Source organism: Lagopus leucura, unplaced genomic scaffold (assembly GCF_019238085.1).
Source record: "Lagopus leucura isolate 7727_CA_CO unplaced genomic scaffold, USGS_WTPT01 Super-Scaffold_100028, whole genome shotgun sequence".
Lineage (NCBI taxonomy): Eukaryota > Metazoa > Chordata > Aves > Galliformes > Phasianidae > Lagopus > Lagopus leucura.
This window is the reverse complement of record NW_024962279.1, coordinates 183,384-327,562: the sequence shown is the minus strand read 5'-3', so window position 1 is coordinate 327,562 and position 144,179 is coordinate 183,384. Positions and strand designations below refer to the sequence as shown.

The following is a 144,179-nucleotide window of genomic DNA, read 5'->3' as shown; positions in this document are numbered from 1 at the left end:
TCCATGCTAAGGGAGCACAAGCTAAGGTGAGGCCTCTGAGCCCTATTCGCACGCAACGAGTCGAAACAAAATGAAGAGGAACAATGGCTATTTCTAGCAGAATTTTGGAATTTTCTCTACACTGCAGTGATAGTCATTTTCCATTTATTTTCTTGGCTATTCCTTATATTAATTGTATGAGAAGTATCAAACATCAAAAAGTTCATCTTTTCTTCCAAGAAATCATTTCAAAGAAAACTGATGGATTTGCCATCAGTCTTTGCCATTATAAACTTCATTTTCACCAAGGATATCTAACGAGAGCTTAAAGTTTTTTTGCCAATTCCAAACATGATACCAGCTTCACCATAAAGCAAGGAAGGTCAAGCCAGAGTCAAATAGCTCTGCATATGGTGAGGGCTAAAGAACACTCCAAGCCTCACAATACCACCACAGCATCTTGCTTCCTCGGCACATCACCCCACTCTGCTCAGTACCCGCATTAAGTGAAGGTACAGAACTGGCATTGCCTACATCCTGCTCACTGCTATTTTTAACACTTCAAATCTTTCTCAAGTCTCTCCCTCACCCTTTCTAAAGTGAATCTATCAAAAAACTAATAAAAAGTCCCTCTCTCTGTAGAACATGGAACTTTTCCCCTCAGGAAGCCAAGGAGATTTAAAACCCAACACCTAATGATTTAGTGGAAACAGAAATAGGAGCTGCTTGCTATGAGAAATGGAAGAATTTCAACTTTTAATTCTGAGAAGCACAGCATTTCCTCTTCCACAAATGTTCCTAAGAAAAGTGCTCCTAGAAAAGAAAGATTTCAAAGTCACTTTTTACAGGGCTTCACACTCCCACCAAGCCCCACACCCTTGGGCTCCCACCAGCCCAACTGAGGAACTCCACTGGAATCCCCTCGTTCATTCTTTATTACATACATTTCAAATCCATCAGACAGGAGTGGTTTGTTCTTCTGGCTTCTGATGGAGATGACCAAGCAGCAGCAATGCATGAAGCATTCTTCCTTATAGAATGAGGCCAGAATTCATCACTGTAAGCAGTTTCTTTAGCTCTCCTGACTTCTCAATGCACAGAAGTGCCCACCCTTCCTCACAGTGTGGTTTTATTGGTTTCTCAGAAATAAGAGCACCTGGATATCAGGTTTCTGTTAGTTGTTCCCCACAATACACTCCAGATCTTCTCAGCATTCATTTCTCCTGCCAAGCAAACTGCCCTTTCCCTTTGTTATACTCAGAACACAAGCTGCCAAGAGTTAACAGCAGGCTGCCAGTTCTCTCCTGTTCTGGGAATCTCCTTAATAGCAAGACTTAGACGAAGTTGATCTCCCCTTCTACTTTGTCCAAGCTGTGGCATCCTCATAGTCTCCACATTCCAAACAGGATCAGAGCCCTTCCTTCTCACAAAACACCCTGGCCTATACTGCTGCCAAGGACACAGGCAAGCAAGAAACCAAACAGGTGTCACACAGCCACACAATGCTACACAAACACATCAGCACATCCTTCAATAATTTGTCTCCTTACAATTATATCTAAAGCATCCTACGCTGATTTACTGCACGAGCCTATTCTCCAATTCCCACTTAGGTTATTTTGTAATTTAAAAAACAAAAAAAAAGGACTCATTTAGGTTGGAAAGCCCATTACAATCATCCAGACTGATCATCAACCCCTCCCCACAATGCCTGTCAGTGCCATGTCCCCCCCTTTCCTTGAACACCTCCATGGACAGTGACTCCACCACCTCCCAGGCCAGCCTATGCCAGTGCCTCACCACTCTTTCTGAGAAGGATTTTTCCTAATACCCCACTTGAATGATATAGAAGCTGCATTGACCCATTCTTTAGCTAAGCAGTGATCCTTGTATTACTGTCAGCAGTTTGATTAACACTGTTACTGTTCAGTATGGACTCCAGAGCTCTTTTTGAAAGATGCATAGGTGTAAGGCTTGCCTGAAAACCCACTGAAATCAGTCTGAATAGAAAAATCATTTCAGCATGCTAACATGACTGTTAAATGTACAGAAGCTTACGGCTTCATAGCATCTCTGGATTCGCTACTGCTATGAACCATCTTTTTTATAATAAGGGTAGAAAATCCTTTGTGTTCATCTCGGATTTTGAGCTGAGTCCAAGCTGAAGCCAACAGTATCTTTCTCATGGTACAGAGTTCTTAAGATGCCTCTGAAGCTTTTATCAGATATTTCAGCACACACTTATTGAGTGCAGGTGCCAAAATACAAGAGTGTTTCCATCCCTGTCTGCACTCCTCAATGGAAGAAAACAGGTTCCCAGTTCTGTGCCACTGCTGCCATCCAGAGCCAGTACACGAATGGCTGTTGTTTTTCTTGGAAGCCTGATTCCAGCAACAGGATATCTGCTACAATTTCATGCTGCAGCACTGCTAGATTTTATTTGCTGCAATTGCAATGCCATCCTTTTTCCCCTTCAAACAAATTGACCATTAGAGAACATCCTCTGTGAAAACAGCTCAGAGAATGCTGGCGCTTTGAATGTTATGCTGGAGGATGGGAAATTTGTATCTTTTGATGGAACAAAGTCACTGGTTTTACTTTGCTGTCGCTTTTTGTTAAGCATGTGTCCAGCTTCATTTACATGCCTGTCAACATCCCTTTTCCCTTGCTTAGAAACACTAAGGCCAATATCACAGAGCTTGCATTGGAATGGGAACAAGAATGCATCTCTGTATACTTGCACACTCATAGCCCTAATGTCAGTGCCGGGGGCAGTCAGAAGAAAAATACACACAAGCTTCAGCTATGATAGACACTTAAGACCAGCTTTTCTGAATGTGGTGCCAGAATATGCAGATTTAGGTTACTAAATAACCCAAGCAATCTTCACCACACACTGAGAGCTTCTTTTCGTTGTTTTTGGGGTTTTTTTGTTTGTCTTTTAAAAGGTTAACAAGAGGAAAAGAAGCATGAATCCTGCATTTTACTGCTCATCTTTTACACAAGTCCTACCCACTTCATTTTGTTCTATTTCCTCCAATAAAGGCAGCTTCACAGCAAGCCCCCTTCCATGTAAAGTTTCTTGCCAACTCATTCTAGAATGGCCAAACATTACAGTTTGGATTTATTCCCCAAAGTCAAAGCTGTGCTTGTGACCAGAGCACAACTGTTCTGGACTGTGAGCATTTGCAAAAGGGCATCAGTACGAGACAGTGGTCATCTGTCTCATAGAAACCAGAGGCAGAAACCAGCCCTTGGAGCAAACACTGAAACAGGTGGAAAATGTGTTGGGCAAGTGCATGTTGGAACAGGTTGTTCAGGGAGCTGTGGGTGCCCCATCACTGGAGGTCGAGGCCAGGTTGGATGGAGCTCTGGACAGCCCACATCACAGATTAAAACTGGGTAGTCTTTAAGGTCCCTTCCAACTTATGCCATTCTATGATTCTACGTGTATGGTTTAAACACAGTCTTTTTGCACATGATGTAATGCAGAAAAAACTTTTCTAACATGCAAGCGATGCAGGCCTGCCATAAGCCAGTTTCATCCACGTGGCATTACTGAGGTTACTCAAATACAGCTGCTGGCTCCCCAGTATCTGCCTTTACATAGGAGAGTCCTTCGGAGCTACATTCCATAGCACCATCCTGCACCAGTATCCCATTGAAATGAACAGGACCATTTAAAGCTAGAAACAAATACAAATAAGACTGGCAGAATTCAGCTCATAATAGTTTAAAAAAGAAAAAAAGTATTTTTAGGCAGCACATGGGCTGCAGCAAAGGCATTCATTCACTTCTACAGAGTGCCTGCCTCATGACAGCCCATCTCACTCACTTTACACTTATTTAACAGTGTTTCTGATCTTACCAAATTTTTCTTAATTCAGAAATTCAGTCAGAAATCTCACTTTGTTTGCAACTTTAGAATATCACCTTATCTAGACAAGTTATTTACTACTAAAAGCACAATTCCAGTTTATTTTTGTACACCTCAGTGATAAGAACACTAGAAAATGCATCAAGCTTATTTAAGAGCAGACAAAAAAACTTCTGGTCTGATTTCTAAGGGTGGTATTTTGCATATGAGTAATGATAAACTTAATCAAATCAATCTTGCACACTGAAGAGGAGTGTTTATTTTAGCATTTTAAACCATGTTGTAGCCTATATTCTACATGAGAAGTAGCCAGGGCATCACTCTGCACCTTAACGAAGACCAAGTGTTTCATTAAAATGCACGTTACCTTTGAGAAGAAAGGTGTTGGATGGGATTCAGCAGGTGGCACTGTTACACATAACTTAACAATTTTTTATAGGATAGGTGTGCTTTCTGATTTGTATAAGTTACACATTTGTCAGTTTTTCCAGCCAAGTCTCCTTCTGGAGGATAGGGACAGTACTTCCAAACCATAGGAGGTTCTCTCTCTCTCTGCTTTGATCTCTCTTTTACAGGAGCCAGCAGGTAAAACAAAGGCAGAGGTTTACACTGTGAGATGCGATACATCTAACTTTAAGACCATTTCTGCTTCAGGAGCAAGGTGTATGCTTAAACAAGTCTCACTCCACTTTAAATACAGCCAGTATCTGTATTACCCAGCTCTGCTTCCAGCAGAGTCAACTCACAAAATATCCTGAGAGGCAAAGCCTCTCCATGAACAATGTTCACAATATTCAGTAGCAGTTAACAAAATACAGTGCTGAGGACCTAATCTGTTTCTGTTACTGATGTTATTGTACTGAAATTAGCATGCTTCTCTATGCAAGCACCAGCAAGTCCATTGGGGTTAACAGTGCAAGAAATATGTGACTACTACTTGAATTCTACCCTTTTCTCCTAACTTTTTTTTTTTCCTTAAGTCAGCTGCAGATCATTTCCAATCAATGTGGGAAAGGGTTTCCTTTCAGTATTGATGCTGCTTAGTGCCCTCTATTACCACCACTCCCCAGAAGCACTGATCAGCAGTTCCTCACCACTGAGGAAACTGGCACAAGAACCTTCTAACCACAAGAAAAATGAAGCATCTGCTGTTAAGGCATATCCATCACTCTGTAGTCTACTCTTTAGTATCTCCAAGTACCTCTCAGCAAGCAGCACTGAAATAGTCTCACAAGGTGGAAAGCTGGTTCCAGCCTTCCCTACTTTTCCCTAGGTTTTTCCCACTGATCTTCCGCTATCAGTCATGACAGTTACTTGCCTGCTTCACTTTCCGCTTATGCTCTGTTCCCAGCATATCTGAACCCATTACTGACTTCTCATCACATCTTCCCAAACATTTTAAAATCATCTCAGTTTTAAAGAACCAATTCCTTACCACTTTAGCACACTGCCAGGAAGATGATCACAAATTCATGCACAACAAATGATGGCAGCCAATGCTTTTGAGTTAGACCCAGGATTCTTTTCTTAACCTACTTGTACAGAATCCACCAAGCGTAAAACAAACTAGCTTCCCTTCCCTAACTCCACCACAGTAGGTGTTCAAATTGAATTAATTCCAGCATCACAAGCTTCAAGCAGCTATTCAGGAATTTGAGCTGAGCAAGTAACAACAGGTGTTACTGCCCAAATTTTTGAGTAGTAAATGCAAGGACATGGAAGCATCAGGAAAGATTTATGAGAGAAAACAGTTGGTCTATATTGAGACAAACCTATACTGAGATTAAAATGGCTTTTAAAACAGATGTTTGAATCAGAAATCCACAGACGAGAAGACTCATATGACATCCTTCTGTGAAGGCTAAGGAAAATCAGAAGGTACAGAAGGCAGACTCCTAACTGTTGCAAATAATGAAGTGAGGGAAGCAGGTAGCATAGGGAAAGAATTTGGGAAAATAAAGGACTCAGATCCACTTTATTTAGAGATTCTTATTAACTCAAGAAGAAATAGAACCAAAAACTGCTCAGGCATCTGCATACGAGTTTCAGAGACAGATTTTCAACCTATAGTGGGAACAATTTAGATTTAATTTGTTCCTGGACACCAGGCAAAGAAACTGTACTTGCAAGATCTGCCTATTGCTGTGAGTTAGCACATGCCTTTTGAGCAAGTGAAGCCTTTGCCACTAAGACTAGCAATATTACATGTAAGCTACCAGTTTGGGAATGCATTGTCCACCCCCAGGATCCCAGTGACCTTCTCAGGACGTGGCTGATTTCCATGCCTGCAAGTTACTCCAATAGGGAACTAATATATGCAATTTCAAGGCAGTACGTAAGCAAAGGATGCCAGCAGAGACAACTCAGAGATCAGTATCAGATGGGCTCAAAGAGACTTTTAGTACTGCAGGACGTGCTGGGCTATTCTCTCTGTAAAACAATACCATCTGCCTTCCCCCTTTAAAAATTAAAATCTAAATGAAAGCATAATTCTGACTGCTTCAGCTCTTATCAAACTCAACTGTTCAGCACAGCATTAAATAGTATGAAATAAGGACTCTTGGAGGACTGTGCATACTGCATGAAAGCATTCATTAAAGTCTAAGTTACAGTTACTTGTGCTGTCAAGTCAACAATGCACAATCAGTGGCAGCTAAGATTTTAGCCTGGTGTATTAGACTAACAAATGGCTTTTGAGTGTACACAAGTTCTGTTTCCTCATAATGAGGACAAATTATATGTCACCCTAGGATTATTTTTTTCTTTCCACTAAACAAAAAAGAACAGGAAGAAACTTCTTGTGGATACAACTTCGTAAAGAACTTATTATGATTTTTGCTAGGAACAGCACTTCTGTTTACAGCTCAGTGCTCTGGTTCAGAACAACATCATACAGATATGGGAAAAGAGGGAATGACTAGGAGATTCAGATACAAACACATCCAGATTTTAAAGGGAATAAATAAAAGAAGTTAGTATTTATGCTTACACATGATTATGCACGTGCTCTGTATTGTCACAAATATACAGACTCTCATGAAAATGAAGCATCTCTGAAGTTCAGGGTGCACTGAATCCAGACACAAATCTAATGATTAGTATCATCACTAGCTAGGACAGTCATCTTGCAGTATTGCAGACCATTGGCTTAACCTATTACATTTTATTGAATACTCTTCCTAAAGTTCATAGGCTGCTCTTTTCTTGCTTGACAAATGTCAACTCAGTCATTCAAATCAGCACTGCTGAACAACATCCCCATCATCTCCTACAATCTGCGTTATCTCAGATGCATAAGCTTGTCTCTCCCATTGGGCTCCAATGGCTCCTCCAATAATAGTACCAGTAGCTACCCAGCCAACACTACTTCTATCACCTCAGAATACACATTTTGTTTCCTTCTTTACAGTACCATGCAGCTCAGAAACCCCTAAAGATGAGCTCATGTTCCCTTTGCTGAGATGTATACAAAGCATTCAACAGCAGGCAGCACAGGCAGCTGCCTCTCCCACTAACGAGAACATTAATCTCAGGTGTTCCCAACAGCCTGAACACAGCTGTTACCTCCCCACTTGCATTCCCACTACCTTTCACAATATTTCCTTTGCATTTCAATTCCTATTATAGCAAGACTCTAGCCCAGTATGGAGACACTTAGGTTAACACTCGGTGTAACACCGTATTGTTACGTACAGTATTTTCTAAGCTTGTCAGCCAGTCAACCTCACCAGCTTGCTGAAATTAACACTAGTTGCAAGCAATGAAGTTTTTCTATGCTTCAGGGAAAGAGTGGAGCACAGAACTAGCCACAGATCTAAAGAAGAATCAACTAAAGTAAAAACACATAGCAAAGCAGTACTAACAGTTAATAGCATCATATTTAAAAAAATCCCACAACAGCATCAATACACTTTTGATTTTTCTAATAGTGGAAGTTCAAACAATCACTTAAATATCACGTTCTTAGTGTATCATGTTTATGTGGCACTCTGTGCCTTGCAAAATTGCTAGCACTAAGAGCTGGATTTTCCCAGACTTCAGGAGTTTATCTAGCATAAGGATAGGTGGCAGCAGATAGAGTTGCTTTAAAACCAAGAAAGGCAGCAGTCACAATCCAGTAATAAAGAAGGAATCACTTACTTCTTTCTGAGGATCAGGGCTCACAGAACAATCCAAAGGAGACAATCTTCAAGCACACATACTCCCCTTGCAGCTTCCAGCCCTTAAATGAGATTAGGCAGGGGTGAACCCAGGGTCACACACATGAAAATTGCTTCCACCTGTGCTCCCAGGACTGGCTACACCCCCCTCACCAGGTGCTCAATCACTGGTTCAGGTCATGATCTAGCAGTTTCCACACATCTAGTAAATAGGAATATGGTATTTAGAGTAGGAATCGGCCATAACACCATCGGTCACATCACCACTGATTACACAAACAGCATGTAACTCTCACAGAGGAAGAAGCTCACGTATCAGGAACAAAACAAGAATCACACAAGCGTTCTGCAATAATTACACTTCTTTGGGATAAATAAAATAAGTATGTTTTGTAGTCCAGACTATGCAGTTTGATCAAGACAAAATGGCCTGTGCCTCTGCAAAGCTGTACTCTTCAGGTGGGTTGAGAACTCCAGAGCACAGACTCTACTTTGCACATGGGTTACAAGGTGCACACACCAACTTGCGTAGAAAAGAAAGGTTACTCTCCTGTGTGAAAGATAATGTAGCTTGATGTAAGCTATTAGGGAGAAAATGCAAATAAAAAGGTAGTCCTACCTTAACCTTACACTGCACCAGAATCAAGGCAAAAATTTGCATGAAGCAGTGCAACAACAGCTTCAAACCTCACTTCCTGACACACATACCCCGTTCTTCTCTCCAAGTTGATAAATTAAGTTCAACCTCTGATCTTAAGCCCACACGTTCCCAAGAAGTGTCCTTGGTGGTAGTTAAGTGGAAAAGCCCATCAATCAGAGGGAATTACAGAATCTGATAGCAAATAATTGTAATTTTTGTGCAAGACAAGTCATTAAATACTTGATGGCTTGTGTTATAGATGATTAAATTAAGCATTTTCAGGTGAAAATAATTAAATCTTTGGGTTGCTGCAAGGGGTTACATTTATCATACAAAGTGGAATTAACCAGTTTTGAGTCAGCTCAAGGGAGGGAGTTGATATGAAGTTATCTAGCAAAGAGCTCTATAAACTTTGACATGCTTACTGGTATATTTGATGGTATGTTCTAGTGACTAAGCTGTGCCAGCTTAAATATTTTACACTGAGTCTTCTAATATTTTTAACTAAAACATACATTTTTACTTGTCTTTCTTATGTTTCTATAAGAGAGCCTGGCAGTCACAATTGATTCCTGATTTCCCAGTTTCACAAGGATGTCATACCTACCCTTCATTCCAAGCCAAATCCCTTTGTAGCATTTCAGAAGACAGAAATAAAATCACTGCTTCACAATTTTAGCTATAAAAGTTCTGAATAATTTATAGGTAGGAAGAGATGGAGAAGATGTACGACATATGAGTGATCATATTAGCATAGGATAGACTGATGAAATGGTTTCCAGAAGAAAGACGGTTTAGCTGCACCTTTGTAGATTATACTTGGAAAACTGTGCAAGCAATCACTTTCAAAATGTAAATATTTCTAATGAAAGCATTGTGCGTCAGAGTAGTGATGCCAGTCAAGACAGCTGCCCTGTTAAAATGTTACAGTCCTCACATACTGCAACTTCTGTCCCTTTGAAATCTACAAACATAAGTGAGATCACAAAATAAAAGAAACCTAGTGTTTAGTATTAAAAATGCAAAATTGCCCAGATAATTACATTTAATTACCCACTCTAGTTAAAAAAAAATTAAAGTACAACTCTCACTGCAGAAGCATCCATCCTCTGCATGTCTCTGTAGGCTGACATTCCCACTAGTAACAGAAACATCCCAAGATACACCTATCATAGTTCTTACTAAGGTGAGCAGGTAACTGAGAACAGAAATAATTCTTTGCTCTTGTGCAGCCATACAGATTTTATGAAAATGGGGCACTTAAAGTTTAACAGGCTCAGCAGATAGGGCAAATTGCATCCTTTGTCTCTACAATATTCCCTGATTCTATCATTAGCGAAACATCTCCCACTATGGCAAAAGGAAAACTGGTATGAGTGTGAGAAAGTCTGCACTACTATACATACACAGTGAACCTGAAGAAAAGAAGATTACGTGGAAAAAAAAATGAATGAAATGCTTGAAACAAGACAAGGAGTGCACAGTCATTCATACGCTCCTGTGTGCTCCCTTGCTCCTCTACTCCCTAATAGCATCAATCACGATGGTCACTGGAGTGTACACATTGGAACAATAACTTTAGATATTAAGAAAACCCTTTCTACCATTGGGTCAAAGACCTGAGAGAGAAAACAGCATTAAGAGCCACTTGACCGATTCCCTAGGAATGGTTAAACCACTGCCTTTAAAATTTAGTCCAAAGTGACTGCTCTTCCTTTTCTGACTTTCTCTTCTAAAGTTGCTTGCAGAGCACTGACAGATTCCCCATGCTGAGCCCCAGTTGCAAAGTGGATTCAGGCAGGAAATAAAGGTGTTCAGTTCCTATTTGGACAAGGCTGCTATAGATTAGTCACTCTGTAGAGCAGCCAGGTAGGCTGTATCAAAGCATCTCTACTCAGCACACTGCCTCAATGGGAAACAGTAAGTGAAACACTCACTTTCTCCTAAGTCTCTGTAATGGCAAAAAAAAAAAAAAAACAAACCCAAAAAGTCATCAGAAAGAAGTGAATCAAAGCTGATATACAACTTTTCTGAAACTTTTTGCATCCAAAGAGGTCTCTCCTAATCACCTCTGATACTTCTTATTTTCCAGCCATCCTAGACACTGCCATGAGGAAGTGGGTGATTGATTGGGGCTTCAAGATTTAATGTATTCACTGAACCTTGGTCTACTAGTAGCTCATATTCATCTCAATAAGAACTGAATCAGCAGGTCACACCATGCCACCAGAATAATTACAGACAGAATGTATGAGATTTTTAAAATCCACTATTTTCTGTGCAGTTTTAGTTTATATCAAGCGTGAATGACAAGGAAGGTGCAAAAAGGTTATAGCAAATGTGTAGCACAATAAATAGGCAGCAAAATAATATGATAATCAGGCTCAGCCCTGCTATCTTTAGAGAGTCAAAACACAAGTATTTTCAGTTGGAAGATTGATTTTTTCAGGGTTTTTTGTTCACCCAAACAACAACTCCAAGATTTGGCCCTATTCACACCTGAACTTAGATGTACTTCGTTACAATTTATAGTGAAACTGAGAGAGCAAATACATGTGTAAAACTATTTATAAAAGTAGTCACTTCTACAGTCCACAATTTCCACACTTCAATTTTGATCTTATTTCTTCATATTTTGTTACTGACTCTGTAATTTCTGTTTATCCAAGAGTGCACTGTTCAGATGTAGTATTTTGCATTCAGCAAGGCCTGCTTCTTACCCAATTTTTCACTGGAATAGAAGGTTAGAAAGTTACTCTCTCAGCAGTATTAATATATAATTCAATTATTCTATACATCATTTTACTTGAGAATATGAAGGGGTGATAATACCAGAGACACAGAGCCATACTGGAAACAGACATTGGAGGCAAATACTTCTGGATCCCAGGTCACTGGGCCACTTGACCATTGGCCAAATTACAGGAATTTTGCTCTTCCACATGAAAAACAGTTCCTTTAGAAATCATGCATTGAGCTGTATCTCTAACCTAACGACTATAAAAGTTCTTGTGTCAGAACTAGGTACCTACATGACTGCTGAATCAGGACCAGGAACAATTCTGCAAGAGCTCTTGTTGAGCTGCTGCTAAGTGCTGACATTTCAATTGGGCTTCTTGCTAGCATACCTGCAATTGAGACGATGCTCTCAGAGCATTAGGGGACAGGGAAAGGTTCCAATATTGACAGGTACTCTCAACTATCAAGTTTTCTTTCATGAAAAAAATACAACAAATTTAATGTGGAATTGAATGTAGACAGGCAAAATTGCATTCATAATGGGCCAGCTGATGACAAATAAATCCTACAAGGATTACCAACAAACTTAATTCACCAAAGGCTCATCCTATGAAGCCACTTTCATTAAATTTAACTATTCCTCACAGCAGTATTACAATCTGGTCTAGTTTTTCACAGAAGATTAGAACGGATGGAATTATGCAGGTAAAAGTAACAAAGTAGGAGAACAGTAACAGTACATCAGGAGAAAAGGAAAATTGCTTCTCAGCTGGTCAAGAGTAACTTGTGTCCACTGTTACCAAGCAAAATCAAACTGGCAAACATTGGCAATACTAGAGAGGTACCATGGGCAGACTTGTGTTTGGGGAGGTGACATCCCACTGGTACACACATGGACAAGGTCTGTGCTCCTTCAGAAATACAATATCCTAACCACTGCAATGGAGCATCCTAAAAGTCACAGCCACCACACAAGCATGCTACCTCTTAGGAAGGTTAGGAGATATTTAATGATGTAGCAATCTGGGAAAGCATATGGAGTTTGACAAACTCAAGAATAGAAGAACCAGGATGTGCAGGGATAGGATATTTGGCCTTTTAAAGTAATAGTGTGACTTTCTCATGACCTTCTCTGCCATTTTGCTATTGCCTCAGAATACAGACTCTGTAACTAGATGACATCTATAGTGATAAAAAACAGAAAAACAGAGCAGTTCATAACAGGGCAACCTAAAATCTCAAGTGACTGAAAAAAATGAAAGACGCCTGCAGTAATACAAACACCTACCTAACTTGATTGCATCATAGGAACCAAAAGGAATTGCTAATGCATGCAGGCCAGGCTGGCCAGCTTTCCTCCTAACTAGTGCAACTGCATTAGTGCAGTCTGTCATTCATTCTCAGTTCATAGAATCATAGAATGGTTTGGGTTGGAAGGGATCTCAAGGATCATCAAGTTCCAGCCCCCTTCCCACAGGCAGGGTTGCCAGCCACTAGATCAAGTACTACATCAGATTACCCAGGGCCCCACCCAACCTGGCCTTGAAAACCTTCAGGGACAGGGTATCCACAAGCTCTCTGGGCAGCCTGTTCCAGCACCGTACGACTCCCTCAGTAAAAAAACAGTGAAGCCAGAATAGCTGAATTTCCTTTGAATATTCCTTACGGCAAAACAAACCAAAATGCTACCAATGTAATTTCACTGTCTTAGTTAGGGCCAAAAGCCCTGCTTACTCTCCACATATGTGCAGAGGTGATGAGGATTCAGTGTCATTTCATACCTCCCCTTGACTGTTTATCCTTTACTTGTCCTAAAATACCACCTCTGTGCTGTAACTGTGTGTGCAGTATTACCACAGCTGACAGGAATCAGTACTCCACTACTTTACCTGTTCTTCTTCATCTTGTTGCTCTGAATGGAGTGATAGCAGTATAAGCCTCTTGCTATGCCTGGAAAAAAAAAAAAAAAAAAAAAAAATCAATTATATTGTACTTTTACTACAAGTTAATGTATAATCCAAACATAAAGGTCTCTAGAGACAAAAAACAAACACACTGTGCACTACAGCTGTGTTGGATGCTTCATTCAAGTGTATCCTGAAGCCATTAAGTTGTTGACAATCTCTGTTAAAAATACAATGTAAAAGGAACTTCACCTTGTATGGATATTTGGTAACTGTGCAACCCTCACTAATCATACTCCTTGGAAGTTCACAGGCTAAGAAGTCCTCCAGAAAAGCCTACAGGAAAGCAAAAATGAGGTTAAGAAATAATTTCTCTAAAACTCTTCTGGTTGTCATATAATAGCTGAAAAGGAACTTTCTGACTTGCCCCAGTATCATAAAAGATTCCAGTAAGAGACAATTAACCAGATTCTCTCCTGGCATGGCAATCCAAACAAGAAGTTTGCTGTTCACATTTAATTAAACAATACATTAAATGCTGAGAAACGATTTTCAGATGGGGAAAATTCAGATCATTAAGTTGCAGCTTGCTGTTTGAAAGACTCAGGATGCAACTGTGTTTAAGTTAGCATCAACCACCAATAACTTAGCACAGTTAATCATTGTCAAAGTAATTGAAATATTATTAAAATTATTATTATAACACTTAGAAACCACCATAACACATTAGTTGTCCCTGATATTAGATGCTGTAGAGAGAACAGAAAGATAGTATCTATTGTGAAAAGCTCATAGCCTACTTTATTATATGAGACAACTGAAGAATGGATACAAATAAGCAGGAAAAAGCACACTGAAAACTTATAGCAGAATGCTCTGCCAAGATCCCCAGGCTTCTCAGTAATTTCACTATAAAAATGAATCCACATCCTTGTCTGGGAGGAGGGCTATGATCCTTCCAGCTGAGTATTGCCATAAATGTCCATAGTACGTGTGCACCGAGCAGCATTTAGCAGCAAGGTAGCAAGACAGCAATGCTTGCAAATCACATGCATTCACTGTACATTCATTAGGTTTTCATAGTGCACATAAGCAGCAGATCCTGTGATCTCACTAGGAAAGTGTTTCAACATGCCCAAAAATGTCAGATAAATATTGCACTTCCAAAAAGTGCATTCAAGATTGTGGCGGTGAAAGGAAATGAAATATTTAAAGTAAGCAATATCCTTCTGTTCACATACCAATGACCTTCACTAAATTAGCCCTAATCCTTAAGCATATGGACAAAGATGCAGCAAAATGTTATTGAGCACCTGTATAAGTCTGCACTCATTGCTCAGTTAGAAGCCCAAGATTCCAGCTGAGGCTGCAAGTTCCCATACCTATAGGAGCCACACTTACATGTTGTAACTCAGCTGCACTGTTGCCAGCTGCTCAAAATCAGACCACCTTCCTTTGGTGTATATGCCACCACCAGCATGCACCCTTGGCTGCTACTGATAAGCAAGTTAACTCACTATTATTTGTTGCTACGATTTCTCTTTCTCAGATTTTCTAAACAGTTTGTAATCCTAAAACTTATCCATTCCCTACTCATATTGCATTTTGGGGGTGCCTACTCTGTAAAACTGCCGTGTAGTTGAAAACTACTGTATATATTGGTGATTAAACAAACTCCACACGTGGTTCAAAAGTTCAGCTACAATTTCAATGCTTTGGAGTAGAAAACGATAAAAAAGCAGAGGTTAAAAAAAAAAAAGTTGAAAAATATAGGATGAAAAATGCAGCTGAGAGAGGGAAAGAGAAACTTGTAAATGAGCACAGAAGCAATTTGATTACCATATACAGTACTCTTGTCAAATGCTACACTTCCCTGCTTTGATGTCTGATCCACAAGGGAAGGTTGTTTGCTGCTCCTTCAGAGGCAGTTGGTTTTGGTTTAGTGATTCAGCAGTTACTATTGGATCCTCTGCTCTGGACTTCTGCCAAACGTAGCCCAGAGAATTTCACCAGTGGATTCCTGCACTAAGCTCAGTACCTTCTTGTTGAACTGAGGCATGTCTTTTAGGAAGACAGCTGTTCTTCACTGGATCCATAGGTGAGTTGTTTCAATTACTAATTTCCCTTGCTGTCAAAAAATTTGCACTTTATTTCCCATTTGAATTTGCCAACCTTTGTGCTAACAGTCACAGGTTTGTACCCTGATGACAGCTCATCTATCAGTTCAGCATCAGATAATTCATATGTGTCAACACAGTTACCGGGAAGGAAACAATTCTGTCTTTGGAAAGACTTTCCTTTAGATGGGGCAAGAAAAAACAACCTTTAATAAAAAGTACTTGGCAAGAAAAAAAGCCTTTAATAAAATATCCTTCTTAACTAAAGAGGGAGAAATGATACATGAAGAAATGTTACAGGGAGCAATCAGTAATAGCACTAGCTAGAGTGACAAGCTTGAATGTGTGCAGCCTGAAAGGCAGCTGCTGATGCAAAAGTAGAAAGACCTTTCAATGATTTCTGAGTGACTCAGCAGTCCCATGATGCATTGTGCAAATAACCCCTAAAATATAAGGGATGAGATATCAAGAAATTGTCTTTATTACTCAAACTAAATTACTGTAGCAAAAAGTTACTGTCATTACCCTTTAATAACAGCCAAATCAAGATTTTAGAGATGAACGGTGTTGCTACATTTAACTCTTCTCCAATGTTTGCTGCTACTTGGCAATATGCAACCATCACTAATCACCAAAGACAATCATCTAGAGCAAAGAATGGAGCTAGAGGAACAGGGAAGAGACGTATGGACTTCAGCACAGCACTAGTGAGGGCAACTCAGCTGGCTGAGAGTTCTCTTACACATATTCCAATGCTAAGTAGCATTTCTCTCCAGTCAAGTTAAATTTCAAGTCCATCTTCTTTCCCAGTTACCAAAAACGTTTAATGATAGAAATGTCTGAAGCAAACAGAAGGGCTAATTTTTTGTTAGAACTGTGAAGCACAGTGACCCAATGTTAACCAACACTCCCTAGATAATCCCCAACTTTGATATTCTTTGTCTGATTGATGTAAATACACACATTGCATGGAACAACACTTTTTGGCCTCACGTGGAAAGCAGACACAGAAGTTATTCTCAGCCAAAACAATTTGCTTTTCAGTCTGTGTCAAGCATGAAACTAAAAAACACCAAGAACTAAAATCAAGTTCTCTTGCACAGTCTCGTCTATGAAAGACTGACATGTACATTATTTAATACTCAGAGGTCTTGAATCAATATATATTTCTGACTCGTAGATGGCCAACCACATATTTTGTTCAAAGCTATGCCACAAAGAGTCTATGTGCTGTATCAGAGCAGCCAGGCAGTGGATAATGTAGAAGAACAAAATGGAAAGGCCAAATGAGAAAAACTGTATATGAGCTGACTGCTGCTCTCTCTGCTGCTGAAACTCTTCACAGAAGGGATGGCAGACCATATATGACATGAGGGATTGCAAACAAACTGTTGACTTTCTTTGTAGGGAGTACCAAAACAGGATGAATGTCTATCATACAGCAATTCAGCTTCTGCTAAGACAGAAATAGAGAGCTTGTCAGATTGTTCTGGCTTGCACAGTTTCAATCATGGACAAGTTGGCTTCCAGGAAGATTCACCATGAAGACCATATCCATTATGTCACACAAAGAGTCAATGGTGGAAAGCTACAGCTGATGGATGACAGGAGAATACCTACAAACACCATATGTGACTGTTCTATGAGGGACTCAAGGGGATTTATGGACCAAGACAAAACATGACAATGCTGACCATCACAAGGGAAAAAATGCACCCATCACAGGTTGCCAAGGCATAGGGAAGCGCTGGGCCCATATCTTTCAGTTTTGTTTCAGCAACAGCACAACCACCAGCAGAAATGTGTTGGACTCACTTCTGGGGACGTTTGGTTAAGCTACTAGTCACAGCAAGGATGTGTCACTTAGGCACTATTTATCTGCACTATGAATATCAGGATTTGCTTTAGAACTGCCCTAAGTTTGTCTAACCTATCTGGTTAACACAGTGCTCAACTGATGAAGAACTGATGTCCAGCACTTAGCACATACCAGTCTTTTTTTCTGCCATTTCCATATGCAGGTCTGAACTGCATATATGCTCACTTTTCCTGAGCGCATTTTGAACAACCATGTCAATTTTGGAAGTCTATTCCATCCAGATCAAGTTTTCTATTAGAATGAAGGTTTCAAAATTGTTCTGCCTACCAGATGTTCTCTCCCCATGCAGCATGTCCATACTGGAGAAGTTCCCATCAGCATTCTGCAGTGCATTCTTATCAGCAAGCTTTTATTCTCCCCAGGTACACACTGACATGACATCCCAGACCACAGAAGAAAATTCTCAGATACACTATGTACTGCTCTATACCTACATTTTATTTTATGAACTGTAAATGTAAACTTGATTCAGAGAAGAAAAACAGTGTTTGTAAAACCTGTAATTTAGCTATCACACAGCAAAACCAAGATAAAGAAATCAATGGAGGCATGCATTCTCAGCTGAGGAATCAGCTGTCAGTTCTTTAAAGCAACAGAAGTTGGGAACATGCGTTTTATTTTTCATTCCTACACAAAAAATCATATTGCGCTGCAGATTCAGTTACTGTTCTTCCACTATTTTGAAAATATTAATAAAAATTTATATGTTAAGCAGCATTATCTCTCTTAGAATCTAGTCTTTGTGTGACTGCACTTTGAGTGATTTTTGCACATTTCAGTTTTAGATAAAAGCAGTTTAACAAATTAAATCAAGAGACACCGCTGGGATAAGGAAGTCATAATATAATGATATTTTAGACTAAATATTCTGCCTACAGCAGGTCTGGAATATGAATCCTCACAAACACTTCTGAATTTTGTGAGAAAAGGAATTTCATTAAAACCAATTGTCTTTATCCATAGACACTTTTCAGAGCAATGCTGATGACTTTGTCAAGGCCCCCAGTTCTCAATTGCTGACCTGTTCATCTGTCCAACAACTGCACTCCAGCAACACAGACTGCATTTATTGGACCACTGAATCAAACAGAAAACCATCTGTTAATTTAGAAATCACTTACCCTAATCAGAGTCACAGTTCTAATACGACTGTGTGCACCAGCAGAAAGAGATTCAATGATACTGAAAGAGAACAACGACAATACTATATGAGAACCAGGTAACAGAAGAGAGACTCAACAAGAAATCAGACCTTAAGGTAAGAACCTAATATGAAATTCAAACTGCACCTCTTACTGGGAAATCTGGAATTGATACCCTTCCTCAAATGCAAAAAAAAAAAAGATTTTTGTTTTTATCTTTGCCAATACTTTAGCTATTCGCACTGTGGCTATCGCGCTACCAAAGAGCCATTTACTCCAGAGAAGTCCAAAAAGTTAAGTCTTGTGGAAAATCCTAAGTTAACAGCATCCCTACAAAATAATTTCAGGCTCATAAGCACCTGGTGACTCGGACACAAACATGCACAATCACAGACTCTAGCAAGCTTTATAAGACAATTCATCAGATGCAAGGCAACAGACAGTGAAGCATGGCAAGTTATGTAGCTTAGTGTATTTTTACTTAAGCTTCTTATTATTATTATTACTGCCCATCACAATTAAATTCTGATGCCACGACAGTATTTACAGGCTACATTCAAATTGAGCTGTCCTGTGCCAGCCAGTATGCAACACCTGTAAGTAGTTCACCCTATCCCAAAAGACATCAAATCTGAACTCTGGATCTTTCAAGGTTTGTCCTTCTCCTTGAAACCTTGGTTTCACATTTCACTTTGCATTGGCTATTCCATCATTTTTCAAACCTTTCTGGTTATTCTACCTGTCAAGGAAATGTGCATTAGCCTCCAACAGGAAAAGGCCGTGTACCTGTAAGTGAAAAGCAATTAAGTTAATAATGAAAACAGTCAAGGTTTGTGTAGCTCTGTCAGAAAAATCAGAGATTTATTAATGGTACATTGGTTAGGGAAGAGAAATGTTAACTCCTGTTCAGTTAACTTGTATATGCTTTGTACACATTTTGCTTTTGTAAGAACTGGGGAGTTAAACTATATTAATAGAGGCCTATTAAGGGGGCAAGTTTTTGTTCACAAAACCTTCTGACCTACCAATCAGTATTCACTAGTTTCAACCACACATTGATATAAATGAACTGCAAGCTTTTCCTTTTGCAGTGAGAGAGCACTTACACTTATATGCTATGAAGGTTTAAATGAGTTTATGGGGGATAGAGAGAGAATCTGAACAATTTCATCTACAAGCAGCAGAAATACGCCTGAATTTCGTGGATTTGCATCAAGCAGGTCACAAAATATTTCAGCTGAGGATAAACTGAGCACCTCCTGAAGATTCTGAAAATTTGCACCCTGTGACTAACCTCTTAGGAACTGGCTTGCCATTGCCATTACCATCCTTCATCCATCACAACTTTACAACACATTCTCACTCCTGTTGGCCCAGGTATAGCTCTGTGCTAACATTTATATATGGAAATTACAGGAATCCTGAATGCAAGCCTGAGGAATCTTGAAATCTGACTCACTGCAAGTCTCATGGGGAACCGCTTTGCAGATATGGGCAAGAGCTACCCCTCCCTTTCTACACTTTATTTCCTTTCCAACTTCATTCTTGCACTGGAATAAAGAAAAGGAGACATGTTGCTGAAGTATTTATTTCAGTTCATGACCACTTGAAATTAGAACTGACTCATAAATAAAGCAGCACTGGCAGATTTGGGGTAAGAATATCTGATTTACAGACAGCAACATTTTGTGCAGAAATAGCCTTGATTAGTAGCCATCTTCATTTAGTAGCTGCCTACTTACAACACAGTTTGTAATAGACACTGCCTTCATTCATTAGCTGTTCTTGTTTAGTACAATATTTGCTCCTTTATCACATGCACCTTTAAGCAAAGCTGCAGGGGAAGCAATTAAATGCAATCGAAGCAGTGCCGTCTAAACAAAGATATACAGGGTGCTGTTAACATTGCTGAAGGCCATGATTGTAATTTATAACTAAACAAATGCCCATATGTATGACATTACAAGCTCTGAACCATGATATGCAGGTAATGAAACTGTACAATCCTTATTTACGCTATGAAACAAGCTGTTACTTTTACTGCAGCTAGAGAGGCGCTTATTCTCACACTGCACGCAGGTGCAGCTCTCAGAGAGTCCATGAGGATTTGCAAGTGCACTGCTGGGGCAGGTAAGGACTGCTCAGTTAACTGTGCACTTGGTTTTTAAGACCCCATACACCCAAGAGATAGGAGATTGTCCTGAATGCATATAACCACATCAGGTAAACTGGCTTGAAAACATTCTATAACCAAATTAGCTTTACAACCTAAGGGTTCCTTTTAACCTTTGTTTGCCCAGTTGGCCCACTAGTAAAATGTGACAGGAAATGTTCAGTTCCCTCTATAAAGCAATTTGAATTCAAGGGACACCAGTCGTTAAGCACTGCAGCATTAACAAGCTGCAGTACTATAAATTCATTGTAATTAATAACCAATAAAATTATTATTATTAAAAAATTGGCAGTAGGACCTTTGAGTTGGGAGCAGCACATCCTTGCTGCATTATCTCCTATTGATGGCCACCAAAAGCAAGACAGTTCCCTGCAAGGCTACCCCAGTTACTGAAGTAGAGAAAAAGCACAACTTCTTCTCCATATTGTAACCATAAAACATGTGACTAGAGGAAAAGAGGAAATCTGTGTGTGTGGTTGGGTTTTCTTACACACTGGGGAGTGCTGGCAGCTGTATGATAGAGCAGCCCCAAAGTTCCCACACTGGCTTGAACTTTGCAAGGAATAACTCCGCGCTCTTTCTGCAATCCAGGTCAAACCATCTGCTTCAACACAGCAGCTAGGAATGTCATCTCGTGTCACTGTCCTTTCGTTTCAGCTCTACAAACTCCTATCATACATCCTTCCATCTCTAAAAAGAATGAAACCCACCAACACTTCTCTGTTGTTAACTTTAATTTCAGCAGAACGGCTGTCATGAGGAATTAATACTATTGCATTTAGAAATTTAATTAATAAAAGAATATTAGAATTACAGTAGTAATGAGTAAAAACTATTCACAGCCATAGCAGTGCCAGAACACTTGAAATTCAGCATAAACAAATATGGAAGACTAATGAATTAACATAAACTCTAGGGTTTGAGAGCAACATTTGAATTCTTTTCCATCCAATCACGTTTCTGCTCTCAGCCCAAACTAATTATTAATAATTTCTCTGCTGGTGATGGGGGCTATTTTGTAATTTTATTTCATCAATTTCTATTAGAGCAAAGAGGACAGGCAGTTTGGTTCTATTTTGCAACTCTAAAGACGGGGGAAAAATATATGTGGATGCAGAATTTCAGCTTATGGCATCTAAATAAATCATCTTCCCCCACAGAAGCAAAAGGAAAACAAATATCAAACTCTCATTGATCTTCACCTCCTACTCACCACACTGGATCTCACAACAAGCATGCAAAGTCTGAATGCAAAATACATAGTTTGTTATCATTATGATTACAGAGCTCAGCCTGAATTTAGATAGCAACAAAGCATATGTCTCAGTTACCAGTCAGCACATGTGGACAGCCTTGCCCTAGAGGTGTGAGCTGCTCTACTCATGTCCATGAACTGCAGGCAGATCCCCCAGTTCTGCAACAGCACCATTTTGCAATGACCCTACCAGGTAATGTTTTGCCATGAGAACAGCCGTGCTCCTGGCATGAAGTGGTGTGACCTGCTAAGCCTGCTCATACCTGCTCAGCTTTTTATCTTTCATGGACAAGGGTCTGAATCAACTTGAGGATTAACTGGGAGACAAAGGAGCAGCCATTGCAAATACACAGAGTAAAAATGACAAAATGTAACCCATCGCAAAGCTCTAGTAGTGGTAAATACAAGTGGTGGAAATTGTTTTGGAAGATGTCACACACGCTCATATAAGAGTAGCAAAAACATATATTTGGCACAAGACCAAATTAATAGACAACAAATCAGGGCTTCCAAAAATACTTCCCATTAAAGCCCAGAGACGTTCCATATACAATCACCTAGATTCCTTTCAATAGCAAACTTCCCACTGACAGACCGAATCCTGAGTAATGCAGAACATCTGCATTCTTCACTTCAGCAACTGCGCAAAATTGGTTGGTTTGGCCAAGTGCCAGCAAACAAACAGCCACGTGAATGCAGCGACCAAGAACCGGTGCACGGGGAACAGGCACAGCCATTCCAGATCAACATTACTGTAATACCCAACCAGCAAAACTGCCAGTTATTTCAGATTCCGTCCCACTGCCCCCAAAAGGAAAAAATCTTGGCTGATAAGCTTGAATAAAAGATGTCCGGAACCAGACTTTTAGCTACATAAAGTAGCTGTCATGCATCAAAATGAAGATATATTGAGGGAAGTGGCAGCATTCCAAGTGCTTGGGAACGTCCACAGACAACTGCATGTGCCCTGTATATAACAGCATCTCTGAGCTGGGGGAACTGGCTTCAAGGACATGTAATTAATCAACCCAAAACGTAAGCAATACTTTGGCTGCCATCACACATATCTGCTTTGATCTTCTGTAAACACCCTGGGCCTTCAGTCAGGTTTCCAGGATTCTATCTTCCTCAAAACCACTCAGGACTTTACCTCTACATCACCCAGCAATTAGTTTTCTTAAGCAGATTAATGATGATTGGTGCCATGACCTGGCCCCAGTGAAATTAATTCTATAGCTCTTTTTAACTTAATTCAACAAAAAACCACTCATCCCAGTGGACACGCCAATGATTTTAATATATACATTTAGACTAGCATAATAAGTTATTAATATAAATTAAATAAGAGAGAACCCTACCATTTATTTTATACAGAACAGTGATAGAGTAATTAAAGCCAGTGAGCATTGGAATCATACAAAAAGCCTTTGAATATTAAAGCTGATATAAGTCAGAGTTGTTTAAAAAGTATGTGATCAGAGAGACTGTCAGAAAAAAGTTTTTTTTCATTCAACATAACTAATTTTTTATTAGCACATATGTATATATATATATAACTTTTTCAAGTTATAAATCATCCCATTTTTAAATTCCCCCAAATGTCTAATATGTGCTATAAAGCACACATGATAAGAAGCAGGATTTCCCTGTCAAATGCTGTCCAAAATATTAGCTGCGTTTGTATGAGGGACGAATACCTCTCAGCAAAAGAGAGAACATTTGATTAAGTTTAGAAAGCATTCATCTGACAGATTAATTATCCCGAAGCAACAGCAGCAATGAACTGATTAAAACATAAAGCTTTCTATCTCTATGCTTCTATAATGGTCACATTTGAGTAAATTCCATTTCCCTGAATAGATTCAGACTTACTGAAAGGTAGTTATATACTTAGAAAAGTGTCAACAAGAGACAAGAAGGCAACAGCTTCTAAGAGGTATTACTGCAATGTATAATTGATAATGAAATTTGTTGGTTAAATTAGCCAGAGAAAAAGTATGAAGGTCTAATAGGCTTAGTCTGCCGTTCAAAAGAGCAAAGATATGATGGATGCTTTCTACCAAAGAACAGCACACCTAGCAAGGGCAGAGATGGATTTACCTGCTTGCAAGTAAGGTTGTTACAAATAATTTTTGCCTCAAGCATGAATTTTTCTTTATGAAAACCAGGCCTAATTAACAATATCATACTCTCTAACTGAAACAAACAAACCAACCCCTTTCATCTTCTATCTGGATCAACCTGTCCAATTCAGGAATTCTGTACTGAATTCTCACAGTGGGCTGGATCACTTAAATGACAAGGCATTGCTATTATTCTTGAATTACCGATAACAAACGTCATTCTGAACACTGGGGTACTCCCAGTTTGTACTGGCAATAATTATGTTTTAGATCTGCAATTAGTATGGCCATTCACAGATTTTTTTTAAGCTGTTCAGAACGCACCCACTGGGAATTATGTACCAAATGCAAAACAAATCAAACTCAAGACTTACCGCAATAATTCCAAATCAATCTTGTTAATATTTGATTAGCCATACTAGCTAGTTGCAACTCCGTGCTACTTACTATGCTGGAGAGTTGCCTCAGGGACATTCAGAACCTCTGGGATTTAAAGCACTGGGGAAGTCATTCGACCAGCACTCATTTCTACACTCAGATTAAATGAATGGTAGCTTATGAGGAATAATGCAAGTATCAGAAACGTGTCATATGCTATCACTCTATGTTATTTAATATGTTTATCACTTTGCTGCCTCACAGCTCATTGTTTCAGAAAAAGAAAAAAACAGAGGGCTGTAGTCAAGCCGTAGTGGTATACTGATGTAAATGCATCCTTCTCACCAAACTTCAGGATGAGTAACAGTTCATCTTCAACATGAGACAGATGATAAAGTAACAGAATGCTTAATATTTAATGCAACTTTTGTCATTTGGAAGAACCCATTTCTAAAGGGACAGTATGAAGCAGTGGAGGGCTCATGGATGGAGTTTCTTTAAGTAAACAGACCCCATATTTCTGTAGAGAATTACTTCATGTTTCGGAGTTCTGTATTAAGATAAAATCATGAAAAAAACCTGTAAAACTTCATTAGCATATTAATGGACTTCATCTTCCAAATAGGCACTAGATTTATATTTCTTTCTATGAAATGCAACAAGCCCTTCCAGATTCCTTCTGAAATTCCTTTTAATTCTGAAAAGAGTTAAAGTACATTTCTGAAAGTATGAAGAATTATGCTTAATCTGTAAATATAGTATCTTTACAGAGTCTGGTGTGAAATTAATACATCACCACTACATAAAATGCATAATTCATGAAGTGATACCAGTCAGACGTAGCAGCCACGACAACTGAGGCATCTGCAAATCATCAGCATACATCTGGAAAACTAGCGATGGCAACAATGCCATAGAAGTTGAATATGGATTTTAAAAAAGTAAAATATTTTCACTGCATCCACCCACTACTTTTGCAATGTAAGTTTTAAAATTTGAGACAATACTTAGAAAATAAGCTGTAATTTTATTTTTGGGGAAAACAAAATTGTTTTCCTGTACAAGTAGGAAGCAGGTGAATTCTTACAATCTCTAGAAAACAGTTACAAATCATTAACAGAATTATGATATCATCTCTTGGATAAATGTTGAGGCTCTCACTGAAGCAGGGGTGTGACTTATAAGCATTGCTGAGAGCAGAATTTGGGAAATCGACACTGAGCAAATTAGGAGTTACTGAACCACAATATGGGCAGAACCCCCCAAATCCATATTTAATTGGAGTCCTCCTTCTGCTATAGTGCAGAGGGGAAAGGACCCTCTCACTGCGCACTGGGGAGGTGACTGATGACAGACTGGGTCAGCTAGGGCAGACCACAGAGGTAGCATAGGAGTGATCAGATGGGCAGCTCCTGAGGTACACTGGAGCACTGATATCAGCATTATGCTCTTTTGTTACCGAGTTTTCTAGAATTCACCTACACCAACACTTTCAAGGGCAAGGGGTGGGCAGTGCTTTACTTCTGCTGCCAGTTTAGATCCTCAGCTTCTTTCTGAAACTGCTGAAGCCTGTTTCCTTAGTGTCATATAGGATGAGAATTGTTGTGCTGTGGTCACCTGCCAGACAGAAACTAGGGAACAACTGCTACTGCACTCCAAGCATTTCTATGTGAATCAGCCTCATGATTTTACCACGTCATTGTAAGAACAACAGAATTTTCATCCAATTACCCGTTATTCTAATTATTGTTCTGTACCAAAAACACTTAATTAAGTGTTAAGATTTTAAGTTTAAAAAAAAATCTTGATTACACATCCTGGTATCTGATGGTTCTAAGTTGTGCTACTGTTTAGGACGGTGTCAAAATAAGGTCCTTAGCACATTCCTCTTGCTGAATAAGATTACTCGGTGATCTGGGCAGATGCACAATCTTGTTATGAGGGTGGCTGAACCCATGGAACATTCGATATTCACCAGAAAAGCAAAGCAATGCATGAACTTGTGGAAAAGCTTAATTACCAGTGACTTAAACAATGCAAAGGTAGATATCCAGAACGTAATTTTCTGAACAAAAATAAAGAAATGAAGAAAAACAAAACATGCCAGATATTTATCTGGAGGATGAACTGAGTGGATCAGGAGGAGTGTGTAACAGATGTGATGCAGTGGATATCGCAGCTATGGGCTGAAAATGATGGAACAAAAATGCCTTGTGTGTCAGTCCTGGTTGGAGTGCCAGTGTACAGAGATCAGAGCAGGAAGGGCAGGACATCCAATGCAAAATTCCTCTTGTTTTTTTTATCTTTCTTGATTCAGCTCAGTGCCAATGGCCCTGCATAACCATTCAAAATATAGCCTGAAAAGCAATTGACTTTGTTGACTGATCCTCAGACTGTTTCCCCAGAATGGTCCTCAGAGAATGCTGACACGATCTGCAGCATCTCAGACCAAAGCTACAGAAGACAGAAAGGCCTCGTTCTCCTCTCAGTCACTCAATGCGACATCCAGAAAACCCATTCTCATGGCCTTTGAGCCTGAGCCTGATCCTGCTTTGTATGCCAGATGCTATCCACTACTGTAATGGCTCAAGCAGCCCCAAAGCCTGTTAATCAGGCACTGGCAAGCAGCCTTCCTCACTGATTTTACATTATCCCAGGAAACGGGACGTTTCCAGCACACTCTGAATGCACTGCAGTCCTGAGCTGTCAGAACAGCCTCTGCGGGCACAAATCAGAAGGGGGGAGCTTTCTGAGGGAATTGCAGCCAAAACTGAACAGCTTCAGGGCACTTGGCGTAAAAAACAGCCTTTATGCCACCTTCATGCACAGCCACAAATGAGGATCTAGCTCTTTGCATGGAAATGAAGCATAGAAAGAATGTTTTAAAGGATACAAGAGCAAAGAAGCATTTTGTACTGGTTAGTTCTTTTCTCCCCACTGTGATCTCTGCTCACTGGCATCCTGGTGTCAACAGATGCAAAGCATTTCCAGTCTCTGCAGTGATGGCACACACTACAAAAAACCCTGTGAATGCATTAACCAGTTACTCCCAAATATCCCAACTCCTCCTGAGAGCAAACAGATACAAACCATCACTACATGTAGCGGGATGTCTTTGTAAAGGAAGTCGTTAAGCTAATGTCAGTTATATAAAGAATTAGCAGTAGAAGATAATGTAAGGTTTCAGGGATAAGCATAGCTCAGCATCTTTAGATAAAATATTGTCAGGCATCTTTAATATCTTTAATAAAGAGATTTATATAGGGTTTAATAATTTTTTTTGTAGTTATAAAAGATCAAGTATTAGCATATTACCTCTGAGAAAGGAAGAGAGACAATCTGCAAGACACTGAATTGTTTTAAGACTTTTACTCCTAAGAAAAAAGGAGAGCATCTCCTGGAGACAACTGCTGCTCATTCAAGCCACCACTTCTTAATAATCCTTTTACTTATCTTCATCTTAAAAATAATTATGATTATTTTTGCCACCACATCTCTTACTGGAAAGCTGTTTCAGAATTTCATTCATGACTAGAAATGTTCTAGTTTCCAAATTTGAAGTGTATTCATGATTGGTTTAGACTCATTTGTCCTTTTGACAACATTGCTCTTTAGCTTTGCGCTTCTTTTTCCTCCTCAGTCATTTCCAATACACGAGCTTGGAACTTACCAGTTTCCAAGTGTGTAACCTTGCACAGAGTAACAGTGAATTTCATCTGATTTGGACTACTCCAAGCCTCAATATACTTCTTTATACAAGCTTTATATACTTCTGCCTAACCGAACAGGCTGCTCACATTCAGAGTTCCAACATCTGCATATTTTATGAATGTACATCTTTTCAAGACTTAAAAAATACTGAACAAGATTAGTTACAAGCCTAGCTCTTAAATTTGTAATGTAGACTTTCTAGCATTTCCTGCAGTTCTAAGATATTTACATCCTTCTTTACTCACTCCACAACTTCTTTCTGATGAGCATTATCTCTAATTTCCCTAATTCATGCCAAATCACACACATTACTACAGTCCAACTAGAGGAGTTCAATTGCATTTTGTTATATAGAAAATGAGTTATCTTATAAAAAATATCCCTGTGGATTTTTCCTAAATGTATTCTATTAGATCAGCACAGAGCAGTGGCCAAAAAGACAAGTTGCTGAAAGCAAAAATGCCAGGTGCCATATTTTTTATCCAGCGAAGTTCACCTTCATGGCTGCCAACCCAAATTCCTATTAGTAGCAAATCTGACATCAGTTCCAATGTTTGCCACTGCTGAGCTAAACCAAATTCCATCATCACTTGGACCCGAGTAACCCTATTTATCACAGCAACCACCCAGGGGCAGAGAATCTCCCATCTTTAAATTCAAGGTGCAGTATATTCTGTCTTTGTCAGAAAATGAGATATTTAGCAGTAAGATCCAAGAACAAAAAGTTCAGTCAGGGGAAGGACGTGCTAAAGTGAGATCTATTCCCAAGCTGATGATATTCATGAAGAATCGAGCCCATGAACACAGTCTCAGACACCGTGGTGCCCCTGGTGTACAGGCCTACTGTGGGCCCTGTTACCTCCTGGCTGTCCACCCAGCACATCTGCACTGGGCAAACCACAGCACGTCCTTCCCTGACCGGCTGCTGAGTGAGACTTTAGGACATCTGGGAGCTCCGCAGTGAGTGGAGTTTTCAGAAAGCAAAAAGAATGGCTGAGATGTGGGATAAGAGACAGGAGATGTGGGAATATGAAAATATAGGAAAAAAAGAAAAGCGGGGTGGTTGTTTTAAGGGAGTCACAAAGAGACAGAAGAAACTGACTAGAGGAACCAAGGGCAGAAAACCTCCAGGAAACCTGAGGTTTTGATGCTGTTCTGTTCACAGAACAATTCCACAAAGGCAAAACAGAGAATGCTGTATGGCAGCCAGTGCTTCAACCCCAAGGAAGTCAGTGAAAATTGCAATACCTTCAGTTCTCAAAATCTGTATTAGAGTTTTTATGTTTATCTGAATTGCAATCATACAGAGAGTTTCATTTAAAAGTACTTGCATTGCTTCAAAACCCTACACTAATTCAAAAAGATTAATTTAAGAGATACCACAGCAGAGACATTTATACGTGGTGCATACTGTGAAAAACCCTATACCCTGACAATGTGAACAAGAAATATGTGAAACCACACTATCAAAACACTAAACAAAAATCTGACAAGTTGGATGAGCAATGTCAAACTACATATTGACTTCTTTTTCTATCTTGCCAGTAAAAATAAAAATGGAAAGAAGACCAAAAAAAGAAAAAAAAGAAGAAAAAAAAAAACACAAAACAAGTAATCGGGACAAATAAAGGCACTGAAAAAGAATACTGGAAATGTCAGAACAGAATAGATCATTTTGACCCATCACAACCAGCATCTTCCCCTCTAATGCATCGTGCTACTCCAGCATACATACTCTATGGCATCCTCCTTCGTTGTAAAATCCGTGTGATGAAGAGATGAAGAAATTCCTCTGAGCTCAGATAGCTGTCTATTTTGACCCTGAATCATGAAGCTTTTTGTGAAATTGCAGTTTTTATTCTTGTCTGTGTAAGTCACTAAAACTAAGGCAAGATAAACTATATGTCTTAAGAATGTCCCAATAGCAGCAAATTACAGCGCTTCAAAATTTTATTGTATATACCCATCATGATCAAACAGACAAAGGTCATTTGTTCATTTCAGAGGTGAAATTCTCTGCAGTGCTAAGACTGGCGAGGAGATGGTTTCATTCTGAGAACAGCAAGAAGACTGCTCCATTCCAAACTGAGAACACTACAGTCTGACAGACAACGTGCTGAGTGCATAACACAGAAAACGTAAAATGATTTCTTAAGAAATCACTGACAACTTAATTGTATTATAAAAATCAATAGTTTCTAATGTAATGGCTTTACTGGACAAAGAAAAGTGGCTATTTGAAGTTTCTACTGGTCATCCAGAGGCTGTTTGAAGAACTCTCCGAATCAAAGAAGCGTGAACAAAATATAGAAGATATTAGACAAAGTCTCCTTCTACACTGTAAAGTTGAAACAAATAGCCATTACCAGCACAATTTGGGGTGTTTAAAGACTGTAACTGTTGTAAAGCACCTCAGCAAGTGAAAAGAGAACTTCTTTCACTGTAATATAACTGCCGAACAAACACAAATTGCTTCAATATTACAGCAAGACACGGCACGTTGTCAGTTTTCCCATACGCCTTCACTGCTGCTGTGTAACTAATGAACTGCTCTGAAGGAATGGAGGTCATTAGCACACACACTGCACAAAGCTGATGGTTCTTTGAGTTTAAAGAAATGTACTGCTTTTTTTCAGATGTAATCTTTTTTTTTTTTTCTTTTTCATCTGTAAACAGATTCCAGTTGCCCCCATACAAAACCCCAAAAAAAGCAAAAAAAGAGGAACAAATCAACTCTTTCAAGCCCTATGCTAACCGCCTCCATGCATCCAAGAGCCCTGGCTAACTAGGTTGGTAATCTTATTAAATACACCTTCATGATTTTCATGCTTTAAAAGCCTGCTCTGAAGTGAAATTTGGCCAACTGATCGCATGGGGTGGATTCTTATAAAGCCTGGCACAACATCAGTAGTCTATTTTCCAATTTCAGGTATTAGTTCCTGAGTACTCAATGCTTTCTGGAGTGGTGCAGCACATTTATTTCACAGAACAAATGCAACTTTTTGTATTCTTCATGAACAGGATTAGTCTGGTGAAAGTGGGATACCAAAGCCTTTGATGTCACCTCAGCACCATCCATTGTGCTGTAAAGAAAAGAGGCACGCAGGACGAACAGCTCCACAGCTTTCCCACCTCCATGCAGCTGCATCTCAAGTTTCTGAACCTGAACATCAAGGCTGTAGAGAGGGGAGCAAAAACTGGTGAAAGTTTGATCTTATGAGTCTCAACAGAAAGTAATCCAGCTTGCTTTTCATAACTTTTCCCAGACCTCGAATACGGATTTCTGTTGATGAAGTATTTGTGGGACTTAGGAAAATAGGTTGTGAACTGGTTCTCACTTGGAGCGTAACCAAAAACTGGCTTCCCCAAATTGTTGTTTTCTGAACTGAAGGCATTACTCCACATTTCTAAAAGCCACAGGCCAATGGAGAGATCACATATATTTCTCTCTCTCAAATTACATTGTTCTGTACTGGAAATTCAGAGAAAGCCAGAATAGTTAATCAGTGAATTCCACTTTTTAACAGTAATTGTACCAGAAGACAAACGTACAAACAAAAAGTAGATAAAATGAAAAGTACAAGTACACTCTGCTTGAAGAATCCCTGAATATTTTCAGAGATTCGCAGCGTGGATACAATGGCAACTACACAGGTAAATAACCCTGCATGACATAATCTTGGCAAACACGCATAAGGAAGGTTACTGGCTAGAGAGGAATGCTCAAGGGAAATGAAGATAGGGCTGGCATTGGGGCAAACATGCCTCAGCTCCATGGCAGCTGTTACCAAGTGAAGGCTAAGCAGGCCACAGGGCACACAGTGTGACCCTTCTCTGTAAGTCAAGAATGGCAAGAAGGATTTACAGAAAATTTCATAGAAAGCCACGGTGTCTTCTTTCTCACCTTAACTAGTATACAGCTCCCAAAATGCGACATGGACTACAGAATGAACTAGAAAGACAAGGGACTGCCCTACAACGTGAACTTTCTGTCTAAAAAGGCATGTAATAGAACAACAGAATACAGATCAGGCCGGCAAATGGTCATTAGAGGTGAAAGGAAGCTTTGCACAGGAGGGAGGCCACCTGGCATACATCAGCTGGCAGGCTGCTCCGAGTGTGAGCAACAGTATGCAATAAGGAAAAGTCACGAATGGATGAAGGAAATTACAGTATTATTCCTGTTGATACAAAGCCAAGTTATGCCAGTGGGGGTCCTTTAAAAATGGCTGGGTTTAATATCACACATCAAAACCTAGTGCATGTTGAACACTGTCCAAAATTAAATCAATTCAGTTCCCAGCATGACACTACTGACATCTTAGTATTTTAATTTAGGACTGAAGATCTAACCACACCTTGAGTTTAGAGCATTTACAGTAAGAATTGTCTGTATGTTCCAATTCACTGCTCTAAGACACAGTAAAAATCTATCCGCTGGAATACATTGTAATGTGTACAGGTTTCAGCTCAGAAAATTGAAGGGTAGCATTTGAAGGTAAACACATCTGAGCTCTCACAGTTCTCTCCACATTATTAGTCAACCACGTGCTGAACAATCACCATGCCTTTTCAGGGCTTCAGTAGGTACACTCTGCACAAAGGCCTAAAACACGTAGTCAAAGAGAAATACATAACCCAGAAGCTCAAACAACAACAGAAGATGATCTAAAGATTTGACTCTAAAGAAGTCAATATAACAAAGATCCTGATTTTCTAACCGTTAGTTTCACAGTATTCCCACATTAACATACTTTCAAATTAAACCCTGGAATACACAAGGACTGGGTCATAGAAGGGCTAAGTTTAATGACAAGGTTCCTTGCTGAGTTTACACTACCTGCAGTTTTTGATGATAGGGTGTACCAAATATATATTAATACATATATATGCAAATATACATCTATTTACACACACACACTTTTTTTTTTTTTTTTTTTTTTTCCAGTTGAACTGAAATAAGCAGGAATTTCTTCTTTCCCTCATAATACCTCTGCAATGTTTTCTCCAGCAGCTGGCAAAGGGAATTTTGGACTTGCACAGCCCAGCACTGCCCAGAGCTGGCAGGAAGCTGCTCCCACAGCTTTCATTCACAGCTGGCTGCCCCATATATCTTTACAACCTCTGTCTCTCCAGCCTGAACCCTGTTTTATAACTCAAATTTCTCAGCTCCTCCAGCTATATGCCTGTCACAAAGGTTTCAGGCTTTTTAGATATAGAGTTATGTGTAAAAAATTTCAGGACAATTTCTAGTTAAACCACATAAAACGAACATAGACTCTGTTGTCTACAGAACTTCTCAAGGTTTTAACCTTTCTTTTGCTATCGTATTTCTTTTGTCCTTGTTCTATTAGCTGCTTTTATTTAATAACTGGTAGCTCAGTTTTTAGCATTACTGTTTTCCTTATCTCCAATACCCAAGAACTTTAAGCAGTCTAATCCAGCATATGATAAACTACACTGGATGTGTTTACTTTGAAAATCCCAAGGTAAATTGAGAAAGTTTACAAGAAAAAAAAAAAAAAAAAAACCAAAACCCAACTTATAATTGATTTAACTCATTCCCTTCCTTGACAAAGCCAGGAGAGTACCTCTCAGGAGCAACGAAAAGACAGTGACAGGACAAGGGGGGTGGGAATGGCTTTAAACTAAAAGGGGATATTTAGATTACGTTAGAAAGAAATTCTGTACTCAGAAGGCAGTGAGGCAGTGGCACTGCTGCCCAGAGCTGTGGGTGCCCATCCCTGGAGGTGCTCAAGGCCATGCATGGGGTCCCGGGCAGCCTGAGCTGGTGGGGCAGCCAGCCCACAGCACGGGGTGGGAGCTCTGTGGTCTTTAAGGTCCCCTCCAACCTGAGCCATTCCGTGATTCTGTGAACAGGGTGAAGGTGGGCTGAAACACTGCCCAACAATCTGGTGGCTCGGCACCTTAATTCCATGTGTGACCTTCATCCCACCGTGACAGGTTACAGTTCTCAACAATCGTTCCTTATAGAAACTTGAAGACACACTTTAAGAAAAAGGCATTCTGTTATTTTTTGTGAAAAGGCTGCAAAGTTCCACAAGGAAACACTGTAATCAAAAGAGCAGTCATTCCAGGGAGCACTGTTCTTTAACAAATATCTCGTTCTGCAATCCTAAATCAAATTGGTCTCCTGACACCTTCTTCCTACAGGTCTTTGAAGCCATCAAGAAATCTTATTTTTGACAAAAGCTTAAAACTAACGGGGCTGTCCTTACCTCCTTTTAAACTGAAGAAACAGAAGTTAATTAATTTCTTAAAAAACAGGGGCAGGGATGTGGCTTCCCACATTCTTCTCAAAAAAAAAAAAAAAAAAAAAAAAAAAAAACCCACGAGTTAGTCTTTTAGATTAAGTGGCCAAAGAGCTTTGCCAGGAGATTTCTTGGTCACATTTGTGCTTCACCGCTTCACGTGGCCGCCACGCACCGCGCGCACCCTGAGGGACACAAACGTCACCCCGCCAGTGCCCGTCCCAGCCCTCAGTCTGCATGATTACCCAGTTCTTAACTCGCTCTGTGGGAAAAAGCCTTGCGGGCGGCCCGCAACGAACAAGAACGTTCGGCTCCGCACAGCTAACGGCCGCCAGCCGCGGCCCAGTCAGCGAGAACGCCGCATCCCGCCCGCCGCCATTTTAAACGCGCCCATCCCCGCCCAGCCGCCCGCCTCCCCCGTAGGAGCGGCCTACCCTCCCAAGCCGCCCTCGCCCAGGTGAGACCCGGCCGGAGCTGAGCTCCGCGAGCCGAGCGACCCCGGCCCCGGCGGCGGGGGTGTGGCGGAGTGGGAGGGCCGAGACGGCGGAGGGGCGGGGGAGCGGCACGGCGTCAGCGCTGTTGTGGCACCAGGGGCTGTGCGGGCTTGGTGCGTTAAAGCTTTGCTGCTGGCATAGGGACGCTGGTAGTCTTGCTGTAGTTTATTAATGGTCTTTCTCCCCGTTTATTACGTTAACTTGTGTGTTGAGAAAATGTATTGCCGTGTTGCAAACCCAGCTTTAAATATTCAATATGTGAAATTCATTTGTCTAGAAGATGGTAAAACCCTTCAGCAGTGATGAACTGCTCTCCCTGGTGTGTCCCAGCCTGCCATAAATCAGCGCTGGCTTTGGGCCCATGATGGTGAGCTGTGTGGATCAGCAGGGCTGGCTCTCAGCACTGTTCCCTGCCAAAAGCAGTGGGCTTTGGGCATTTTTCAGTGCAGATTAGTGGTAGGTGTGCCCTAACTTTGCCTTACACTTTTGTCTTTGGAATAGAAAAATAAACAAACACAGATTTTTCAATTCTGGGACACTGATCAGAAAAAAATAGTCATATGTTTGTGCATGTGGTCCCTTTGAAGTCAAGGGACTGGCTGTGACTAGGAAGGTTTTTCTGTTGTCTCACTGTCTGCCTTGGGGTTACAGCAGTACTCAGCAATCAGTAATATAAAGAAACCCAGAGGTCTGCTTACTGTTTGTTTAAAGTGTTGGAAGAAGGAAAAAAAAATATATATAAGGACTCCCTAGAACTTTTGCCAGATCCTGAGTGGTTCATAAGAAAAAAAGGATTTGGGGCCATTTGGACTGCTGCTGCTTCATTTTTGGTTTGGGAAACATTGTGAAACTATCAAAGTCAGTGTACAGATCAAGACCTCATGACATAAATCCTGATAGGAATCTGTTCTTCCAAAGATAAATATATTTCATTGTTACATAACTTTATAAACTACATTTCTGATCGTTTGTTGACTGATATTTAAAGCCCCTATTTCCAATTGAACAAACATACATGGTTCAGGGTAATAGAAAGTAATCATGATCGGTGAAAGAAATATATGGAGCTGCTGAACCACAGCATTCTACAGAGATGTCATTAAGAGCCTATTTATTTGAAAAATACACAAAAAGTAGAGGACTAATATTAAGATGCCATATAGTCCCTCTTTTTTCAAAAATAATCCCTCTGGATTTCAAGTAAGCCCTCTTTACACGTTTAGGCTTTATAAAGAGTAGGAGAAGGAACAATGAAAAAAAGGAAACTACTGCAACTATCAGTTTTCCAACCTATTCTAAAGCATAGTTTTCTTTAACTAAAAGACAACATATTTAAGGCATCATCAAAGCGCCTCTTTAATATTATCACTGTAATTAATTACACTGTAAATAAGTAATTCACTTAGTATTTTTAGTAGCTATCAATCTTAATAGCAAAGGTATTCTCTAGTCTTCTTTTGCAGTAACTTCATGGAAACTGGGAACTAACAAGTAATATGTGATCAAAAATATCTCTCTTGCAGTCTTCTGTGTCTGTATGAAAAGCAAGCTGACGTTTCCCTGATGCATTCGCAGTAATCAGCTTTGTACTGTAAATAAGTTGTCCCAACACAACTATTTACCAACTTTGGATCTAATTCACCTTCAGCTGAAGTTACAAAGAGCCATGTCATTTTGAATTTGAGTTAGGAGGCTTTTCTAAATCTGTTCAAAATATATTCTGCAAATTAATAATTAACTAGCATATACGTGTGTCCGTTCAAAAAACAACTGCTTTGGTGAAAAATGTTAAGCCATATTTTAAGCAATATGCTTTATTTGATGACTCGAATATTAAAGATTTCTAGTTGTGAGATTTGTAGTCCCACAGTAAGTGCTCTTTGCCTCACAGATTTTTTGCATTTTTATTACCACTGCACTTTGCACTTACTGTTATCTCTTTGTATATATTTCTGTGCTTTCTGTGATCCATTGAAAGTCTTTATCTGATCATGTTCTCTACCTTTTCTTAAGCACATCATCTCAACTTTTCTGTTCAGGCACGTTTTCTCCACTTAAACTTAAAAATGATCAGCATAAGGGTCTTACTGTGATATTTGCATGTCTCCATTGTGTTTTACCAGTGCACGCACACTCTTTTGTGCTCAGAGCCAACCAAGAACTATTTCCATTCAATACACCGTGGAGATGAATTGGCACGATGTCAAGCCAAAGCTAATAAGCACTGCTGAGAGACAAAGTGTATTAGTACAGCATTGAACCCAATATATCAACATGGCTTCCACCTACCTTGCACTTCACACAAAGCACTTTGCACCTATTTTCACAACTGCAGGCTGTGCTGTTGGTGGATTGGGTTCTGTGAAAAACACATTATGAGAAAACAGTGAAGAAAATAAAGAATTACTTTCCATATCTTCTGTGTAATTCTAAATACAGCAGTACGTGCGTATGCTGCAGCTTCCTGCCCTGCCTTCCCTCCTGAAAGGTGCTGTGCTAAGGAGGATGGAACTCGGCCCCTTCATAATGCATGCTAATATTTCTTCCAAAATATACAGTATGACTACAGTCAGCAGATTTCTGACCACAATAACATTGGTAGTAATCTCTCAGAGACAAGCTGTTCTGTTCAGTCCTAGGACTTCATACGTTACATACAGTGACTCAGACCTAAATAAATGTGAGGAATCCTGGTATATTGTTTTTCCCTGAGGTATAATAAGGCATGGCAGAGCCACAGAATACATAAGCGTTATGTTAAATGCATGATGCCTGGCCAAACTGGAACTGAGTTTTAAAGCAACAGTCAAAGTAAAGGATTTGCTCCAAGGAAAAATAGTGTCTTCCTTTGTACCTCCTTCGCTCAATAATATCTATACCCTAGGAGGCCAAGACTTCCCGCTTTCCCTTCACCAGCAGTCCTTCACATTTAGCTCTGGCAAAGCGAATCGAAATGGTAGGTCCCTAAGATTAGTTCCTCAGTTCCCACTAAAACATGAATAATGGAATTTTGAGTAGTTTGGCCTTGCCCAAGGCTTGTAGGTTACTGCAAAGATAAGACTGCCAAAAAAAAAAAAAGTAAATAGTGATTTCCCAAACAATATGTATGCAAAATGAGCACATACAGAAGGAATAATACTTGTTCTAGAAATGCTTTCACATTTCTGAGCTATTAGTTTAATGTAGTCACTGTTAAAGGGAAAAAAATAGATTTTATCTGGAAATTTTAGATAAAAATTATGTAAAAAAGCAGAATAATGCAACTTGTTTGTTGGATGTGGGGTGACAGTATTAAAGTAACACAGTCAGAATACTTACTGGTTTTTGATAGGCTCATCACAACTTCTGTGTTTTCTAAATTTCATTTTATTCCTAATCAAAAGGTTGAAAATGAACTGATGTTTCTGGCAGCAGCATGAAATAAGTTTCTAATTTCTGATTTTTCTTTCCATTTTTATTTCATTTAGCATTAAGACTTACAATAATTGCCCCTGGTTAAAATAGAATGCTGTTTAATATTAACAGATTTCATCATATTTCCTAAGCGAACGGTGATATACTTTCTGAAATAGAATGCTGTTCCAATTCCTCAACTGTTTGAATTGTTTATGAAGTCGCTGAATTCCTAATCTATTTGCAGTTATCTGACATTTTATAATATTGTAAACATTTTGTCACTTTCTGGTTGTGAGAGCTCAGCATTGTAACTAAAGTGTTCTTGAGAAGTGATTCTTATATTCTCTTGGTCAGCATACCATTGTTTTGATCTTTAAAAAAGAATTTCAGGCTCTGAAGAACTCCAGAAAGTGAAACTAATTCTGTAAGTACTCTGTGCTGCAGTGAGGTACATAACCAAGTTACATCAAATGAGCTAGAGGCACCGTCCTGTGAAATGCTGCTTTCTGTGTGTTGATGAGCATTCTGTTTCCACAGGAAAAGCGCCTGTTACCTCTTGTGAGTGGTTCTACCTGTTCTTAAGACAGACTTTTACGTTCAGGGTCTCTTCGCTTTCTGCTGACTTCAGGTGAAATTGCAGATACTCAGCATGATCAAATAGAGAAGTGGGAGGCTTCCCTACTAATCCCTTCACTTTCTACTCCTCTGATTCTCCAACTGCTGGCATCCCTTAACTCTGTTGACATTAGCAGCTCTCAGAATAGCCAACAAGTGCTCAGTTTGAGCCGTAGACTAATCATCCTCAAAGGAGACTGCTGAGTTTGGAAGAAAGATAATTTTGCCTAAGAAGTCCCTGCCAAAGATCTCTAGATGGAGTGGTTTCTATTGCAGCTGTTCTGTATGACTCTGTTTTCCTGTATTAAATGTTGAGCCCCTCTTAATGGAGTTCTGATGTTTTCCAGTGAGCACTTGATAACAAGGAATAGTTTTTAAAACTGTGTATGAGAGGTTATTTTCACACATTTTTAAAGCATGAAGCTTCATTGTTAAAAATAACAGCTAATGATAAAATTAGTGTTTTAACTTGGAATGTAAGGAAAGGCAGCATTAAGCAGCCAATGTATAAAAAAGTATTATCTCTGGTAGCCCCGTAGCCCTCCTATGTGGTTGATTTTCTTCTCTTGGAAAATATTCAAGAGCAGTATTCATATCTTCTACAGTAATTGTGGTTTTTTGCGTTTGGATTTTTTTCATGTCAAATCCTGTACAAAGTTTTTATTTTTTTATTTGCAGGGTAATGCGTGTCTTTACTGATAGAAAACCTGAAGTTGTTTTTTTTTTGCTGTGAAAGCTGGAAAACTGGAAAATGTTCAAAAATCAGTATCAGGTAAAACAGAAATAGTTTTATTTTGTACCCTCATTCATTTCATCTTTGAGAGAACTCAATTAAAATGGCTTATTTGCAAGGAGTGGAAAAGTCCAGATACAGAAATGTTTTCTCTGGTTTAACTGTTCAGTATTTTTACAGAAATGTTATGAAATAGTGGGTGCCTGCTGGTGCTATCAGGTCTGAAATAGATACCAATGGAGATAGCAGCAGTTTCTTATCTGCTTCTTTCCATATGGGCCAGAGAGGGTCCATCTCCTCCCACCCAGTCCATACCCCAAACTAGCATTTCTGAATCAGTCATGCAGTCTGTCTCAGCTTTATTTGGTATTCCTGCCCTGCAGGACTGTACTCCCCCAAAGATGCCTCCTACTGCCCCATCAGTTTCTTGCATAACTCTCCCAACCACCCATGAGATCCAGCCATCCATCACAGCACTGTCAGTAACTTCTGTCAGCTCCTCACATCAGTGCTTGTTATGTTCAGCATTCTCTCACGTCATGTCTGATAGTTTTCTGTGTCCTTTTCAGTCAGTTTAACTGAAGCAGGGTCTGCAAGGGCTGCAACATTACCAAGATGTGTATGTTTACATTTTGGACAAAACTCCACTTGTTTATAAAGATTTGCTACAAACATACACTAGTTGGCAGATAACTGTTTTTTCTAACTTTCTGACAGCTTGAGCTGATAGTCCTTAAATATGCCTGATAACATTCACATCAATAATTCATCATATATTTTAATTTTTTTTCATCCATTATGAATATAAAATATGTATATTAAAGATGCTGTTTTTGGAATGCCTTTTTAAATCTCCTTAGAACTTAGTTTAGTCACTGGGGTTTAGCTGCCACTTGGGGGAGGGGGGGAAACAGGATGGAAATCTATAGACAGTGCAGAGTTTATGTTCCCTGAAAGCATAATTTGAGCATTTATTTTGTTGGCAAGACTGCTCACCTCTCTTGCTCATACTGACTTCTGTACGATTGTTTGGGCAGCTGAGCATAAGGAGCATTGGGAAGTACTTGCAGCTAAGAATTAGAAGGGAGAGATGACAGCTGTAGAGATTGATTGTGTCAAAGGCACTGCTGAAAAAAACGTTGATCAAATGCTGATCGTAGTCTGAGTCCATCAGAAAATATTTTCTATGACTCGTAACATGAAAAAAAGCAGATAATTCCCTAAGAGCTGCTATAGCCTGTTTCCCTAAATGTGCATGGTTAGAATGTTTGCTGTCTAATAGGGCATGTGCTCAAGGTAAGAAGTTTTTATCTGGCAGAGGTAACCATAATCTCTTTCCCATATTATTTCTCTAGTTCCAAATAAAGGCTGCAGCAAAGTGCTGCTCTTATCTGTATGCAGTGATCCTATTAGCATCTGTCTCCTATCAGGTCACTTAATTCAGCCCAGAAATTTTTTATGCATTTTATGAACTGCTCTATCAAATCAAGCTGGAATTTAGTATCTACTAGTAATGTTACAGGGAGATGTTTTTGACATACTTACGTGTGTAGACAGAACCAGCATGACTAAATTAGTTTTCTTAGGAAATTGGACAAAACATGAAATATACAACGGATTTTTTAACATTTAGAAGTATGTTTTAAATCTCTATTTGGAGAGTTGTAGAAATAGAGCATCTAAGTATAAGCGGCCAATCTCCAGCATCCTCTCAGAATTTCTACAATAGATTTGCTTTTTAGATCCTCTAGTAAATACATGTATTGTTATTAATGCACTTGTCTGACCAGTAATACTGAGCATAGTAACAGACCGTTGTGGGGCAGGATTGGTCCTTATATTCTTGATCAGTGATGATGCTCTGCTGAATATTTGATTAAATTACGCATCCTTAAACCATTTTATCATAGGGTGGCCCATCTGTTGAAATATTCAGTGCTCAAGGCAAAAACCCAGGAGCAAAATGGAGGATTTTTGGTAATCCATCAGCTATTCGGAAAGTAAGTTTTTAATGAAATTTATAAATGTTACAGTATGGAATTTAGGAAAAAGCAGTGAGAGTTTTAAACTGACTGTGGAGTTGCCACAATTCTGTCATATAAGCAGTCATAATTAGTCATAACTAGTACTTTATTCCTGTGTGCAGACTGTGTTTGTTGCAGTGTAATCTTACAGTTCAAATATTTAAAAAGGACTGATTTTAAAAGTAATTTTACTATTCTATATCTAATGGATTGAGTCAGTCCTACTAGATTGTAGATTGTGTTAGTCAGCACTGTTTGTTCATAATATGAGCAAGGAAATGACAGATTTTGACGTATTGCATTACAGCCATCATCTCTGAACTATCATACTTGCTGTGCTATGTCTTCCACTGAATTCTGCTGCTGTATTTAACTAAAACTGCTTGTTGGCGATATGGTTGATTGTAAGGTGAGGAATTATATTATAATGCTGATAATTATTTATTGTTCTTTTTTGTAGGAATACGATAAAGAAACAAAGGGCTTTGTTTTTGTACTTGAAGGAAGCAGTCAATTAAACAGAATGCAGCTACCAAAGGAAACCAGACAAACTCGTAAGTATCAGAGAATGAAATATCTGTGGTGCTGCTCTGATTATCAAAGCGGTTATCTTGAAATGTAAAACTTTATTCTCCCTTCATTTGGGCTTAATTCAGTATTAACAAAGTGGTTTTTCATCAACTTCCTAGGAGATCAGCTACAATTAAGTAGAGGGCAGAGAAAATGCCCTATAAGTTCTTTATGGAAGGTGCTTGGTCCCATTCGCATTGTCCTTGTTCACCTGCATTTGTTTCTGTATCTGATCCTGCTACACACTGATGCCCAGCAAACTAGTTGTGATGCAGTTGGAAAAGGTAGATAAGCTTTAGGAGTATGGAGGACTGTGTTGAAACACTTTTTCCACTTCAATTTGACTAATAAAAGATGTCATCACAATGTATAAATTATCTATTAAGTCACCTTGTTGTGACTTTTCACTCAAAAAGGAATCCCAAAAAGCAGCATGAATAATGCTGTATTTTTATACGTTCTATATTCCTTATTCAAGTATGTCTTTGTTATCGAGTCAAAGTTCTTAGCACACCAAATTATAGTCAAGTATGTTGCATTTCAAGAGGTAGATCTGCTTGTTAAAATCAAAATCATTATATTCAGTGGACAAAAAGCAATCATCTTAACTCATGCCTTAAATTCCACTGCAAAGCGTTGTACCTTATAAGGCTTATAGCAGTGTTCTATGCTGGTTTAGATTTAACCACTTGATTTTGAAGAAAAATTGAGATGGTGATTTTACTTGAGTGAAACAGGAATCTTCTAATACACTTCTCATGCACACTATGCAATTACCAATTAATACTATTTATCTCAAACTTACATAAAAATAATGAGAAATTGTTTAGTTCGGTCATGCATTAAAGCTTTGAAAAGTAATCTGATTTTCATGGAAGAACTTTAGTATTACTTTCAGTATCATAGATATTAGACTAATGTATCCTTCTGGGAAATCCAACTTTAATTTGTCTATTGTCAATATTAAAATAAACTATTACTGTCTAAAATGAGGATTGAGAATTACTGTTGTGGATGATCACAGCTAATAGTTTGGTTTTAAATTAACTTCAGCTAGCACTGTGGTACCATAGTCAAATTCCCATCGTGTGCCTGTTTTGTCTCTTTCTCTCTTCAGGTATGTGCCTGAAGTATTTCATTTTTATCAAATACATGGTCTCCAAGTTGTAGTGCCATCTAGCAATACTCTAAAATAAAATACATTAAGTATATAAATACAATTTGAAATCTTAAGCTGTCACTTCAGCATTCTTTAGAAGAAAAAACATTGCTGTTGAATATTCCAAGGCAATGAACACCAGTATTTACCCTCACTGATGAAGTAGTTAATAAAAAAAAATGCAACATTCAATTCACACAACTTTATACTTTGTTTTCCTTTAAATTCTAAGGTTCACAGAAACCTGAGGGTTTTCTTGCATTGCCACAGTTAAGCCTCCATTGAATGTTGCTGTAATAAACTGGATTTGTAGTCAAGGTTGGGGTTGTTTTTTTTTTTTTTTTTTTTTTTTTTTAAGAGTCATTTAAGAAAGATTTTAGAAAGTGTGAATTGTCAAAAATGTAAAAGGGAACTTCACATGACTTTAAGATAATCTTAATATGAATGTATTACTTTATTTTGCGATTAATACAGGGTTTTTGACGTCCACATGCTCTTGGAATGCAATGTAGAATTGTCATTAGCAAATAAGTTCCTTGTATTTCATGAGAATTCCTGTGAAACTACAGATGAGACCTTTAAAACAACACTTTCACTGCAATTTTAATTGGCTTTTTTTTTTAATGTTCATGCATTTCATTAACCTAGAAAAATGGATCTTGCAGAAGCATCACTACAGAACAGCACTGCAGTTCTTGATGGTGAAATATGATGCATGCACAGAGGACATTTTTGATTATTTTTTTCCCCCCTGTTTCTAGTGGGACTGATTCAACCATTCCTGACACTTCAGATTTTGGTGCCGTTGGGACAAGATTTCTCCACTGAGTTACTGTAAGATGCATAATATTTCCTTGAACATTTAATGTAAAGTGGATGCCTGATTGCAGCCGTTAATTGTAATGGCAGATTTTCCATTAAAGCACAGTGACTTATCAAGTCAATAAGAAGTAATTAAGCTAATGAGATCATTATTTCTTGGATATTTGAACTGCTGACATTCCTATGAAGATGGAAAAAAAAAAAACTTGAAATTAAGAACAAAGATGGTAAAATTCTGAAGAAATGGGACGTGAATTTATTGAACAAAATACTGGCTCACATAGATCTCCTGAAAATTCATCTAAAAAAATTATAATACCTATTCCCAGGGTCCTTTGCTTCATGGCAAAATATACGTATATTCTGATAATTGGATCAACAAAAGAAATATTATGCCATTAGAAGCCCTGCTAGTATAGACAGGTTAAATGATACATAATTAAGCTGAGTAAACTCAATGGTGGATTTTATTTTTGTTTGTCTTTCTGTACTTTTTCTGTTCTTTGATGAATTTCCTGTTTGTAGTTCTAGTTACACTTCCTGCTCCTCTGGTTTTAATTGCTGTATCACTTTGAAAAGTGAGTAGCAAAAAGGATTAAATAAACAAGATATGTCATGCAGAAAACAGGAACCAAGTACACAGATTTGCTTCTCACAGGCTTTCTACAGACAGATGGTAGAGGCTTAGTGCCAGGTTTGTGAACATTTCTTTAGATTGCTTGTGGTTTTGTACTGGGTTTGGTTCTGCTAAGGTTCTGCTGCTCACCTACACCTCTTACCAAGAACTTCACTTCTCTTCCACTTCTTTTCCCCATCACTTGCTTTTATTTTTAAATAACTGTGAGAATTCCAATTTTCTACCACTCATTCCATCTTTGTCTGCCCTTTCTCTTTTGAGCTCATATCTTAGTTCTCTCCTCTTATGTGCATTGCATTTACCATCTATACTGCTGAAATAATCCCTTTTAATATATCTTCATAGTTGTTGGGGTTTTTTTCCTACAAAAGAATAAATACTAATTTAGTGCTGCTTCACTACTTAATTATGTTATGATAAAATTGTGCTTGTTCTGATAATTACTTAAGTACACCAATGCATTTAAAGTAAATGAAGCTTCCTAAAGGTGTATACACAGAAGATAAAAATTTATTTGAAAAAATTAATGTGTTGCATTGGAAATCAGCTGTAATTTATTGATGTGCCAATAAACTATGCAAAGTCTTGCAAAATAGACACTGCATTTCATGCTGACAGACTCCTGGTAGTCCTACCACTAATAATAGATGACTACCATTCACTTTTTTTTTTTCTAATATTTTGAAATAAATCTCTGGCTCATTTGTGGAATAACACTTTTGCTTCTTTGAGTTTCATGGTTCAAGGTGGATTCTTACATATTCCAACTATTTACTACTGAATCTTTGAACAGCTCCACATGAAAATTTGTAGATGCTGCTTGCTATATTACATCTACTCTAAGTAGAGAAAACAAAAACCACACTTTGCCAGGTTTTAAGAATCGTACATGCAATGCTCCATGCAACATTTCTTCACCTCCCATTCTGCATAGATAGGAATAGCTATGAATTTAGTTTGAGCATCATCCTCTTCTGGATTTTATTTAGTGATTCATCAGCAAACAATTTCTGCAAGGCCATTTATCTCTGCTGGCATCAGTGGAGCTCATCCTTCCAACTTGCTCCTATGAACTGGTCATGTGAGATTCCTGTCATAAATACTAAACGTACAAACAACTGTTTCAGTTATGTCTTGCTTGTTGTTTGGAAAAAAAAATAAGCAGAAATGTAGATATGTTGTTATGGGGCATTAATAGATGAATAATACACATTGAACACATGAACAATCTATGTATCAATCTGCTTAACAGATATGTAAAATAAATTGTGAATTGAAAATCTGGTGAAGCACAATAAAAACCAAACCATGGTGATGAGCATTTTATGCATGCAGCCTTTTTGAAGCAAATAATGCAGAGCTATTAGTAATTCTGGGTATAGCCATCTGCTGTAAATACAGTAGCTGGTTGTTAAACCCTCAGCATTACAGATTTTGCTACCTTTCTGAAATGCAGAAGTAACTCAGTGTTTGGAAAATATTTGTGCATAAAAGAAAACAGCATCTGGTTGAGTTAGTATTCTTGGTTTAGTTCCCAATATATGGACATGTGCAGGTGCCAGCACTTCTGCTTGGCATCTCTTCAAGCACAAATACATTCATTCTTCTTAAAGTACTCTAATGCCAGTCATTTGTTATACTTCATTTTTTACAGGTTCGTTTTATATGTTCTATGTCATACGAAATTAGTAAGTTACATAGTAAGTTTCATAGCAAAGGAGTAGAGCTTCTAATGTGAGAAAATAGACTTCTACATTGTCCCATTGCTACCCCAACAAAAGAAAATACAGAGAAAAGTGGAGTTGTCTGAAGCACGAACAAGAATATGAGCTCAATTTCTGGTTACATACTGAAGTGCTACATAGGCTTGTATGCATCCTTGTAATTCTCCCTACCTTTTCTCTTCCCCAGGTTCTTTATTATAGAGTGTGTGGGAATAACATTTACTAATTTATTTTGAAAGTAGATTATTAAAAGTCAACATTGATAATGTTACTTTTAAACACACAAAGATTTACAGTAGGAGTGAACTTCAAAATATATTGACTTATCAGGCTAGTTTGTGCTGACAGGACAAATTTAGTGTTTGTTGAGTTATCCTGATGCTGCATAGAGGTCAGTTTAAGAGAGAGAATGTGTTTGACAAAAAAAGAGAAGTTTCTCAATTCTGCATTTGGGCATCCAGTCAGGATAGAAGTATGCAATAATAAATTGTGTTTCAGCTTGTGTGTTCAGCTCTGTTTTTAATACATATTTCTAACTCATTCCTGTCAAAATACTCTGCAGAGAAAGCCAATATCATAATCTGTTATGGAGAGGATTCTTTGTGAATAACAGTTTGGATACAGAACTGTGTTGTGATGGAAGGAAAGTATTCTTGTCTAGATGCTAATAAATATTTACTGAGTAGAGGTCAGTCCCCATTACAGCACCGCCTCATTTTGGGTAGCAACTTGGAAGAAGGTAGGAATGAAATTTGCCAGGGGTACCAAAAGCTAACAACTATCCAGCTGTTATATAGATACACGTCTTTTCCCACATTGGCAAGAAAAGTAAACTCAACTGAAGGCTTATCAATACCACTTCAGATCTTTCAGATTACATGGCAAGTTTTGTTTTGTTAAAATCATAACAATTGTTTTCCTTCATCTGATGTCATTAATGGAATTACTCCCACAACTGGTTCCTCCCTGATTCTTGTCAGCTTTCTTCTCAATTCGCTGTAGTTACATAGAGATACTACGGTTTGTTTCCCTTATTTTCTCCTCACAACCATGAGTCATTAGGAAAAATATAAGAAAATGCTGCAGCCATTCACAGAATCAGATAGTGGTTGAATGTGGAAGAAGCCTCCAGAGACTGTCTAGACCAGGTTAGAAGTCTCAGCAAGGATGAGGAGTCCACAGAGAATCTGAGCAACCTGTTCTAGTGCTCAGTCACTCTTACAGTACTTTTTATTTCTTTTTATATAAACCTTCCATACTGATGGGATTATTTCACCCCGTATGCAGGACTTACATTCTGCAATTTAAAGTTGAGAATCTGTATTTTAAATTTGATCCCTCTTTTTCTTAAAAAAGCTTCTGCATGCATCAAATTTAAGGCTGGTACTTATTCCTTGTTCACATGTTTGGGGGTTTATAATACAAAGAGATACTCTTGATTTACCAAATAAGTGAGAACTCAGTTTTAAATTCCAGAACATTCATATTAAGTTTTAAGAAGTTTTCTGTCAAAGTTCAGCTAATTACGTATAGAGGATCCTGCAGATGAAAAGGGCATGAAATGCCTGCACGACTCAGGCATTTGCACCTGCTCACAGTAAGTTTTATTGCAGGGCTTGTGAACAGTTCAGTAGAATATAGATTGTTACACCTTATTTCCATTTTTCAAACTGTTGTTTTTGAAAATACAGGTTTATTACTTTCAAATCTTCAGTAAGCAGAACTCACTACATTTATATTGCTAATTTATTCACAGACACCATAATAGCTTGAATTGCGAGTTACATGCCATAATAATTAGTCATCCTCTTAGCTTTAGCAAGAAATGTGATAAATTATTCATCTTAGTCTAAGGACCCAGCATGTTTTTAGGTACAGAACAATTAGAAAAATGAATCTTTGTCTTGCAAAGGTTAGACCAGCCTTTCCAAATTAGAAGCAGAACACACGCTAGTTCTACCACATTCTTCTAACTGTATTGAAGTTAATGGAAAAGACTGAAGGTAAACTTCATATAACAAATTCATCTGGTGAGATTATTTGAAATTCTGATGCTTAGCAAGAATGAGGTTTGCTCCTTGAATTTTTTGAGTCAAGCATGAAATACGAAAACACAAACATTCTTAGAATATGTTAAATTCTTTAGCTTACTGCAGAGATTAACTCATATACTTGTAAGTAAACAACTTATTTTTTAATCATTCTTCCAGTCATCACTTTCACTAATGCAACAGCACAGCATGGATGGTATTTTAGGAAATACATTCCAAATGAGCAGTGTTCTACTTGTCAGATTTGAAAGGATTTGTGCAATTATCATAGAACTGAAAACAAAATGCACAGTCCTAGTTTAAAAATCTGTCACTAGTTAACCAACATTTGTTCTGAAAGAGGGTAGTTGTTTTTCTACTGCCTAATCAGGATAAAGGCTTTTTCTATTGTTTGAGCTTTTTCTTAAAGCTTGCAAGCATCCAGATTTACTTCCTGCCTGTTGGAAGTATCTGTTTTCCTTGGCTCCCTGAATTTTTTCAGTAGCACATAGTTCCCATTCTTTTTTCTCTCCACAATTCTCAATTCCCTGTTACCTAAAGATTTTTGTTCTTGCTGTGCCTCTTAAAAGCTCTTCAGTTCTTAGTTCATCTTTCCCCAGTACCTCTTGAGACCATCTGGATCTTCGTTAACACCCTTCTCTTCTGTGCCCTTCTTGAATCCATATCTGAGCACCTTTTGGGGGGGTAATGCTGGATCTTTCTTTTTCAGCAGCCTGTCTTTCAGTATTTGAACGCATACCCCCTCTGTGCAGCATGAATCACTTGTTTCTCTGAAAGTCACTGAAAGGGGAATTTGTGATATTTGCATGGCTGAGCACATAAAGATGTGCACAAAATTGTTTTCTTGGAGAAACTGGTACCGCTTCAGCCAGGGCTCTCTCAGACATTGGAACTGTTTCCCTTCAACAGCTATAGACTGTTTTTAACATAGTTATGCAGAAGGTTCTTCCATTGAACCCCTCTCCCTAGTCTTCTGCAACCATAGAACAAGAATATTCTCTTAAGCGGTAATTTCTTGTTTCTCCAGTTATTAAAAGGGAGAATTGAAAATGTTTCTTATTTTTTAAGATAAAGAAGATTTAGTTAAAAACCATAGGTTCTAGGTTTGTTTCTAAATGGATACATTTACCACTGCTGGAAAGAAAGAAGTGAAGTTAGTGGGGCAGAATACACATCCTGAAACACCAAGGAAATCACTCACACCTGGAGATCCAGGTGGCTAAAGAAGTTGAGCATTGTCAATTTCCAGTTATTTTCATAACAGTCTCTTCTATAATAATTTATAAGGAAGTGTATGTTAAAAAACTATCATATCCTGATGTAATTAAATCAGAGAAGACATATTTCTGAACAATACATGAACTTTCAGGTTCTGAATAGTTTACAAAGATGGTAAACTGCTGAGAGCAAGAGCAGCTTTTATTTATCCACAATACAGGTAGAAGAAATAGCACTCAAATAAGTGTAATTACAAAGGATTGTGAGGTGCATCTTTTCAAATGGCAGCAGCAAAGAAAAACTATGAGCATTCTGACAAGTTAATAGTTCAGGAAGACAGGAAGAAAAAAAGTGATAAAGGTCAGTTAGAATGTCCTCTTTGGAGGTTTAAAGAACTACTTGAGTCAATCCCTCAAACTGCCCACCCTTTTTTCTTTTGCAGTTCAAAGAAATGAAGGAGTAATGATTGTTTTCCTAAAAAGAAAATTGCTGGCAAAGTTGTGATCTGACATACAGCAGTAGTGATCATAAGTAAGAGCAGAGTGAGGTGCACAGTGATTCAAGGGCTTGCAACCTTACAGAGTGGTTGTCTCTATGTAGGTCTCACTGTCCCAGTTAATGCTTTAAAGTAATATTTTCCAAGTCATAGGAGGACTCAGTGTGGGAATGAAGAACTGAAGCAGGGAAGTAGGTGACTGCTGAACAGGTGTTATTAAGAGCAGTAAGGAAAGTGGAAACGTCTGTTGTGAGGTGTTTCTAACACTCAAGACCACAGACATTAAGTTTTTGTATGGCAGTATTCCTTCACAAAAAACACCCTGAAGGTAATTATTTTGACCTGTACCACAGAGTCTTTGCTTAATTATGTCTTGATCTGTTGGAACTAATGGGAGAGATGCTCTCTTTCGTTAACTTCCAACTTGCTAGGGAGCAAGTCCTTTTCAACTTATCACATAGGTACGTGATTTAATGAATAGAGTATATCTTAACATGGTGGTAGATTGTGTCCTGTAATGTTACAGAAATATTAGCTTTCTTTTTTTTAAGACTTAATGTTAATTATGTGTATTTTGACTACTAGATCAATTTAAGTAACTTCAAGTAAACTAAATCCTGTGTACGTTTGTGTAAGGACAGGCAGCAGCAGATATTTGCTTTAGACCCAAGAACAACAGCAGTTACAATCCAGAAATAAAGAAGGAATCACTTACCTCTTTCCAGGGATCAGGACTCCCTGAACACTCCAAAGCAGACAGTCTCCAATAGACATACCTCTCCTGCAGCTGCTGGGCCTTAAATGCGGTTAGGGAGGGGGTGGACCCAGGGTCACACACATGAATTGCTTCCACCTGTGCTCCTAGGGCTGGCTGCACCCCTTTGCCAGGTGCTCAATCACTGGTTCAGGTCATGACCTAACAGTTGCCATCCAGTTAGTTGGTAGAGTTTGTTGTTCAAAACGTTCAAGTAAAGTAAATAACATGATCTGGTGTGAGGAAGAAAATGTAGTTCTTTTTAAAGGGCAGACTTTTTAGCAGTTCATATAACTCTGTAATTAGAATAAATGGATTAAATGTGATACATTTGTTTATAATTAAGGCATTTATTACATACATATAGCAGGTGCGAATATAACCTTTTCTTTGTAAATATGAAAGGACTGATTGTCTTTCTGAAATAGATAAATTTATGGAATGAAAAAGAAAGTGCAGAGAATAACAGTCAATAAACTGAATAACAGAGACAACAGAATTAGCTACAGGCATAAATAAGTGCATGGTAAGGGTAATTTGTTTTGATTCTGGAAAAGATATTTGCACTGAACTTTCCACTTATTAATACTCATTAGAATATATACATGTATACTTCATCCATGCTGAGGAAATCAAAAACTATTTTCTAGAGTTACAGTTTTCTAAATGAATTGATAGAGTTGGCTGTGTTTCAGAAGAAAAGCAATCAGATTTCCTCATTCTCTTTTAATGAACCTGACACCGATCGTACTGCCATTCTATGGATGCTGTTTAAGAAGAGTTTAGTGGGTGGTTTTTTGTTTCCTTATTTGTTTCCAGAAAATGATTACCAACATTGAAAATTTCAGTATATAAAATGAAAGGTGGTTCTTCATAACTTACTCTCTAGGCCCAGGTAGCATGTGACTCTCTTTCATCTCTTGTTCTGTAGATATTTGATTGATTATCAATGTAACTGTTTCAATGACGGCAAAACTCAGTGCTCTGGATTTCACATGATCAGGCCACCAGTTCAGTAGCTCCAATTTACAAGTATTATGTAAAATAAAACATGAATGAAATAGAAACTGTCTCTGAAAAAGCAAATTTGAGAATTTGTGACCGTGGCAAATCGCAAAACCATTGATATTCCTTTGCTCTTTCTGTCTCTAAAATGGGATGTTGGTACTACCCAGCATTTATGAAGAACATCACTTTTATAGACAAGAAGGCTCGAAGATGACTAACATCAAATATGCCAACATATTAATAGTTAAAATGTACCTGTTTGTTTCCTGCCTGGATTTTGACCAGGATCTGTGGAAATTTCTGTGAATAATGAATTGTATGGCAATTGTATGCTTCTTGCATAGCAACATTAATAAAATACCCACTTTCCTGTTTGGTAAACTTTCAGGTTAAGTCATTTATAAGGAGAAAAACACTTTCATTTTAAGAACAAGTGAGCCTGATAAATGAAGCATTTCTTCAACAGTCCAATGTCATTTTTTCTAAGTTCATTTTAAGCCTTGAATTGAACATTAACAAATGGTTATAAATGATTATACATACAACAAAGTGAATAGGTAATCTGAGAAGATGAGTTTATCTATACTCTTGGGTAGCTGTTACTATTTACTTGCAATCTGGCTACAGTTACCATTGTGAGGAGAATAGTCAATCAAAGTAGAATATATAAAATAAAATTGAAAATTGAATTGGAAGGTAATTTTACTTTCAAATGATTTGCAAATGTAGATGTTAAGTGTGAAATGAATGCAGTTAATGGCCGTAGCTGGGAGAGTTATGCACCTGCTGATCACAGGAATATTATTATAAATGAGGTTGATTTTCCTGTTGACTACCTCATTTTTCTCAACATGGTCTCATTACTTTTCTATCACATCTGACCCTTAGATATAAATACTCAAACACAGATGTTGTAAAAATATATTAACTCCTATATGGATTTTTTTTAATATGTCTTTGAAAATCAGGAAGCAATGTAACTGAAGAGTCTGGGAGTTTTACCCCTTCCTGAATAATTTTCTTTACTGTCCCAGCAAATATTTTATAGAATTTTAAGACCCTCTTCTTTCTTCAATTTTGCCCCTTCTCCAAAAGTTTCACCAGATTTCTACTGTAAAATATAAATATTTTTATTGTTTTAAATTTATTTACTGAAATAAGTTTTAAACTTCTTTAGGTGTGCTTATAACTATATATCTGGGGTTTGCCTCTTCTTTATGGCATTCATGCAATCACAAAAAGCATCTTATTTTAGATTGATGTTTCAGAGCGTGATATAAACATGCATAGTTTTATCTAATCATGTTTTTATTGCACTTTGGAATGTAGCTAAGCTGTACATTTACTAATAGCCTTTTTACTTCAAAGGTACCTAATATGTTTCAGGAGGGAGAAAGATAAAAATTTAAAGATATAAAAATAAACTATGACATTTCAACATATTTCTTGAGCTAATATTATGAAGTGAAAAATGTTTCTCTTGCCAGTTATTCAGAGATGTGCATAGTCTAAGTTCGGGTTGGTACTGTTTTGTCACGACATCTTTTATATCAGCATTTTGCACTGCAAATAACTGCATGTTTCAGCAAGAACACTGTTTTTGTTTGGCACTCCTACAACTGCCTGATTCAACCTAGTTGCTCAGCTAACTGCATAACCAAGACATTAGAGGTGTTTCAAACAACCACTACTGCCATTCTTTGGCACCTCAATTGCACAGCACTTCTGAGCAGCAAGATTGAGAACAGAGTGGAGAGTTTCTGAAAAATGCAGTCCTACGCTTTCACCGAAGTGTATAAAAGAAGCAGAGTGATGGATGGAGCTGGGCCTGGATCTGGGGCGCAAGTTTAGCTGTATGGCCAACTTGATGATCTTACGGGAATTATTTTGCCCCAATTTCATCAAAAGTAAAATCAAGCCCAGAATGCTACCATTGTAAGACACTTTCAGATCTTGTGATGAAAGCACTTTTCAAGAGCTTGATGGTATCATTCATCCATTCATAAATATACATGCAGCTGATACTGAAATCTCCTGTTGATGGCAGTGCTGAGGACGTAATGCTGTACTCTGGCACAGAAATGATATTTCTTTCTTCAAGATGCATTCAGTTTATTTGTGGAACTACTGATCTCTCAAAAGAAACTGCTAGTAGACTCTTCAGTTCTGTTTTGATTCACCAACCAGTCTTATGAGGATGAATAAATCAGAATGGGAGAGCAAAGATCCAGCAAGTTCTGGAAGGCCTCTGGACCTCTTTTACTTTGTGTGATGTTCACAACATTAGTGGGAAAATAGAAGGAACTTCTATGTTTTTATCTAGTTGAACCCTTTGGTACTCACTTAATTGCAATTGTCTTGTACTGAATGATCTCCTTGTTGAAGTCTTGAATTGCCAAAAATAGATGTAAAATGTAACGCAGCAGAGTGGATGCCTTTCTCATTTGACCCCAGGAATCCTGAGAACATATCAGAATGTTTATCAGGAAATTTTGGGTGACAGCATTTCATTAGTTCAGCAGCAGGTAGTCCTTACTAATTAAAAATATTTTTGTTTAAAAAAGAAAAAAGAAGTAATCTACAGGGTACTCTCACAATTTCAATTTAAAGTCTCACAAGCCCAGAATTTAAATCATAATTATTTATGAGTAATTACTTTTTAAAAAAATAATAGTGACAGAAAGTTGTTTACAGTAATTATTTGTCACCTTCTCAGAGGGGCTGCTAATTATAGAGAAATACCCATCTGTTAGAAATGGGGTTGTTCAGAAATACAAGAAAATTTATCGTGATTTCCCCACAGAGACTGCAGCCTTTAAGGTCTGTTATTCAGTATCATAGAGTGGTGTTGTGGGCCATATCAACGTTCTGCTGCTCTCAGGACTTGAATAAAGCAGAACGTAAGCAGTCTCTTTATCAGTTGAATGCAAACCTAGTGTTTGTGATCATGGCTGTGGTCTAAATCTATTACAGGTGTTCAATTCAGTGTCCTTAGTGTCATTGTGAGACGACCTGAATAGTGAACAATGCACTTCTGTATTATGTTGTACACGAAGGTGTGTGTCAGAAAGTGAAATGAGCAGACGGTCTTATGTTTAAGAATGACAGGGGCTCTTTTCAGGAAAGGAAAGCAAATAATGTTTTTCTAGTTAGAAGGTGACAGTGTATCCCAAGATAACACAAGCTTAAGGGGAAGAAACAAGTGTGATTATTAAAGGCTGCTGGGTTCTCACTTCAAACAAATTGAATTCTTTCATAGTCTAAAGAGCTATGGAAATCTAGGAAAGAGTGTAGACTGTTGAAATAAAATTAGCATGTAAAGTGATTTTATATGTGCAGGAATATCACCACCAAGGTTGAATTTGAGAAAGAAATCTCATTACTCATCTTGTAGAAAGGAATTCTTAAATTCTCTATTTGCTATCACTGACACAAAGGTTCTGCATAAGAATAGGGTTTTTTTTGTGATTGCTAAAGATACTGCGTTATTGAATTGACAAAGATCCATCCTGTTCTCTCCTGCTTTTATTTTGCAGGATAACTGATTTAGGAAATATTAAAAGAAGATTATATTTATCAACAGTCCACAAGGAGTTGTCTGTAACCCCTCTGCATGCAAAAATTCCTCTGTTTATGATCAGGCGCAAAATAGTAGGTATTTGGGGAGTGTTCCTTTAACTGTGGTTGAGCAGAACTTTTTTATCAGAAGGATTTTATATAAGTCTACAGACCTGTTGAAATTACTGTTTGCGTCAGAGCGCAATTGATGCACAATATGTGTGTGTCCCACCTACTGGATGGTATGAGAGCCACTTAATACTGTTCTCCAAGATTGATACTGTTTGTGTTGTGTTTATCTGTCACTTTTACTGTCTGTTCTGCCTGTGGCCATGTCTCATTCTTCTTTATAGTGCTCCTGTTCACACGTACCTTTTCCTGTAGTGACCTTTTATAACATATGCTGGAGCTGCAGCTGTCAATTATAGTTGATGACTACTTTCATGTGCTCCAGGTTTCTCCAGTTTCTAGAATATATAAAACACTATATATCAGCCTGTTGAAAATAAAACAGTAGCTGTCACATTCTCCCTATTGTTTTCTCCCATACCCAGCCAGGGCACATGATAATGCCTGTCAGGATAGAAAACCTGGGAGGTTACCATATAACCTTGTAAGAACTTGAGTCTTGAATACCTCTTTAGAAGAGCTGTTAGAAACACAGGTGAGCATAGCTCTTCTTAAACATCTCAGGCTCTATCTGGAAGACACAAAGCCACAAGAAGACATATTTTGTTAGTTCTCTTTTTAGTATTATTTGCTTTATGCAAAACCTTTTTCCTAGGAATATACTGAATTTTATTGTGGTCCATATCCAGATAGATACTGTAGCTACTCATTTCTGTATTATAAAAACCAACAATATGCAAGTGGAAAATGGTCATTAAACATTTTCCTCACCAGTTGCTTATTTTGAAATATCTGCAAAATGTGTTGTGGGTGTGGTAGGGAACTGAGCTCACTTTAACTGGCAGTCCTTAGGTCGTATGTAGTGAATTACTTACATCAATAGTTGTTGCAAGCACAGAAACATCTTTTTAAATATCAAAATGTTATGCACTGTGGGTCACAGCCTGCAAGGATCTAATACTCCACAAAGGCTTCATTTACTGAGATCTGTACACTGATACACTTCTGCAGTGATAAGTGTTCGGGTTTTATTCAATAATTTTGCTGCTTCTTTCTAGTGGTGCAACTTGTGTATTGACCTGGTAGCATTCACCAGTGAAATATTCAGAGGAGCCATCTTCCAGTCCTTGGATGGAATTATTATTTCAGCTAACTGTAAGCTGAGGAAGATCTTCACGTTAAAATCCAAGCCTCAAGATACAGCTGAAGAAAATGGTGTGTTATAATTGCTTTCTAGTCTTAATCATAACTGTTTATATTATAAAATCAAAAGCTTCCTGGTCTTCAGATTTACAGTTTGAAAAATTATCTGACTACCTGAAAATTAAAGGGACGGGGCAGTGTATTCAATCTGTTCATGTTGGACTTCAGGTGACAAATATATGAATGTTCCTCTGCTTAAGCATCAACTTCATTAAAAGCATCTTATTGAAGGAATTCTGACAAGATTTATGAAGTAGAGAGCATTTTTTTCCAACAGTGTCTTACTCTGATAGAAGGCAAAGTTTGGGCCAAGAAGAGGGTGTCTGAAAAGAGCATTTGGCTACTGCTGGTTTTCTTTGTTGCACAGTTTCACTGCTGCTGAAGGATTTCTTTTTAAATAATCCAAGACAAAACTTGAACAAAACAGCATCGTGTCAAACTATCGTGAATACCTGTCTGTGATCCTTAGTTCTTTTATCCTGAAGTATCCTTGTTCATTGGGAAAATAATAGTGGTGGTGGACTGAAAAATTAAAGATTGTATTTGTAATGGAGCAAGACAGTGCTCAGAGGATACTGGTCTCCAAAGTAGGTTAGTGGGATCATAATGCTGTATCTTTTTTTTTTTCCAAGGAAGAGAACTTCATTCATCACTGGAATTTGCAGTAATAGATGAGAAACTGAAAAAGCACAACTGACATTATTTATTTTAGAAGAAAATAGGTCTAGTTCAGCATTCAGAAATGCAGTTTCACATATTTTGTATATTTCAAAGGAAACTCCAGAAGCAAAGGGCTCTGGTTTCTGAAGGAGAGATGTTTAGCAGGACTGTCAGTGTAACAAAATGTGTCTTGCATTTGGAAGACCTAAACCAGGAAGGGAGAGTAGGTAATCATTGTGATTGCTCCCATTTTTTTGTTTGTTTGTGAGCTTGGAAAAAATATTAATTCACTAAATGACTACAGAGAAAACTCACTAAATTCTCAGCAGAAGCTGCACTGAGAGGCAGCGCTGGCTTTAATTTAATTTAACTCCATCAGCACATTTTTTTTCTCTTGTCCATTCTAAACAGATTTTGAAGTGAACATAAACGGTCTAAATGAGTTCCAGAATTCCAAAACATAGTTAACATAATGAGTAGACAGCTTTAATGAACTGTATGCATGGTAAAATATTGCACTTTTAATTACTGGATTATCATTTCTATGATTATTACACAGCTGGTGGGCATTAGTATTTTCTGTGTGCTTATGAATTTCCTTCTGTAGGCAAGGCTTCAAATCAGGTTTCAGCTCAAGGTTTGGCTGCATAAAAATAGCACGATTCTTCATACTCAATTACAGAAAAACAATAAAAGTGTTTTTTTTGTTATTAATTACTTTTCAGTTAATGAATTGACAAAGCTTTTTTTTCCTATCAGATGGCTGGGACAGTTCAGCTCTGAGTGCAGTGATGGTGTAACTTGTGGTGAGGGTTGAGCTCTTTGCTTTGACCTCCTCAGTGGTGGGAGTAGTGTTCTCAAGGTTAACGTGTTGCTCTTCTGCAGTACTGGTATATGCTGCGTACTGTATTCTTACAATGATAGCAAGTAGAAAGGAGAAACCACATATACTAAGAAAGTATTTTTGAATGAGATCATTGAAATGGAGAGGGAAGAAGAATTAATCTCCTTTGCCCTGTGGTATTGAGGTATATAAGCTTGATATACACCTCATTTCCGACTTCCATGTAATTCGAAGGTTACACGTGTTTTTTTATTACTATGTATTGTCTCACTGTAGTAAATAATATATGGGCTTGGTGAAAAAATAGCAGTTAATACTCATCTTGGCTACATAAGTATGACCACTACTGTAATGTGACACGAGACAGCTGATTTTTTTCTATCAGATACTCAATTCTTGACCCATTATTTGTGTTTAGTTTTGGAGTTGTACTTTCCTCCTATTCCAGGAAAACTGGCTAACATTCTTTAGCTTATTACAGTCTCGTCTCACAGGAACTTGTAAGAATTTGCATCAGTACTTCAGGAAGGGTTCTGACTCTGAAAATGTTATTTTGTACAGAACAACTTTCATAAACTCAGTTTATATTGGTTATCAAAGGGAAAGCAGTAAGATCACGTTCTACCAGTACCTGCTGTCACAAGAAGAAATAGGTTGGCAGCTTTTTGGTTTAGTGTAGAATTGTGTATACAAAGTTTGGAATTAAGTCTTGTCCAATTTTTCATTTGCATGTGCAGGACTTTGCTATTTGCTACTCCAGTACCACTGATCTCTGGAGGTGCCTTCCAACCCCTATGATTCTGTGATTCTGTGATACCACTGCCATTTTCAGAAGTTCAGTTTGTCTAAAAATCAGCATATCACAATTAGAATGAAAACTATAATTGTAATAAAATGTTAACAAAATGTATTTTGTGTCTCTGTTTTACTTGTTCATTGACAAATCAAAAAAATTGTTTCACTTGGCTATTCTAGCCATTGGTGGTATTCTTTGGCTAAAATCATAAACAATACCATCTTAAAAATTAAGATGTTAATTCTCTTCAAAATTAAGAATTGTAGCAAATGCTACAAATGATGGTAATCTACAATATATGTTATCTAATTACCTAGACATGTAAAGCCAATTTTATGCCAGTGTCACCTGAGAGTGAAGACAATTTTTTTTATTCTAGATACGTGCCTTGTGCCATTTACACCAGGTGAGCCCACAGGTGTTATGCCTCGATCCTGCCAGCTAAATACAGACGTGCCACAAGTTACACAACTGCTGAACTTGGCTAAAATTCACAAGCCAGAAATAAAATGCAGGAGTTCTCCAGTAACAATGCAAGAAACAGGTATTCTGTTGTTTTAAAATACTGTGAATGGGGTCCACACAGCATGCATACAGATAACAGATGTTTGCTGAAAAAGCACGTTATATTTTTTTATTGTCTTCAAATAAAATGTAACGACTCTTAAATTCAACTTATTAAGTACAATAGTGTGAGTGATGTATCCAAACCACTAGCAGCAAAAAGTTTGTTTGAAGCTAGAAACCTCAACATCTCTGGCCTATGTGAAAATGAAACAAATGAAATGGCTTTAGCTTAAAGATTAACGTTTATTTCTAACCTCATCTTACAAACATGACATGTACTTCCAGATGTGCATTTCAAAGTTCACACACCAAGCTTGCTTGAAAATGGAAGCTTTGGTATGTTTAAGGAAATTTCAGTTGGAGGATGGGTTTTTTAGCCACTAAACATTTTGTTTATTTGATATTCAAAAGACCAAATTATTTTTAGTCTCATCCACTTTTAATTACACATATTATTTCATTATGCCATCAACACACTGTTATGTGTTGATGTAGGTAATTAATTGCAGTCAATTAATGTGTTCATAAACAGAAATTTTCATGCAAATCAGATTTTATAATTGGAGCTAACAACATCCCAAGGTAGTCAGCAAATTAAAGAAATTGATGTTGGGTCATCTAATCTTGTGAGATGGCAGCTGTTAGCAGGAACCAAATGTCACATCACAAACAAAGGAAAAAGCTAATGGCAGAAAGTGGCTTCTTTTGTGCTTATTAGCACAGTAATCTACAATATTTGGTGATTAATGCGTGATCTTTTTTTCATTTCTGTGTTGGCAATGGAAGTAGAACTTATCTAGAATGAATATTAATCAATTCTATAAAAAGGCTTCAGAAAATCTACAAAATGTGTTTCTACTTGATTTCTCTTTGCTTCTTGAAGATGTCTCATCTCAAAAGGAAGGTAGTAATTTAACACTTAAAGTTGTAGCAAGAAAAAAGCCTTCACACATTGCAAGTTTTAATTCTAAATTAATGTGAGGTTACACTAATTTATTTAGCAGCTCTGGGAAGAAGAATCCACTGACAATCATTTTTTATTTTGCAGAGCAGTTGGCATTTTCTTTCCTTGAAAAAATTATAGCAGAAATCTTTTAAATAGTAAAAAATATCAATAAGGACTATTATTTATTTATTAGAGCTGTTTTTTCTTACTGCTACAGGTTAGATTTCCATTCAATTTCTACAGAAATCATTTAAGTTTTCTTGTGTGTTTCAATGTAGCCTCTTTTTAAACAGAACTTTAAAGCAAGGAGATTAGAAATATGTCTGTATAATGGACCAAAACTTTCTTGCTTGTATGTTGACACTCTTCCATAAAATGCTTATTTGCTTAAAGTAAAAAGATAGTGAACTTTGAGTACACTATCTTACTTATACTAAGGAATACTAATTCCTGGGGATTGTGCTGTAAAGAACATAATTTTTGTGTATGTCTAGGACTGATAACTCTTTCATTTCTGTTGATTTTAAAGTTATTAATATTTATCCTAAGTACTGTAATATATTTTTAAAACTGATTGTTCTTTACTTAGCTCGTTTGGTTAATAGAAGACAAGGCAATAGGAACAGCAGTAAAACTCAGGATGTGTCACATATTGCATTTGGATCAAAGATCCTTGGACCACCTCCATCTTCAAACAGAAGAGTCTGCACAAGGGTATCTGCAGAGGTAAGAAGGCTTACATTGCAACTTTTCCTCTTCTACCAAAGAAGAGATTGACCAGTAAGAAGGAGGAGACTTACACCCAAAACATATTTCAGAATTGATGTGAGGCTACATCATATGTATGCATGTGTGTCAATAATTTTTTCTGATGATGGTGTCTTTCAAGGTAACGAAGACTGTGGGTAGCAAAAGTAATAGGTCACACCAACTTCAAAGTTCAGGAAAAAGAAGTGAATCCCTACAAAACACTGAGAGACCGGAGGTGTCGTTCTCACCATGCACTGATTCTTTAGGTCAAGGAGATAAAAGAAATACTCACCAAGCAGCTAAAGATGTTCATCAAAATGGTAAGAGTCTAAAGGGAACAATCTGTAATGAACTCACAAATGGCCAAATTTTTTTCAGGATTCCGACTTCAGAGTGTAAGACTTAATTCTCATTTACTAATCCTTTACTACCCAGTTAATTACTGAATACATTTATGAGAAATACGGCTTATTCTCCTATATGATCTTGAAAAAATGCTCGTTCTCTGACGGTTTTGTAAGCATTTTGAACCAAGGACCACCACCTGCTGACAATAGCTGCAGGGTAAACATATTCCTGTCTACCTCATGCTGTGCATGTAAGGGGCTAGTGCAGTGATTCTTGATAACTTTGCAGGTTTTGCAAGACTGTTTTGTGTACTTCTGTATTTTGCCCTTCTGTACACAGTGCTAAATTTTGACTTTGTCTGTCATATTCCTGCTGCCCCACAAATTCCCGTGCTGTTCAGAACATATTTGTATCCCAGAGCAATGCCCTGTATGCTGTTCTTCCATACCTCAAGTAGGAAAAGCATACGTGTTCACAGGTATTTGATACATCTGGCTTGTATTTCAGATTCTGCAATTCAGACTCAGAATACCTCTGAGAATGGAAGAACAGATTTTCAGCTACCCTCACTTCAAGATCCATCAACAGACAAGAACAGTCATAGAAGATTATGTCTAAAAAATGCAGACAAAAACACATGGGAGATAACCACTGGTATGTTGCTAATTTTATGTTATTTTACATCTCAGTTCTGTGTGGGTCAGAGGACTATTTGTTGTAAATTTCAAAGGCCTCAGAAGCAGTTCACATAAAATAAAAATGTATGTGCTGTAGGGATTATGGAAATCAAATACCCTGCAACAAAAGTGCTTCTGAGCACTGATAAAGATTTGTAGGATTAAGCAGAGTACCAGTGCATGAATGGATGAAAAATTCCATGCTTTCTTTATTAAAGGGAAAGAACTAAAAATATTTTTTTTCTTTAAATCTCTATTAAATTTAACACTAAAGACCCCAAACATTGAATGTTTACTTTTTTCTTATTATTTCTGGATGAATGTGTTCTGATGAACTTCCCATAGGCAAATCATTCATTAAAAAAAATCTGCTATCCCCTGTTCTGAACTTCTCAAGAGATGACAGTGGAAAAATGGTAGGCATTCTTTGAGGAAAAGTTCACAGAGAAAGGGGAAAAAAGCATGACACAAAATATGAGGGCCCTACTAATGTTAAATAAAATTACACCATACAACATTTGCATAAAATACTGTACAAATCCTTTACAAAAGAAAGTAAAACATATGCTGACATTATCAGATGAGAAAAAAGAAAAAAAACCACTCCTAACTCATCCTTACCAACCATTTATCGTTTGCATTCACATTGAATTCCTAATACTAATAAAAGCAAAGAAACAACGGTTACTGCGATAACTTGTATTGCAGTTGTTCCTGCACACTGTCAGGATTGTAATCCCATAAACCTCATGTTTGTATCCCAGAGCAATGCCCTGTATGCTGTTCTTCCATACCTCAAGTAGGAAAAGCATACATGTTCACAGGTATTTGATACATCTGGCTTGTATTTCAGACTCTGCAATTCAGACTCAGAAAACCTCTGAGAATGGAAGAACAGATTTTCATGTTCAAGTTCATGTTCAAGTCAAGAAACTCCCGGCAACTGATCTTGCCCAATAGCAAACATCCACAGGCTTGGTTCAAGAGCACTGACTCAGCCAAAAGCAGAGTGCTCACACTTCTGATGTGTGCATACGTACTTACATCATGGCAATTCATTGGCACAAAGCCTCATTCCCTAAACAGGAGCAAAGCATGTATGATTTTTGATTCTCCTTTTATACAAAACAAATTGTAGCAACAAGAATCTGTCATATACAACTCTTTTCTTATAACCAGACGCTTAGTGTTCTTAAACCCTGTGCAGCCGTCAGCTTTGGTCACCCTGGGACAGCACTACACTTGTGCCACTGGCTTGACTAAATATTACCTTAAGTTTCATGAGTGGAGAACCTTCATAGGTAGTTATTGTTATTTCTTTAGAGATTGGTCACTATTATTTACTGTATCTTCTAGATTTATCACAGAGCTCAAATCAACAAACGTTCCATTAGCAGGTACACAGTACCTTTATAAAGGTAAATTATATTTTAGCAAGAAAAAAAGAAGAGTAAGTATTGTTTATAGTTTGTCAATCTTAAATATGCAATGTTGAAACCTTCATTAAAATGTTAGGCTGCAATTAGAAGCTTTACCATAAGTCTGACTGTGTGGAAGAACTAATTAGATGTTTAGGTGATCATTCTTGCATTTATCGTGTTTGCTGCAGTGTTGTGATTACATAGCAATTTACATATTTTGCTAAGAAGATGCTCCAAATTGTTCATCACAATTGACATGTAAATGCTGAGTATAAAAGAAATTGCAGTATAGTTTGTGGTTGAGAGATAATAGGATTTGGTTTGGTCGAAAACTCTCCATATCTTTCTCTTGTAGACCATTAACAAAATGGCACAGTGATTACAGGTTACTGAAGTTGCTGAACTCAATACCTCGTGTAAAATGTCATTTGAAAACCTTCCAGACTTAAAGTTTTCTCTTGCGGTTTCAGTTGTATCTGCATGCAGCTTTTTACATGTAAATCCAATTACCTGGCTAATTAAGATATGTTTTCAGGTGAGTGTGACACAATATTAAGTGATCAAAGAGAGAACCCTGCTCTCCTATCCTTTGGCAAACCTGTAGTTATTGATCAAAACAAAAGGCCATTGGATTTACACAAAAAAGGTACTTCTTAAGAGCTATGAATAGCATCACTCATTTCTTGAGACTTAAAACAAATGGCATTATTTACACGTTCAGCTTGCAACTCTTAGAGTCCCCTACAGTTTAAAAGTGATGTCTGTATATTTACAAAATGCAGTTGGTATTGTACAGTATGAGGCATGAAAAGCCTTGAGGCTTCTGACAACAGGGGCTCTTCATTTAGAGACTGAGAAATGTTCTCCCCTGGCACAAGGTGCCAGCCATGAATACACAAGATGTGTTACGTCCCTGCTTTTCACCTGGTACAAACTGCTGTGTAGGATGCTAAGCGCAGTTCAATAGCTTCACTGGCTGTGTTCAGTAAACTGGAAGAATCAGAGCAGCATAGTAAGAAGGCAGGCATTCCTGCCAGCATTCTCATTTTTCTCTTTCTTCTGCTTTCATTTAGTTCAATTTTTTTTTTCCCAAAGCTGAATCTGCCTAGAGTAATAACTATTTCTAACAAAACTGAGAATCAAATTCCATAGTAAATTTACTCTGCTCTGTGACAGCAGGCATTTTATTATTGCAGTGCTACTTTATTATTAGGTTTTTAGTATTTTTTATTGAGGGCTTTTTTTTTTAATATGGTTGGTAACTTTGTTTTATGGAGCCAGAAAGTTTCCAAATCTAGTGAATAATCCACACCACGCTACCTTTAATGAAGATAAGGGAGTATTGCATACTTGAGCAGTTCTCCTTTTCTCAGATGCTATTTGAGATTGGTTTTAATCAATCAAATTGACATTTTTTTTCGATGTCATCATTCCAAACAGTAAAATATAACTTAACAATGAGAATGTAAAAATGGTCTTTTCGTGTTTGTCTGGTGCACTCAATCTTTAAATCCATTTCTGTAGTTTATTGTTTGTTTCAAAATTGGCAGATTAGTACAGTCAGTGTTCAGGGAAACTTGGTGAAACAGATATCTTCATACATTTTTCATGTCATGCTGTTTTTCCAATAGAGCTATAGTTTGAAATTGAGATTTAAACCATAGGTTCTAGACATAAAAGAAAGTGTAGAAATTCAATAATAAAGAAGCAGCAGATTGCAATATGATGAACTTTCCACCAAGTATGTGTGGTTTTTGAAAGGAAAACGTCAGCCACAAAAATAAGCCTATAGAAAAAGATCAATTGCCAATTTTAATAATTAACAGCTAAATAGTTTCAGCTCTGAAAATTACAAGTTTGCATGTCATGTGTTGTGTCCTGTGCATTTTTTGAGCTTTGATCAGGAAATGTTTTGGTTGAGCTCGCCTCCCTAGAAAACAGCCTGATCTCTGTCAGTGCACCTTCATCACTCTTCCAAATGTATACATCAGAACATCTGCATTAAAAAAAAACCTTATTTTTCCCGATGAGAAAAGAGAGTGATCAGTATAAAGTGTAGTTTATATGTTTTACATTGCAGTAAATATTTTGCATTTCAGACGAATGGGTGTTTCCAGAAAGTTTCACTGAGAACATGCAGTTGGATGGGAGCAAGCAGCACGCAGCCACTCAAGATTCAGCTTGCTGTGATGTAACCTCACCGGAGATCACCTCTACTGAACATCAGGACAATGAAATGGGTGATCACAACATGAATCATAAAGAGATTTTCACATTTTCATCAAGACCTCGATCAGCTCCTCATGGGAAATCCCCAAATATATCACCAGAACACTGTATTTTCCCTCTGGATTTGAAGCAAGACAGTAACCACATCCAGGGGGAAACCCAAACTGAAGATAACTTTCAAGGAACTGACAGTAGTGAAGAGGTAGGCCACTTTGTAGGTGCAATTCGTGATAAAATAGCCTTTGTCCTAAAACTCCTAAGTTGAGATTCTGTCTGCCAGGTAGACAGGGAAGATAAATCATCTTTTCCCCATGTACCTTTAAGTAGATTTGTCTCTGTCGGGTTGCTGTATTTAACTGAATACAGGGGTGAAAATGAAGGAATTCCTTCTGTAACAAGAGGACAAAAGAAACTTAAGTCTCTGTCAACCCTTATGCCAGTACAGAGATGTGAGCATTCTTTGAGCATCCTTATAACAGAATTTAAGGAAGCCTGCATCACAGATTTTGGCAAGACATGTTTGTTATGCTTGAATGAGTAAATAAGGCTTCATTGTGCCTTTTGGAACTGTAAGCAGAGACTGTTGTGCTCACCAGCTTTGTCACACATTCTGGTGCATTTCATTTTTAATTACAAAATCTTTTTCCCAGCATTCCAATCTCTTCCTTATAGCTAAGGAGTAAAATACAACCAAGATGCCTAATGCTAGGACACACAAAACAGAAATACTCTTCGGTTCTGGGAATCTAGCTTCCTGATGCTAATTACAACAGATAACATTTTTATCAAGTTTTTTTCCTATGATTTTGTGGGTTTCCCCACTATCTGCAGCACTTAAGCCTGTGAGGCTTTGTTATTTCAACAAGGTTTCACAATTTCAGAGTTAGATCAGTTTTAGGCAGGCTAGTAATTCACAAACAGTATTGTGTATGTGATAACATACCGAAAATACAGAACTGTTACTGTTTGGATTTCAGATAATTTCTTTGTCAGTTATCCTCATGTAAACAATCAGTGGCTTATTTTTGTGACGTGCCTCACTAAAAGCTCTAGGCCTCAGTTCATCTGGCAGTCTGTTAATGCTTCAGCAGACCAGACTGAGGCTGTCACCAGGTGGCTGGCACATTGTTGGGTTGCTTCTATTGCTAGTGGATTCATTTGCTGGAAAACAAACAGAGTTGCAACAGAGCTATGTCCTTGATGAGCTTCTCTCCCATTTAAAAATCCTAAACATTCAAAGCACTCATTGCTTTTCTGTTCTGATATTAACAGATGCCATCATCCATCACAGGAAGCTTTCTGTCCTGGGATATGAAAAAGCCCACACGCTGTATAACATCAGCAGTAATGCAGGAAAGCATGAGGTCCTTGATGGATAGACAAGGCCCAGTGACAAATGTGAAGCAGTGTGTGGTGTTCTTGGGTCTTTACCTTACCCAGCACTGCGAAAGATCTATTGTTCCTCACAAGAAGCTATAAATCTCACATCATTGCATGTTATCTGTAATGTCCTGCCATACTGTCATCCTGCCCCAGAGATTCAGTGCCAAGTGCAGAAAGATAAAGGCAGTGACCAAACACTCCTGCCTTGACAGCACAGGAAGAACACTGTGGCACAACATTAATGATCATTTATAAGGCTGATGCAAGAGAGACTGAAAGAGTATTCCTATCTTGCCTACAAAGATTTACACTGCTATACTAACTTAAAACTTTCTTGGACCATGTGCCAGAGGTAGAATAGAGCATAGACTGTTCCATTCACAGTCTTGGGATGCAAACTGCATTAATAGAGTCAATATTGCATCCGGAGATACATTACATTAAAAAAAAAGCATCAGAATTGTGGCAAACAGACCTACAGCATGCTGATTATCTAACTACTACGTTAATAATTGATAGTTAGGCCATTCTACCATCCTAAAGAAGTCACTGAACCAACAAATTACTTAGCTGACTTGTTTTGTCCATGTTCATCCTCTTCCCTGTACAGATGTGTTCTTTGTTGCTTTTTGCTATAAAGCTGACTAGCATTACACTGATATTCTGAATACTTATTTAATATTCAAATTGCTGAAGACACTTTTATTTCAGGCACTGAAAATACAGGAAATGGGAGCCTGGAAAAGCCATGATAGTTAAACATAAGATCATTGATTTAATAGTAGCTGCTTTTAACACAATTTAAGATATGTATGCAAAATTACCCAAATTCTTTAGCAAAATCATAAGTATTTCCAAATCTTGCTTACAGGACAAAGCATTTACTTACCTAAGTTAGAGTGAATCTTGCAATGATTTTTTTAACAATGCATGTTAATCTAACATGTTGAAGTAAGCTACATTGTGACTGGTTCTTGATACTACAATTGTCTTTCGTTATCTTTAAGTATACTGGAGCTTTCTTTGACATTCAGACGTGTTGTGTTTCTGTATAACATACATGGGTACGTACTCTTGAACGAAACAAGACAAGACAGATATCTCCAGTTACAATGAAACAATTGCATACGGGCATGAATTTTGTTACTCCTGAAAAACAAGTGAAACTTATTTCCTGATGAAAATAATTTTCAAAATAGGATGCCTTTGTAGTTTAAGCATCTCCTATTGCAGAGAAGTACAAAAGTTCCAAAAGTTCTTCTTGTGTTTTGCATCACTCTATCATCAGTTCTAAAATTACATTTAAAGAGAGCAAATCTCAGTTTCATCACAGTGTACATTTGAAGTTAGTGGAGCTGCAAAGGAGAATTATGTACTTTTTGATTAAATCTGTGGAAAAGCAATATAATCCATGAAAAAGTAAAACCGTTGTAAAATACAAGAGACGGGCCATTGGTTTTGCACCAGGATAAATTTCAAATAAGTGCATATTGACTCTATGCTGCATGCACTGGAAGCTGTAGGATATGCATAACAACTGTGCTAGAATTGTACTTCTCATGTAACTTTTGGGAAGGAGATGTTTCAGCAAGGAAGCTGAAAACAGCAAGTATTCATAAATTCCCTTAATCATTTATCAGTGAGGCACTGAAATAGTTAAATGCTGTTATTCAGTTATGAGTCAATCAGTAAAGGATAAAATCTCTTCCTGGTGACTGTGGCTGGTGTTCCCACAAGGCCCACTGCTGCCAAACTCCCTTTTGGCTGTGAAGCCTTCAGCAAAGAAACTTTCCATCCTTATGCAATTAAAAGAGTAATATACTGAGATAATACACTCTTACCAAAGCCGATGGGCAATTTCAGTCTGATACCTCAGTGTTAAAGCTCAGCATACAAAGGGACCATATCCCATCTGCTCCTCCTAGGTGGCCCTCAAGAGTGATTAGAATGATCTTCTTAAAATTACACCTCAGCAAGAGCAATCAGCTTTATGTATCTAGCAATTGCCCAACTGCCCATCTGCATGTTTTTTCCTAGGAATACAGTGCATCAGTGCAAGTGCTGGTTCCTCGGGGAAATCATTCTCATCTTCACTATACATACATGCATATGCTGTGCTGTAGATAACATAGCAAACTTTATTTATGTTTCTGGCACAACATCATGATTTAATATGTATTCAGGTTTTAGAATGATCTGTTAAATATGGCTGAAAGAGACATGGAAAGATGGGAGAGGTTTAGATTTCAGATAAATCAAAGTTAACAATTTATCTCTAGCGTGAAAAAATGCAGTGCTTTCTTTAGTAGTCTTCCACCTCAAATTAACCTAACTTAATAAGGGTTTCCAGCACAGATTTGGTGATAACATATGATAAGTAGAGAAGGGAAATAGAGTTGTGTGTTTCAAGGAAAGGAGGGGAACAGACCTGTTGTTACAAACATCTGAAGTGGGTATCATTTCAGATCCAACAAAAATTCAAAGAACAAAAGCAACACAAAATGTCTGTAAATTTGCTGACATTTCACCTATCTGTACATTTCATACCGTGCCTAAAAAATGTGCAACAATTTAGATAGTGTAGAAATAGTTACATTAGTATACCTTCAGAGAAAACGTGCTGTACACTCACTGTTCCTTTGTTTTTTGCAAACCACAGACAGTGATACTCCAAGGAATCCACCATGCTTACTCACCCCATGTGTATTTTCTTACTCAATGTGTTATAAAATGCATTGCATTGGAGGTTCATATTACATCTGCAAACCATTCTCTGTTGCAATATTTCATAAATAAAAAAAGAGATTCTTTTTCCAATAATTTTTGAATGTACATTTTGTGGAATCCAACCCTGGACACATAGCAGTCAGTAGCAAATTTGGACCACGCAGTAGGACTGGACCTTAGCAGTGAAAGGTGTATTAAAGATACTTTGGCGTCTTACTGAATCTTGCAGTATCTTACATCTGGGCTGGTAGCATCTGATACAGAAGCAGCAGATGAAGGCAAGGCCTCTCTCATCCATTCTTCCATGAGAATAAGCGAGAATAAGAACACTGAGGCAACAACAAAGCAAGTCTAGTGTTTATTTCCCATATGCCTGGATTTGCTGTTAATTGTTGAGATGTAGCATGAGAGAACATCACACACAATTAATGGGAGGTTTTGCAGAGACACTGGTGAGTGTGAATGTAAGGATAATAAACTAACCACCAGAATTCTTCAGTGATACTCAGCTATCATCCAGAGATGAGTAAAGTGATCTCAGCCAGAATTAATCCTTGTATTTTTAAGTTGTGGGTGCAATGTGAAAATACAGAATACTAATAATTCAATGGAAAGTTATTGTTATCATGGACTTCTTGCTTGGTTTCTGTTTTACATCCGTTATAAATGTTCTTGAAATTGATTATTCTATAACATGTAGGTTTAAGAGGTTACCAGAATGCTAAACCTGGGCTAATGTTTTGAGAAGCATAATCCTGTCTCCCTCTCTCTCCTGTGGTTCTCTTAAGATGTAGAAGTGCTTGTGGGTACTCAGGGTTGTTGCCAGGAGAGCAGATGGTTCTCAGAATCTTTTTCAATTTGAAATTAAGCACTAGAAATTGAAGAGCCATTTTATAATCTTAAGGTCAAATATTTTGTGCAAAACAGCACTGTGTGACAGCGAGGGGGAAATCACTCACTTTGTTCCCTGAATTTAGGACAACAACAGCGACTTCATCCAGAGTACTGAGAACCTTGAGATCAGCTGCAGCAGCCAAGGAACGCCTGATTCAGTAGTTTTTAAAGACAACACATTAAAGAGGATATCACAGAGAAATGAAAACTGGAAGAACATGGGATGCAGCAAACAAAACCTCGAGGAAAGCATGGTGTCAAAACCACAGAGTTCTGCTGGGCGAAAGACAGAACCAGTCAGCAATCAGAGAACCTTAAAGCCTACTTTTTCTCTTTCTCCAACTGGAAGTAAAACCGAATTCTTTAAAGTCATTCCAGATGTGTCTGAAAAAATTGAAAAATCTGAGGGACTTTCTGGTCAAATAAAGTCATCAGTCAGCAAAAACTCCCTCAAGAAAGTCTCAAGAGAAAATTTGTGTGTGACAACACAGACTTGCGTAAGTGGTTTTTACTTTGAAATTAAATTTGATTGTTTAGACAAGCTGTATTAGATACAACCAACTGCCTGACATGAGAAACAGTACATCTTCCATCCAGATACATTCTGGCTTCATCATAACAGTCTTTACCAAGCTCAGTCTGTTGAAGGTTGGTTTTCTACGTTTTGTTGCGTATAAATCAATACTATCAGAAATCACAGAGGTTCGTAGATACCAATAGATGTAATTCAGCAACTTGCATTTTGGAAATTATGTGTTAGAAAGAAAAAAGTCATTTTGAGTACCACCTTATTCTGCTCACTTAGTGATGTTCTTTGGTGGAACATCTACACATTTCCTGAAAAGCTCCAGGGAAGGACTGGAGCTGACTCCACAACTCCCTGGGCAGCCTGTTCCAACAAGAGCAATTCAAACTGGGCAACACATTGAAGATGAGCATCTAGATAAGCATATGTACAAGTTTTCAGTCTACCATTGGTATTAACATGCAGATATTGCCATGCCACTGATACTTCAGTGTTTTGGTTTTTTTTTTTTTGGTTTTGTTTTTTTAAATGAATTTAGTCTCTCCAGTACTGGTGTAAGGGTTGTGCTTTATGTATCATCATCCTCTGAGTCTCCAAGGGTTCTAAGAACCTCCTCCTATACTGTGCAAGTTGCTTAGCAGATTTTGTAAGAACAGAACATGTTTTCCTGTGAAGAGTCTTGAGACAGGATTCCTTTGTGAAGGAAACAAAAGTGGGAATTAAATACTATAATGTAGGTGAAAGTATTATTGAGACCTTAAGACTTTTGGATACGAGCAGCCATCCAAGCACAAGGTACTCTTTGTCCTACAGGACATAGTTCCTGGGTTAGTATTTTTCATCAGTTAGGAAGTTAACAAAATTAGTGACAGAAGCCAAAGACATCAATGAAAAATATTGCCAACTGCATGAAGTAGCACTGGAGAATTTCATTGGCTGTGGGCATGAAATTATTTGTTTCCATTTTAGAACACTGTTCTTTGTTTTAGGAATTAAATACAAGACAATAGTTTTTGCAAATGGGTATTGGAGTGAGTGTTCACAGTAGTCTCTTCTAATCTGTTCAAGCAGAGGACTGGTAAAGTAACAAATGTTTAACCAACTCTTAGTGCAATCAATTTGCTAACTGCTTAATACATTTTAAGGATCTAGTTGCTTGCAATGTTTTATTCATGTTTTAATAGAGTTCTCAATTATTAAGCTCAAATATTTTTAATTAAGAAAGAAGTGCAGCCCTCTGGGTAATATTGCAACCACGTAGAGAGCTGGTAATTAAACTTTCTGCACGTGTAACTACATTAAACAATCCTGAATAAAGCATTCAAGTCCATAAGAATGCAAATGTCATATATGAAAAATAGATATAAATTTAAACAAGTTTTGTCAATCTAGCAAAGGATTTCAGAGTTTAATAAAAATGTCCTTTTATCACAAGGGGAAGATAAGCAAAAAGACAAGATAAGCTTTTAATTACTAAATGAAATATTCATTTTAGACAAATTTACAAGTATCGCAAAAAATTACTTTTTACATCAGAAGTTTCTTCTACATTTCAAAGTAAACTTCTCAAATTCAATTTTCAAATTCCCTCTTTGAAAATCATCCAAGATCAGGAAAAATGTGTGAAGAGGCTTTGCTGTAGTGGTCAGTGGCTGCAGAACACGCAGTCCCAGCTATTCTTTTGTAATACAAGGAGTTTGTTGTAGAGAATATTATAGATTGAAAGCTTTGCTGATAGTTCTTATTTCTGAGTACGGTACTTCAAGAGTGAGACCATTGCAAGAAACGTGAACAGACTGCTTGAGCGAGGCCAACAAGTCAGTCAAGTGTCAGGAATTCTTTTGTGAAAAACAAAATCTAAAGATCTGTGCATCTTTTTATTGGCATAAGAGACAAGATCAGAGTCAGGGAACGTTTTGTCTTTATTAGGGAGAGGATGAGCAAAATGTCCTTTCAGTTCCTAGTGCATTTATTGTGCATGGTGCCAGTTCATTCCTTTGTTTTAAGGACTGCATGCCAACAGATCCATATGAGGTAAGAAAAATAAGGAAAAGCCTCTCTTATTGTAATTAAATAAATGAATTACAGAAGGTTTCTGCGTGGGAAAATTAACAGAAAGTCAACATCTTCAGTAAGATCAATGACAATTTTAGCAGCTGTAGATCTAGCAGAATACTGATGTGCCAAAGCGAGGCAGGCTTTCCACACAGAAAATAGCAAGCTCAGTGCATAGTAAGCAAGGGAGTAATAGTAGCTGAACTATTAACTTGCGTGTAGAAAGGTCTAGAAAAAAAATGTCAGGTATTATTTTGGAATTAAAAGTAGTAATAATAATCACAGGACTCAGGAATAAAGCGTGGAGCTCAAAAACCAGAGGTAAAAAAAGGGTAACAGCTGAGCTAATCGTGGAGCTCATGCACTGAGCCATTCAACCACTGAGCCTAAAATAAATGCTACTATTGTCATTACTTTTTAATATGTATACACTAGCAAATTACTACAGTAGTCTTTAAAATTTAGTGCTGATGTGTAGCTTTCCAGATAAATTCTATGCTGTGTTTCACAAATAACTAACTGTTATGTTGATGGTGTTTATGATACTACGATAACTGTATGATTAAGTTTATTTCAAGACCTGTATCAAATGTTTAAGCAATTTTAGCTGCGGGATTTTCAAACTTTTAGAATAATAACAATAATAATCATATTTTTATTACACTGGAACAGCAACTTCACCAAATATGCTGAACCCAACCCGGGGTCACTAACAGTGCTGTGCTCTCCTTCCTGTAACAACGCATGCCTGGCCTCCATAGCTGAGCAGAAATGTGTTAACTAATCTATTCTACTAAACATTTTGATTCCCTTCTAGCATTGCAGCTTCTTTAAGCTTCCCCAGAGGCATTCGTTTCATTCATGTGTTCTGTTCCATGATCCTGTCCATATTGTTGGCTTCTCTATTTTGTTTCACAGGAGTATGACTGGAAGAACTACCAGTCAAGCAGACTGAGTGCATCCGAACTGCAGATGCTGGCTAGCATGAAGAGGCAACAGAGTGAAGAATTGAAGGATACAGGAACCTCACATGGGTTGAGTGCATCACAGATAGACAACTGTAACGTTAACATGAGTACAAGCAGTGATGATACAACAACCTGGAATTCTTGTTTCCCACCAGTAAGTCTCAATCTACAATATTTTCCCTGAAGTTCTAATTTTTTTTTTTAATTATTATTATTTCAGTGGTTTTGAATATTAACATTTCTTTAAGTAGTTTCAAAAACTAAGGTATCTTTACCAGATGTTTCTTAGAACTCATTAAGTAAAATACACAACCAGAACATACTTGCAGCAGCTTCTATATTACCACTATGGAAAGAAATACCTCCTACTTATTTCCATGGAAGCTACAACAGATACCAAGGGCACAACACTATTTGTTAAATCAAAACCCATGCACCAGTGGAAGGTGTGATAGTGCCTTCTTCCAGGACAGGAGCCTAATTATAAAGTTATTAATCATGATTTAGTTTAGAAAGCAATACAGGAGAAAGCAGCTTACCCTTTCCAAAGACTGGTGGAGACTCAAGCAGGGTACCATCCCAAAAAGAAAAAAAGAAATATTGTCCCCTTTGCTGCTAACCCTTAAATGAGGGTGGACTCTGGGTCCACCCCTTCTGGTCACTGAGGGGGCATTGCTTGCACCTGTGCTCCCTGGATTAGCCATGCCTTCTCACCTGGTGTTTTATAGCTGCTATGATGACATTGTTGCTAGGAAAAATACTGCCAACACAGTGCAACTTTCACTGTGCTCACACCTATCGTTTGGTCTCCATAAACAATTGCAAGCATTGAACAATAGCAGTGGGTGCCATTTTTTCCAGATGGAGGAATTCACTGACATACTTTTGCTTCATATGTGCTTCCATGTCAGATGCTATTCTGTCAGACTGCCCTTCTGCTGCCATCTGTCACAGCAACAAAATGCAAGAGAATATTGGTGGGAAGGCCCAGCCTCTGCTGCTGCATTACCAACATCCACCTCTGACTTTGCAGGCCAACATAATAAAATAGAAGGCATTACTTTCAGAGCAGCCCTGGCATATATTCTTTCTTAGAATCCTGAATAATCATGTAGGTTGCACAGCTTGTCAGTAGCAGCTGACAGCCTGCAGATGTGTGATATAGCACTTGGAAATATCTTCAGAATGAATGAAACCCATAGATACCAGCCAGCAATTGCTTTCCAGTGTGAGTAATGGAGAACAATTGCTTTTTACAATGATAAAGTCTCATTACTGAACAGCTAACTGTTTAAAGGACTGAAGCAGGAGAGCAGTGTCAAAGAGCTGCAGTAGCTCTGAGCACTTAGTGTGTGATCCTTCTGTATTTTACACCTTGTATCATTACTTGTCCTGGCCCAAAGTGCTACCAAATCTCACAGCTGCACTATGTGACAGAGTGCTGTTATAAGGAGAGTATTTGTTACAGTCCACCGAAGAGCATCGAGTGTATGAAATCAGGGCAGAGCATTCCAGCAACTATAGCAAGGTATTTGCAGGAGCTGCTGCAAAACTAGATAACCTCACACCCCATTTATATCGCAGCAAAATAGCTCTTACTTTATTACAGGTGAAACAATAATAAATAATGAATGTGTCTTAAGTAAAGCCCACAGCTCTCAGAGGCAGCTCCAGTGTTAGGAGAGTAAGCACTGCTGTGTGCCCCAGTATAAATTCTTGTAGGGCAAATGCTCTGAAATGTTAGCTGCAAATTATCTCCAGGAACCTACAGGGCCCAGATGGAGTCCTGTAGTCTGGACAACACTCTCAGTCATATGGTCTGATTTGGGGCTGGTCCTGCATGGAGCAATTGATGATCCTTGTGGGTCTCTTCCAGCCTGGGATATTCGATGATTCTAAAGGATTTTGTAAAACGAAAGGTACTGCTCCAGTACTTAGTGAACCACAGGCTGATTGCCAAGAGAGCTCTTTCATCTCACTGCCTTCATAGTTTCTGGATGCTTTCAGACAAATAACATCAGTTTTAAAAAGTGTTTAGATAAAATAGGTTAGTCATTTCAGTTGTAATTTAGCATAGCTGTAGCGTTCTGTTGGCTTGGAAATCTAGAAATGTCTGCTCATTTCATATAGCTGTTTTAGTGAATCCCCACACTAAGCATTCACATGTGCAGTAAATGTATTATTCTGTGCAGAGATAGACTAAATAACTGAGAGATCGAAATACAGCCTATCCAGAGCAATTAGAGCATGTTTGAATGTTGTTCCTGCTGGATTTCAGTCTTTGTTTTTATGTCCCCTCATCTTTACTACTGCAATCATTCAAGCTGAGTCGAGAAAATTTGCAGATGATCAATCCCTCCAAAATCCAACATACAAACTGTAGCAAAGTTTGTATCTGCAGCCATCTACCGTTGCTTTGTCAAATGATTTTAGCCGTACAGGAAAGAAAGAGAGGAATCCTCATATCATAGCTTGAGAAATTAGGGACAGTTTGCACTTCTTGTAACGGTTAGCCTTTCATGCTTCCATGTGTTTCCAGGTAGCATCTGATTATTTAAATCGGTATTATTTACTTTGTGGTCTTCCAAGATAATAACAAAAGTACTTTTTGTTGTAAATTTTCGTTCATCTTATAGAACCTTTTTGTACCTTGTTTGAATCTGTGGCAACAGCACCACCAGAAGGCAGATTTTTGTGTCTCTTTCATTCTGAAATACATACAGTGTTCTGTGAGGCAGTGCAGTGTATAATCATGTTAAGCAGTGAACATACATATCAGAGTAATATTTTCTCAATCAAACACATTTTTAGTTAGCTTGTTTTTTCCATCACTTGCCTCTATCAGTGTGATTTCCAGATTCATCGAAAATTTTCATGTATTACTGACTAATGAATTTCAGCAGGCTTCTGAAGTGAAGGCACAAAGATCCATCATATTGCTAAGCTGCAGTTAGAACAGATGTCCTTAAAAAACTATAAAACTGATATACTAAAACTGTATTTTACAACCTATGATGGCTTAGCAAGAACTGAGTAGATGCTGTCAGGAGAAGTTGTTGAAATGCAAGTTGTTTAGCAGCTGCTGTAAACCATGACAGCCAAAAAGAAATAAAATAGCTTTGAATATTACACATTACCCTGCGTAGCTATCAGCTATAAATATAAACTGCTTCTTTTTTTTGAAATGAATTTTACTTCAAAGGAGAACTGCGAATCTGTGCAAAAAGTGAGTGGGGCACAGGGCAGAGCTCCAAATTAACGACAAATATATGTAGAACTAAATATTTTAAGAAGATGGTATTTGACTGAATGCTTTCTGAAATTTCAAGTATATGAAGCTCAGTGTTAGCTTTGCAACAACATGCAAGACAGCTCTATGTACTGCAGAGTATAATGTGAAGTTTATATTATGAATTATCCAAGAATTGTCGGAAAGCTCAGGAAATAACTCTGCTTTAATGCCTTGCTCTGTGTTGGAGATCCAGTCAGATCTTCCTGCCCTGTCAGGGAAATTCAGCTTCTTGGGTTGCTGTTTCCATACAACATCAGACATCACTTTAGATGCAACACAGGAATTTTGGAGCAAGATCACGTAGAAGAGAGTTCAGAATATCTTCCTGTGCTCCCTTATTCTCAGTCAGAAATGCAAAGGAGAATGAATTGTAGAATCATAGCATTGTTGAGGTTGGAAAAGACCACAAAGACCATCAAGTCCACCATCAAACCACCCCCACCACAGCACAGCCCACATCCCTCAGTGCCACATCTCCACGGTCCTTGAACAGGGATGGTGACTCCTCCACTCCCTGGGCAGCCCGCTCCAGCCTATGAAGGTTCCCTCAGATTGCTAATTGATGAACCCTAAAAGCTAACAGTGGTGTAATGCTCTGTCATTAGACTCCAGGGTATGCTCACTACTCAGACGTGTCTTTCAAGCACAGAGTACACACAGAACACTAAAATTACTTGTTTCTCAAGCAACTGCCTAAATGTAAATTCAATCAAATAGATTTTGAATGAGAAACCATTTGAAATTTCAAGGTTCTCACTTAGTTTTTGGAAGGTCTCCTGCCCTCCATTGTGATGATTCAGAAAAGGAAACACTTTACACAGAAATGGTCTGACAGAACTGAAGTCTGACAGACAGGAGTAGTGATATTTAAACCCAGAATTATTCCAGCTGAGAGCTCAGTTTGACAGCCCCTGGAGGGATCTATTCACATCAAGTCAAATTGCAGAACTGAGGCAGACTATTCTTTACTATGAAATGAGACTAAAAATTATTTAGACAGATATTTTGGTTCATAGACTGACTGATTTACCTTCTGTCTCATCCACAGTCTTCCACTAGCCATCACTTGGGAATTGCACCATCCATGACCAGGCAGTGACTTATATTTGGCAGTAATTAGAATGTCATTCATCCCAAGCATACCATCTCTCCCCACTTCTTCAAACGATGAGAACATTCTCTTTTTAATTAATTTTGATAAAGATGCAGTTCTTTTCATAATACTTGGTATTTAACATCACACTAACTAATTTGTACAAGTATTTTTAATGCATGCTCATATTCTCACTTGTTTCTGCTTTTGCTTCAGTGGTTTGTTTACAGCTGTCCTGACGCACTGCGTGATGTGTTGGGGTCTTACCTGCAAACATTACCTATATTTTGAGACAAGGTGTATTTTTATATTAGTTTATGAAAATCAGTGTTTCTGGCAAATAGCTGTTTTAGAGCCATAAGCACCCAATAATTTAATATAAAGCTTTGGGGGCACATTATTACTATTGTTTGTAAGATTTGGACATTTTTTAATCAGAAATTATCATCACACTTCCCTCTCTGTGCCCTGGCCCTGTCCCCACACTCAGACAGCAGAGAAATGACTGCGTGGTCGACTCCTTCATTCATATGTATTTCCACCCAGATAAGAATCATCTGTTAAGTTATACCCTTGCACAGTTAGGATCTGAATATCCCTTTTAGATTTCACAGATAAGACGAAAGACCATAAAATTCCAATATCAGAAGCTGCAAATGCGTATCCTTATAAAGGATCTCTTTCATACTTTTGAACGTTCTGAAGGAATATTTGCAAAGTTATTTTCTCACTGTTATTTTATGTTTTCCATAGCCCGTCAGTCAGGAGCATCACTATCAGAAAGAAATGAGCCCACTTTCACATTCCAACCCACGGTAAGATTCCATTTATAGCCCAGGCAGTAAGAATTCAGTCGGAGTGTTCTGAATACTAAATGTGACGTTCTTTGATTTAATCTTAAATCTCCTTTTGGTTGCAGCCTCCTCTCAAAGAGCTTTACTATTGCTCTTTTTAGTCATTGTCTACAGGCTGCAGTAAGTCTGCATTGTCCCAGAATACAGGGCTGGATTCAGCATGGTTGAGATGTACCCTGTGTATTTAAAGGAACCAGCACAGCCCTTGCTCCTCCACGTGCTTTGACGCGTGATTCAGCAACTCTTCTTCATCTGACATCTATACACTCTGACCTGTTTCTTTCTCTGTCTCTGCTTTGTAGACTCAGAAGTAGAATTGCACCTGTGACTCCAGGTGTCAGGGAATCCATTTGTTAGAAAAGGTTTTAATGTTACTTACTTGGAAAGGAGTTTCCAATAGATAACCCAGCCTGGACAAGGTGCTAGGTAATAACACTGTGGGATGGTTCAAACCAATCCTGTCTACAATGTATTTTGGATGTCACGTTTTTAGTCTTATCTGTTCTGTTTGGAGTCAGCACCAAAAGCCCAGTGACTTTAATGTAAGATAAGATGGGGATGTCAAGACAAGGGGAGATGGTGGCTGAAGAGAAGCAGTGAACATTCAGACAACCAGATTGAACTGTCCTGTTTCAGAATTGCCTTGCACCTGTGAAAGCCCAGCATCATTTTGCCAGTTCTTGAACAGCCTGAACAGGAGGCAAACTTAAATTTTAAAGCAGTCCTACTTCCCTTTCTGTTGGTGTGATTAACACAGATTTTGCATGTCTGAGTTCTAGCTGGACAATGCATGCAGTGCTGGGAGGGATATGCAGAGAGGGTATTTTGGGTATGACTGCAAGAAAGCTTGCTTGATTTCTTTTCAGGATACCAACAGTGTGAAATTTTATGACGGTGCACCACCAGCCAATTGTGCACCATAATATTCATTTCTCCTCACACAGATGTTTTCAGTCACTTGTTTTACTTGCCATCCATGTTTTTATTATCTTCTTGTTAGATTTTATGGAGTGAACACAATGAAACTTGCTGTGCAGGTTCACCCAGATGCATCACTCATTGCAACATACAGCCATATGTTTCTTAGCACACACAGCATATTACTGGAGTTAAAATACAAGCCTGGATTCCTGTCCCATTTCATAACTAAACCTAAGTGCCAACACTGTTCTAGAAAACCTCTCCACCTTCCATGCTACTTGCCCAAGGAGCTATCTCTACCCTTTCTAATTGTTACAGTGGACAGAGTGGATGGAGAGACTTGACTATAGTCCAGGTTAAGTTATCCAGTGCCTTGCAACTGACCAGGACTCCTATTCCAGAATTGATTTCCTAATTCTGATGGCGTAAGAATAGCCTACATTTTAGCACAGGCTGCACTGCTTTTCTACTTCCAGCCAATAGGTTGAGTCAGGTTTTGTTATTCGTATTCATGTGATAAAGCAATTTGGTACTCAGTATGTTTTATACACTGAAAAAGAGAAGAAGCACCAGTATCTGTAAAAATAAAGCATTTCAGCGTATTGAGTTTAGATGATCACCAATGAAAACTTATATTTCCATATAATAAAATCTAAAACAAAATGGTATAAACTACAACTTTGTTCTCAATCTGTTTTAATCCAGTACACAGAGCAGACAAATTTACCTAGAAGTCATTTTTGAGAAATGCAGGCAAAGTATTTGTAAAGTACCTGAATGCTTGGAAGTGCCTCATAAATTCTGCAGCCCTTGTGAACGGCCAGAAAAGTATTATTGGGCTGTAAATAGGGAAGATGACAAAATTATGAGGTCAGTTTGCATCACAGTGTAAAAACTGGAAAAGATGTGTGTGGAATATCATGATTCACGTTGTTAACTTTCATTTATAATGGAAAATTTAGTAATGTTTTCCACTGAGGGTGTGTATGTGAGAGAGAGAGAAAATTAACAGTAATTTTATAACTTAGTACTTAAGGTATTTTTAAAAGCCTATTTTAACGAGTAGTGTATGGGTAAGTGGAAAATACCTCAATCTTTGTATGCCTATGATAGCTAAGAAAGCAAACGTGAGAATATCTGAAAATCTGACGTATCCTGTGTGGGATAAATATCATGGTACAAAGAGATTTACATTAGGTACTTACTGATAGAACAAATAGCTTGTTGTAAAGAACAGTAAAGCATGTGACAGGTCTGAAGTAACTTTAGGAGTCATATCAGTGGTGTTTTCTGGGAAACTGAGAGAGCCATGTAGCAGCTATTGTCCAAGAGGAGCTTCTGTCCATTAGAACATAAGGCAGGAAAGAAAGCATCTGTGAAGATAATGGAAATACAGTCAATAAAAAGACCCAGCTAGACTCATTTTCCATTGGATCCACTGGGTGAAGGTCGTAAGTCTGCCAAGAATATTGCTGCTGCAGTACAAATCATGCCCAAATCATGCAAGGCACAGAACCAGTGAATGAAAGGAGGCAGACGGACTGCAGAGACACAGAGCCAGATGAGAAGAAGGCGTGCGGTGTCTCGAGCCTTAGCTCTGCAGTTCCCCATGCTGGCTGGTGCTTGGTCCGAGCTGAGTCCCATAACTGCTTCCTTTCCCTTCAGATAGGAAACTAATTAGCTGTTACTTCTCCTTCCAGAGCAGGGGCTGGAAACTGCTATGCTTACTTAGGAAGCATTTCAGCAGCACTGTCCTCCAACATATTTGTGTGCTGTAGATTTGGAAGTTGCATTAAAGGAAATGCTGAAAGGAAGTTAATATCACAGAGGAATTGCAGCAGTACTGAACTGCAAAGCGAGGAACTGTTCTGTAAAAAAGATATTTAGCCTAATTGTATGAATAGATTTCCTACAGATCCTACAGATATATCCTACAGATGCTCTTCAGAAAATTTATTTCTGATTTTCCATCTTTGAGAGATATTTTTTTAAGTTGAGATCTGTCTTTATAAGCATTGCCTCCCCAGCTCCTCAGCTGGCATCCTGCTCAGCTCTTCCCAATCTACCAAATTAAATTTGTTCCTCTGAAGTTCAAACAGCTGTTCACAGAAACCGTGCGAGGGCAGGACATAAATATTTCAGCACATCGTTAGGTGTCTTTTCTAAGGAAGTTTGTTTTACTTCAGTAATTTTATATAAAACCTACACAGGCAATGCTTTATTTAGGTTGTACCCAGACATTTGGTTCTGTATGTTTAAAAAATATGAATTCCCATAGCGAACCATGGGCACGGAGGTTTGATGATAGTAAATATCTGCCTGATTTGGGCTATGGCCAAGAATACAAGACCAGCTCATACAACACAGGCTTCATTGTATGAGAAAGCTTATTTGTCAATAGTATCCAAGTAAAGAATGAGTGATGAAGCCATGTTTCATTCACAAATTATTATTTTTGTAATTAATTGCTGGTGGGTTTCATATATTAACAGCTCAACATTAACAACCTTCCAAAGTGTGGAGTGACAGCTTTTCCTAGGCTGACTGCAGTCTGCAGAAGTTCATTAGTGTCTCAGTCAATGAAAATGATCTTTGGAAGCATTGTCTATAGCTCTGCTATGGGTTTCATCCTGCAAGAAACTGATGAAGCTATGAGATGCCATTTTGCCACATCCCCATCTACTCTTTCCAGTGTCTTGTACTTGTCTGTGATTCTCTGACCTGTGTTCACATCAGTTATTACCTCTGTAAGTTTTGCTACGAGAAGAGAGCATTACCATTGCTCTAAAGGGATAGGATTCAGGACCTGCAAGTCAGCTCCTGCTTCTGTGAAATGTTCATTTTTACCTTAATTTCCATCATGGTTTTGTTACAAACTAAAAAGAATCAGCTTAAAACCAAGGAACAGGTTTGGTTCCTAGAATGTTAACGACATCCAATGATATTATGAAGTGTTTATGGGAAATAGATGATGCAGTTCAGGCTGGCTTTTTGTCTAGATGTATGTGCTATCTATGAAAAGTGTCACACTGTACTGTAGTTTAAATCCTTGAAGCTTTGCCTCTTGTGGATGTGATAGGAAGTTCCTTGTCTCTATAACAGGCTGATAAGGGCCTGCAGTCATTGGCAGATGATAAATAGTCATTGACCTTACCTGACATTGGCATGGTGCAGGCTGACTAAAGCAAGGTGTCCTGTCATTGTAACCTACCATTCCATTAGAATGATTGGTGTGTCATCATTCTTCCTTCCAATACAACCCAAAAGAAGAAAGTAAAAACACTTTCTTGTCTTTTTTTGGTGAAGGTATCTCTCCAGTGGAAGTAATTCATATTCATATAACAAAAAATGAACAAGCAGCAGTTGCCTTTTATGACTGCTCCCTATTAATTTTAGAAAGTAAGTTATTTTTCCCACTTTCTTATAAAGTTTCTGGTACCAGTCTTTTTCATAACCTACTCCTGCCATAAATGTTGCCGTGATCACAGCACATGAAATTTGTGTATAGAATCAACAGTTCTAGCACACAACCATAAACTTTGCAAACACTGAAGTACCAAAACTAAAGATATGTTCAGTTTTTAGACTGACATTCAGGTATTCTCATCTGCCCCAGAAGAAAATTAAATATGCCAGTAGCTGATGCATGTCGTCCTACCACTCATATTCAGTTAAGATTAAGCTCACCTATAAAGTGATGCAGCAGAAGAAAGATTGTAGTTATAACATTTATTTGTGCTACACCAGAACTTCTCTACCGTGCATGCTGTAAAATTCAGTTGTAAAACATATTTGTCTCCCATATTTCCAGGTAAGGGCATAAGTACTCTAATAGCATAGAGTTGAGAAGGAAATTTAAAGGATGTGTTTTACAAAGAAGCATATTTATTTTTGTGATTCATTAGAAGATGGAAGTCATACAACTCCATTATTTCTGCAAAACAGAAATTATTGCATTAGGAACTATTAGGAAATTACACAACAGTTGTCAAAATAAGTGAACAACGTATCAAAAAATGTGCTTTGCTTTTTCATTGTACTCATTCAGTTACTTTACTCATCCACAAAATAGTGTAATTTGCAATAGATCTCCCCATCGTTAATCTGAATTAGCAAAGTTCTGCTGCATTTGTCAGGCTATAATATGCATGAAAAAGAGCATGACAATAGAAGCAAATGGCACAGGAAACATCTAATTGGAAAGGTTAAATTTTTTAATCATGATGGTAAAAAGCTCAGCTGCAGAAAGATTGTTGAGAACTGAGTGGCTAACATGCAAAAGCTTGTTAAAATAATCCAGAAATGACTTTCTCTTGTACGGGAATCTGAGAACATGAAGTCATGGCAGCATGAGCATGGAAGACTAAAAGACTAAAATATAAAACATGGAAAATGCTCCTAACCTTGTGTTCTATGCTTGGAATAAAACAGGAAAATGCAGAGCTGCATCCCCACATTAGTCTTGGTTCTTGTCTCTTGTGGTCTTCACCCATGTCAATGGGCTCAATCTCTTAACAGCAGGAAAAATAGCATTTAACAGATATGTCTTAGGTCCCCCAGTGTCCCCTGTACACGTTTTCTTGTTGTCGTTGTTGCTTTTTGTTGTTTTTTTCTTTTTTTAGTTCCTAGCTGTATTCCCATTCTTGCCATGGGAGGGAAGTAACTAAACTCACAGTTTAGGGGTACTCTAAGTTGCTTGAGAACCTTGACACAGGGCATCTCAAAATGTCAGCACCAAACAGTACCTAGTGCCTAAGCATTTGCTTCGGATGCTGTCCTTTGCATCTCCATGATGCTTGGCTGAATAGCCTTTTAAGAGAACTGCTGATGGTATTCGGCCCCACAGCATCTTTTGCTAGGTACATTTCATCGTCACTCTTCCCTGAATAAAGCGTCGGTGCCTACTTGAGGTGAGACAAAAGATTTTCTATTTATTGCTGCCCATAGAAAGCAAATCAGCCGGTTTGTTTCTGCAGCAGCCCGTGTTTGAGTAGCACTACGGACTGGAATTCTGCATTGCTGAACTTTCTGTGGCCAACAGCCAACTGTTTCAGGCTTTCCCAGGACGCAGCACGTGCTGGCTGCTCACGTACTGACTCGCCATCCCTTGTTCCTGGTGGGATGTCTGAAAGAGATCCGTATTTTTTTCTTACAAAGTAAAACTGCCAAACTGCCTGGGTTTCCAAGGGCACAAGTGCCCACCGCCTCCCTTCCTGCTGCCCCGCTATCATTTGTGTAATTGCTTTGATCCATCATACAGAGTGTTGCTTTTGATTCCTTTTGCTGTTGGTGACAAAACATGATGTTTTTCAAAAATTAGAGCAAGGCAGCATACTTCTCCCTTTGTTGGTAATGATTAAGTTTCCAGCTCCATGCTGTACCATTCATTGTATTAATACACCAGAAGGTCAGAGTTCCCTAGCATTTTTTTTTTTCACTTTCTTGTAAAAGAAAGGTAATTTTCACAGGCTGGGAACATTCAGCTGCATCACCTTTAACAAGTTTGATAATATTAAAGTTAGTGTTCTGTTGAGTCATGTTCTCTCCACTGATCTTTAAAAGCCCTCTGGCTGCGTGTCATCCATTAAAAGTTAAATGGGATGCAGCCTACATTCAGGATGGGCAGAGCAGTGAGGTGCTGTTAGCAGCTGACTGCGGAGAAAAGGAATTACTTTAATTGTGACAAGACTCATTGGGTGCTGGATTCAGGTGTTTCTTGAATGGTGAAACAGTAAAGTATAATTTTTTAAACATATGGTTTAAATAATTGCTAAAAATACGTGAAAAAAGAAGCAAACCTTTCCTAACAGATGCTTAATTAAGTGTGGAAATCTGGTTGATTGACCAGTGAATATCTGACTTACATGACTAGAACTCTCTTGTTTGATTAGATTAATATATTGGAATTTTAAAACACATTTGCAGATTCTTTACTTGTGATGTATACAGTTGGTCTCAGACAAGTGAATCTAAGCCAGCAAAGAATAAAGGGCCAGTCTTTTACTTAAGTTAGATGATAAAACTGGTTTTCTATTTTAGTGTCATTTACTTCACTACTGAACATTAAAACTATAATGCAGCCAGCAAGTCAACAGGGTGATGCATTAGAGGTCTGGTCTTTAAGTAAATCACAATGTTACTGTTATTTAACAGAAGCTATCATAGAATCATAGAATGGCTTGGGTTGGAATGGACCTCAAGGATCATCAAGTTCCAACCCCCCTGCCACAGGCAGGGCCACCAACCTCCACATCTGCTGCTAGACCAGGCTGCCCGCGGCCCCATCCAGCCTGATCTTGAAAACCTCCAACTGTGACAGAAGCTTCATGTATTTAACTACGAAAACTTGACCAAACAGCACAATTATGTTAATTACAAAGAAGTAAAACGTCCAAATTCAGATCATTCTTGTTTTTAGACCGGTGAACATGAGCAGCATGTTTCAAATATCCTGCACAAATTTATCATTTGAATTCACATAATAAAAGAAAAATGGGAAAGCATTAAGAGGCCAAACTTTGACCTGCTACCAGTCAGCCTGGTCATAATGTCCACACAAGTAACAGCAACTTACAGCACCCAAATATCTTGCTCAATAAGTAGAATTCACATTTCCTTTATCATCCTGAATCCAATCTATCACCAATACACAAACACGTACTCTGATAAGTCCCTAAGAGGAACAGATTCAAGTCTTTCATGCATGGTTGCATCTGGGCTGTTTATGATCTCTTTTTAGTTATTAATTCATTGGAAATTAAACAATTCTATGCTTTTTTATTGTATATTGTATATTTTAATGGAGGCTCTTTGCCTCCATTAGTAGTATAGTGTTTGGTGGGCTGGACTTGCTGAAGTGGTTTGGAGAAAGGAAAAAGTCATTTTGTAAATACACTCACGATTTTCTAAATCTCAGTGGTAGCAAAAGAAGAAAGTTCCAGTAAAGCATACAGCAAATGAAGATATTATGTATTAGGGATGGAATGAATCTGTCACTTTGACGGATTGTGAGGCAAAGAACAGATTAACAGATTACTCATAGTCAGAATGCAGCTCACTGTGAAAAATGTGCAGGAAATGATAAGTGTTGGTTTGTGCTGATTTAATGATATTTTGAGACTACAACAACACTCCAGGAAAATAATACAATGCAGCTCATGTCTTGCATTTTTTTGAGTCATCAACACGTTGCCAGATTAACCTTAAATCCCTGTGATATTTCTTTTTAAAATACAGTTTTCAGCTCATGCAAAGCCATACAGACATGCATATTTATGTTATTTTTCAAGATTGTTATTACAGTGTTCACTCAAAACTCTTTGATTTGTGTATATAAATACTCCCCCTCTTCCTTCAGCAGTATCTCACAGAATCACAGAATCACCCGGGTTGGAAGGGACCCCAAGGATCATGTAGTTCCAACCCCCCTGCCTAGCAGGGCCACCAAACATACACATTCAGATCAGGTTGCCCAGGACCCCGTCCAACCTGGCCTTAAACCCGTCCAAGGACGGGGCATCCACAGCCTCCCTGGGCAGCCCGTTCCAGGGCCTAACCACTCTCCTAGTAAAGAACTTCCCCCTAACATCCAGCCTAAATCTTCCCTCCTTCAACTTAAAACCATTTCCCCTAGTCCTGCTGTTGTCAGCCCTTCTGAACAGTTTACTCCCCTCCTGGGTGTAGGTTCCCTTCAGGTATTGATAGGCTGCAATGAGGTCACCCCGCAGCCTTCTCTTCTCCAGGCTGAACAAGCCCAACTCCCTCAGCCTGTCCTCATAGGGGAGGTGCTCCAGCCCCCTGATCATCTTAGTCGCCCTCCTCTGGACCCTTTCCAAAATCTCAATGTCTTTCTCTTTCTCCTTCTGTATGCTCGCTCAGTTCTATGTTACACTCACTGCTTCCCATCTGAAGCTGCAGGGCAATCAGAAGTACTGATTTAAAAATTCATACTGAATGTTTTTTGATTTAGGGCATATTTTGTGAGAATTTATAAGAATGTTCACAACTGAAATTGTTTAAAGCATTTTAGATGCCAAAGTGGGCAATGTAAGGCTAAGACAGCTCCACAGTTGTTACAGAGGTATACAGGTTGCACATGAAATTTGATTTCTACATCTGAATGTTAATAGCCTTCAGAAGTCTTTGCTGCACTACTGAAACTAGTATTGAAGGCTTTATTTCTGTGGAAATGTTTCTATTAAAAAAAACTCATTACACATCCATACATAATATATTACAAAACAGAAACCAAATCAGTGTTTATAGCCAACCTGATGTAAGTTAATGAAGTTCCACACAACCTTGAAGTTCAGCAGGTTTGAAACTGAAAATTCTGATCTGCTATAGGAGCCTAAAAGTGATGGAGTCTCCAAAAAAGATACAGCAATGGGTGAGGGGCTGTACCAAAAGCGAGGTGACTGTACTGACCTATTTGGGTATTAAGTTGATCTCTATCAACCTCTTCTAAATAAACATCATTAAAAATCCAAATAAATTGGGGGAAAATAGGTGTTCATCTTAGCCATAACAAATATCCAAGCTACACTGAACTACTTTTGTATAGGAGCTCATACTTTGCATTCACCTACCATGGTAAGGTATTTACTTGGAGCATGTGCCGTAGAATCTGCTTCAGTGTTATTAAATACTATTAGTACGACAGAAGTATGTGCTAAGGTTTTAGATGGCAGTAGCAAAAGCTGACAAGAGCTGATTTTTTTTCTCTACAAATATTTTTGTAGTCTTGATTCATACAGGAGCCTCCTCTGCTCCTCCACAGAGTTAATCAAATTATTCGTTGTAAAAACAACAACTCCACAAATGTGCTCCTCTTGTTACCGCTCAGGCACGGCCAAGTTCTCTTCCAGGATTCATAAAAATTTCCTAGGAATTTTATGCAGCTAAATATCATCTTTTGTGTTCCTCACTGACTGTGCTCTTCAGTCCACGTCACGTTTTGTTCCCGATACAAAACTGATGTCACTTTTTCAGTCCCTGGTTCGATGCAGTGCAGCGCTTGCCTTGCATTTCTTCAGTGCACTGCTAGGCTGACCTCACATTTTGAATATTCCTTTTAATCCCCACGTAGACCATCAGACAAAGCTGTTGTACTAAAACTTCAAAGCAATTTAATTTTGTTAATAATGTGAATTAAATGATCCCATTGATTAAAGTAGTAGAAATTAAATCTCATCCAAAAGAAAAGTGATAAAGTATGCTATCTCCATTCACAGGAATGCTTAAAATCCTTTTATTATGAGGCTTGCCATTTTCTCAGTCCAGCTAGCAGGACAGCCTAAGAAGAAATCTGTAACTAAGTAAGAGTATCAGTGGCATTCATCAAGATTGAAATCAAAGCCTCTGATTATTCATTCTTCTGTTGATGGTATTATTGCTCATGGAAAAATTTAATATGGGATTGTCTCTGATTAAATCTTTGTTTAAGTGCTGCTTAAAAAGGCATTGCTAATTTTCTCAATAGATTTTACCAATGAACACCACTTTCTGCAAATCCTCTGTCATAAAACTGAAAAAGTGTTGATAAGTCCCAAAGATTGCTCCTGTTTTCTATCACAGCTCAGCTATCGTGTGATCTTTCAATATATGACATTTATTCTCCAAAAGGTTTTTTTTTTAAGGAGAAGAATATGACATGGCAAGATTATATCAAGTATGTTTTACTCTATCTTGGTATGGAGAATAGCTTTGAAAACAGTTCAGACTTTCAGTGCCAGCATTAAAGATGCTGGCCAATCTGAATGTGTGCAAAAGCTGTTGGGAGGCTTTGGACAACAAAACTCACAATGTCAAAAGACAATAGTTAGCATTCAGCACTGTTATCAGAGAAGCTCTAGATAGTTTATTACATGTTGATGGTATTGGTTATAGCTTGAGGCACTGATAGCATAAATGGAGTGTTTTAATTAGTCAGAGTGCTTGATTAGCTTTTCTGTTTTAAGGAGATAAAGAAGCTTCTTAAAGAAGTCTGCCCCAGAAACAATTTTTATATTTTAATAATGAGAAATAGTTTAACAATAATTTAATGTTTTAATAGGAAATAATAAACTTGCCACACATCTCCCTTGCATCGATCATAAATCCACATACCTCTGCCTCCCTTTGGAACCACCAAAATTCCATGCTCTTACACTAGCCCCTACTAGAACAAATAATAACACATCAACTGATCCAGATGCCTCAAAAGAAATATAAAAGAGGAAAGTGAGCAACTTATTTACACCAGAATTAAATAACTGAAGAACTAAATAAAGGACAAAACCATCCAGCTAGTGACAAATCATCCCGCCTCTGATTTCTCAGTCTTACTCTTTCAGGAGGACCCTGCAGAGATGGGAGTATTAAGAACTGTGAATTTAGGAGAGGTACTGGTTTAATGGCACACCCTTCCTCCTTCTGTGTTCTGTGAGTGAAAGGTCTCTGTCTTTTCCTTTGGAGATAACTACCTTATTATCTTTCTTTCCTTCCTACCAATATCCTCTCTGATTTCCTACTGGTACCTACTGCCTTTTTTTCTTTAGAAATAATCTGGAATATATTTTATGTGAAAAACATGTATCTCTAAACTCTTCCAAACCTGTAGAACTGTGTATATGCTCTAATGCTTCTTTACTTTTCTAACTACATTTGTTAATCAGACTGAGACCAAGCACCATCCTTCTCTACCATCCCACTGGATATCATGTGCATTTAATTAACTGCACCTGAAAGCTTTCAAAGCTTTGGTGTAAATGAAGAATCTTTGGGTGTATGCATGGAATACAGAAACACAGTGACAGAGAAAGCTAATAATGAGATCTCTGGGCAAGCATATTGTGGGGATGAGTTGTACCAGCTCTCATTGGCAGAGCAGCAGAGGGGGAATGGCTGGAAGTTGGACATATATGTGAAAACAGAATGATGGGATTAAAAAAAATGTGAAGTATGTTTTTGACATATTGAAATGATGGAAAAATCTGTATCTTTTCCTGTAAATCTCCTATACTACTTGCTGGATTTCTACACCAGCAGTTCTGTTTCCTGAGGCAGAAAATTAGTTTTTTCCATTTTGACTGCTAACTGATAGGTGGTTGTCCCCAAATTCACCCCAGATGATGTGTGCGTGCCAGCAGGAGATGGAGTGGAATCAACAGCAAGTCCAGAAGTAGCAGAAAAACTAACAACAACCAACAGAAAAGCAACTGGCATGTTTTAGCAATTACAGCACATGCCTAAGCCTTTCCAGATCTCTCTGTCAGAAACAAATCTTACGTGAGATCTTCAAGGCTTTTCAGAAAGTAGAAGTACATCACCTGTTTTCTTGGTGTTGGACAATTGATACAGCCAGGCAGTGTAAAGAAATCTGTCAAGCTTTGGGAAAATTCATCCTTTCTAGAGGAATCCCTGGAAGCTGAAGTTACTTGCACAGCCCGAGCTGATCTTTCTGGCCTCCAGCACAAGTTGGATGCAAAATGTTCTTGTACCAGCTGTTGGAACAGCCATGGCCAGACAAACTGAATTAACTCCAAACTAACTTAACTCAATAGAGCTGCTCAGTTCCACCAGCATGAAGCAAACACAGGGGAATTTAATGACCCCTTTCCCATCTATTTCCGTTGCCTTGCAGTGAAATACATTGGTCAAAAAGGATGGATCTGGTTCCATCAGAATGAGATGATTTACTGAGGTCCCTTGAATTCCATCTCAAATGTTAAATTTCAATCACTGAGTTTAGTTAATGGTGATGTGGAAGCCTGAATGTGTTACAGCTTTTAACTGTTGAGCAGGAGAGATGGGAACATAATGAAACATCAGCTATGCACAGCGTACAGAGATTAGCTTCTTATATGAAAAGAACTGTGAGACGTGGTCAGCTGCAGGATTGCCTGAACTTTGTGCCTTGGATGTGTCCCTCCAGGGCTGCGTTTCTCTGCCTCTATTACTTGAATGAAATCTCACACATGTGCTTCCTATCCACTTTCTCAGTGGAAATGTCTACCTTTCAGCTTGCAATAAAAAGCAATAGCAATAACAATAAAAAGGACTGTTCTGTTTTCCTTTTTTGAGCTGTAACAATCAAAGGCAGTGTATCATAAAGTGGCATATCGGAAATGAACACTGAACTTTGCATCAATGTATGATAATGCGAAAATCATTTTTAAAAGCTGTCACAAAGTAGTGTTCAGCAGAGGCATAAACTGCCTATAAAATTAAATAGGTGAAGAAGTCCCACAGTCTCTCGTCTATGATAAAGATTACATCAAAACTTTTTTCTTCCTGGAAGCAACACAGATTTATGACAGCTGTGTTCTCTGTCTTATGGTCAACTAGAACTATGTTATGGTCAATAACAAATTTTTAACTATAACATGTAACAAATTCTATAGCACTAACACTTGCTGGGTCACCCAGTTGGACCAGATGATCTTAGTGGTCTTTTCCACCATGATGATCCTATGCTTCTGTGATTCTATGATGCTATAGAGGGGCGCCAAGCACTGCCAAATCAATGGTAACCAAACACAGCTCTTGCATTGCCATTAAGCCTCTTTCCCCAGGATTTTTGGTTGACCTCTACAGTGTCATCAAACACAGGTGGCTTCTCCCAGGTCTGTTCCGCAGCAAAGGACTTCAATGAGTCCCATAAGCTTTCAGAGCACAGCTCTGGGGATTATGGATCACACCTTTTGTTGAGAGAGTAATACCAGCTGAAGTTTTTCAGTGTGAAAGGTGAAAATGCAAAGGAAGGAAGGAAGCCTTAGCTTTTTAAATAGTGTTAGCTGTAAACTATATTTTTATAATACTAAAATCACAAATAGCAACACAAACTGTGCTTTTAGTTCTGATTTGGTTTGTGTTTTTCAGAGACTGGCTGGATGCATTCAGTCCCCCCATCACTCCTGCAAGCCAGAAATTGGAAGAGCACATAAAATCTTCACCAAATCAGAGTATTCCAGGTAGGAATTTGTGAAGATAGTGGATCTGGGTAGAAAACCATTTCTGAATGCTGTTCCTGTAGAGCTGGTTCTGCTTTCCAGTAGTTGGTTTTTTTATACTGCTACCTTTTGAGTTCAGCATCACTTATTATTTTCAGTTCAAACTAGCAGAGTTTTCCATGCCTCTGATAGAAGAATAACTTTTGCAGGTATAAATTCTTAGCATTCTGGTTGAATATAGATTCATCCCATTAAAAAATACATCTTACTTGTTTAAAATCACGGATTGATGATAGTGAATATGGGAAAAAAAAAAAAGAAAGAATGCTAGGACTAAAGTTGACGTTCACAAGAACCAGAACAGTTACATATGTGGCACTTGTCTTCTGATTAAAAAAATAAATAAATATAGCCTTAAATGAAACCTCAGCGCAGTTTCCAAAGGAAGAAATTGCTGAGTTACCATCTCAAGGGCTGCAGGTTTTTTTCTTCATAACGGCATTTGTTTAGAGAATGACAAAGAACTCTGTGGAAACTGGAAAGTTGGCAGCAACAGAATAAAACATCTATCTTGTTTTCTTCAAACCCTCTTTTTTTCTTACTTATGCGTTAGGAAATAGGGTAGATACCTACATTTTTCTTCAAGTCCAGGGAATTCAATGTGATATCTCATAAATCTGACCTGTGTATTTTGATTGCCTGAGGATGAAGATGTCTGAGTGATTTACAGTCTAGAATAGATTATGGCCCCCAAATTGGCCATCTTTTCATAGATGTGTATTTGTAATTGTTTATGACAGCAAAACAGAACTCTGCTGTCAGGAGGGACCTTGCTTTGAAGAATCAAATAATATGTTTTGTTAAGAGTCCTAAATAAGCCCAAGAGAATTGGACAGTAATCCTTGAGTTAAAGACGCGTTGGATATAAATTTGTGAAAGGTCTCTGAGAGGGTCTTGATGTGGATTGATGTCTTGATGTCTGGATCATGAAATCCAAGGCTTGCTGCAGTAAAGCTTGAATCTCTGTAAATTTTAACATTTGGATTGATTGTCTCTAAAAAGCTAATAAAGCTATGGATGCATCTGAGAAATGGCTGGATTTCTCCTGCTAATTCACACCATTTTTCAATTTTGTTGTTTCCGATATTGCAAGGTCTCTTATATGATTGTTTTGTTTTGTTTTGCTTTTGTTTTAACATCAGACACCAGACATTAAAATGCATTTCTAAGAAGTCCCACAGTTCATTCGTTACGAGCAGTTAGGATGCCACACTGCCTTCCTCTACTTAAGGCGAATTTTAAGACATCTATATTTACAACTTATCTGAAAATATTAATTGGGGTATATACCTTTGCATACATAGTTAAAGGTCCTGTCTCAGGATAACACTATATCTTTTAGTCTTGCTTTGGTTTTTATTAGCCTTCCTACAGTGAAAAAGCTCATTGTATCAGAAAAGTCAATGTGAGCTCATTTATTGCAACAATATTGACTCTTCTGTAAGCTTGCTGGACTTATTTGTCACACGATTTCTTCAACCCATTAACGACAATGAAATATACTGAATATACTTTACCAGCTACCTTTAATGTGTCTATAACCAGCAATAACAAATACCCTACGAATGCTAACAAACTTGAGTGCTGTTGCTGTGAGACCAACGTGACAAGCAGCAAGTCTTCAAACAGAAATGTTTGTGCTGCTTAATTTTCTGATTTCCACGCGGAATATTTTAATAACACACAATTGGGTTCCTACAGTCCTTAGGAAAGGACTGACTGTCTTTGCTGGACTAAAGCAGACACTGAGGAAGACACCACTTAGGAGGACTTCAGTACGCTCTCAGTAAAGGTCCTGCTGCTGAACAGCCCTCTTGGGCTTTGTGAAGTCCAGCTGTTCAGCAAACTGAATGACATCATTTCACCTCAACTGAAGGCAAGTCTTCAGAAGTATACAAAAAAAAAAACAACTGAACTGCATTTATCTTGAAGGTCACGATTCAAAAGTCAGAAGATTATACAATTTAAAGAGAAATTATGTCACATTTGACAGAGAGGTATTTCCATGTGATTTTTCAAAGTGAATGAGAGTGATTTACTCTTACTTTCCATTCCTCACACAGGTGAAGATGACCTCAATGCTGAAGAAGACGAGGAAGTCCTGACTCTATTGTATGATCCGTGTCTGAACTGTTACTTTGACCCAAATTCTGGGAAGTACTATGAATTGGCATAGTCAGCTCAAAAGGGCACACTGTTCTGTATTCAGAATAGACTTATCTTTTAACTGTTTTTGAAGTGTGACTGGGCTGCATAATTTATCATGTAATTTAAATCTTGAAGTAACCAGTAGTTTTGCAAACAAATGAATATATTTTGTACATAGTGTCTTATTTTTATAGTTTCACATTAAGTTGTACTGCAGTGGAAAATCACGTAGCGTGGAGGTTCCGGTGGGTAAGACATTTATTTGTTAGTGTCATTTATTTCCAGCATTCAAAGCTTTTACGTGGGAATGAATGCAGGTGAATCAAGAGCCTTTGTGGTGGTCATCTCTAGCTTACGGTCTGACTCAAATAAAAAGAACTTTTTCCATTCATCATTTATTGGATTGCTTTGTACTTTCAGGATACACACTACAGCCCAAACAGACACGTTCAAAGGTGTCTATTTTGTCAGCTGCCTTTGTCATCAGAAACAAAAACGTAGGATGAGCTCTGGTACCAGCTGCCCTCTATTTCCTGCTGTAATTTGAGATGGCAGTAAGGAGTGATTGTTTCAACACTCAGAAATTGGAGCCTTGTTCCATGTAAAGGCAGGAAGGTGTATATATGATCCATACGCATGCAGTCCTTGCACGTTTAAATTAGTTTTTCTGTTATACTTTGCAACATAAGAACAAAACTTATGTATCCCATCCACATTGTCTTTCAGTGCAGTTTCCAGTGAGGGCCCCAGAGTTCCAACTTAGAGACTGAAATTGCGTGCATCACAGTGTGATTTCTTCCTGCTGTATGTATAATATCCATGTTGACCACGGAGCAAGGCTATGGAGATAGAGCAGACCATTCACAGCACTTCAAAATAAATGCAGCCCATGAAACTGTGCAGGGCAGGGGCTGCCTGTGGAAGAAGCAAAGCGTTTGGCTGTAATGGCATTAAGCTCACAGCAGCTTCGGAGTCCAGCAGTTCAGTATGTATCAGTTTTTTGGAAGAAGTTAAAGTGGATGTCAGCATCACATGGCAGAAGTGATCTATGGCCATTTCTGGCGATTCGTGCTCTGAGTTTCTACTTGATTATATCCAGTGCTGTTCCACAGTAATCATTTGCAAGTTGATTACTCAGTGAATTTTTAAGAATAATGTATTGGAATGTCATAAAGTGAGCTTACGAAGCTCACTGGTAAGTGATTTAAAATGTTATGTCTGTAAATTATTTGTAATTATGGATGCCAGTTAATGAATATCCAAGAATCAATTGAAAATGCAGCTGTTAATAGTGGTTTGGCACAGGATCAGACTGTGTATTTGGCTTCTGTGTCAGGTACAAACATATCACCACCAATTGATTCGAGTAGCACTGAAATCCACAGGAAGACAGATACTGTGTGGAGATAATTTACTTACCCTGCCTTAGCCAGTTTATCCCAGAAAGATTTATATCTGTTCTTGCTAATGCCATAATCAGTTTAAGAGTTCAATGAAATCATAATTTTGCCCTTCAAAAATCAGATCCTGGCTCACACACGCTTGTATGTACACAACTGCTTTCTGCTTAGCATTGCTTGTTGTATGTCCTCAGCTGCCATGTGAGCTCTGTGACGCCAAACGGAGCACCTCTGTCCCAAAGCGCCCCCCCCTCAGGACAGCAGCATTGCCCTTTCCCCTCTGCTGCCATGTTTACAAGGCAAGAAGACATGAGAAGTACTCCTTATTATTCATGTATCCTTCAGACATGAGACACTCAGTTTTGGTGCATCTTGAAACTTTGGGTCAGATGGCAAGACTGCACAGGCTGCAGAATCCGTGCGAGTGTTTTTGCATAATGCATTTCACACTCAATTTTTTTTCCACTGCGTTTCTTTATATTAAAAAAGAGATTGTTTTTAAGCAATGAATTATGTGCAGAACAAAAAGACAATCCGGTCTGTCTTTCCTCTGTGGTACTTCTGATAATCACCACTTCTCTTGTGGTTACTATAGTAACTCGGCATCCTCAGCTGCCACCTTTTCTGGCACTTTGAAAAAAAATCTATTGAAATTCAGTTCCCTCACAAACTGAAAGCTTGGTTTCATGGCACCCACGGGAGTGTGTCAATGTAACAACAGTGCTTCTCGTTGGTTCTGGTTCCTGTTGAAGTTGCTGTTAGCAGCAGCACAGGAGCTCTCCCTCTGATGCTCTGGATCCCACTGCAGTCACTATGAGCAATGCCTCATCCACCTCCCCCAACCAGGAATAGTTTTGGGGTGCTTCTGCTCCATCGGGTGCCACAGTCCCATACAGCCATAAACAACAGGGCCAGGCTCCCAGCACCACTGTCACTGCACTGTAATGCTGCTGGGCTTCCAGCAACGCTTCCATTACACCGCTTGGGTTTTTTATCTATTAACAAGTTTATTATTGGATGATTGCGTGTTTTATCTTTGTGGGAGACCAGAAAAAACCTAGGTCACAAATTACAGGCGTCATTTCAGAGCACTGCATATTTATTAGGCCATCTGCTACCGCCGTGCTAAAGGCACAAACCTTCGCTCCAGCAATCTATTCGCAGCGACTGCCTTACCACCTGAGGTGGAAAATACTAAAGCTCTGGATGCATTTATTATCGCACTGAGTAATTTTATAATGTGTTCATACAGCTCAGAAAACATCCCGTGCAAGTGTTTGGCTGCTGCTTTCTCATCAGGAAGGCTCTCCAAAGAGGAATCCCATGGTGCCGTGGGTTTGTTGCATTGGGCACATGGTGGCACTGAGTTTTGTCATTCAACCCTGGGTCATCATAGAACCACAAAATCGTTTGAGTCAGAAGGGACCCCGAAAGGCCATCAGTCCAACCCCCCTGCAATGAGCAGGGACACCTACAGCTCCATCAGGTGCTCAGAGCCCGTCCAGCCTCACCTTGGCTGTACCCAGGGACTGGCTGGGAAAACCGTTATTCATTTCGAGATAATTTCAAAGCTCATGGATGATGATTATTCTCTGGAAATGTTTTTCCAATGGAGAGTTCAGTTTGCTGAGCGTTCCCTTCCCATTTCCAGTGCTGCTGTTTCCCATCCCCTGCATTAACACATTACCACTGAGAATGAATGGCTGCACTTCTGCTTTGTATCTTTCTTCCGTATTTTTGACAACTGTTTTTCATGCCTTGCATAATTCACTGCGACCCATGATAAAGTTAAGTGCATTCAAAGCCTGTGCATATTTAAGTTACTGCTTCTCCTTTGTGCAACAGCCTATAACCATATTTTAAAGCAGTTACAGTCTTTGTTACAGTCTTTTACTAAGCACACATAGTGGCACTTTTGTAACTGGGTTACTGAGCACACTTTAACGAGTCATGCAGCCCTCACAGACAATCACGTAAATCCTTCTTAATTCACAGTTTATTGACCACAGTGGTTCTGGATGAGCATCTGGCGCCAATGTCCCTCCTGTGGGCACCACACCACCTGCTGCCACGTCTCCATGGAAATTCCCAAAGTTCCTCTTGAAAAACCAAAGGGCGTGCTGCAGCCCTTCAGCACGTCTGCAGGAAAGCCAAGGTGTGAGGAGTGCAGAGTAACCCATGGGCAGGCAGCGACGCAGGCGAGGAATGTGTCAGGCAAGTTCGGCCACAATAAATACCTGCTTAGCAGGCAGAGGATGTTCAGTTCTAAATCAAATTGCATATGAAGAGTGGAAATTGCTGAGACTGGTATTTACCTGTGAAACCAAAATTACTTCGTGAAGAAAATAATTACAGACAGACTGTCTAAAAATCGGTTGTGAGTCCTTATTAAGCAGCTGAGACGGAGACACCGCTGTGAAGCACAGCGTTCAGAGCTACAGCCCACATTTTGTTCTGGTTGCATTGCAATGCCTTTCGAGTTTAAGGAGGTCTTCCTTAAGAAGTTTAAGGAGGTCCTTTTTTCCATGCAGTATTAATAAGTCAGCAACAAGGGAGAAACCCTATTACCAGAAAAGGCTGATGAGTTCAGGGAATTAGTGGGGGAAACATGAATATTATACTAAAAGCAGTTGCTTGTTGCCAATATCGAGGCACCAGTGAGGCAGCTGAGCTCAGTGTTGGCTCTGTCCTACAGGGACACATTCAGGGCCATGTCCCAGACTCCATCCTGCAAATGTGGAGCTTCAAGGAGAGCAGCTAAGGATCTTTTGCTGCAGCTCTCCTCCCTGACACCCATCCCTCATGATGTCTTAGAGTCATAGAATTAATAAGGTTGGAAAGACCACTAGGATCACCTTGTGCCACCATCAACCAACCCATCACCACCGTACCAAACTGTGTCACTCATTCAACATCTACCCTTCTCTTGAAAACCTCCAGGAAAGATGACTCCAATACTCCCAGGGCAACAGCCCTGACCACCCTTGTGCTCGCCTCTGGCTGCTCCAAGCAGTGAATGGTTTACAGACACACAGCATTCCAAGAGGTTTTCTGAGGCTGGGACTCTTTGCTCTTCCATCAGAAAGCAAAGCAGCACAGCCCTTTGCTCATCAAGCGCTCTTGTCTCAGCCCAGAGTAAAGGCTAAACAAACACATCTAAACAACTGAAAAGCACGTCAACATTCAACTTCAAAATAAAATGCAGTGAAGTGTGAAATTATACCTTTTATTCCATAAATCTCCAGCAACCTGCACAGCTCTGTAACTTGTATCACGCTTTAATATTGGCAGAGTTTAACACACCATGCAGACCCCATAAAGTAATTACATTTCATCTCAACAATGAAACAAAATCCCAGCTCATTCATCCCCCTCCATCTGAGGAAGGATTATAGACAATTCAGTGCATGTCGATTTTTCCTGGCGATAAATCCAAAGCAGGTCACCAACAAAATGGTAATGTGGCTTCCCCAGGCAGCTGATTTACAGGGAAAAATAGAGATATTGTTTGGTGTCCTTCAAGGCACTCTCACCCTGCTAAAACCCCTTTGCTTTCTGAAACTTCTTGAGTTATCCTCTACTTACAAGAAGCTTAAAAACATAAAACTTACTAAGAATCGACCATTTCCACGCTTTGCAATTGCTGATCTTTTGGGTTTTGTTGCTTTGGTTTTATGAGTTTTGTGCCAGATCCTCATTCAGCTTTTAAAGAGTTGCTTCATTTTGCAATAAATGAAGCGATTTGAGCAACAGTGGCAGAAAGACATCAGAAGGCACAGACACATTCACACCTCATGGCACCAGCCACTGCCTGGCCACCAATCCACCAAGGTCCCCTTGGGCCACCAGGCCTAGGCCAAGTATACAGCTGTTTGCCATGATGGAGGTGGCCACCAGGCACAGAACACCACAGCTACAAGGGAAGGCATGAAAGTGCCTTCTTTCTGCCATCCCAAAATCAGCCACTGGGAAGGCATGAAAGTGAACACGCTGGCAAGAAGAAAAGGCACAGTGGCCTTGACAATATAGATTGGTTCCCAGTTCACCCAGGAAAGCAAAGACATGAGCTGGTGTATGCAGCTGTATTACCATAGAGGGATCTTTTGTACGTGGAGAGGGGGCAGTGAAATCTTAACAGCAGAGAGGGTTAAATTCCGCTTAGCACCACCAGAAGCCGGAGAAGGGCTGATGGAAGACATGGAATTTGATGGGGAACTTTTATTTTAAAAAGTTAGCAACCTTCCTGGGAGTCCATGAGCAGCTGAAGACCAAACTGAGTAAAAAAATGCAAGGTGAGACTAGGCGAGTTACACAGGGCAAAGAATTGTTATGATGAATTATAATAAAATCAGCGAGGAAAAATAACAAAGACCTGAGATGCCAAGAAATGTCATTTCTTCTGCCCTCCTTCTGCCTGGTGCAGGCACGGCACCAGGGCAGCCCCATGGGTGCAGACAGTCCCAAACCATCACAACAACAATGTGGTTACTGGGTAGTAACTCAGCAGATGGTGACTTTTTGAAGTTGATCGCGGTACAAATGATACTTTCTGAGTTTGTTTCTTTCCGTTCTGATTCTCAGTAGCGTGTTCAAATGTCAGGGAGCATCATATTTCTATCTTTTATTTCCTCTGTGAGAAGAAATCTTCCTTAAGAAGCCTCAGAATTACATCTTGGGAGAAAAGCTGTGCTCCCTCGATGAAAGCAATCTACTTTATAAACATTCCAGAGTACAATAAAAATAATAGATGCAAAAAGCCCCACTGGCTTTTTTCTCAGTGGAGATTTTAATTTCTATTGCACTTTTTACAGAGACATTCTATCGGCACTGTGATGCCTTACTGGGTTGGTGGGGCCCATTGACAGCACAGAGGTAAGATCTCCTCTGTGTCCCCAGGTGGGCTCCCACCCCTGCCATCCCCCTTCTGAGCCCAACCCCCAGTGTCTCATTCTGCCCCACTGCACTAAGCAGCAGCAGGTTTGCATCACTCAGATGATGCGTCCCCAAAGCCTGCCCTGCCACAAGCAATAAGCAAACCTGGGCAGCACAGCATGCAGGGTGGCTGTATGCTCACTCAAACATTGTTTTTCAGCCACACAGAAGCAGTAGAAGCAGCTGCAAGTGAACTCACTTCACTGAACAAGGCCCAAAGACAACTTCCTCCAACTAACATAGGGCCAGTCTGGAAACCTGCAGGTGAGGAGCAGATAGAAGCATCTGATCCTCAGTGCCACATCTCCACAGTTGTCAAACACCTCCAGGACGGTGACTCCACCACTCCCTGGGCAGCCTGTGCCAGTGCATCACCACTCTCTCTAAGAAGAAAGTTTTCCCAACATCCAACCTGAACCTCCCCTGGCACAACTTAGAGCCATTACCTCTTGTGTTATTATCAGTACCTGGGAGAAGAGGCTATGAGTCCCAGTGCACAGCTGGGAGCACAGCACTTGGCCAGCAGTGCTTCGCCCAACATCCTTCCATATTTAGTGCAAGTGAAGCAAACTGGAAGCCTCAAAGGCACAGCTATTGGTAAGGCTGGGATTTGTCTCCTCTTGTCATTAATTGCCCAAATCAGAGCTGCAGAGCTGGCACTATGCTCCACTACACTTTGTAATGAAACCACTGACTGTGCCTAAGAAACAGATTTAATGATATGATACTAATAGAGTCACACATTTCCCATGCAAACATTCGTAATCTATATCCACACCCTTTTTTTAATACTGCTTTTGCTTCATAACAAAATATCGAGCACGGCACCAACTGGCATTGGGCAGAGGACAGCGAGCACTGGAGCACTCCTACTGTTAATCACATACCGAAGGAATCTGTGGCTATGGGGTTGGAGGTCCCCATGGGCATCCATCTGCATTTTGAGGCTCTCAGCAGCCAAAGGAGCAATGGAGAGGGGCTGGGTGCTGCCGAGGGGTTGGGTGTTGTAGCAGTGGGGAGGGATTTATGCTCCAAGTTCTCACTCAGCATTCACCAAGCTGTCTCAGAGGAAGGGCAGGGACTGGGGGTCTGAGGAAGTGGGAGATGTGCTAATTGCCTCCGACAGGCGTAATTGCTGCAATTCAGAATGCTAAAAATGTGAAATTAGGAATAATCAATGGATGTTTATGATCTGTGTCGATACCGTGAATTCAGCTAATACAGAGTAATTACACTCTTCTAATTCCCGGTGTTTGTCATCGTTGGGCTGCAGAGGAGTCCTGCAGAACAATAACAGCGGATTGGCTGTGCTAGAGCTGCAAACTGTGGGCTTAGCGCGGCGCGAGCTAATTTCTCTTTTAATGGTAAAAGCGGTTATGATTTCCCTTATTTATTCCTCTCTCCGAGCGCCGGGGGCTGCGCCAGGGCTGCAGCGGGAGATGGATGCGCTGCGCAACAGCACCACCAATTGCCGCGCCGGCACAAAGCAAAGCACGCACCCACGGCTGCGCTCCTGCTGCCAGGTGGCGCTTCGGCCGCTCGCCCCATCCCGTGGCCCCGCACCTCCTGCCAGGATTCGTGCCTCCAGATGGCCACCGCCACTGGGTGACAGCCATGAGATGTGTTATCAGGGTTAAGGAACTTGTGCGTGTGTGCAAAGTTAACTACCAGTGGTGCGGTTAATGGTACCGCTGACTACAGAAGGAAGCCTCCAGCCTCTGACAAAGAAGGGGCAGCCAGAGGCATGGCATGTGGGGCTCCCAGCTCCACGAAGGCAGTGAAAAGGCAAAAGTGAGAGGTGCTCCAGCAGCAGCTGCAGACAGGATGGGATTTGGCCATGGTCCCACTCCTGGGCCCAGCTTGGTCACTGCCACTGCCCCGTAGCCCTGCCCGCCTCCTGCATCCTGCTCAGCTCCACAGTGGGAGCAGGGCCTCTCCCTAGTTAACCATTGACTTGCAAGGGGAGCTCAGGCCACAGGCACCCTTCTGAGCAGCCAGCATGCAACCAAATGCTTTTATGGTCAGAGGAAATTAGAAACGCTCTGGCAAACAGTGTTGCTCCAGGGAGGAGTTCAGCAGTGCACGCAGGCAGATCTCCTGGGCCCCTGGGCAGGCTCTGGGTGGAGCCTATGCCTAAAGCACCATTGAAATCTTTAGCAATCTTTATACAGGAACCTTTTTGTTCTCAGAATGGTTTTTAAGCAAATAGGTTTCCGGTTTATTAGACAAATACCTCTGGTTATTGCCTGCCGTCCTCCGCAGCTCCTTCCTTCTCTCCCTCTCTTCCAGTGGCTCTGGCTGACAGCGGAGCGCTGTGCTCTTTCCAGCATAAAAAGAAAAAGAAAAAAAAATCAATCCAAACAATTAAAAGAGAACATAACAGAAATCCCAGGAGAGGGTTGCCCTCTTGTAATGCAATCAGGTTCCATCAATTTCACTGCTAAGGGACTTCACCCAATGAGTTTTACCTGGGATTAAGGTGAAAATAAATAGCCCGAATAAATAAATGACTTCCCCAAAGTGGTAGTGTTTATTGGTTTATTTTTCCATTTCTCTCCCTCTGCAATGAAATCAATACACGCATAGAAAACCATGAGTTGGGCTAAGCACTGTGCAGTGGGAACACACACGCAGGCGTGTGCCCCCACAGTGACTGGGACACAATGGGGACGTTTTGCAACTTTCTATATTCTAGGTCTGAAGTCATTGCCAGCTGCAGGCTTTACTCATTGCACTTGAGGGAAGCTCAGAGAGCTCCAAATGCAACCCACTACCAGCCTGGAGGTCTCACGTCTTGCAGAGGGGGATTTCAGAGATAAGGGGCCACTGGGGCTGGCAGGGACAAGGTTGGAGGGAGTGGGAAAGGGCTGTGGAGGATGCAGAGACACAGTGCTGTGGGCATTTTCCATAAATGTTGGCAATGGGACCCAGAACAGGGTCAGACAGGAAGGAAAATTTCTCTCCTTCTTCATAGCATGCAAACCTGAACTCAGCCTTCAGCCCAGCCCTGCTACAATTCACTACTTTTTATTTACCCTTCAAACAGGAAAAGCAACTCTCAGCGCAGGTCCTTTACAGATTTTCTACACCAAGCTTATCTACGAGCACAGCAGCACTGGGCACACTGCTGCAGGTGAGGCTCTGCCTTCTGGCTTCAGGTTGGGCTCCAGGACGGACCACACCATGCTGTGACCTCGAATTTGGACGGTAGGATTGGGTCCCTGTGGGTATCTGCTGTGTGTCCATGGGGGACGCAGTGGCAGCAGGGAAGTGGGCAAGTTTGGGTGGGAAATGGTTCATGATCCCACTTGCAACCCTTCCCAATCCACATGGGCGAAGACACTGCACGATCAGGGAAAGGGAAAACGTTTGTGCTCCTGTGCCGCGCGTCCTTAGAGCTGGTGCTGCTCTGCCAGTGTAGGAATTGCTCCCAAACTCTGCTTCTTGTTAGAAATGCCCGCAGCTGCATCACCATGAGCCCAACAGAGTGTATGCAAATTAAGAGGACAAAATTGTTTGCTGAACAGAGAGAGAATGCGCCAGCCCTTGGCACCAGTTTCTTTCCTTTTCCTTCTGATTTAAAGAGAGGACTTTCCTCTGCAGACCTCTCTGACCATGCCAGCCTAAACTGCAAGCTGTCAGTGGCATTCTGCAGTCCATAATATTGAAAACTCACCCTGCATCATCCCAGAAGGAAATGATGCAGGGCTGTGCCTGCAAATACACCACTTGAGCTATTCCTTGTCAGCGGCAGGGAAGAGTTCCTGGGAAAAGGACAGCACTGGTGAGTGACAGGGGATTAGCATGGGGCCTGCAGAATGACTCTGATACACCGGAGCCAGGACTTTGATACGTCAGGGTGGGGACAAGCATGTGCCCAACAGGAATCCATGCATTTATGGTGGCTTAGTTCCCAACCTTAGTCAATGCAAATATGCTTAACGGAGCAATTCTTTTTCATCTAACATTCGCCTAGGTTTTGTGGATTACAGCCACGCTTCACGGTGTTTCTCCTTGCTCAGGGTGACGCAGGACCAGTGACAGCCCCTCGCTGTGTTCCCGCAGCATGCGGGTGACAGGTAAGGATGGAGACGAGCATTTACTTTTCCCAGTCCCATTTTCTACAGCTCTTCATACCTATTTCTCATTTGCATCGCCCATTTCAAGCCCATCTGCCCTGCCATCCCCTCACCAGCATCACAGGAAAGGTCATTTGTATAAGCATCAGGTTTTTATGATATTTGTGTAGATTTCAGGCTGTTGTGTATTTCCCAGTGAAACCTTCAGAGGCTGAGAAGTGATGGCTCCTGAGAGGTTCCTGCTTCCATAAGAGCCATTCAGCTGCAGTCTAAGTATATTTTTCTACCCTGTTTCCATGCAGGACAGGAATGTTTTGCTCCAGTGAGTGTTGCTTTAAAGCCAAATGCCAATCACATTTGTATTAGTGGCTGCTTGGCTGTTGTTGGTGACTAATTGGGGGACAGCAGCCCTCCCAGCACTGGAAAAATAGGAAACACTTGCATTTATATTGCTTTCTAACTAATTATCAGATTAACTTTAATGCAGAGAGGAGCATGAATAATGCCCTTTGGTGGAAGAGTGATGTCGATCTGAGGATCACCGCTCACTCTGGAGACATTAATTAAGAGACCAGAGTCCTTGTAGAGGATGAGGAAAGGAGTATTGGCCACCTGCCATGCCACGGCAGCCACTATGTGCATGGAGAACTGGGGATGCAGACTGCGGGATGCGCCAGGGATGCCCTTCCCCCTACCCACGTCCTCCTCTCACCAGGCATGGTCCGGATCCTGGTGCCGCTGGCCACACTGCTGAGCTTCTGGTTCATCATACAGACATACTCTGAGCACAGAGGGAGAGCCATCAGCCTGCGGAGCTGGTTGGGTGAGTGCATGGCGGCCCCTGGTTGGGGGCACAGCCACCAGCTCTGTTATGTGGGCACAGCAGGGACAGGGCAGTGGGAAGTTCTGCAGGAGTCCGGGGATATTCACAGCCCCAAGGAGAGGTTTTGGTGGGCCGTTGGGATGCTGACCTCTCCTTTGTGTCTGCAGGTTCCACCAGAAAGCCCATGAGTAGTGAGTACCACTCTTGGCTTCATCTCATACACAACACTGATCCGGGCTTGAGGGCAATGGTCGGAGCACGATGACTGCTTGCAAGATGAATGTCTCACCTTCACAAATGCAGGGGGATCTCTCTATGGCCCTTGTGTAGATTTCAGCACAGCAGTGTCTTCATCAGGCACATGGGCCTTTACACATCCCATGCCTCAGCACAACACTCTCAGGCCATGGGCTGCAGGAAGCCAGCAGGGGTCCTATGCATGTGGTAAGGCTGCAAGCCTCACCCCAGCTGAAAATGGGGAAACTCAGGGCAGAAAACTCACACAGGGCTGGGCTTGAATGGGTGCCAGCAGCGAACACTCCCTGTGACACCCGCCCTCTGTTCACACAAAGCAGTGCCCAACTCCAGCTCATTACGTCCCATCCCAACCCCATCACCGCCCATCACTGGCCCTAGGACAAGGCTGGAACGTGCCTCACCCCACAGCGCACCCTGACAGCAGACACATGCCTCAGCCCCAGCCCCAGGGCTCGTGTCCCCCCCCCCACAGCTCCCTGCTCCCCCCAGGCCCACCACAGCCCCGCCACAAATGCGAGAACAAGAAGGACTGCCCCGCCGACCACTTCGCCTTCCGGATCATCAGCGGTGCCGCCAACGTGGTGGGACCTTCCATCTGCTTCGAGGACAGGATGTAAGCAGTATGGGGAGGGGGTGGGGTGGCAGCAGGGCAAGTTTGGCCTCTGACTGCCAAGCACAGACCACTCCACAACAGTGGAGAGTGTTGTCTTTGTGCCTGGGGATGGTTCATGGCCTGCTGCCACTCACTGGTCTCTGCTTTCCAGCCTCATGAGCACCGTGAAGAACAACATTGGCAGAGGGCTGAACATAGCGCTGGTGAACGGTGAGTTGGGCCCCCGTGGCCCAAAGGCTTTGTGCACAGCCAACTTCAGGACAGCATCAACCACGGTGCACGTGGGCCTGGGATGCAGGGGAGCCTCTCTGGAGACCCACCCTGACTGTGTTGGGAATTTTCAACCCTTAGGAAAGAGCGGGCAGCTCCTGAAGGTGGGCTCCTTCGACATGTACTCTGGAGGTAAGCACGGTGCCCTCGGTGCCAGCGGTCACCAGCACTGCAGCAGCTCTGCTGTGCGTGCAGATAAGGGCTGCTGGACTTTGGCCATCTCTGGTGGTGGACGTGTGGCTGCCCAGGGTCACAGCTGAGCTGGGCTTCTGGCTCCCTTCTCACTTACAAAAGCCTGAAGAACAAAATCCCACTAAACCAATCACCCTTTATGTTTGTTGGTCATGAAAACTATATTGGTAACTCCAGAATTTTAAGGAGAAACACCGACATCATGCGATTTCTTGTAGTCTGTGAGCCCCAAGCAGCAATCAGCTGTTGTGCCACTAGATGGGGCATTGGACTCGAGCATCCCGCACAGCAGATGCAGGATGAGGAATAACTCCCCCAGTGTGCACAAAACTGCTGCCACCGGGCGGGAACTCTGCAGTCAGGCTCATTCCTGGTGTTGGAAATTTAATTCATATGAGCAACGTCTCACAGCTAGTTAGCCAAATTAGCAGTATATTTCTCCTTATGGTCGTGCACAGCAGGCAAGCAGCAGTCCCAAACCTTCCTATCACCAGTACCATGCACAGCACTACTAAAACCCTTTTCTTTTTCCTAACGCTCCTCTCAGATGTTACACAGCTGGAGACCTTCCTCGAAGATATCAAGGATGGCACCATCATGCTGGCAGCCACCTATGACGATGCCGCCACAAAGTGAGTTGGGCCCCATGCGTGACCCTAGGTGCCCAAAAACCAGCAGCAGTGCTAGGGCTGGGGGTGCTGCTGCTGCCAACCTCCACAGCCACGTGCTGCCAGCTCTTTCTTCTTAGAAAGAGTGGTGAAGCACTGGCACTGTAGCCCAGGGAGTGGTAGAGTCACCGTCCCTGGTGGTGCTCAAGAACCACAGAGATGTGGCACTGAGGGTCAGTGGGCATGTTTGGGTAGGTTGGTGGTTGGACTTAACGATCTTAGTGGTCTTTTCCAACCTTAATGATTCTATGATTCTATGACAGGAGGGGGCCCACACAGCACCATACTGATGCTTTTTTTTCTGTCCCTCAGGATGAACAACAAAGTACGGGCACTTTTTTCAGCACTGGGCAGCAGACACGTGAACCAGCTGGGCTTTCGAGACAACTGGGTCTTCTTAGGGGCGAAGGGGATGAAAGACAAGAGCCCCTTTGAGGAGGTACATGGCCCAGCCACCATCTCTCATGTCTCACTCACCTATCTGCAAGCTTTGCCTCACTGCAAATATGCCCAGTGCCACTCTCTTCATAATGTTTTTTTTTCTCTTTTTTTTCCTGTAGCACATCAAAAACGACCAGAAAACAAATAAATATGATGGTTGGCCAGAGCTGCTGGAGATGGAAGGCTGTGCCCCCAGGAAGCAAGATTAGAAGGGACACTCTGGCAGCACACCTGCATGGAGCACAAGCCAGGTCTATGTGGACACCAACCCCCCTGGACCGAGCAAGCCCCCGGCCCGGCCACACGAGGCTGGTGGTGGCTGCTGGCTCCCAGAGACCAGCATTCTGCTGTGGGGACACGCGGTGCTCAGAGCAGCTGCATCATGCAGGTGAGCAAGCACCCAGCCAGGCTCCAGCCAAGCTGCCCTAGTCCATGGCTATGCGTTGATGTGGGGCATTTTATTTTTTATCTTCAAACCAAGCATTTTGTGATAAGTTTTCTAGTTGTTTCTTAAATAATATACCTAATTATAAAGCAATACCTCCTTCCTTCTACTTTGAGCGTAATCCAGGCTTTTCCCCACAGGCCTGGCATTGCCAACCCCTCTGCCACCAGCTCTGTTTCCCATCCTCTGTCACAGCACCACACATGGCTGTCCCCTGCCCACAGACATGGGGGTGCTCTATAGCCACAATAAGGCCACGGTGGTGGCTTGCTGGTCAGTGTGTGCAGACAAAGAACATTTGCCCACCTTGTTGCTCTTTTTCTGGGTTAAATCCAAGCTAAATCCTCCAAAGATCAAGACAACACCATAACCCAATGCCTCCATCCCAAACCAGCAAGATGGCAGATTTTCCCTAAAGAAGGAAAAACCCAAAACAAAAACCCCAGGCAGCCAACGCAGAGGAATTCCCTGCTAGCTGTAGTATTTTATCCAAGCTTATCCTCCTGCACTCTTAGCGTGCACCTGACCATGCTGCGGGAAGCCCCTGCCATACATCGATCCCTAAATCTGCTGCAGCAGCGGCCGTTAATCCTGGGCACTGAATCACCCACAGGGCAGCAGCAATGAGCACCAGCACAGCGCAGCAGACACAACAGCCCTCGCGCCACACACCCTGCTGCACCGCCAGCAGAAATATGCCAACTATTTTAAGCCCCCTCAAAGGATCTGGATTCGCTTGTAAGCCAAACTGAAAACAGCCTGGGACCCGTAAAAGCTTTTGCAAAGGGGAAAGCAGCACCCAGCAGCAGCTACAGAGGGGAAAAACAACTAGCCCCGTTTGGCTTCGGGAAACTCTTCCTGGCCCATTGCAATCTGTATTGTTTTGACTTAACACCAGAAGCCTTTCCAATGGAAATGTATGTCTCAGCATGCTACAGGCAGCTATAAAGGGATCTGACCCATTACTAAGTGTTACGGAGGCACATGCAGTTTTGGATCAATAGGGAGAGCTGAAGTGCAGCTCCTGCGTGACCTCACTGCACAGCCAGAGCTTCCTCCCCAAGTTACTGCAGCCTGAAAAATAAATCAAAAATCCCACATTTTACTGGGAGTCATAAATACGGCTTCAAGTGCCACGATTACTTAGAAAATTTAATTTGCTAATTAAGGGTGATGGCTGATGGACAGCAAGCCCCACATGAGGTTGTTTTTCCATCTCCCCACTGCTTCGGAAGGTGCAGAGATGCAGACAGTGCCTACCTGGGTGAGCACACTCAGTCGCAGTATGGTGTTCCCAACTTGCGCAGACCCCGAGCCCTGCCCAGAGCGGTGGCTGCAGCCCCCAGGGGCATCCACAGGATCAGATCTGCAAAATCCAGCGCTGCTGCAGAGCCGGGTCTCAGGGGCTGTCCTGCCTTATTTTGGGGTAACAATTTATTTCAGCAAAGCACCAGAGAACAAGCCAGAAAGGATGCCACAAGCGAGGACTGCTGGGTGCCAGGGCCCCGCAGCTGAGCGAATCCGCGTCCTGTGACATCTTGCCCTGTCAAGTGCAATTACTGTAATCTTCCACAGCCTCTCAAAATACGGAGCCCGGCTTAGAAACTGGGCATCCGCAGCATGAAAGCTGCCTTTGTGCCCGGGCAGAGCCTGGGTGCGCGCCAGCCGTGAGGTGCACGAAGAAAATGAGTTCTCCACGTGCTGGGAGAAGGGAGGAGAAGGGAACCCTCCCGGCCGGCCCCACTGCAAACAGGCTGGAGCTCACCCGCCTCTCCCCGTGGGGACAGAGAGGGCACCGGGAGCTGCGTGGCCGCCAGAACCCACGGGCATAGCAGGGACGGTGCCAGTGGGGCACAGCCGAAGTCCTGAACAATGGGAGGAGCGCATGGGAAGAAGGTATGTGGGTGCGGGATAGAATGGGGGGTTTGGGGAGAGGGCACTGTTTGCTCACATGGGGCTTGTTTTGCTCGCCGTGTGCTACAGGTGGTGACAGCAGAAGGGGATTATAGTGGGACTGAGCCGCTCTTAAGTAGTGCCACCTGATGGTTCAGTGCTGGGGCCCTGCTGGGCCTCTGGGGACAGCAAGGAGGTGATGGGGAGAAACGTCAGCCTTGCAGAGCAAGTTGTAGCACTAAGCTTGCACCCAGGTTTGGTCCCCACTGCCCATCATCACTTCCTTGCTCCCAGCTGATGGAAGCCGGGGTGAGCCACCACCCCACAGCACACGATGACAAGCACACATCCCTTAGGAGAGCAGCCATAGAGCTCTGAAGGGAGCAGTGCTGAGAGGCTCTGAGCCACTCAGAGGTGCTGGAGGTGGCTGTGCTGTGGATGTCATTGGGTGTCACTTTGCCTGGAGATATGTCACCACCATGTGGTCGGGCTGCCCTGCTCTGGTGTCAGCTCTTCCACAGCTCCCCTTCCAGCTCCCTCCAGTAGGTCAGGAAAAACAGAAGGGCTGTCTGAGTTCCTGACCCGCATAAAGCTACTCGGCTTACAGAATGCTTTAAGAATGCATTTTCAATTTGTCAGGAGCAATACCAGGAAGGTCCTCCTGCTTTCCCCCTGTCCAGTATCAAGCTTCAAGGAATCCAAACTTCTGCTCCCTCCTTTCACCCTCTATCAGAAAGTTAAAATGAAATTTAAATGAAAATCCCTCAAAAAAGAGCTGGGCTAGAACCCCAATTACGCCCAAGCAGCGCCCAGTGACCCAAAACTGGCACCTGATCTTCATCCGTGTACATGTGCATGGCATTATTGAGGCCGGGGCAATAAGCTGGTTATGTCAGCCTTGGCTTGGAACTCAGTGCTCCCACCCATCTGTGCCATCCTCCTGATGGCTCTGGGGCAGCTCTGTTGCCGCTCCCTCTCTCCAAGCAGAGTGCTGCCAGCAGGGCTCACGGCTCAGTGCTTTACCTAAGGGGCAGGGAGGGTGCATGGGGTGGGCAGCAGAGCTCTGCTTCCCCTACAGCCCTTGCAAGAAAGCAGCACAGGGCACTACCGGGCACAGCTCTGGGGATACATGGGAGCAGGAGGAGGGCTCTGCACTGCACGCCAGTGCTGCCTGTCAGCAGTCTCAGCTGAGCCCCTGCCAGGCTCAGAGCAGAGCAGCATCCAAGGGTCAGCAGCAGGGATGTGGAGTGCAAGGCAATGCTCTGCTCCACAACAAAAGGGGCTGGAAAGGCTGCCAGCGGGGCTCCAAGGACATGGCTGCTTTCAAAGGCTGCAGCTGCTCCCATAAACCTCCTCTGGCATCAGCACTGACAGCAGGACACGGGGCTTTGCCCGGAGCCCTGTGCTATAAGGCAAGGACCAGAGCCAGCCCAGGGTTCCCTGCTCACAGATCCTCACTGCTCCGCATAGCATCAGCCCCTGAAAGAAACCCTTCCAACAATCACACAAAAACAGCACCAGGGTTTGCACCGCAGCCATTTCCCCAGGGAAAGTTCTTCTGTCCCCAAATTCCCAAGAGTGTCACTTTGCACTAATGTCAGATGAGCTGAGATTAGGAGAGCTTTGCTCTGCTGCTGGGTGAAAACAACAAGAGGCAGAATGCCAGTGCTAGTGGTGGCCCTTGTTCAGCACAGCAGCACCTGGTGCCCACACTGAGTTTCTCCATGGGAATGGGACAGGCAGCCAGGGCTGAGCACTGAGCAGTGTGACCAACCCCAAGCAGGTGAGACCCAAAGCAACCTCACCACATGGGCACACAGCTGGCACCACACTCAGCACCATCTGCAGAACCCGTCTGACAGGGAACAGTGATGCAATGCCAGGGCAATGTTAAAAGGAGATTTTAAAAGTCCATAGTGTTAGATGAAAGCTCTACAGGATGAAAAAGCTGGCTCTTGCCATTCAAGAGCTTGGAAACCCTTACTCCAACTACAAAAATCCTGGGCCCTTATAGTGGAAAGTGCAGGATAGAATAAGACAAACAAGAGGCACTGTGTCTGTGGCTGGCAGAAGAGAGGCAATGGGAAGGGAAAGGGCTGCTCCATGCCAGGGCTGCAGAGCACACGGAGGAAATGGTCTCAGCAGGGCCAGCATGGTGCCATCCTGGCACAGTGACACTGATGATACAAGGCTGGAGAAGCAGCCCCACAACATGGTTTTGTGGCACTGGCCATGGGAGCACATCCAAACCCAAATGGCAGTTGGGATCCACAGTGCTCCCTTGTCCCAAAGCACAGTGCCCAATGCACCTGTAGGGAGAGCATGGAAATCACTGCATGGCCACGCAGCAGCTGCCAGGTTGGGGATGGCTCAGCAGTCCCCAAATAGAAATGAACTAATGAAATTAAAGGCTTCGCTGCTTTGCTGCTGCCCTCTGCTCTGTGGGTTTGCTCCAGTGCACCTGCTGCCTTCACAAAATCCCTGCCCTAGTGGGGATGCTTCACTTCTCTGCTGCTTCCTCCATTTGCAGCCAAACCCCGTCCCTTGCAGCCCTTTTCCTCCTGCCCTGCACATTATAAACATCATTTTCCCTACTTTCATGCAGTCTCTTTATGTGACACTGAGCTTCTAGGCTGTCGGCACAATGCATGGAATAAATGCTGTCCCTATCACTCATGTGCCACAAGCCTCACTTTCTGCAAAGCTCATCCTTCAAGGCCCTTCAGTGTTCCTTAATGGTCTCTCTGCAGCATGACAGCAATTTGTTCCGCAGCTGCCAGAGCCCATTGTGCCACTGAGTGATGCTCTTCCCGTGCAGGCAGCGGCATCCCTAGAAATAGCAGAAATAGCATCAGCACTACCAAGCCTAAAGCGCCGGGTGAAGACAAGCTCCTGAGACAGGTTAAAATCATTGCTCACCCTCTGCAACCTCCCACCCGCTGCTAGCAATGCTTGGGCGGTTGATGTTGGTATTGCCAACATAGTGCAGGGTGAGAACTGGGATCTCTTTGAGCAGCGCATGAAGTCGGTCCCCATTCCCCATCGTGTCCTGCAGGAGGGCTGTGTTGCTGCCCGACCACCAGTGGTGTTTGTGACGAAGCCACACAGAGGTCAGTATGGCGCTCATCCCTGTCCAATGCTGTTGTCTTTATGAATAACAGACAACTTTATGAATAAAAGCTCTACATGAAGCATTCACAATTTTCCACTTGACTCAGCACAGAGTGGCCACCGGCCCAGTGCACCCCTGGAGCTGCATGGGCACAGCAGGACACAGCCCGGCCCCCTCTGCATGCCCAAAGCCACGGACTGAGAGTGCCTGGCACCCCCAAGGTGGCTGCTTGCCCCTGCAGATTTGTGGAGGTCAAAACAACAAGAATGAAACATAACACCAAGAATTCGATCTTTCTTAAAGCCCTTTGCAACATGATAGTGAGAATGACCATGGGCAGGGACAAGGAGTAACACAAGCTCAGGGTGATGAACCCAAGCACCTGTAGGCAGGTGTGTGCCCACCTGAAGAAGGGAACAGGATTAGGGTTTGGGCTGTCCCACATCACTCCTGCATCCTGCACCGCCTTGAAGCAACACTGGGTCCCTATGAGGGGTAGTCAGGCTGCAGCACGGGGACCCTGCATGGCAGCCACATCCCTCTGCACGATGCCACAGCTGCTCCCAATTGCAAAATGGTGCTGTGCCACTGTGAGGTGGGCAGAGAATGGGCAGAGCCAAACTCCTCACCGATCATCACTATGCCCTTGAGACAGAAGAGCCCAAACCACATCCAATGGGAGGCAGAAGCCATGCTATGTTGGGACACTTTGCCCATTTTCTCAGTGTTTCTCCTTAAAAAGCAAGTGGGATCATCCCAGCAAGCATGTGCACCAGCTTGGCAGAGACTGCAGCAAACAGTCAGCCCAGCAGATTGCTGTACGTTTACATCACAGATGGGAAAAAGTCTCACTAATCCTCAGAACTTTCTTCCAGTGGATGATTTCACCAAGTTCTGGATTGCTCCCAGCTGCTGCAAATGAGCACAGAGCAGAATTCAGCAATAAGCTGTGAGATTTGGGCAACAGTTTACACAACCTCCGTGTTCAGGAGCGTGTCAGTGACATTTTCACATGGAGCACTGTGAACAGTGAGCAGAGGTGTTTGGGGTTTATAGAATGAAGCTACTAGATGCAATGTAGATAACCTCTAGATCTCATGTACATGAGATCTTCATCACACACAGAAATGCTGGCTTTGATCTGGCAGCAAGTTGCAGGTCATCACATCTTCCTTCAAAGCCTCTGGGCTGAGCAATAGTTCAATCAACTACCATTGAAACACTAAGATGTGTTGGCTGTAGCTCACCATGTTGCAGCTTGTAGTCAAGCTCTGAGCACCCTGTCCCACAAGTTGGGCAACCTCCAGCCCTGCTGCTGCTTCTTCAGGGCAGACTCTGATCAGTTCTCAGTCTGGGTGGCAATTTGCACACGCAAATACCTCTTTATTGCCACCATCTGACTGTAGCAATTTCTTGCCTCATTCATTAGCTCAGACTTTTGTTACTGTGCAAGATCAACGCTGTGGTGCTGCATCTTAATGGCACTTGTATCCATCTTAGCGTATCTGAAGCCACTCTCCACTCCCTTTCCAAGATGATGGTTCTTTTCTATATCTGCTTTCAGCACAGCACAAACATGACCCCAAATCCCCAGCCATCCAGCTATCAGAGCACCCATGTGCAGGACCACTGATCAATGGTTTGTTCAGGGTTGATGGTCTTAAGCTGCAGGAGCTGGAGCTGGAGAGCACGATTCCTTCCCAGCGCCAGAAGTTCAAGGCAGCCTACATAGGAAGAAATGCCTCCATAAATTGACGCAGGAGCTCTATGACATTCATTGGAGTCACAGAATCATAGAATCATAAAGTTTGGAAAAGACCATTGAGATCATCTGGTCCAACCATCAACCCATCAGCACTGTGCCCACTAACGTCCCTAATGTCAGGGGAGATGCACTGAAATATGGGGAGTAACAGACCAATAAAATACAAAGTGAGACTACCTACTATTTATATTGCTTTACTGCGTTTAAACCCACTGACTGCCTTGAAATGGTCACCACCACAGTCCCCATTGCATTTGCCCAGGTTTGGGAACCTGAGTAAAGCTGGCAGAGGTGCTCCCTCCCACTCAGATCTGGGAATGGAGATTTAATAGCAACACAGCCCAGCAGGGCCAGAGGAGCCGAGCACTCTATGAGTTAAAGCCTGGCATGGCACTGAGGACCATGGCTGTTGGGTGGCATGCTGGAGCAGTGTCAGAGACGTGCTGGAGTGATGTCAGAGGTGCCGGAACCACCAGCTCTCCATCTCATCCTCTGTTATAGGGCAAAACCTGCACAGTCCTTGCCCATTCCCTCCTCTCCTCTCTTCCAGAAGGAATATTCCCTCCAGCCCCGATGTGCCAGCAGCAGCAGGAGGCCCACAGGTGGCAGTTCAGGTGAGTGAGGATCTGCAGAGTGAGCAGAGAGGAATCCAGCATCACTGAGCCATTGGCTGGAAAACACAGCTGGGATGGGGGACAGCACTGGGGCATGGAGAGGAGCAAAACGTGGAGAGGTGGAAATGAGGGAATGAGGACCCTGGCCTCTTTCTTCATGGGGTTGAGAGCATCCTTCCCCACAACTGGTAGTGCCCCCACTTTCCTTATCCCTTCTGTCTGAATGGAAATGGATTTACCTCATCCCTGCCCATCTCCCAGGACCAGTGAGCATCTTCAAGCCTGGCATGGGGCAAAGGGCAGCACCAGCAGCCACCAAGAGCCCAAGGAGGCTGCTGGGCCACTTCCACTCCTCTCCTCCATCTCCGCATCCCCTGGTGCCAGGACAGCCCCTGGGCACAGGCCAGGCTGCTCCCAGCCCCACACTCCCCCCGTGCTCTTGCCCCCAGGACGGCGTGGTGCTGGGGTGCTGGCGCAGTGGTGTCGCAACGTGCCGGGAACGATCACGATAACACGAGCGGTTGCCCTGGTGCCGGGCTTTGCTGTTGCAGTGCTTTGCTAAAGAGAGTGGGCGTGCGGCTTCCTCTGGGCCGATCTGATTTCTCCGGGAGCGTGGTTTAAGGCACACTCAGGAGAAATCGCCTTCTGTGGAGCAGGGGCACAACCCCTCTGGGGCTGTGCACACCAAGAGCTCTTCTCTTTGCGGGGGTGAGAAAACCCACTGGCTTATTGATTTTCTGCGGAAACATCAGCCGGCAGTGAAGAGCAAAGGGAGCAACTTTTGGGGTCTACGGGGTCCCCGTGGGGCGGCAGGGAGGTGGCATCCATGTGAGCCTCCATCCTCACCCCACTGGAGAGACCAGGCAGGAGCCGGGGAGCCTCGCAGACCCAAAGGCCAGCAGAGCGAGCACAGAAGGCAGAAGCGGCCACCTGGCCCCATGTCATGGGACACAGGGCAGCACGGGGCCCCTGGGCTCCCCAGGGGCACACTGCAGAAATCAGGTAAGCAAAGGGCCCCCACATCCCTGTGTCCCCACATCCCCGTGTCCCCTCTCTGCCTTGGGCAGGGACTGCTGAGCCCCACGGGGTTCTGCACCGCACCCCTATTTGTGCACAGGTGTCTCTGGACCCTGCTTTAAGTTTAGTTTGGGATGTATTAGGTTTCCATAGCACTTTAGTGCTGCCCAGAAAACAGACCCATATCCCACAAGATATTCCCTAAACCAATGCATGACAAAATTTGATGTTCTTAGAAAGGAGTTAGGTGGGACAGGGGGTACTGCTGATGTAGCCGCAGCTGAACGGGAAATGATTTTCTCTGCATTCCAGAAAATCCCTTTGAGCTACCTTAAAACATTTATTAATGATTGATGCGTGTCTCCACATAGGGAAAGGCACACGGCAAACATTTGATGATATATTAAAAATAAGTTTGTGATTAGCAAGGACTGTTGAGCATCTGTCATTGCTTAACAAAACAAATTGAGTTGCTCCACATGCTGCTCAGAGGGTGGGTGTCCCTGGTAATTGTTAACAGCGGGATCCCAGCTCCAGCACCTTGCTTACCACAGTCCAAGGTGATTAAATGAAATCATTAACCAACATGCCAACCTTCAGCTAGAAGAGAGGGCAGGGCAGAGACTTGCAGGCTCCACTGTGGTTCTTTCCCTTTCTGACCCCACGGGGTTTATTTCTGACTTTCGGCACCCAATGCTCCAAGGAGCGACCTCACAGCTGGGACACGTTTCCCACAGCGGCCACATCAAATTACATTTGCCTCATTGCATTATAAATACCAGAATTCGGCCTGCTTAATTATTCAAAACCCTAGATTAAAAGCAGACAAAGGCTCTTTGCTTCCATTCCGGACCATGCTTATCTCTGATGGATGACGCGGCTGTCCGGTGACAAGCAAAAGGAGCATGCCAGGCCCCTGGGACGCAACGCTGCTGAGCTGCTGATGCAGCACAATGTAGGGATGTTGAGAAAGTTTTGTTTGGAGTTTCATTTTAAAAAATCACTGATTTCAGGTGAGATGAGGCTTTTAAACTCATATTATTGCACAGCTCTGATTACTTGTGCAGGTAGCTTTAAACCTGCTTGGGCAACCTGTGTTAAGTACGGTGGTTTGCAGTCTCCTTCCCTGTGGGATGTGTGTGCCCAGCTCCGTTCAGCAGCCCGTCGTTAATCTGCTGCTTCCCTGAAAATATGTATTCACAAACAAACGCCAGGCACTCAGAAACCAGAGGCTCTTCTCCCAGTGGCCAATTCTGCCCACAAAACCTTAACTCAGTGGCCTTACAAACTCAGAGCCAGGGCTGTGAGTTGTAAATCTGCATTTTGGTTGGGTATTAGGAACAATTTCTTCTCAGAAATAGTGATGATGCACTGGCACATACTGCCCAGGGAGTGGGGAGGTCACTGTCCATGGGGGACACCTGGTGAGGTGTTTGAGGACTGTGGAGATGTGGCACTGAGGGATGTGGTTATGGGCATGGTGGAGGTGGGTTGGTGGTTGGACTTGGTGATCTTAGTGGTCTTCCCCAACCTTAATGATTCTATGATTATGTGATTCTCCCCTGTTTCATCTCTCCCTCCAAGCACCAGGTTACACAGAATTACAAGCAGTGCTTCTCTGACCCTAGCTGCCATTCCCAGAGCAAAGCCCTGTGCCCATCTGTACAGGGATGACATTTCACAGAGGTTTCATTCTCTGCCCAGAAAGGGACTCCCATAAAATATTTTTAACAAGAGCAGTTTGATCATTTCCTGCAGTTCCTGAAAAACCTCTCCCCAGATGCTCCTGTCAGGAAATCAGTTCTCAGCAGAAATAAAAGTCTGCCACACTCTGACTGAAAACACTCCACTTTCCTTCTGATCCCTTTAGCGCTTTCCCCTCAGGAAGGGCAGCTGAAGCTGGGCAGCCAGAGCAGCGCCCCGTTTACCTGCCTGCCCGGCCCTATAATCCCCTTACAGAACTCGTGGGCATTATTTTCATCCCAGCAGTGGGAGCAGTGCAGGCTGCGTAGCTGCCGTGCAGAGGAACAGCCCCACATGCATGGACAAAGCTGTGAAACTCAACATAAATGCTCTACAGAGGGCACCTCCTGCAGCCCCAAGGCAATTGATGTCATTCCAAAACAGATTTTCTTCTTCTCAAAAGATTGGGACTGAGCAATTTGGGCAAGGATTGCAGACTTGCAATTTTACCAAAAGTCCCCCAGGATTTATACGGATTTCCAGGAATTTGAGCTTTGCTTGAAGTCAGAGCAGACCAAGCTATTAAAAAGTCATTTTTCTCCTCAAGGCAGCCCTATGCCTGGGTGGGGGCAGTAGGTCTCCAGCACCCCTGAGAGCTGAGCCCTTCCAAAGGGGTTTCCCATGGGGCAGAAGGCAGGGAGCTCATCCCAATATCCACCAGCAGCCTCAGCCCCCTGGTCCAGGCACTCCTGCTCTGTGTGTACACACAAGTCACACGGAAACACAGCTTTCCTAGAGAGCTTCAGGCTTCTAGAAACGTGGAAAGGGAAAATATTTAAGAGCAAGCAAAAGGCTGAATGTGTTGAAGCAAACACAGCTACTTTTGAAAAGCAACAGTCCAAAGCAGATCTGTCTGAAAGGTCACACTGTCTTTCCGAGTACAGCTGAGGGTGTCAGAACGCACATGCATTTTTTTGTTTATATCTTGCCAAGAACAATATAAAACTGCCTGGCACCTATGGCTGTATGGATTTATGGCAGTGGCCCAGGAGGTGCCGGAGCTGACGTTTGTTCATTGATCTATGGCCGAATCATGCAAAACCAGACATCCTGCTGTAAATCCTCCGCAGAGACCTGCCCTGATTTACACTGCTGGCACCATAAATAATGACAAAGCGCAGCCTGATAGCAGTCTGTCTCCCTATACATGGGCATGAATTACAATGTGTCATGAAGATGACAGATCTACTGTGAGAGAAGCACTTTGCCCAGGATCCCTCTCTGCCAGCCTGTAGCAGAAAGAATGCCCCGGCCTTACTCCCAACATAACCCCAAGCGGTGCTCCAGGCCTCATTTTTCTTTTTACCCTCAATGCAAATGCAGACATTCCTTGAATTCTTCCACACGAATGTGTTGTGAAGATTCAAAGTGGGGTTCCTGTCGAGAGGTTTGTGGTTCCTTCCCAGATTGCCTCCTGTAGCACAGCCTGCAAGCGGTGCTCTCACTGAAAACACCCGGTGCTCTTTGAAGTTCCTTTTTTTGTTTGCAGAATAAAGCCACTGCTTTGCCATGGGAAAGGGGAGCTCGCCCATTTCACTGACAGCAAAACAACACTTTGCTTTTGTACCTTCCTTTCTTGCCTTTTGCTCGCCTCTTTTCCCATGGAAAACAAGAGCCCCAGAAAAGGGACAAAGTAGAATTACCAGCAATGTAACCCCAGTGAACACCCAATGCACTTTCCACAGTTCAAAACCAGCTTTCATTGAGCAGCAATCAGCCATCAAACTGCACTGCCTTCACCCCACGTAACCACAAGCAGGGCAAGGTGCAGCCTCAGCGCTCAGCTCCTTCCCTCACCAACAGCACTTGCCATCCTGGAGGAAAACAATCTGGTACAGGAAACCTCTGCTTCCCCACGCCCTTTGAATATGTACCGAACCATTCACCCCAATTACACTCTTCACGGACTCCAATCTGTTTTCCTTTGTTCCCAGAGCAGCAGGGCACTGCCCACATTAACATTCAATGTGAAGTTGTTTGATACTGAATCATTTCTTCAGCAGTATGATTTCTTACACAATTCTGTTTGATTGCAATCCACTTTACATTCGCAGAGTACTTACTGCCTATAAAAGAATGACCCAGCCTTTTACTTGCTTTCTTTTTTTCATTTTATTGATTTCTCTTTTAAAAGGATTTTATTCCTTTTGTACATGAGACTGCGATAAGAGAGGGAGACAGCATTACTGAACAAAAGCTGTTTTCCTTGCTGCTCCCTCAACCCGTACGCCTTCCCATTAGGGACCCCAAAATACTGTAATAACAAAGCACTTGAAGCTGCCTACACTCTTTTTCTGGTACTTTTTGTTCTTGCCACTGAACTCCCAAATTCATTAAGTGAGTCCTCAGGAATGAATGGCTCTTCCCATGAGGGCCATGCCCTGGCATAATTGCAGCCATCACAACTGCACTCTGCGCTTAAAGCGCAGCCCACAGAATGCAGATTGTCTTAAAATTTGTGCTTTGCACTCCTTTTGTGTGGGCTTTTTTATAAAGGTGAGATGTAGAGCACTTGGGAAATGACAGCAGTGAGCTTGCCCTGTGGTTTACCTGAAATCCAACCTGTCACTGCTTAGAAAAGAATGGGCCCTTGTTCCTACATCCAGAACACACAAATTATTACAGTGTGATCCTGGGCTGCACATGTGAACTACGCTTTCCTTAGCATTGGGAAGAATCCTGACTTTTAGGGCAGCAGAGTATCAGCAAAACCCAATGCTGATGAGACATGTCAGCCACAGCAGCACTTCCCAGGACCCCCAAGTCCTGCAGCTCCAGCCCTGCTCCTGCTGTTAGCTCCGGCTCAGCTGATCTTACACTAATTAGTCCTTGGCATCAACTGCTGCATCCACAGAAGCGAGTGGCTGGCAAGTCATTTAGAAATGATCTAATTAATACGTGTCTCTTCAAAGCAAATATTTTCTAAAGGTGCACCAAGCACCCCAGCACAGCTGCTCTCACCCAGGTGAGCAGAGCACAGGTGGGCTCCCATGGGTGCACCCCACCTGCCAACACCTCTCTTGTCTTCCAGCGTCGATGTACACAGAAATACAGCAGGAGCACTCTGACAGTGGGAGCATCCTGACTCACCCGGACTGCATAGATGGGAACCCAGACCTGATCAAACCTAAAAAACTTCTCAACCCTGTCAAAGCCTCCAAGAGCCATCAGGAGCTGCACCGAGAGCTGCTGATGAACCATAAGAGGTGAGGGGAGGTCACGGCAGTGCAGAGCCCAGCACCGGCACCAGCACCACCTGTGGTTGGAGGGAGGGATAAACCCTGCCATTTGCACACAGACATGGGGTTTAACCCACCAAAACGCTCTTCTCTGATGTGACAGATTATTTTCAAACATTTTCAAAATGCCCTAAAAAACACTCTGACACTCAGCCACACTTTGATTCCAAATCAAAAAAGAGCGGAGCCTCTGTTCAAAATAACTGTGCTCACCGTGAGGGTCAGGCACAGGCGTTAATTCAGCCAGCAACAACCCTGCCAGTAGGGTTCATTGCTCAGTACTCGTACTGCCCAGAAGCAGGAGAATTATAGGGACTGCGCCCAGGCCATTCTCCAGCACTGACGCAGTCATGTGAACCAGGCAGGTTTTCCTAAAACACTGTAACACGGCCTGGTTAAAGCATCCTTGCCCAGGATCTCCTGGCACAATCGCTATCATCTCCTGGGCAGGTTTAGGGCAGCCAGGAAGTTGGCACAGTGCTCCCAGAGAGCAGGAGGAGCAGAATCTCTACACAACCCTAAGTCACCAGCAAATCCGGCAGCTTTGCTGTTTGCTGCATGTTCATACTGAGGGGAAGAGAGGAGAGAGGAGGATCTGTGCTTGCTCCCATTTCTGCTTTCTCCCTTAGGCAGAAGCAGAAAGCAATCCACATCAGCAGCTTGTGCAACAAAACTTTATCTTAGTGAACACCTCTGGGCACTAACAGGGCAGGCTGATTAAATCCAGGAGCAGTAACAAATTCAAAGGCAACACTGCAAACTCTGTGCCTCCAACAAGCCACAGCAGGCCTTGTACCTTCTGTCAAACCTGGGGCCTGTCTGCCACAGAAACCCGCATGTTACAACACCTCTCCTGCAAATATTTCCCTGGGATTTCCAATACCCTCAGCCTGCTGATTCCAGTGAGTGTTCAGTCCAGGCCAGAGGAGGTCAGGCTCTGGTGGCAGCTCTGCGATCTTCAGCTCCTCCTCAAAAACATGATTTCAGCCAACTACTTCTGTGACTTCTTCCAAAATTATTCCAGTTCCAGTTGCTATTGCAGAAGATAACCTATTTGAAAGCTGCCTTGAACTCTGCTTCATAACTTGTTGTTCAGCGACACAAAACTGTGGCTGCAATGAAGCGTGACCAGAAGTCAGCAAAGGTTTATTGATGTGCACAGCCACTTACATGTATTTAGGGGGCAGAAGCAAGTAGGGAAGTGGCTGGGGTCAGCTGCAGGAGATAAACATTAGAGCTTAAACTGAGGCACAGCAAGGATCGCAAGCCCTCAGCACTGGAGCAAGCCAAACTGCCAGTACAATTACTGCAGTTCAATGACTACCCCTGCTGGTGGAAAAAAAACCTTCATTATTATAAATTCCCCTAGCGCTGCTGGAGCTGTCACCTACACAAATAACAGTAGGACGGCACCTTTCCCTTTCTGCACAGAAAGGCACAGCACCTCAGTGCAGCAGCATTTGGGATGGGGGCTCTGGGGGCTGCCAGGCAGGCAGGGGGATGGTGGGTGAGCAGCTCATTTGTCTGCTTTTGGTCTACAGAGGCTTGAGTGTAGACAGCAAGCCAGAGTTGCAGAGGGTTCTTGAGCACCGACGGCGAAACCAGGTCCTCAGGCAGAAGAAAGAAGAGGAAGAGGCCAAGAAGTTGCAGTCTCCCTTTGAAAAAGAGCTACTGAAGAGGCACCAGCGACTGGATCAGGTAGGATCAGGCTGCTAGCCATCCCCAGGTTGTTCTAACCACCCAAGAGATGGGTAGCTGAGGATCCCCTCAAGGAATAGTGCTGGCATCCCTCCATAAAATGGGAGCCAGGGTACATCCCTCTCTACCAGCCCACACAGCTGCACTGTCTCATCCTGGCAATGAAATTGCTCTTCAGATAAAGCGACCCCTGCTTGCCTAGTGGAGATGTTCCTCTCTGGGGAGAAAACCAAGTGGGCTGGTATACCTAGAAAAGAGACTGATGTCTCTTGAACATAGAGATATATGAGATATATCATATAGAGATATATCATATAGAGATAACATGAACATAGCTTTGGAAAAAGAGAGCACCAGTGTGCAGCACAAAGTTATTCAGTTCTGGGCAATAATAACTAGACATGCAGCAATTATGAACCCAGGGTTTTAAGGTAGAGACTGCACTTTTGTTCTTTAGGTTGGTCAGATAACAATGACTATTCTTTATTACAGCTGGAGAAAGAGCGGGAGAAGCAGGAAGACCGTGCACCAGAATTCATTAAAGTCAAAGAAAATCTGAGAAGAACATCAACGGTGACTGGAGAAGAAAAAGCAGCGTAGCTTCTGCCAAAACCTACCAAGGCTGATGCTTCTGTACATGGTGGACACTCACAGCCACATCTTTGGGGCTACTCATGTCATTAACACTTGCTCCAGTAGAAGGCACAAAAAAGGTTTTCCTATCCCAGGAAGGTCTCATGATCAAAAAGGTGCAGTATTCACTGAAGAGGTCCTCACACGAGGTGATGCAGAGCGAAGCAATGTCCCTTTCCTCCCTAGTGGTGGGAGCACACTAACCTCCAGCTAACTCCTGGTTAATCCTCACGATGCGGCCAAGGTGTGAGCCAGGGGAGTCAGCAGAGGGATGGGCATTGCCATGGGCTGGGGGACCTGCATCCCCTGGAGGTGGGCTCACCAAGCAGGGCAGCAGGAGGGCGGCTGCAGCTTTGGAAATCTCCTGGCAAATAAGCGTGGTGACTAAAGGGACAATCTACGTATCACTGGGAACAGCCCAAGGGTTAGTTTCATTGCAGCACCACACAAGACAAACAGTGCCATCACACTGCGAGAAAAATCAACTCCTGAGTGCCCACACCAGCTCAGCATTGGAAGGCCAGGTGTCACTTGTTCTTCACGAGCATCTTTACGCTGCATTTCAAACCTGCCTGTAAATAGCTGTTGAGCTGTTTGCCCTGTTCCACGCCTAGGCATAAGATACACAGAACTTCCCATGAAAGCCCCAAGTGAGAGGCAAATGCTCCATGCAGGAATCTGGGGGCTCAGCATGGGTGTAAGTGGAAGCGCGCAGTCAGCAGTCAGCAGGCTCCTGTGGATCTGTCAAAGAGAAGCAGAGATGAACTGCTTTGCACCTCCCTGCTGAGCCTCAGCCCCACACTCTGGACATGTGCTACTACAGTGGTCAGCAAAACCCGTCCTGTGATGCCATGCTGATGTCAGGATGCTGGCAGGGGTCACAGCTGGCACCAGCACGTGTTGTGGGCTACAGGGCATGGAGGTACTGCTGCAAAGCTGCTTCTCAGTGCTCCTCATCCCTTCTTCCAGAGGACAGTGCTGCCTCACGCCAGTTGCCATGTCACAAAGGTAAACATCTTCTTGCTGCTGACAGAGCAAAGCTGAAATAGATGGTGCCTTTGCACCATGGATGGCTGGAGCACATCACATTTACGGGGCACTCATGCTCTGAGATGTTCACATGTAGAGCTAAAATCTCTTCTTCAGGTAGATCCCAGCTTCTCTCAGTCTTGCTACAAAGCCTCAACAGCAAAACTCACTGATTGCCTTCAAACACTGGCTCTTAAACAGCAAGAATTAACAGGCATGGTCAGCTGGGAAGGTGATACCTAGTTAAACAGTGTCCACTATCCACATGTTCAGTGGATCCATATGTGAATTAAGGGAAAAGGAGCGTTTATCACATCTTTATCAAGGAGCTACTAACCCATTCCCCAGACCCTCTGGCCCAGCAGGGTGTTTCATTTCAGAGGATGCTGCTCAGCTTGGCAGCTCAAGTAAAGCATCTGAGCCATATCACACATCATGAGCAGCAGTACAGGTATGGGGCCTCTGGACAGCACTACATCTCAAAACTCTTGGCCTGGTCTCAGCCCCTGGGAGCCCTGTCTCACAGCACTGCCCCTTTGGCAAGCTCTTAGCTTCTCACCCATCATGCTCTAAAGAGTCTGTTATTTCAGAAATCCAGTGCATATGGTCCTTATGGATCAAACAAGATCTGACAGGATTTGCTTCTTTTCATATAGCCTGTAATTAAAACCATGAGGAAGAAGCAGCATTGAGGATTTATTCAGGCAGAAAAAAAAAGCCAAATTCCTGTAAGAGAAAAATATTTTGCTAAGGATACTTGTAAAGAGCTGCACAGAATGCTTTACAATACTCCATCAATTATCAGTTTCAGTAACAAATCAGAACATACCGAGCTGTGTTTTTGTGAGCAGTTACGACACAGATCAAGTAACCTTGATCAAAGAGCTCCAAAAAATTAAGTAAATTAGTTTGTAATTTTGCCACAGATGGAAATGCACTCCAGAAGAGACAATCTGTCACTCCATATGCACCGGTGAAATCAGAGCTATCGGCACTCCTTGCCTGGGACAGGGGCACTTACAGAAGACCTTGGGTGGGAAGCTGAGTGCTCAGTGCAGGTGGAGAACATTTGGCTGTTATCTTCTTGAATATTTGGTATTATCTGAAAAAAATCAAGGTGTCTTCCTTTCACCTGGTGTCCATCAAGCATGAAGAGGGGCTGCAGTGTGGGACTGCCGAGTGGCGTCAGGTGTCCAGAAGGGAAAGGGGTGTCCAAATAGCACTGTCCTAACAAACACTATGCTAACAGAGATAGAGCCCAAAGAAATCCTTCCAGATGTGGAGAAACAACAGAGTCCAAAACAGGCAGAGCAGAAAGGGCAAGACCCAACACTGCAGGACCCCAACAACCCCAGCGGATGCTCCCAGCAAGAGATTTTGGGATATCTTTGTGTGTCCTTTCCTTTTAAATGATTTCCTGAATTTGGGTCCTAAGCCCCTATGTCCCTAGAACAAGCTCCTAAATAAACGTGGTTTATCTGGAAGATGCAGACGATCAGAATATTGACAGAAGACAATTTTTTGCACGATGTTGCATGTGATGTATAGTTTCTATTGTGTCAGTGTTCATACATACATATAAACGCATGTTGTGCAACCACTGTTAACAGTCACTGCTCACACTGCTTAATGAGGACAGTTCTGAAGAAACAAACCACCAGCCCATGCCCAAAGCCACGTCCCTCAGTGCCACGTCTACATCTTTCTTTATCACCTCCAGGGATGATGAACCCATTTCTCCCCAGGCAGCATATGCCAATGCACTGCTACTCTTCTGGGGAACAAATTGTTCCTATTACCCGACTTGATCCTCCCCAGACACAACTTAAGGCCTCTCACCTCTCACATTATCTCTGTTACCTTGGCCTTATTGCTAGTCAGTAACCGAGGCAGCTCAAGGCGGGACACTACAGCATGCTGAGCTCTGAGCCAAACCCGAACAAAGGACAGCAGGGCTCGCTCTGCCGCCCCACACCCACACACCGTGAGCAGGGCGGGCGCTCCTGCGCCGGGAGCCGGGCCGGAGCAACGGGAGCGCCGGGAGAGGCGGGCGGCGGCGTGCGGAGCGACGGACCGAAGGGCAGCGGCCTCGGGATCGCGAGGGGCGGCGTAGGAAGGTGGCCTATGGGAGCTCCCGGGACTTCAGTTCCTTGGGAGAGTAAAAAGGTGGCGAGGCAGGGAGAAATCCGCACAGGCTCCCACTGCGCACTGTGTGTTATTGCTGTTACTATGGCCCCTGCTAAAAGCCCCCTTGGCACGGGGAGCGCAAGGTCGCAGCCGGCGGGGACGGGAAGGGGCGGGCGCTGGGAGTGCCTTACCCATGGCATGTGCTTGTGTAATATCCCTTGTTCTCTTGCAAGAAAAGTGCTAAAAGTAAAGCTACAAAACGCCTAAGACCCGCACCTGGAGCACTTAGTGCGCCCTCGCTTTCCCTTCTCCACTGTCGCAACGCGGACGGGCAGCGTCCAAACGCTCCTGGAGGTCGCGTCTCTCTTTTTTTTTTTTTTTTTTAAGTAGCACAGAGGTTTGCGTACAAAGTGCACCGTAGTTTTGCTGTCCGCAGAGCTGAGCGATAGCAGCAGGAGGCTCGCTGCTCTCACCAGCCCGCTGCAGCCCCAGTAACACACCGCGCCGCCGGGATGGCCCTACCGGACACCACCGAGGACACGCAGGGCTTCGGCCTCGCCAACGTGAACCCCGACTTGGCCAGCGAGAGGCTGACGGCCTCCTTCAGCGTGCCGAGGCTGACGGCCGTGCTGGACGGCGGGGCTGAGCGCACACGGCTGCGGCGGGCGGTCGGTGAGTAGGGCTGGCACCGCTGTGTGCCTGCTCATAACCAGCGCACGCGGCGGGGGTAACGCTTCTCATTGCCTTCCAGTGGACGTTATCGAGAGCGACCCGGTATTTAGCAGAGAAAATCAGTACTTCCAGAGCCAGAATGAGCGGTACGAAGCAGCGGTCAGAAAGGCCGTTCACCTCCGAAAAAAGATGCAGGAGATGGGATGGAGTGAAGACGGACCTGAATCTGCATACGTTTACAGGTGATTCTCTTTGTAACGTACAACTCGTCTGTTTGCTCCACTTTATAACTCTTTGCCCCCTTCCTTCCCCTGCCACTGGGTGGGGTACACAATCAGTAGGATCAAGGTGAGGTGCAAGTTTAAAAGCCTCATTCAGAAGAGCAATGCCTGCACCTCACAAACCATCACTGATGCTCAAAGTCATTTTCCAGTCTTTCATCACATGACGGATTATAATTTGTTATGCTAAGCTCAGTCTCCTATGGTGAGTGGCACCAATAAAGGGGAAATTTTCCATCGAGAGCTCCTGGAGTTGTTAATTACCACAGTCCTCTCTCAGAAGAAAAATATCCCAGATTTTAAAAACCCCACCTCTGCTTGCTGCCCTCAGATCCCCTATGCCAGGAGCTTCAGCCTGTAGGATCGTGCTCTGCTCAATTAAGGCTGCAGGGAAGCACAGCTCTTTTCTTATGAGATACCAGGCAAGCAGGAACTTCTCATTAACCACAGTCCTGGTGCCAGGCAGCCTGAATCACGGACAGACATTTAAAAGCCAGCTTTGAAATGAGTTAAAGTAACATTTCTGGATGGGCTGACGGGTTTATTAAGTTTATCTCTGTTAATCAAAGCAATTTCATTTTAACTGCTTCTTTGTTCATATTCTTCCCTGCTTTTTCAACATGACTGATTCTCTCACAGGTCCATTATAAAAAAAATGCTCACGGTCATTTGTTAAAAGTGAGAAGTGTCTGCTTTGATGCTTCTGAGAGCATTGCAGTAAAGTCAAGTGAATGAGAACAGCAGTGCCACTTATTTTTAGGTGTGAGAATGCACGTACTCAGCTTCTGGAATAGAGCTGTGTGCATCCTAAAAAGCACTATCAGCCAGCCCCATAGCATAGGGCTGACCAGCTAATAGAACAGTGTTACCAGGATGGATTTGAATCTTTTTCCACAAGAAAAAAAAAAATACATCAAGTCAGACACAAAGAATTCACAAAGCTGTCAAAGACATGGGGCCGATGGAGCTGGGTGGTGTGTTTTAGGAGCTCGGCATCTGCTCCTGAGAACAGATAATTCCTCCAAGAGCAAATGAAATAATGAGCCAGTGACATTTAAGCAAAGTGTGTTATGAAAGAAGGAACAAAACCAGCATGAAAAATCACTTTTCCTGCAATGCTGTACTGACGCTACACATTGTGTTGAATATGACAACACAGAAATCAAAATGCAGCAGGTGGTACTGCCTAGTAACTGCCACCACGTCACTGCCTCATTAATCACATCCCTGGAACTTCATCAGTGTAAAAATACTTGTGCTTTCTCCCCAGAGCGCTTTCAGGAGATGTAGCATTTCTCCTCCACCGGGTCTTCATGAGAAGCATTTCGGTTCTGGGCTCAGACAAACAGGTGGCCAAATGGATTCCTCTTGCCACTGAATACCAGATCATAGGAAGCTACGCCCAGACTGAACTGGGACATGGTAAGGCTACAGAGAAATCACGGTTAGTGTAGGATGAAAGGCTCTCACCCACACTCTCAGGGGATGCGAGTTCAAGCTGTCCGTATCGCTGAGGTGGGGATCCTAGGGGAAGCATGACATTTTCTCAGCAAGCTTGCCTCAGATGCTTGCCTTTGGTTTACCAGTGCAGAAAAAAGAGTGAAGGTAGGTGCTGGTGGTAGAAGGGGTCAGTCACCAGCAGCCAGGCAGCGTGCCCCAGTACAGTCTGCCTCGGAGATCTCTGCAGATGGTGTGTCCTGCAGCCACTGGGGAGTTTCAGTGTTCCATGGTTCTCAGCAGGAAGGTAAACCCCAAAAGCTCAGTAACATCCATACCAGCTTCCCCTCTGTCTGCTCACCCTCATGATACACCAGGATATTTTTTATTCTTTTAAAGGAACTTATCTTCAGGGTTTGGAAACAACAGCAGTCTTTGATATCAGCACACAGGAGTTTATACTGAATACACCAACAATCTCTGCAATGAAGTGGTGGCCTGGAGACAGTAAGTACCCTGCATGATATTTCTGTTTTCTTCATTTGCTTCCTTCAGTTCCTTAGTCTGCTTTGCTTAAGCTCCATGTTTGAGGGTCCAGGTGCCAGCAGAGGACTTCAATAAGAAATGCAAACACCTTGAGGCAATGAGATCTAAGGGTTTTGTACAACTTTAAAGGCCAGAAGGAAGCCAGCATTATCTGTTAAAGCCCTTGGAAACATCTGCCTCTGCAGGAATCAAATCTTTGTAAATAGGACCAAAACCTGCAGGCAGAGAATTCCCTGAAAACAGGCAAGTCTCAGCATGAAGAATTCGAGAGTGAAATTCATGGCTTCCCTCAGGAAGGTGTTTCACATGAAAAACTTCAGTTCAGTCAGTCATTGGTAGCTGGATCAGATGCTCACCTGCTGCGTCCTTAGAGCCAAGAGCAGCTCAGAACGCAGATTTAGGCATTCTCCAGTTCCCAGCACCTGTCAATCACACCCACCCTGACCCAGGCACTAGCAATACCCAATACACATCAGCATTAACTGCTATGAAGCATTTGCACGGTGCCTAGTCCTAAGGGAACATGGCTGTTTCTCTTCTCACAGTGGGAAGGTCAGGAACCCACACCGTGGCCTTTGCCCAGCTCTACATCCATGGGAAGTGCTATGGTGTGCATCCCTTCATTGTGCAGATCCGCAGCCTTCAGGACCATTCACTGTGCCCAGGTAAATGCTTCCAGACACTGTTGCATCTCTCTGGCAGCATCATCCATGCTGGGGAAGCAGAGCTGAATATGCCCTTCCCTTGATACCCCCAATCCAATGCAAAATGGGGAGAAAAGGGGCCAAGCGGGAGTAAATAGGCTGTGTTTTCTCGTGCTGCAGGTGTAATTGCAGGAGACATTGGTCCTAAAATGAATTTTGAGCACATTGATAATGGCTACCTGATGCTGAAGAATGTGCGCATCCCCCGAGAGAACATGCTGAACAAGTTCTGTGAGGTACATAAGGTGTTCAAATCACAGATTGCCCGGTCAGAATCTCATCACAAGCCAGAGAGACAACTGGGACCTGCCTAAATTTAGGACAAAAGTCTCCCTTTGAGGTGTATGCAAGTCTCTGAAGTTTTATCAAGGATAGAAGTTATCCAAATCCTAAATGAAAATGTGCAGCTAGAATTCCATATTCAAAGGTTATGAGATGGTAGAAGATACCTAAGTAAAAAGCAGAACGAGTTTGTCTCTTCAAACAAATCGGTTCCATCCATCACACAAGGGAATACTTAGCCCTGCACTCAGTGCAGAATTTCAATGTTAATCGTACACTGTGCATAGAGATTACACATCTCTCTGTAGGGAGAAGCTGCACCATCAAAAGACGACATCTAAAATCCTCTCTCTATTCTAGGTTCAGCCAGATGGCACCTATGTAAGGCGTGGGTCACAGAAGATTAACTATTTCACCATGACTTCAGTACGCGTTTCCCTCATTGCAGACGACGTTATTCTTCCTCTAATGAAAGCATGCACCATTGCCATCAGATACTCTGTGGTTCGCCGCCAGTCCAAGTTGAATCCTGGGTAATGCCACACAAGTCTGCAGCGCTGGGGAGGGACCTGACACTGTGTTCATCAGTCTGTATTTCCACTTTTCAGCTTACCTTTCAGCACATCTTTGGCTTATTTCCTTGTCTCACTGAACAGCTCAGCAATTCACACACACAACTGGCTCTCCTTAACCAGCCTGCCCAGAACTGCCCAGTCAGAACAGACAAGTTACTGAACTCTAATTCTGTCTTACTAATGGATGCAACATTGAAACAGCTTCCAACATCCATAGTTGATTTTGCAACAGTAAATTTTCTTAGTCTGGTAAGAATCTCTGTAATTTTTAGATACTTGCATTTGAATAGATTTTTTAAATTCCCTCTTACATCTGCTTCCAAAAGCAGGAAGATCCTCATGACAACACAGCTTGTTTCTAGTGCAAACCAAACACAAGAGCACAGCATGCTGAGTTATAACAACTCGTATCATCAGTTGAAGCCCCAAGTATATTGAACACAGCAGAAAAGGTAAAGAACATAAAATAAAAAGCTTAGAAAGCTTAAAATAATTTAGATTGAAGTGTTTTCAAAGAAACTCAGACACTGACCCAGCAGAGAGCTGTACATTTTTAACCAAACTCTACATTCAAAAAGTAATTCTAGCTGCAAGAAGTTTTTCTGTTTTCTATTTGGCTCAAAAAATTAAAGCTGCTGACAAAACAAAATAAAACAAGTGTAGGTGCAGCTGTTAAGAGAGGCTTAATTATAACCTTGTCATTTCCATTTCACATTGAACAGGAAGCAGTGTCAGAGCACAGCTGCCTCTGCCCGCCTTGCAGGAGCATCAGCTGGGGCTGCCACTCTCCTTGCTGACCAGAAGAGCCAGTTTGAAAAACAAGAGCTTTTCAGGGTGCAGTGCCACCACCTCAGCTACACCACCTTCCAGCTTGCTGCCCTGACAGACTTTCCTCCTCTTCCTCTCACACAGTCCCTGTCTGCCCTCTGTACTGACCAATGGTGCGGAACTTTTTCTGACCTGACAGCCCAGTTCACCAACACAACAGAAAAATGACTGTTTTCCTAGTCAGGCTTGTCTGCCAGCTTTGTGAGCTGGAGGGGACGGGGAGCAGGGAGACAAACCAGACCGGATCCATTTTCACTTACTGCTTCTTGGTAATGAAAAATGCAGTTCAGGTGAACTACCAGTAGCCGTGCCCGTGTCCACACTTTCCATACTTCATTGCTTATCTCCCAACAGGGAAGAAGAAGCAAAAATCCTTGACTACCAGACCCAGCAAGAGAAGTTGCTGCCTCAGTTAGCAGCAGCCTATGCCTTCCATTTTATCAACAACTACCTGCACGAGCTGTTCAACAGGGGTTACAGACAGATCCAGGGGAGGAATTTTGACTTGCTGCCAGAGGTGAGCCGCCATGGGATCAGCTCCCACTGCTATTCTGCATGTAATGCTCCTCTTCCCATCCCTAATTTTCAATGTAATTTAGCAAACTGGACAGTCATTGCTCTCACCACTAGGTAACAGGCTGAAGTGCTAAAAGATCAAACACCTTAGAATCAGAATGGCTTGGTTTGAAAGCAGCCTTAAAGATCAACTAGCATCCTTGTCCCAGGCCCGCAACCACTCAGCAACAGCATCTGTTGTACCACCCCAAATTTTTGGCTTTGGGAGCTATTGCAGAGTGAGATGTCCTTGAAAAGCCTGTTTGCCTGATAAAGCCTGTGTTCCCAATAGCTGGTGTGGCAAAGCTGTATTTCACAACTTCATCTACAAACACGTGCAAATATTCACTTCTGAGCCAAAACCAAAGCTTTTTACATAGACAGCATAAGAGTTGGCAACTGAAAGCCTAAAGTAAAAACATGTTTTGAACAAAGACAGCCAAAGCCACTGCTGCTTTAGAGAAACCCAAAAACGTGTAAGCCAACCACACCATGCCCAACACAGGGCTGCGTGGCATCCCAGCAGAAACCAAAGGCCAGCATGGGGACTGGGTGCTGCACTGGTAGGCAAAGGAAGATCTCATGCCTAGGAGCATACTCAGAGGATTGCTTTAGAATGTTTTCATCATTCATACTGTGTTTTTCTTCCTTTTTTTCTTTTTTTTTTTTTTTAAACAGCTTCATGCACTTTCTTCAGGCTTTAAAGCCATGGTTACTCAGTTCTGCACATCAGGACTGGAGATTTGCCTCAGGGCATGTGGGGGACACGGTTACTCTTTGTTGAGTGGACTGCCTTCCTTGTACACTAAAATACTTGCCTCTTGTATTTATGAAGGGGAAAACACCATCTTGCTCCTGCAAACTGCCAGGTAACAATTCAAATTCATTCAGCTGAAAGCTTGCCCCTTAATTTATTCAACTTCTACCTCTTCTGCTCCAAAACCAGTAAAACCAGCTACTCCTTTCTCATAGCACCTTCTAAAAATACAACTCAAGCCATAACCCATTCAAGTTTTCTGTCTAGTAGGCACGAAGTGTGTGGGAATTGGACTCTCTTCTATTTCAGGTTTTGGGGACGCAGGCAGGTGCTGTTCTGCATAAACTAATTTTCCTCTTTGTCCAGCAGTGCAGCAAAAGTGTTGCTATGCAAGTCCTGTAGTTTCTTTTTTCTAAGCAACAGACATTATGTGATATTGGTGAAGTAAGTGACTTTGATTCAGAGAAAGCATAGTTGCTGGATTTGATTCTAGGTGAGTCACGCTTCAGGAACACCAAATGAGTGATTATCCATAGTAGATGAAATCCAGGAGAAAGAAACCACATCTGCTTTAGCTTTTAATAATGTGTGCTTTTACTAGAAGGAGAAAACCAACATACTTCCCACAGCCCAAGGTGCTACAACATCCCTCTGTGCACGTATGCATACACTTCTGCACTCGTTATCACCTCTTCTTGAGAAATTCCATCCTAAAAGTTCATTACTACAGATTTCTGTAGCATTAAATGCAGCAGACAAGGTATCCAAGACCCATCACAGATCAGGCTACTATAAATAGCATGCAAAACAAAAGCTCATCACTTAGTCCATCTGGGGCTGCTGATGGGATAGGCTGCACCTGATTATTTCCCACCCAACCCAGGGAGGCCCCACCTCACTTCTAGCTTGGCTGTTTGCTATGGAGATCATCAGCGTGGCCTGATCTGATTTTTACACTCTTCCCAGGTTCTTGATTAAGTGCTTCACAGCAGCTAGTGCCAGCCAGCCCGTGCCACCATCTGTCACTTATCTGGCTGCAATGAAACCCGGGAAGTGTCCTGCCAAGGACAAGTTGGATTTCCTCAGCCCGGACATTTACACAGAGGCCTATCAACATGCAGCAATCAGGTCAGTGAAACACGTGAAGAGCTCAGCTTCTTCCTTGCTTTAAAGAGAAGTAAAATAATAAATTCCATAAGAATTGGAACCATCTATTCCCGGAAAGCGAGACTCAACCCCTCCCACAGGATTAATAGCCATGGCAGATGTTTAATAGGAAACTTTCATATTCAGAACATCAAACATTCGTAAGCCATGTGCTACATAAAAACTGTATTCCACAGAGAGCTGATTCTATACAAAGCTGATGACACTGTTCAAGTAAATCCCAGATCACATTAGCGAGTTGCCAACCTTTAGGCAATTGGACTTTGTGCCATTCTATACAACAAGTTAAAATCTCCCTTGCCCAAGAGAGTGATGTTTGTGTTCAATTAATAACACAGCAGTCACAGAGCCTTTCATTCCATCTGTAGTTTTTCAGCTACTCATTCAACTATTCAACACAATTAAGATTGGCAGTGAACGTGGTCTGGTAAGAATTATGGATCATAGAGGTGTCATCTCTGAAGACCAGGTAAACAGATGCACAGTTCTGCAGTCAGTCACAGTGACAAAAAGGAGAGCCATTATTCTGAAAGCTTTGGTGAAAGCTCTGTTTAGAAAGACAGTAAAACAATATAACATCAGTCTAATATTACTGTTGGTTCCTTTTGTTTTGCTAGCTCTCCTTAAACAAAACCTAAGAAAAACTCTAGAGGCCTCTAATAAACTATAATGGAAGCTGGAGGCACAAATCCCTTAGTACTTGAATGGTGTGGGTGCTTCTGCCTGATTTGTACTTTGGTTTTCCATAAGAGTTCCATCATACTGAGCCAACTTTAAATATCAAAACGCCATTTTGCCATGTGATCACACACAAGTCTGAGTATGAAACGAGTGCATTGTGGACTGCTATATTTATATTCAGATGTGTTTTGGATTTTGTTTCCAATTTTCCAGACTGATAAGCAGCACAGCAGCTAAACTACAGGACTTGATTCAGTCAGGAGTCGAAAGGCACGAAGCGTGGAACCGATGCACAGTGCAGCTGGTACAGGCTGCAAAGGTTAGCAACGTTTTTGTGCTCATCTGACATTTGTTGTTAGGATACAGTATGCAATGGAAACAGCACAATTAGCCTAAAAACATCTCATCGCTTTTTAATGATGTGTGTCCACATACAAGGGACACCACAAAGATCAGGGCCCCACCGTGGTCTGCACGGTAGAAAATCATACCAGGAAACAACTCCTGATCTGAAGACTTGGCTATCAGACTAGGCCAGGTAGAGGCTAAAGGATAGAAACAAAAAGCTGCCACCAGCACCTTCCACAGCCTGCAATTGGAGCATACCATCTTCAGCTAATGCTCATCTTTTTTACAAGCAGCCTGTATTTCTGGCTTTCAGATGAAAGCCTCCCCAGTGCCATCCTTCTAAAAGCTGGAAGAACCATCGTAAGGGTGAAACATGCTCTCTTTTTTTTTTTTTCTTTTTTTTAAATCTATGCTCTCACAAGGAAAGATAAAAGTGGGGATAATAATTAAGAGTGGTGATAAGTGCAGTCTTAATTACTGCTGGAAGAAATCAAAGTAGTAAAGTCAAATAAGAGACCTAAAAGCAGTTCCTAGTTCACATAGATAGATAGGCAATCTGCTCTCCTTCAGCTGAAATAGGATCAGGACAACAGTATTAGTTTGCCAAAACAAGGAGTTAATGTAGAACTGAGCAGAAAAGAAAGCAAGAGGGTAGAAGGGCCCTAAATATAAAGGAAAGCCAACATCACTAATGCTTCAGTAACTCCAGGAAGCAAAATTCTTTTTTAATGTGGTTATGTGCAATTTGACTGCAATTATGGTAGAAGTCTCCCTTCCTTCCTAAACTGAGGAGGGTAAGATTTTGAAACAGATCCATGGCTTATTTCAGCCTCATTCAGCGTTTAATGAAAAACATCTTGTTGTAACCAAGGCTTCAGCCAGAACCAACCCTAACCTAAATGGACTGAGAAAGAAGTCCCCCAAGGGAAGGAGGAACCCTACATACCTAAACACAGCAATAACATCTAGATAATTCCACAGTAGGAAGGTGCCTGAGGGAACAGCCACCTACTACTCAGTCAATAAGATGAAGTCTTTGATGAGCCAAATTTTCTCAGCAAAAAAAAAGTGAAATTGTTTCAAAACTATTAGAAGTATTGATTCTATCATGCTCATAAGCACAGTTAATCTTTTCAAACAAAAACTGACTGAGAAAGTGAGCTGGTACTACAAGTTCTCAGTAACAGCGTTATTTGTGATCACCTGTCTGCTGTGTCACTCCTGATTTTCAATTACACAGACTCAGCGGAAGCAGCAAGCATCAATGCTGTAAGCCTAACAGAAAGTAAAAAAAAAAAAAAAAGCAGAAGAAGAAGAGGAGGAGAAGCAAGGCTCTTTAGAAGGAAACTATTTCCAAAATACACAGAGAGGGGATCTGGGCCCCCACTGCTTCTTGGATACTTCAGGGAAAGTAACAAAATCTTGTCTCCACCATAGCTTTAAAACCATGGCAGCCTGCTGCTTTCTTGGGGTGCTTCTGTATTTGCTTTCTACTCTGTTTGCTTTTTCTGGAGACTCATTGCTGCCCTGGCAGCTCTATGAACAAAAGCCTGCCAGCTTTCAGCCAGGTGGCTCAGACACCAGTGATGGCTTTGCTGCAGTCTCCACAGATTTTAAGTGCTTGAGTAGACACCCAGCTTCTCAGGCAGGTTCTGCAGTCTGCGCTGACCTCCACGCTGCTTGACCATGCTGCAGTGCAGGTGTGCCTTGCATACACCCACAGCTGGGAGGAGAAATGTAGAGCAGAGGAATGAAGCCGTGCAGACAGCAACACCACTACCCACTCGGAGGAGTATCAGCATAACAAGAGTCACCCCCACAAACAGGCGGAGTCATCTTGTTTCACTCACTCTGGAGCTAGGCTGTGCTGAGCTTAGTATTTCTGTAAGTGAGCAGATACTGCCAGTGTCTGACCCAGAAATCATCAGTTTACTTAAAACAGCAAAAACAAGAGGTAAGTTGGATTGTCCTTCCACTGACGATGTTTTCAGAGCTGAAGCCATATAGCCATTGACTCCAGTGTACCATAAGCCCAACAGAGAGATTTTTCTTCTGCTATATATAACCAAAGTTCATTTGGTAGAGATTGACACAAACACATTCCAATGCATTTCCATCATGTAAAAAAAATCTTTGGGGTATTCATCAAAACTATGTGAAGTGCTGCCATGATTTCTTGAGTTTACACATACCAGCATTGACTGCTTACACTCCCAATCCTTTCCTCTACTGTTTTAGTAAGACATGAAAGCAGAACGCTTAGTCAACCAGCAGACAAGGGATACAGGCTGGAAAACTGCCAGTGAAATGAAAAGGTTTTATGTTCTTTGTGAGAACGTTTGCGTCACTTGGCCTACTAAAAGTGTTTAGAGGTGCATTCACTGTTGATTGTATTTGTTTTCCAGGCTCACTGCCACTACATCACTGTGAAAAACTTTGTAGAGACTGTGGAAAAACTTGAGAACACGGCCGGCATCCAGAACATTATGAAACATCTCTGTGATCTGTTTGCATTACACGGTATCTTCTCGAATGCGGGAATTTTCCTGCATGATGGATATATAACTGGAGCTCAGATGGACATGGTCACAGCATCATACCTGGAGCTCCTGGGGATCATTCGGTGAGCCATTCTTGCACAAGAAGATCACAGCTATTCAGTTTCTCTGTGCATTAAATATAAAATGGTACTGCTGTACCTATGGCAACATGTTCAGTCAATTCACCTCATTCAGTTTTTACTTTCATTGCCTGGCAGCGTTAGAAACTGACTAAAACATCTACACAAAGCTCATTTTCAGAGCAAAATACATTTAAGATTCCAGCTCCCATGCAATTACTAGATTAAAGTTCAGTAACATGAAATCCTGAGGTATAAAGCAAGAAAACCTGAATATGCCATTTGCAGCAAAGCAAAAGCAGGAAAATACCCAGTCAGAACATCACTTAAAAGAAACAGCTACAACAACTTATTATACACTGCTAAGTCTGCTTTAGCTGCACTAATATAGCCTACTCTGTTGCCATGGCTGACTTGCAACAGGTACCTAAACAGTTCTGACTACAGCCAGATCAGATGCATCTGCTCAACACCATTCATTACTAACTAACGTGGCTTCTAAGATATGCTAAGGTTTTAACTTACCACAGCACTCACAAAGGCTTTTTCACTACTCACTGCTGTTAAGAGCAGATTAGCTTCTGATGCAGAGAAGTGAGAAGTGTGTGAAATCCTACTTAGGTCACCTGGAGAGAAACAGGAACACACCATAACCAAGAGTTGAACAGGACCAAGCAAGTATATTTGGAACTAATCACAGAATTAAAGTGGTAACAAGCTTAAGACTTTTACTCAGAGCTTTAACAGAACATGTCTCTGAGGAATCAAAGCAGAGCTTCCTGTGCAACGCAGACAAGGGGAAAAACTGGCACAAGCATTTCAGATGAAGGAACTTGCATAGCTGACTTTCACATTTCTCTTTTTTCTTTTCATCTACTCCTTAGGAAGGATGCTGTTCCACTAGTGGATGCTTTTGACTTCACGGACAAGAGCCTGAATTCTGCACTTGGCAATTACGACGGACAGGTCTACCAGCGGCTTTATGAGTGGGCTCGGAAGGCACCGACCAACAAGCAGGTATGGATGCTGGATTACAGCCAGGCAAACTCTGTATGAGCCAGAACAGAAATTGTTTGCTTTTCTTCTAAGAAAAGCCATGTGGATATAAGCAATTGGAGTAAGACATCTTATCTGTCATTATCTCACTCTGAACAGTGAACCCTGATTCTCGAATTATTCCTCCTATAGCCCTAGGTCAGGCAGGAAGTAGCCTGTGGGCTAGATGGCAATGAACCACAGCTTGAGCAAGGGAGCTGGACCAGCCCCAGTGACCAGTGTGGTTTTGATTTAGATGTGTGACAGTGAAGTAACACTGCACAAAGTAAACTAAAACGAAAGCATGTTTACATGGTTAACACTATGGAACAACTCTAGATGGCTGCAAAAGCCACTAACTGTGGGATATTTTCCATTCACCAGTACTTTTTCCAAGTGCAGTACTTTTTTTTTTTTAATAATATGCTCATCCAGAAAGAGAATAAATGTTAAATTAAGCAATTTCATCCTTTGTCTTTAGGATTTTACTTTCACTTCTTAATGCATCCATACTGTGGAGAAAAGTAAAATCCCTCATGATGCAAATGGCTGTTGCTCTGTTTGAAAACTCATTTTGCCTTAAGTGAAATTTTTACTGTGGTAATCAGCAATTCCTTTGAAATACTACAGCTTGCCTTTAGCAAACGTTCCAGTTGAAGCACATTTTTTGAAGTTAAATAGTATGCTGTCACATTTGGGATGAGAAGTATTGTGTACTGGTTACGAAGGACAGTGCACATTACAGGGTAAGAGACCTTGCACATAGCTGGTTACTGTTGTGGCTTTTTTTAATGTGATCTAGTTTCTGCATTTCAGAGATGAGGAAAACAAATGTATAACCTGCTCTTCCTCCTTAACTACCATTAATTCCCATCCACATTCTCTTTCCAAACAGATAAGCCCAGCCTATGAAAAGTATTTGAAGCCACTTCTTCACAACAAGCTATCGAAATTATGAAGACTGTGACCCAAGTGAGGTGGCACCCGCTCTCTGCAGCACTGCACTTATGAAGCATGAGTATTATTAATCAGAGATTAATCATCAGTTGCAATTGCGACAAGTACGAAACAGAATCATTAGCCAGCCATTTGCATTTAATCAGAAAGAAGCCAAACAACTCTGAGTGGTACCCACTGTTCTGAAGCAGCCTAGTCAGAAATAGTCCTGTTTTTGTTGTTTGCTTGCTCGTTGGTCCTTGCTTTTGAGGAACAACTTATTCTTGTAGATCAAGAAGCATGTTAGAAAATGTATTTGTTTGGAGAATGAAAAGAGCTCTGAACTTGCTCAGCAATCAAGTATTTCTGGCTCATGAAGAATCACACACAGCTGATGTCAACTCCTGCCTGCAAAGATTACTTTCCCATTAACAGAGTCATTCATACTGTCTTTTGATAAATCTTTGATTGCAATAAAGTCTATTTGGAATACTGCTTCCCTAGTTATTATACTTGATATTACGAAAAGGTGAGGCTGATTCAGGCCCCTCATTAATTTGCTAGTAAATTAAGTGTTGCAAGGAACACCTTGTGACTGATTATAATGCAGTGACAACACAGATACTTTCTTACCAGCAGTTCTGCTGCACTTCATCAGTTCAGCTTTTCTTTTCTGCTTTCAGAAGAATGAAGCTTTTACGATGTCTTAATACAAAAGTCAGAACCCCTAAAATGCATGAAAAGGGAAGATAAAATAGGGCAGAGGAAAATACCTTCAAACAGGCCTTCTGACTGAGAGCTGAGATGCAAGGCCCCAGGCTTCAGAAGGCTGCAACAATCTGAGGAACCCCGATCCCTCTTTGACATCTCCAAACAGCAACACTCCACACTTTAGGAAGCAAAGCAGCTGTGGTAAGAAACCACTGTGACAAGAACTTCAAGGGAGAATGTGATCCATTCAGTCAAAATAAACATTGAATCTCTACTCTCAAGAGAATTAAGTTAAAACATAACCAGAAATTGTATAAGTAACAGTGACGCAGTGGCCAAGAGAAGCAGGAATGGCTACATGAAATTAGGTAAGAACACAGAATCTCAGTTCCTTGACTTGAACGTATCAGAAACAGCACTCTATAGTTAAAGACACAGAATCTTATTTGTATTACATATATAAAAATCCGTATGTGATATAAGCAGCTATCAGATCATTAAAATAGGATAACAATGCAGCTACAAGTATTTTTAGGTGCTGCATTCCCTTTATCTCTACAGAAAGTGCGAATCCTTGCCATCCCTCTGTTGGTCAAAATGCCTCGTTTTCCAAACACTTTTGTTTTCCTGTGATGAGGACAGCTTGATCAACTAGTTAAGACAAAAAGGAACAAAGTATGTCAGTAGTGAAAGAGAATGGAGCCCTAGCAGAGCATCTGTGCTATTCTGCAGCGCTGAAAAACAGCCTTTGGGGTTTTTATTAAGTATTAGAGTTCTAGAAGACAAAAAATACAAGATAGTATTCTATATTTCACATTTTTATTAGCTTCTTGCTGGCAGGCATTACACTTGGGAATAATATTGCACCAGGCATTAAAAATATGAATTCTACCACAGGGACATTTTGCATTCAGAATCCAATATAAATATTTCTAATCATATTTCCATGGCTACAGATAGTATTTGGTTGCTTGATTTATATGCATAGAAAGAAACAGTTGTCATAACTGTATGAAACTGTA

General features: G+C 41.4%; 5 protein-coding genes across 11 annotated transcripts in view; 4 read left to right on the top strand and 1 right to left on the bottom strand.

The window, feature by feature from the left end:
* The first annotated feature begins 34,745 nt into the window (after positions 1-34,745).
* CFAP20DC (CFAP20 domain containing) lies at positions 34,746-96,411 on the top strand. Of its 3 annotated transcripts, none has more exons than XM_042880875.1 (17): positions 34,746-34,806; positions 39,533-39,626; positions 41,498-41,587; positions 42,072-42,165; positions 44,102-44,174; positions 55,587-55,701; positions 56,796-56,952; positions 59,620-59,784; positions 61,343-61,479; positions 61,643-61,823; positions 62,359-62,505; positions 66,049-66,380; positions 71,266-71,679; positions 74,682-74,885; positions 79,870-79,931; positions 93,753-93,844; positions 95,947-96,411. In XM_042880875.1, exons 2-17 carry the CDS (start codon positions 39,606-39,608, stop codon positions 96,057-96,059), a joined length of 2,397 nt encoding a protein of 798 aa, XP_042736809.1. In that variant the 5' UTR covers positions 34,746-34,806; positions 39,533-39,605; the 3' UTR covers positions 96,060-96,411. The 3 variants fall into 3 exon arrangements, with proteins under 3 accessions (XP_042736809.1, XP_042736811.1, XP_042736810.1); XM_042880876.1 differs by lacking the exon at positions 34,746-34,806 and adding an exon at positions 38,782-38,867; XM_042880877.1 differs by lacking the exon at positions 79,870-79,931 and having other exon boundaries at positions 95,947-96,028.
* Positions 96,412-105,437: 9,026 nt separating this feature from the next.
* On the top strand, positions 105,438-110,245 carry FAM3D (FAM3 metabolism regulating signaling molecule D). 4 transcript variants are annotated; one of them, XM_042880884.1, is made up of 10 exons: positions 105,438-105,570; positions 106,386-106,442; positions 107,158-107,265; positions 107,433-107,456; positions 108,013-108,136; positions 108,288-108,346; positions 108,488-108,538; positions 109,146-109,230; positions 109,579-109,705; positions 109,827-110,245. In XM_042880884.1, exons 2-10 carry the CDS (start codon positions 106,430-106,432, stop codon positions 109,914-109,916), a joined length of 681 nt encoding a protein of 226 aa, XP_042736818.1. In that variant the 5' UTR covers positions 105,438-105,570; positions 106,386-106,429; the 3' UTR covers positions 109,917-110,245. The 4 variants fall into 4 exon arrangements, with proteins under 4 accessions (XP_042736818.1, XP_042736816.1, XP_042736819.1 ...); XM_042880882.1 differs by having other exon boundaries at positions 106,340-106,442; XM_042880885.1 differs by having other exon boundaries at positions 105,470-105,496.
* A 7,827-nt stretch (positions 110,246-118,072) lies between these two features.
* FAM107A (family with sequence similarity 107 member A) lies at positions 118,073-128,379 on the top strand. The gene is made up of 4 exons (XM_042880887.1): positions 118,073-118,538; positions 123,328-123,502; positions 125,077-125,233; positions 125,726-128,379. The coding sequence occupies exons 1-4, from the start codon at positions 118,475-118,477 to the stop codon at positions 125,831-125,833; spliced, it is 504 nt and encodes a 167-aa protein (XP_042736821.1). The 5' UTR covers positions 118,073-118,474; the 3' UTR covers positions 125,834-128,379.
* Positions 128,380-129,240: 861 nt separating this feature from the next.
* ACOX2 (acyl-CoA oxidase 2) lies at positions 129,241-142,941 on the top strand. The gene is made up of 14 exons (XM_042880878.1): positions 129,241-129,694; positions 129,774-129,936; positions 131,246-131,397; positions 131,812-131,919; positions 132,504-132,623; positions 132,783-132,898; positions 133,305-133,477; positions 134,702-134,864; positions 135,581-135,771; positions 136,626-136,787; positions 137,721-137,826; positions 140,261-140,478; positions 141,360-141,492; positions 142,406-142,941. Exons 1-14 carry the CDS (start codon positions 129,535-129,537, stop codon positions 142,466-142,468), a joined length of 2,028 nt encoding a protein of 675 aa, XP_042736812.1. The 5' UTR covers positions 129,241-129,534; the 3' UTR covers positions 142,469-142,941.
* A 637-nt stretch (positions 142,942-143,578) lies between these two features.
* The window catches only part of KCTD6 (potassium channel tetramerization domain containing 6), an 8,242-nt gene continuing 7,641 nt past the window's right edge, over positions 143,579-144,179 (bottom strand). For both annotated transcript variants that reach the window (XM_042880880.1, XM_042880879.1), the window contains exon 3: positions 143,579-144,179. This exon is cut by the window's right edge. The gene's annotated coding sequence lies outside the window, so the exon portion shown is untranslated.

Coding starts and splice junctions, on each gene's coding strand:
- CFAP20DC (XM_042880875.1), top strand. CDS start 39,606: ATGTTCAAAAATCAGTATCAG. Junction 62,506..66,048: donor CACATGGGAGATAACCACTG/GTATGTTGCTAA, acceptor TTTGCATTTCAG/ACGAATGGGTGTTTCCAGAA. Junction 66,381..71,265: donor GAACTGACAGTAGTGAAGAG/GTAGGCCACTTT, acceptor CCCTGAATTTAG/GACAACAACAGCGACTTCAT.
- FAM3D (XM_042880884.1), top strand. Junction 108,539..109,145: donor CTTCGACATGTACTCTGGAG/GTAAGCACGGTG, acceptor CGCTCCTCTCAG/ATGTTACACAGCTGGAGACC. Junction 109,706..109,826: donor ACAAGAGCCCCTTTGAGGAG/GTACATGGCCCA, acceptor TTTTTCCTGTAG/CACATCAAAAACGACCAGAA.
- FAM107A (XM_042880887.1), top strand. CDS start 118,475: ATGTCATGGGACACAGGGCAGCACGGGGCCCCTGGGCTCCCCAGGGGC. Junction 118,539..123,327: donor GGGCACACTGCAGAAATCAG/GTAAGCAAAGGG, acceptor CTTGTCTTCCAG/CGTCGATGTACACAGAAATA. Junction 123,503..125,076: donor CTGCTGATGAACCATAAGAG/GTGAGGGGAGGT, acceptor TTTGGTCTACAG/AGGCTTGAGTGTAGACAGCA.
- ACOX2 (XM_042880878.1), top strand. CDS start 129,535: ATGGCCCTACCGGACACCACCGAGGACACGCAGGGCTTCGGCCTCGCC. Junction 129,937..131,245: donor GAATCTGCATACGTTTACAG/GTGATTCTCTTT, acceptor CTTTCTCCCCAG/AGCGCTTTCAGGAGATGTAG. Junction 132,624..132,782: donor GGACCATTCACTGTGCCCAG/GTAAATGCTTCC, acceptor CTCGTGCTGCAG/GTGTAATTGCAGGAGACATT.